General features: G+C 34.1%; 17 protein-coding genes across 19 annotated transcripts; 12 read left to right on the plus strand and 5 right to left on the minus strand.

The window, feature by feature from the left end:
• Positions 1–8818: 8818 nt before the first annotated feature.
• On the plus strand, positions 8819–9937 carry LOC110700865 (transcription factor bHLH167-like). Its single transcript, XM_021878448.1, has 3 exons — positions 8819–8890; positions 9425–9727; positions 9872–9937. Exons 1-3 carry the CDS (start codon positions 8819–8821, stop codon positions 9935–9937), a joined length of 441 nt encoding a protein of 146 aa, XP_021734140.1.
• A 6462-nt stretch (positions 9938–16399) lies between these two features.
• LOC110700866 (zinc finger MYM-type protein 1-like) lies at positions 16400–18169 on the plus strand. The gene has a single exon (XM_021878449.1). It carries the CDS (start codon positions 16400–16402, stop codon positions 18167–18169), a length of 1770 nt encoding a protein of 589 aa, XP_021734141.1.
• Positions 18170–18178: 9 nt separating this feature from the next.
• On the plus strand, positions 18179–18934 carry LOC110700867. Its single transcript, XM_021878450.1, has 2 exons — positions 18179–18761; positions 18897–18934. Exons 1-2 carry the CDS (start codon positions 18179–18181, stop codon positions 18932–18934), a joined length of 621 nt encoding a protein of 206 aa, XP_021734142.1.
• Positions 18935–33692: 14758 nt separating this feature from the next.
• On the plus strand, positions 33693–35514 carry LOC110700778 (transcription factor bHLH162-like). 2 transcript variants are annotated; one of them, XM_021878375.1, is made up of 3 exons: positions 33693–33917; positions 34130–34513; positions 35090–35514. In XM_021878375.1, exons 1-3 carry the CDS (start codon positions 33789–33791, stop codon positions 35156–35158), a joined length of 582 nt encoding a protein of 193 aa, XP_021734067.1. In that variant the 5' UTR covers positions 33693–33788; the 3' UTR covers positions 35159–35514. The 2 variants fall into 2 exon arrangements, with proteins under 2 accessions (XP_021734067.1, XP_021734066.1); XM_021878374.1 differs by lacking the exon at positions 35090–35514 and having other exon boundaries at positions 34130–35066.
• Positions 35515–36948: 1434 nt separating this feature from the next.
• LOC110700409 (putative F-box protein PP2-B12) lies at positions 36949–39853 on the plus strand. Of its 2 annotated transcripts, XR_002507208.1 has the most exons (4): positions 36949–37371; positions 38409–38527; positions 39030–39588; positions 39679–39853. XR_002507208.1 is itself a non-coding variant. In XM_021877949.1 (3 exons), the coding sequence occupies exons 1-3, from the start codon at positions 37093–37095 to the stop codon at positions 39484–39486; spliced, it is 855 nt and encodes a 284-aa protein (XP_021733641.1). In that variant the 5' UTR covers positions 36949–37092; the 3' UTR covers positions 39487–39853. The 2 variants fall into 2 exon arrangements, 1 of the variants encoding a protein (XP_021733641.1); XM_021877949.1 differs by having other exon boundaries at positions 39030–39853.
• A 5233-nt stretch (positions 39854–45086) lies between these two features.
• Positions 45087–51899, plus strand: LOC110700410 (serine/threonine-protein kinase STY8-like). Its single transcript, XM_021877950.1, has 6 exons — positions 45087–45804; positions 46713–46834; positions 50153–50349; positions 50436–50610; positions 51210–51344; positions 51444–51899. The coding sequence occupies exons 1-6, from the start codon at positions 45534–45536 to the stop codon at positions 51648–51650; spliced, it is 1107 nt and encodes a 368-aa protein (XP_021733642.1). The 5' UTR covers positions 45087–45533; the 3' UTR covers positions 51651–51899.
• Positions 51900–52196: 297 nt separating this feature from the next.
• LOC110700868 (bidirectional sugar transporter SWEET6b-like) lies at positions 52197–57129 on the minus strand. The gene is made up of 6 exons (XM_021878451.1): positions 57042–57129; positions 53899–53935; positions 53550–53766; positions 53259–53420; positions 53053–53172; positions 52197–52875 (listed from the first exon to the last, which is right to left on the minus strand). Exons 1-6 carry the CDS (start codon positions 57127–57129, stop codon positions 52726–52728), a joined length of 774 nt encoding a protein of 257 aa, XP_021734143.1. The 3' UTR covers positions 52197–52725.
• A 3009-nt stretch (positions 57130–60138) lies between these two features.
• LOC110700869 (RING-H2 finger protein ATL65-like) lies at positions 60139–60660 on the plus strand. The gene has a single exon (XM_021878452.1). It carries the CDS (start codon positions 60139–60141, stop codon positions 60658–60660), a length of 522 nt encoding a protein of 173 aa, XP_021734144.1.
• A 2427-nt stretch (positions 60661–63087) lies between these two features.
• LOC110700411 (protein DELETION OF SUV3 SUPPRESSOR 1(I)-like) lies at positions 63088–66731 on the minus strand. The gene is made up of 3 exons (XM_021877951.1): positions 66583–66731; positions 66341–66437; positions 63088–63542 (listed from the first exon to the last, which is right to left on the minus strand). Exons 2-3 carry the CDS (start codon positions 66432–66434, stop codon positions 63409–63411), a joined length of 228 nt encoding a protein of 75 aa, XP_021733643.1. The 5' UTR covers positions 66435–66437; positions 66583–66731; the 3' UTR covers positions 63088–63408.
• Positions 66732–68380: 1649 nt separating this feature from the next.
• On the minus strand, positions 68381–71069 carry LOC110700412 (U-box domain-containing protein 19-like). The gene has a single exon (XM_021877952.1). The coding sequence runs from the start codon at positions 70812–70814 to the stop codon at positions 68757–68759; it is 2058 nt and encodes a 685-aa protein (XP_021733644.1). The 5' UTR covers positions 70815–71069; the 3' UTR covers positions 68381–68756.
• An 11030-nt stretch (positions 71070–82099) lies between these two features.
• On the plus strand, positions 82100–82675 carry LOC110700870 (pectinesterase inhibitor 3-like). Its single transcript, XM_021878453.1, has one exon. The coding sequence runs from the start codon at positions 82100–82102 to the stop codon at positions 82673–82675; it is 576 nt and encodes a 191-aa protein (XP_021734145.1).
• A 6669-nt stretch (positions 82676–89344) lies between these two features.
• LOC110700871 (pectinesterase inhibitor 3-like) lies at positions 89345–89920 on the plus strand. The gene has a single exon (XM_021878454.1). It carries the CDS (start codon positions 89345–89347, stop codon positions 89918–89920), a length of 576 nt encoding a protein of 191 aa, XP_021734146.1.
• A 9970-nt stretch (positions 89921–99890) lies between these two features.
• LOC110700872 (protein FAR-RED IMPAIRED RESPONSE 1-like) lies at positions 99891–103177 on the minus strand. Its single transcript, XM_021878455.1, has 6 exons — positions 102952–103177; positions 102776–102874; positions 101716–102414; positions 101417–101538; positions 100755–101228; positions 99891–100634 (listed from the first exon to the last, which is right to left on the minus strand). Exons 1-6 carry the CDS (start codon positions 103175–103177, stop codon positions 99891–99893), a joined length of 2364 nt encoding a protein of 787 aa, XP_021734147.1.
• Positions 103178–106494: 3317 nt separating this feature from the next.
• Positions 106495–107070, plus strand: LOC110700874 (pectinesterase inhibitor 3-like). Its single transcript, XM_021878456.1, has one exon. It carries the CDS (start codon positions 106495–106497, stop codon positions 107068–107070), a length of 576 nt encoding a protein of 191 aa, XP_021734148.1.
• Positions 107071–107417: 347 nt separating this feature from the next.
• On the minus strand, positions 107418–111502 carry LOC110700413 (aldehyde dehydrogenase family 2 member B4, mitochondrial-like). The gene is made up of 11 exons (XM_021877953.1): positions 111300–111502; positions 110400–110534; positions 110150–110292; positions 109881–110034; positions 109559–109788; positions 109193–109282; positions 108919–109092; positions 108697–108834; positions 108446–108583; positions 108300–108361; positions 107418–108083 (listed from the first exon to the last, which is right to left on the minus strand). Exons 1-11 carry the CDS (start codon positions 111370–111372, stop codon positions 107810–107812), a joined length of 1611 nt encoding a protein of 536 aa, XP_021733645.1. The 5' UTR covers positions 111373–111502; the 3' UTR covers positions 107418–107809.
• Positions 111503–113575: 2073 nt separating this feature from the next.
• On the plus strand, positions 113576–114175 carry LOC110700875. The gene has a single exon (XM_021878457.1). The coding sequence runs from the start codon at positions 113576–113578 to the stop codon at positions 114173–114175; it is 600 nt and encodes a 199-aa protein (XP_021734149.1).
• A 2783-nt stretch (positions 114176–116958) lies between these two features.
• Positions 116959–117696, plus strand: LOC110700876 (uncharacterized mitochondrial protein AtMg00810-like). Its single transcript, XM_021878459.1, has one exon. It carries the CDS (start codon positions 116959–116961, stop codon positions 117694–117696), a length of 738 nt encoding a protein of 245 aa, XP_021734151.1.
• The last annotated feature ends 26042 nt before the right edge of the window (positions 117697–143738 follow it).

Here is a 143738-nt window from a genome sequence, read left to right on the forward strand (position 1 = left end):
GAAAATGAAAAGGTTGAAAAGAGTAAAGAGTAAAAGGAAGGAGGAACCTGGTATCAGTAACTTTTGTACCTTACCTCCCCAAATTTCACTGGCAATGGTGGGGAAAGATTTCCCAAAACTCCCCTAATCAAATTTTTGACTAAAAATTTACGAAATCCCTATTCAATTGTTGAAGACACCCCACAAGGAAGGCACGAATTAAAAATTCAAGTTGCCAAAAGTTATATTAACCATTTCTTTATTTTCCAATCACCTATTATTATCGCTTATTGGTTGAACTAGGCAAAAGAAACATCTTCTTGTAATAATTTAGTTTATTATGCAATATTTTAATAAACGGGCAGTAATTGTAGCTCAAACACCAATTACATCCTATATGGTACTCCCTCCGTTTTTAAATACTTGTTCTATTTCTCTTGGATACGCATACCGATGCTAATATTTGATCACTAATATCTTTAATTATCATTAAGTATAAATTATAACAATTGAAAATTAATAATCTATTCACTGAGATGATTCCAACAAGTACCCACAAGACTATTTTTTCTTATGTATAAATCACAAACATTAGTCAAAGTAGGACAAATGAATAGTGCAAAAAAATAGAAATGGAGCAAGTATTTAAAAACGGATGGAGTATCTAACTTGATGGGAGAACATTGGCTAAATACCAACGACGACCTGGATGGTATATAACTCAATACAGTAACTCATCTGAATACCAGGCCACCAACAACCTTGATGGTAAGTCCTGTTGGTATTTGTAAATGAATTGTAACCAAGGTGCTTTTAACTGAATTGTATCATACCAATACCAACAACTTCTTAGATCGCATCATGTAGACACCCATTTGTGTCTCCCCAAAACCAAACCCAATGATGAGTACTTTTCACGTCGAATCATAACCGAATGAAACGAAAGTGTGGAAAGGTCTAGTGTTGCGGAAAGTTTTATTTCTTTTCTTTTCTCTTCTCTCTGTTTTTGAAAACTTTATTTTAAGAAAACAACCAATCCAGTTTGTTTGGTCCATGATATGGGTCCAATAGTGATGTAGTTGGATGGGGCTTGCAAAGACCTTTCCAACGATATATTATAAGCCCAATTCCGATGAATATTGAGGAAGTTATGGCCAATTTACTAAACTGGGCCCGGTTTGAGTTTTAAGTACGGCCCAATGATCTAGGGGAGGGCCTAATATGATTTATCATTCCTAATATAATTAGGAATGATTTTGGTCTTCTAGAATATTCTAGAAGGTTCTTATCATTCTTAATTCAATTAGGAATCTTTAGAGTTTTAATTAGATCAAATAGCATTTTCGACTGAAATTATATTATTTTATCTTCCAGTACGGTAAAATTATCAGATTTTCGAAAACGTGTTAGAAGCCGGTTTGGCGTCCAACCCCAGGCCTTGGCGCCTGGAACCAGGATTGGCGCCAGACGCCAGACATTGGCGCCTGGCGCTAGCCACTAGTCCTAGCGCCAATGAGCCAGGGCTGGCGCCAAGTTGTTTTTGCGATCTTCAGACTCTGTTCTGATAAATTATCTTTTTTGGCTGATTTTCTCTATAAATATCGTATCAAAAACTTCGTTTTGAGGGAAGGATTTTCATCTATCATTCACCACTTCTTTTATTCTTAAGTTTTAATAAAATTCGTTTTTGTTCATCTACAATTGTCAACAAATTAGTTTATGAATCATTAATCTTTCGTTCTTTCTTTCAAAACTTTATTCTCAAACACAAAATTCCGAATTCACAAGATCTTGATATACCTAGCCATATTCGAAGTTGCCTTCGCCCTAGACGTGAAAGGTTTTAATTTCTGAGGGTTTGGTCCCAAATCTCTATTTAAATTATTTAATTTAATTGTTTTGTTTATTATTTTGCTTGAAGTTATTAACGTGTGTATTTTGTTATTAGAAAGAAGTACGAGGCATCCAAGTAAGTACTTTAATGGTTTAATTGATATTATGATGTAGAAATCATGCTTAGATTGTTATTATGATATTCCTAATATCATGTCGAGGGTAATTTTAATATCAAGTATGATTAAAAGTATGATGCTTCCTATATTCTTCCTAATATTTATGATTGTTAGTATCATGTTAGGGCTAAAGATTTGATTTTTATTGTTTAGTGACATGCTAGGGTTTGTTATTAATCTTGTTAGTATCATGCCTAGAATCTTGCTATGTTTATTATGCCTTAATATTAACATGAACATGATTATGATTATAATTGTTATAATAATTTATGAATATTATTATTATTATTTTGATAATGATTATTTTATTCATGATTACTATTATTATTATGATGATTATTATTATTATTCATAATTATTATTGATTATGTTGCTTGATATGCATATTATTATATATTGTTATTGCTTGATCACCTTTTATTGCAGGTTAAAGGGAATTGGTATTTGCAACCACGCTTAATAAGATAATTAATAATCTTGTTAGGTTAATTGTGATTATAATTCAAGTGATCGCCAATAATAGATTTGTTTGTGCATTATATTCAACCAACATAGATTAAACAGGTTTAGGGTTAATCCTATTGATTGCATGTTAATCAGAAAGCGCACATGAATACGAGCAGAATAAAGTAGAGGCCTATTATTAGGGCAGGTTCAATCTCTTTTAGGTTGGATTTGTACCATCATCCCCGAACCCTATTTTGGTTCATGACCTTATGGAGTTGACGATCTCTTGGATCGTTAAGGGGTGTAACCTTCACCTCGTGAACGGTTTACAAGTTCCTTAAAAACTTGTTGGCGACTCTTTTGCTCTATCTTCTTCCCTTTTGGACGCCACCGTACTTTAGTGTATGATCACAGTGGGGTTCAAGCTAGTGGGATTTTAAAGGCTTGAAACTATTCCCTACACATCACAAACCAGTTACCAGTACCAATGTAAACATACCCCATAAACGAAAATCAAGTGGTATTCGCAAATGCATTCTCTCTCCTCTCTAGCCTAGAACACTTATAGGAATATTACCGGAATTGTACTTCGATTTTGCCGTTCTCGACTCGCCCTTCTCAAAGGGTTTTGCTTTCTATCTCTTCTCTTAAATTTCGAAATCCTCCTTGTTTTCTCTCTTTTCCCTTTTTTTAATTCTTTAAAATTTGCCATAAGAAAACTTCAGAACAAAAGGCCCCATCTTTTATTTAATTTTTAGATAAAACAACAGAGGTAATTGCAATTACTTTTCCTGCCCTTAGTTGAGTCCAACGAATTCCTCGTACATACTTCCTCTGTTCTTTTTTACTTGACCTGTTTCTTTTACCATGCTTGCCGATGCAAATTAGCAATCAATAACTTTAGTTCTCCATAAGTAAAAATTATAAAAGTTGTATATTATGATAATACTTATTGAGAAAAATTCAAAAAGATACTACATAAATATATTTTTCCTTATATATCATTCATAAAAGACGGTCAAAGGAAGGGTGATGAATAGTGTAAAAGTCAAAGCGGATCAAGTAAAAAAGAACGGAGGAAGTAAGTTTTAAAAGAGGGTCAAGTCAATCATACCAAAGAGACAAAGAGCAATTAGTAGTATGTGCACCATGGTGCACATAGAAATAGGTGCACCACATCTATACTTTTGAACATTTAGTAAAAAAAATTGAACATTTTACAAAAAACATTTAGTAAAAAAATATGAACACGTCACAAAAACTGAACATAAACATACAATTTTTATGTTCATATTTTATAAAGAAAAGTTCATTTTGCATACAATAAATGTTCAGTTTATATTATAAAACTATTGAATTATTACGAGTCAGACAAATTCTTAATCGTAATAATTCAAATTTTGCGTTTGTACGGATTTTTTTACTAAATGTTCAAAATTTGTTATTGTTCATATTTTTTTTACTAAATATGCAAAAGTATTTGCGGTGCACCATGGTACATTTTCAAATTCGCGGTCAAAGAGACCATTCTAGCTCAAAGTTGCTGGCCATAATGAATTATTCGTTGGCTCGTTGTGTACTAAGAACACGTGAAAAACCATACGAGTGAGTATGAAATTTGGAGGGCCCATTTTTTCTTCTTATTTTTTTTCTCTCTCTTTCATTTTATGTTCAATCTAATAAAACAAATCTAACCTGATAAGGACAATGGTTAGCTGAAACTTGTTCAAAAATTTTTGAGTACATATGGCTTTGGTGGGTGGTGGCTATTAGGTTGAGATTTTATTCATTTTTTCTTTATTTTTTTTTATAATTATTTTTGGGTTGTGATTGTTTTTTCGACGGTGATGGTTTTTAAATGGGTGGTGCGGTCGAATTTGGTGAGTTAGGGTTGTAGATTTAGGTTTGTCTAGGTGGTAGATTTGGATTGGGGTGTGTTAGGGTTAGGTGGGGAATCTGGTCGTTTAGGGTTAAGGTTGGGTCTGATTCAGCTAAGAGGGTAGGGGTTCTAATGGTGGTTTTGGTGGATGGGTATGGGTTAGGGAGGCTAGAGGTGTGGGGTTGGTGGCTGGTGGTAGGAGGTGGTGGGCGTTTTTTTTATTATTTTTTTTAATGAATTTTCTGACGGAATTTTTTTTCGGAAATTTCCAGCGGAATTGTGTTCGTCTTAAAATTTCCGACAGACTTTTTTAGCCCGTAAAATCTCTTCTGATGCCTTAATTCCGTCGAAAAAGGTCAGTTTTTCTCAAAAAAATATTTTCGAAGACAGTTTCCGACGGAAACATATTTTCTGATGGATTTCGAGTGTTTTCAATGGAAAACTGTTTTCTAGTAGTGGTATAGCCACATGCACTCATCAACCGAGTCAATTAACTATAGATACATAGTTGATGATGTGAAGTTGTTGTGGATTAAAGTCTCCATACGTTGGATGTAAAATCCAAGAATAATCTTTAAATCTGTATATTTTGTTTTTAGGCTAGCTACAAGACATGAATAATCTTTATTAAAACAACATAGTAAAATAAGAAAAAATTGCCCTAAATAATCCGAACTTTGCCTCATTCGCCTAAAATAATTCCACCTGTCGATTATTTTTTAATAATCCGACCTTTATACCTCTCCACTTTAAATGGTTACAACCGGTCATCTAATTTGTTATTACCAGTTACTAGACTTTTGTTAGTCTAGGATTGGTAAAAAAAAAAAAAATTTAAAAAATAAAAAAATAAAAAACACAAAAAAATAAAAAATAAAAAAAACCAAACCCAGAATCCGACAGCCCCAGCCACCGACCCCTTACCCATTCCCGGTACCAGCTCCCTTCCTCTTCCCGAATACAACCACCAACTTCCTTCCCCTTCCCGATTCTGGCCACTCCCTCCTTCCCCTTCTTCGTTTTCGGCCGACCCGACCCATGCAGTAGCTTGCAAACCACCAAATAGCAGCGCTACTGCTACTCCTTCGCAAAACGCGCCACCGTACCCACAACATCATAACCACTCTCCCCGCAACAAACACCAAACGAACCCGTCATCACAATCAGTCGCCATCTACCATAACTGCGCCAAAAAACCGTCGACGGACATCACTAGAGCAGCCGCTTCGACGCCACAAATTAGCCACAAAATCGCAAATTAAACCCTTCACAACCGCCATTCCTAGGGGAGAGGGACAATTTTGGTGGGTGGGCTGGGTAAAGGAGGTGGTTTCGGTGGTGGTCTGCCGAAGAGAAGATGGTCGTTGGTTTATTTTTTTTTATTTTTCAATAATTTTTTTTTATTTTAGACTAATTGAGTGGTGACACGTGTGTAAATAGTTTAAAGTCACAAATGGTGACTTGTTCAGCCGGTTTCAAGTCACTAGGGACTATTGGGAGCGGATAAGGTATAAAAGTCGGATTATTAAAAAATAATTCAAATGTGGAATTATTTTGGACGAATGAGGCAAAGGTGAGATTATTTTGACCAATTTTTCCTTAAAATAATGAACGCACAATTGTAATAAGTAAATAAAAGTTAAGAGGTTGCATAGAGTAAATGGAAAACTTGTTACAATAGCGCCTTGATTTTAGTTAAGACCATTGCAACATGTGTTTGGGTTAGCTCACTCTCAATGAACCTCTCTTATTAGATATAATTAGTCGAACCAATAATTTATCAATCGTAAGACAATATATTAAAATAATTAAGTATATTTTTTTGTCAATTATGAATTAATTTTGGCTGTAGAAGAACCCATATCGTAAACCATCTCCTGTTTTTATAAGGATCTCTTGAGCGGATTTATCAAATTTGAACTATCAAGAACATGAATCATTTAATTTTTCGTTTCGCTATTATATTGAACTCATTACAAAATTATAGTACTTACTTAGCTTTACTCTCTTCGTATACATGGTACAAAAGGATGAATATAATCTAGCAATTTTGCTTAGCTTTGCTCAATGAAATTGTACTCATTAATGTCCAAAAGGCTCTTAGCCTAGCAATTGTAGCTTAATTACTCATAGCAACTAATACAATCACTAGTAGAAACATACAAATGGTCACCAATTTTTGAAAATTCATGCCTAAAATGTAAGCACAAACTTCAAAAATTTAAAGTCGGCTTAAAAGGGCACTAGTTTTAGCATCTCCTTTAGTTTATTCAAGTCTTTTACCGGGAAAAGCACAACCCCCTTGGCTTATACTTTCTCTGTTCCAATAATTTGTAACAAGGATGAAATTATATTTTATATGTTAAATATTTGTAATTGAATAAGAGTAAATATAAAAAGTTGATATTGCAAATGTATATTTTATGAGATAAATCTAACAAAATTTCACATGACTATATTTTACTTAACGTATAAATTATTTGATATGGTCACACACAAGAGTGATGAGTGATGAGTGATGAATACTGTAAAAGTTATATTGTTGCAATATTATTCAAAAAAAAAGTATGATAAAGATCAATCAGTCCTATAATTTGGGTCCAAGTGTGAAGTGTCCATGAAGTAATTTTTGAGCTGGTGGACTTTGAGCTGGATGTTGGGCTGCTAGATAATAATTGGGGTCTCAGCTTGTTAGGCTATTATTATTCAAATGGGCCCGTACGAGGAGGAAGAAAGCATACGTGTAACTGTAGCGGTGTAGGAATAGGAGAAAAGAAAAACATAATGACACACGCATGTGTGATTTTGTAATTTTGTTGTAATACGATTTATAGTCTGTATAATTGCCTTAAGAAAATTTAGAGTATTACATTTGAGTGTCGTACATTCATAAGTATTTTATTTTTATTTTAATAATTATTTTTTATTTAATAATCAAATAAAGAGAAAAGACTAACATTAAATTAGTTACGTGTAAGGTATAACAATCTCTCCCGTAATATAAAGTATTACTTCGTATTCAATCAACTTTGCTCCGCCCTCACTTCTATTATTTCTCCTCAACACTTTCATAATTCACTGGTATGTACGTATATGATTGATTTCAATTCGGGTCGTATATATTACTCTATATTTAATTTCTTACAAGTAGTATGCTATTTCATGCTTGATTTTGTGCTACAAATAGATGCAACTGTATATTATACATGCAGTAGATTAAATCCAATAGTATCCCATCATTTTAACTTTGCTTGGTCGTCTATACTGGTACAAACTGCATGCCTTGAAACACCACGAAATTGATCGAGTTATAAGCAAGGATAGATATAATTTAATATTTCTTCAGATTTAGGTCTTCCTCAAGTAATTGAAGATATTTTTTTTTTTTTGAATAGTAGTAATTGAAGATGGTTTAAATGATTTGTCTAGCTTTCACATATTTTTAGGTTTATTTTCAAGTCAAGTCAAAGTTGTAGCTAGGGTTATTAACTATATTAATTAGGGAAATTTAGGTTTTCTTTATTTCTCTCTTGAGATATAAATTAATAGCCGGAGCAATAAGCTTTTTTGTATCCTCAGTAAGATTCAAGAGAGTTATGGTTAATATATATTGCGTGATTATAAAAATCTCTATACATCGATCTTTGTTTACACAGGATAACCTAACTGTTGTTTGCATTGATCTTTTAAATTTTTTTCTACTCCGTACTTTTCATTCAATCTTGGATTATTCCTAGTTATTAAATTGTGAGTTATAAAGATCATATTAATTGATCGATGAGTTAAGTACATACACCACTTCATCAAGTGTTGCTGTGTAAAAACTAGTAAGGTGAATGCACCGTAGACGCCTAGATTATCTCGTTTCTAAGTACATACACTATAATCTAATTTTCTTTTTAGAGGTTGAAGCAAATGAACCAACTAGCCCCAACTGTTAGAACTTCAATTCTTAGACTAGCCAGATACAAGATCTGAATTGTAGGTGATATTAAGAAGTAAAAATTGGAAACATATATTTGTGCTAGAGATCTGGTTAATTAGGCTTTATTTATTTCACCTTATTTTTACTTATTATTTCAAAAAAAAATAAGTTCAGATCAGATCATCGTTTTATGTGCAGTTTTTTTATCGCTAAATATCTTTAATTTCGTAGTTATTTTTTTTTTTTTGAAAATTACATATTAGTAAAATACTTATTATTACGAATCTAACAAGATCCACTTGATATATTCTTTCCTTATAGATTATCGTATATTTATAGTCAAAGTTTAGTCAAATTAAACAATCAGATCAGGTTTTCCTCAAAAAAAAAAGAGAAAAAAAAAAAACAAAAAAAAAAAAAGACAATCAGATCTGACCAGACTATATCAAAAAAGATAAGCAAAAATAAGGTGAACCAAACAAGCCCTTAGTTGATCTTATCTTTCAAGAAATTATACCCTATAAGTATATTATATTGTTCTTGAAATCATGAGACTTTTATGCTGCAATTCTTAAGATGGTGCTTAACATGTATGCTTCCGGTGTACACTGTACACACCAACTTGAGATGAAAGCTGTTTATATACTTGTGAATGTTGTCCACTATTAAAAGATTTTGCGGATTTGATTTCAGGACTAAGGAAAACCTAGTACAAGATTATATTTTCCACCTTGTATTATTGTTTCATTTCAATATTTAAGAGCACATTTTACTAAAAAAAATTGTAGTAGTAATTTGACTATAACTAACATAATATTTTGTGAATAATAACTATGTAATCCATAATTGACTTATTTCTCTCAAATTATAAAGTGTATTTCTATATCATCAATATTATATTTTTTTTATTTATTTATCCAATTGTAGTTTCTTTTTTTTTTTTAAATATTTATAATTTGCATGGTAAATATTAAAAAACTATCTATGTCCATATTATAATGTCAAATAAATGATCCGATCTTATTATTTTATCATTAACATACTATGATATATATATATATATATATATATATATATATATATATATATATATATATATATATATATATATATATATATATATATATATATATTTATTATATTCCAAACAACCACTATGGTAAACTAATTTTTGTGGTGTAGGATACACTATCTCAAGCTGATAAGATAGAACAAGCAACAAATTACATAGTGGAGTTGAGAGAAAGAGTAGAGAACTTAAACAAGAGAAGAGATCAATTAATGACAAATAATTCTGGCTTAATAACCACCAGTATTGAACTGAAAGATTTGGGTAGTGTTATAGAGGTGCAAATTGTGGTGCAACGAGACTGCGAAATCAAGTTACATGAAGTGATTAGGGTTCTTGAGGAAGAAGGAGCTGAAGTTGTCAATGCTACTTTCTCAACTCATGGGAACTATGTCCTCCACACTCTCCATGCTAGGGTAACTTTATCTCTTTTTTTTTTTAATATTTTTTTATGCTAAATTGTTATTACGGGTGAGACAACAAAGTAAATAAATTGAGATCCACATGAATAATATTTGTAGGCACTGTAACTCTAAGAGTTTTTCTTATTGTATGTACAGGCTCAGAGTTCAAGGATTGGAGTAGAGACTTCTAGAGTGCAGGAAAGATTGCAACTACTGATTTGATCTTGTAAAACTTGAGTTTCATCTTGTACAATTTCCTTAAAAATAAGCGGATATTGCAAAGACCTTAGGTGATAGAGTATAAAACTTATGATTGAGGCCCAGGATGTTTTATACTCTATCACTCTATGTCACATGAAAGGCCGATCTTAAAAAATAATCCTTAGAACATCTATAATGGTTGTAAATAGGTTCTAGCTTGCAATTTTCAAATAGTTGGAGCTAGTATCTCATCACATAGCTCTACAAAGTTATGTAGTTTCACTATACGCGGAACTTGACCTGAAATAAAATATCTAGCTAACGTTTCTCTAAAAAAACAAAAAGCTAAGTAGGTTCACTTCACGCAAAGCATATGTGTTGTCCACTTTGAATGAATAAATTGTAGTATTGTATTTCAATTCATATATGTTGTTTCAATATTGACCTTTAAATTTTTTTATTTATTTTTTTTATTTTAAAAAAAAGCTTTTATTCTACATTAAAATAAAACTGGTGAGTTAAAAATGATAGCCATGACAATTTGTGAAGTGACTTACCTTTAGTTCGAAAATATTACTCCGTACAGGTACAGTACACTGTATTTTTATTTTTTTTAATCATTAAGAGAAATTACACATAGATCTTGGTAAGGACATAAGGGTTAATGGCCTAATGGGAAGAAGAGAATTCATACAACTTGTAAACTCAGATGGTGATGATGATAAGAGTTACTCGGTTACTCTTTTGCCTTATTATAAATTGATGTTTTTCTCCACTTTATTTAAAACTTCAATTCAGACAACTTTAGTCATAAGTATGTCAGTATGTATACAATATACTACCATTGGTAGTATGTTATATGGAGTAATGTCCTGTTCTCTTCACCTTAAAAAAATAATATTAAGTAAAAATAATTTCAGTTTAGTAAAAATAAGTTCAGTTCAGTAAAATTAATTTCAGTTCAGTAAAAATAATTTCAGTTCAGTAAAAATAAGTTCAGTTCAGTAAAATTCAGTTTTCGATCTTAAAGAAGAATTATAATAGAAAATCAGTAAAAAAAATTTAAGTTCAGTAAAAATAATTTCAGTTCACTAAAATTAAGTTCAGTTCAATAAAAATAAGTTCAGTTCAGTAAAAATAATTTCAGTTCAGCAAAATTAAGGTGAATCAAACAGAGCCTAAATTATGTGATAAATGTATACTCAATACTCTCTTCGTTTAATTCTGGATATTGCAATGTATTTATCTCCATATTTGCTAATGCACAATTTCAACTATTAATATGTTTTTAATAAATTAAAATTATAAAAGTTATTTTTTTTTTCAGATTAATAAAAGTTAATAGTTTAAAAATATGCATTTAAGACAAATTTGAAAAGAATTCACATGCTTATTTATTTTTACTTAAATACAAATCATTAAAAAAAATCAAGCATAATGTGTGAATAGAGCAATAGTTAAAGTGTTGCAACTATATTAAATAACAAAAGTGAGTGATTTCCATAAAAATATTCAAACATGCAAAAATTCTCAAATTACGTACAAAAAATTCCCCCCATACCACCCAACTCAGCATTTAAATTATTTTTTTCCTACAATTTTGCTAGTAAACCGCTAATTGAATTAGTGGTTTATACACATATAAACCGCTAATTCAATTAGTAATTTAGTTGCTAGGTGAAATAATCTCCACAATTGTATGCACAAATTCTTATAAAACTGCTAATTGAGGGCTTGTTTGGTGTCGTTTTTTGTTTTTAGTTTTCAGATTTTTTTAAAACCAAAAACAGAAAATAATAAAAATGTGTTTCTACTTTTTTGTTGTCAGTTTTTCACAATTATCATGATTTAAATAAAGTTGATTACTCAGTATTTTTTTATTCAATATATGTCATCCATCATATGATTTTGCCAATAGGAAACCACAATAATGTCAAACGAACCCTGAGTTAGCGGTTTTTTGTTGATTTTTTTTTTCTTTTTTTTTCAAAAAACACAACAAACTTGCTTAAGTGGACAATATGGATAAGGAACTTGATTTCCCTTTCCCAAGCAGTAGACATGCCTTCCTAGATGTTTTTAATCTAGTTGTAATATAAGCTCTTCTGTTCTTGTTAAAAAAAAGTGGACAGTATGGAAAGAATTTTTTTAAAAAGGTGTAGTTTGGAAATTTTAGCTTTTTTAAGCATTATCTATGAAAAACACCCAACACCGTTACAAAAGTAAGTAGTCTAGTCTTTCCTCAAAAAAAAAAAAAAAAAAAAAAAAATATGTAGTCTAATTTTTTTTTTTTAAAAAAAAACTTCCTCGTTTGCTATGCATGTTGGGCCGTTAACTCTTGGGGTTTCGGCCTAGCAGTTAATTGGGCTATGATCCAAATGGGTCGCAAGCAAATTTGTTACGAGTTTTGGGCTTAATTTAAAGGATTAGTAATATTACTGTATCCCATTCGACTGTACGAGTCCATACTCGGTAGAGTTTTGCACAATAGCATACACATAAGGATGGGTCGCACTTGCAAGTTGCAACATTACTAAACGAACTAACACACACAAAGGAGTGAGGACGAAAAGTGACAATAAAACAGAAACAATGACAAAGGAGAAAAAAAATGACGATAGCTGGTTTCCTATAGGCGCGGTACGGTGTAACGTACAATCGTTTTGTTAGAAAGAACATGATATATAAAAGTAATGAACTTATAATTATAGTGAAAATAACATACTATTAAAATGTAATGTACATATACCTAGAGTGAAAATAATATACGGAAATTTCACCAAATGTCACTGACAAATTTAAAATTCACCAAATGTCATCGTACTTTACAAAATTTACCAAATGCCACTCAGTTTTTAAATAATTCACCGAGTGCCATTAATGACTAACGAAGGCTTAATCATGACACATGGCAATCGATTATTGGTTTAAAAATATAAATAAAATAAAATTAAAAAAACTCTAAATCCTAACCCAACCCCACCACCGCAACCACCTGCCCAAGCCAACCGACGGCCCAAAGCCAACCGCCGGAACTCCTTGACCTCCTGTCGGAACCCTCTAACCTTCCGTCGGAACCCGCCGGAACCCATGACGTCCCGCTGGAACCCCTTAACCCCATCAAAACCGTCGACTCTTCTTAATCCCCGAAAAACCACCCCAACCACCGCAACCATCTCACGCAATGCCCAAAAACTCCAGCACCCACACACTGACCCACAAAACTCCGTTTACCCGACGACCTTGCACTAATGCCCACCCCAACTCCCGCAACCACCTCACGCACCAACACGACGCATCACATAGCCACCACAACCGACCATGGAAACCCAGAAATCCAAAATAAAACCCGATTGTGGAAACCCTTCACCCTGAAACGACCGAAATCAACCATGGAAATCTACAATGGTCGATTTCTATGGCCGATTTCATCGTTTCAAGGGTGGAGGATAGGAAGAGTGGTTTTGCGCGGTGGTTGGAAAACGATGGGTGTTTAAATCAATGTTCATGTTGGTGGCATTTAGGGTCGGGGCAGGTTGTGTGGGTGGTTTTGGGGGTCTGCGGTGGGTCAGGTGGAGTGCTTAAGGGCCGATCGACCGTTTTTTGGTGGTTAAGGGGGTGACCGGCTATTTTCCGGCAAGGGGAGGGGGCTAGGGTTTGACGTTGGTGGGAAGGTGGCTGGGAAAATTTGGGTTTTTTTTTGTTTTTTTATTTAATTTTTTTTATTTTCTTTTAATTTTTAAGAATTAAAATAAATAGACTAATCATATCATGACATGTGTCATTATTAGACCCTAAATCATATAACTAATATATAAAGCTAAACTTTTAGCCAGGTCACGAGACAGTGACACTTGGCATTCCAACTTTTTGCCAAGTGTCTTGCCACGTTGGATAGATTTAAATATATTTCATAAGATAAAAAATTCAGTTTAGATTTCTATTTGGATAGAATTTTAGAATAAAATTGTTAATTTAGAGTTTTATTTTCGATAAAATACTTCAATTCCTAACTAATTTGTATCAATATTATATTTTAAAATTTGACATATATCTTAAAATTCAATTTACAAAACTAATATATAAAGCTAAACTTTTAGCCAGGTCACGAGGCAGCGACACTTGGCATTCTAACTTTTCGCCAAGTGTCGCGCCACGTTGAATAAATTTAAATAGACTCCATAAGATAAAAAAAAAAGTTAGTTTGAAATTCTATTTTGAATCAAATTTGGATAAAATTTTAGGATAAAATTGTTAGTTTAGAGTTTTATTTTCGATAAAATAAAATTTGAGTGTCGCGCCACGTTGGATAGATTTAAATAGACTTCATAAACAACCCGGGCATCGCACGGGGCACAAAACTAGTGACTAACGGAGTTAACGACCGTTAGTCATAAATGGCACTCGGTGAATTATTTAAAAACTGAGTGGCATTTGGTGAATTCTGAAAAGTCCGATGGTATTTGGTTAAATTTGTCAGTGGCATTTGGTGAAATAGCCGAATAATATACTATCAAAATGTATGAACATATACTTTAGAGTGAAAAGAACATATTTGCACAAAAAAAAAAAAAAAAAAACCCTATGTTTATGTTCATTACTTATTGTGATATGTTTATTGATTTTTGTCTTTAAATTTTGGTGGTTATATATAGATAATGTTTATTGCATAATATTATCATATTCTTTATTAATATTACATATGTTTTGAAAAAAAAATGCAACTACAACTCATCACTCATCACGTCCGTACGTTGTCTATGATATTGGAAATTTGGAAGTACTTTTCCCAGCTCAATTTGTTGGAAACATTTATGCGTTAGTCAGGGTCTAGATGACACTAGGACTATTAGGTACTCATAGTGTTCCCACTATGGAATAAGTATTTAATTAAGTGGTATACATCCCTCATTCATTCCTTTTTAGTTGACCATGTAACATTTTTCATTTACCATTTTAGCTAACGCACAGCTTAAACGATTGATATATCTAAATATCAATAAGTAAAAATTATACTATCTCCATTACATATTATTTGCAACGATTTGATATAAAGCAGAGAGGAAAAATGTCTAATCGTTGCAAATAATATGTAACGGAGGTAGTACTTTCTAAATTCTAATAGAGAATAACTTGTTTAATGAACAATCTAATCTTCGATAAAATTGATAATATGAAATAGAGAAAAACTTGTTAGATGAATAATCTAATCTTCAATGATAAAATTGATAATTTATTGATAGAAATTATAGAGCCCAATTTTACAGAGTTATATCGGGCTATATTCATTATTACTTTTATTAGCATTTGTTGTCTCGCCTTTAAACTCGTCCATGTATTCCACAAATCCCCAACTTGCATTTGACTCTTTACAATGCAAGTCAATTCGCTAATGACACCATAACCCGGACTACTTGCTTGTACATCTTATAATGATTAAAAAGACATTATTACAACAATATTCTAATCTAGACTTTTAGTTTTAATTTGATCATAGCTAAAAAGTTGGCCTGTGTGCAAGAAGCGTGTGTTTTGAATCTAGAAGCTAAGTATTATTAACCTATTGAATAACAAGTATTACGAGTAACTTTAAGAATAAAGTTATGTATGTTACTGTTATAAATAAGAAATCTAGTTGGCAGTGGCGGACTTGGGCTTAGACCTGGTGGGTCAAGTGACTCACCAGGCCCAAAAAAAAAAATTTAAGTTATTTTTTGAAAAAAAAAAAAAACTGACATTTGCTTTCGAAATCCCGAGTTTCTGTCTTCTTCAAACAATCAAACCCTAGCCATCTTCTCTTCGCGACTTCGCCTCATCTCCATTCTTCAGTTCGCCTCTTCGCTTCGTCCCAGCCAGGCAGCCACCGTTCTCTTCGCCTGGTGGTCGGTCCGTCGGTGGTCGTGGACTCCGTCCTCTTCGTGGCTTCTCGCATAGTCGCATAATCGCATTTCGAAATCGCTACTCGCTAGTAAGTTGATTTCTCATTTTTATTTTTAATTTCTAATCTTCAAATTAATTCAGTCTAATTAGTTAATTTTATTAAACTTTGGTTGATTTGTTAATTTGTAGTTGGTTGTGCTGCTGAATTGGCGAATTGCTGTCTTGCTGAGTGCGTGCCTGAGACTTGAGTGCTGCCGACTGCCGTGTTGCGGTGCTGGCCGACTGGTCGTGGCCCTACTGCAGTGCTGCTCCGCCTGCTCAGCTGCTCGCCTCCGCCTGCTCCGCTGCTCGCCTCCGCCTAGCAAGGTAGGTAATCAACTAATCATCAATTGATTCTTTTTTTTTTTTTGTGAATTTTTGATCAAATTTGCATTACTTGTCTCTTGAACTTATGTGAAATCTGTTTTGTGTAATTGTGTTTTGTGTAATATGTTTATGTGATTATGTCATTATGTGAAATTTCTTGATTTAGTTGAATATTTATTCAAATAATTTTTTTGGGGAATATTGCTTGATTTAGTTCAATATTTATTCAATTTCAGAATGAAGAGAAAACGTACTCCAAATGAAATGCAAAACATTACTAGCTTCTTTGCTAAAAAGAATCCTACTCCAACTTCTCTTCCACATCCAACACAAAATGAACAAACTATAACTCCACCTCAAGAAAGTGAACAACTTTCATCTCCATCTCATTATTCAACTCAAAATTCCCCTCAAAATGAACAAGGCCAATGTTCTCCTAATGCCCCAATCTTTGGACAAAGATTAAGTGAACATGAATTTGCTAATCTTCCACAAGATCCAGGAAAGAGGAGAAAAATGAGTCAATTTCATAAAGATGATAGAGATTTAGTGAGAAGAATTTACATTCAAAGAAAGCCTTGTCAGCCCAAAGACTTTACATTTCCTCAAACTTCTATTTTTGGCAAAAATCGTCGCTTTTGTGCTAAGTGGTTTGATACTTGGACTTGGCTTGAGTATAGTGTGGAAAAGGATGCTGCCTATTGCTTCCCTTGTTATCTATTCAAGGATGAAAATGCCTTTGGAGGTGATGCTTTTGTTAGTGATGGTTTCAAATCATGGAATCGATCGGATTTAATAAGAAAACATGTCGGTAAACACTTGAGTGCACATAATAATGTTGTTTTAGCTATGGATTTGTTCAAGAAACAAAATTCAAGCATCACACAAGCCTTGACAAAACAAACCGCTGAGAGTACAAATGCATATAGGACGCGACTTGAAGCTTCAATTGAATCTATCCAATGGCTTTTACTCCAAGGGTTGCCTTTCCGTGGTCATGATGAAAAAGAAAGTTCCTTAAGAAGAGGTAACTTTCTTTCACTTTTATCCCTTATTTCCAAAGGTAATCCTGAATATTCTAAAGTTGTTTTAAAAAATGCTCCTAGTAATTGTCAACTTACTTCTCCTAAAGTCCAAAAAGATATCATAAATGCATGTGCAAAAGAGACCACTAAAGCAATGCTTGAAGATATTGATGGTGGTTTGTTTTCTATCCTTGCTGATGAGTCCGCTGATGTTTCTGACAAGGAACAATTGGCTCTTTGTTTGAGATATGTTAATAGAAAGGGAGAAGTGTGTGAGCGTTTACTTGGTATTGTGCATGTTGAATCCTTATTAATGGAGCATTCTTTGTCTTTCTCTCAAGTACGGGGTCAGGGTTATGATGGGGCAAGTAATATGCAAGGTTCTATTAATGGCCTTAGGACTCTTATAGAGAATGAGTGTAAAGAAGCTTATTTTGTCCACTGCTTTGCTCACCAACTTCAATTAACTCAAGTTGCACTTGCTAAAAAGAATTCAGATTGTGCTTGGTTATTTGTTGATGTACTTGCACCTCTCTTGAGTTTTGTGGGGGGTTCACCAAAAAGGAAAGAGTTTCTTCGTGAAAATCAAGCTCAAAGAGTGGTGGATGCATTGTCTCTAGGTGAACTTGAAACGGGTTCAGGTTTAAATCAAGAACGTGGATTAGGTAGACCTTGTGATACTCGTTGGGGATCTCACTTCAAGACAATATTGAATGTACTTGATTTATTCCCTGTAATCCTTGGTTCTCTTGAGGATATTGCAAAAGTATCTGATACAATAGATTCTAATAGAGCTCAAACACTTACAAATCTTCTGATGTCCTTTGATTTTGTGTTCGTGGCACACTTGATGGTTAGTATATTTGCGATAACAAATGCTTTGAATGTGGCCTTACAAAAGCACGAACAAGACATAGTGAATGCAATGGCCATGGTTAATGTAACCAAGACTAATTTGCAAAAACTGAGAGATGAAGGATAGGATTCTCATATGGAAAAGGTAATTTCTTTTATTGGTGACTATGACATTGCAGTTCCAGATATGGAGGCTAAATATGTTGTTCCCGGGAGGAGGTTGTTTAGAGGTAAATGCCCACAAGTGTCTAGTCTACATCATTTTCGAGTTGAAGTTTTTTTTGGTGTCATTGATCTTCAATTGCAAGAGCTTGAAAATCGATTTCCCGAAATAACTAAAGAACTACTTGTGTGTATGTCTTGTTTGAGTCCTGTGGATCGTTTTTCTAAGTTTGATAAGGAAAAATTGATTAAGCTTGCAAAATTCTATCCTAATGAATTTCCAAGTTCAGAATTGATAGTCTTTGGTCATACACTTGAGAGTTACATTTGTTCTGTTAGAGGAGATGAAAGGTTTTGGAATTTGAAGGGTCTTAGTGATCTTTCAATCAAATTGGTTGAAACGGGATTGTCTGAAACTCATGATAGGGTCTATTTACTTTTGAAGTTGGTGTTGCTTCTTCCTGTCGCAACGGCAAGTGTGGAAAGGGTATTTTCTGGCATGAAGCAAGTGAAAGACAAACTACGAAATAGCATGGGAGATCAAATGTTGAATGATTGTTTAATTACTTATTTGGAGAATGATTTGTTTTTGAATGTTAGCATGGAAGATATCATGAATCAATATCAAAACATGAAAACTCGTCGAGAACTATTGTAATAAGTTTGCATTACTATTTAGTTGTCTTTTGTAGTATTATATGAACATTTGGTTGTATTTTGTACTGTTTGAATATTTGGATGTATTTTTTAGTACTATTATTTGGTTGTTCGGTAATTTTTTTTTTTTACATACTTGATTATCGATTGTGACCCACCAGTCGGAAATTCCTGGATCCGCCACTGCTAGTTGGCTAGGCGTGTGTACATACGTCGTGACAAAAGTGCAATAATCATGCTAGTAGTACTAGTAAATACTTTCAATAGTATACTCAATTAGCATATATTGTACTAATTAAAAGGTAGCCCTTATAAACGTTTATAACTTGGAGTAATATCAGTGAGTGAGTCGATTTCCGGATATATGTCTATCATGAAAGGAGTAGTGAAAGCCCCGTCTTCAACAAAGCAGCTGGAAAAGAATGTTGTTGAAACAAATTGGCGAAATCAGTTCAACGGACTTTGCTCCGACCATGCCTTTAGCTAGCATTACTCCTCGACATTTCTAACACTCCGCGGTATGGTTGTGTTACGTTCATGCTTCCTTTTATGCTAGTTGCGCATGGAGTGTTGATGTGTAATATGAAGTCCGATAGAGATATGTAGATCGGTAGATGATAAGTGTAAGGGACTGTTCTGAATTACTGAAAATAACGTAATGGAACTGATTGGGGCTAACATGAACTGAACTGAACTGAATAGAGCTAAAATGAATTGTTTTTGAGAGAAGGAAATTTGAAACTGAACTGAACTGAATAGAGTTGAAATGCATTGTTTATGAGAGAAGGAAATTAAGAAATGAACTGAATTAATTGGAGTTGAGCTGAACTGAACTGGACTAAACTAAAATGAAATTAAGCTGAACAGAAAACCCTAAGTTTAGTTTTTTGGTTGACCTATTTAATAGACGGTAATCAATATAGATTATTGGGTTGTTATATGCTTAATTTTGTGATAAATTACCTAGAGCTGTCAATTCAGGTAAACGGGTCGGGTAAAAGTGGGTCGGGTCAATTCAGATTAATTCCATAACCTATGCGGGTCGGCTTTGGGTTGGGTCATGCTTGAGTCGGGTCATGTCGGTCATAATTCTTATCGGGTTTGAGTCGGGTTTAGGTCAGGTTAATAACATGTCGGGTTACATTCAGGTCGGGTGAACAATAGGTTGGGTTTAATTCGGGTTTTCATGGGTTAGGGTAATTCTCGGATTCGAGTCGGGTTCGGTTTAAGTCAATAATTTGCGGGTTAGAATCAGGTCGGGTCATTCTCGGTTTGAGTCGGTTCGGTTCAAGTCAATAATTTGCGGATGATAATCAGGTCGGGTCTTTTTAAGTCGGGTCATTCTCGAGTTCAAGACGGGTTCGGTTAAAGTCAATAGTTTGCGAGTTATAATCAAGTTGGGTCATTTTCAAGTCGGGTCATAATCGGATTCAAGTCGGGTTATGTTCAAGTCAAAAATTTGCAGGTTACAATCAGGTCGGGTCATTTCTAAGTCAAGTAATATTCGAGTTCAACTAATTATAAATAGATAATTATAATATATATGACAATATACTAGCTTAGGTAACTATAGTATATAATTTAAGAAGATAATTAACTCCTTTGACCATACAACAAATATATACTATATTTAACACTTAAATTTGACGATGATGCTCCTTTCTTTTGCTGGCCTGGACCGACTTGGTCTCCCTAGACAAAATGTTTTGACAGACAATAACAAGGTGGTCTAAATTGCATTTAAGGTGATTTGAAATCGGGTCAGGAACAATTTGGGTTGAATTTAGGTCGGGTCAATAACAAGTCATGTTAATTTTGAGCCAGGTTACTAACAGATCAATTTGAATTTTTGGTTTGGGTAAGTAATAGGTCTGGTAAAATTCGGGTCGGGTCAATAACAAGTTGGGTTGATTTCGGGTCGGGTTGAATTCAGGTCAGGTTAGTAACAAGTCGAGTTAAATTCGGGTTTTGACGGGTTAAAACGGGTTTGGGTCAATTTCGGTTCAAGTCGGGTTCAGTGCAAATTAATTAAATTGGCCATTGTAAACCGGTAAATCGGTGCAAGTTGTAAACTGGTAAATTGGACGTTTAAAAGCAAATTGGATGGTTCCACACACCCAATTGAACTCCCAAAGGATATTAGGCACCACGGTAAACATTTCGGCAATTTTTATTTTTGGGCGAAAAAAAGTCAAAAAAATTCCAAAATTGAAGGCTAATATCCACATTTTTTGAAAAATTTTGGAGGTTTAGTGGCCCAGTGTAGAAAAGTTTTGATATTTTAGGGGATACATCTCAGGGTTATATAATGTCATTTGGAACCATATATGATCATTACATGTTGTCATAAATGTTTGTAGTATGCTTGAGTTATGAAATCCGTGCAAGTTATAAACCGGTAAATTGGTCGTTTAAAGACAAATTGGATGGTTCCACCAACCCAATTGGACTCATAGAGGGCATTAGGGACCATGGTAAACATTTCGAAAATTTTTATTTCCGGACGAAAAAAAGTTAAAAAATTCCAAAGTTGAAGGCTAATATCCACGCTTTTTGAGAAATTTCGAAGGTTTTGGGGCCTGGTGTAGAAAAGTCTTGATATTTTAAGGGATACATTTCAGGGTCATATAATTTCGTTTGGAACCAGATATGATCATTATATGTTGTCATAAATGTTCGTAGTAGGCTTGATTTAATAAAATTCGTGCAAGTTGTAAATCGGTAAATTGGTCGTTTAAAGGCAGGGATGATTCCACCAACTCAATGGAAGACTAGAAGGGTATTAGGGTCCACGGTAAACACTTCGGAAAATTTTATTTTTGGGCGAAAAAAGTCAAAAAAAATTCCAAAATTAAAGGCCCAAAATTCTAAAATCCACGCTTTTGAGAAATTTTGGAGGTTTCGGGGTCCGGTGTCGAAAAGTTTTGAAATTCTAGGGGATACATCTCGGTGTCATATAATACCGTTTGGAACCATACACGATCATTATTTGTTGTCATAAATGTTCGTGGTGAGCTTGAGTTAATGAAATCGGTGCAAGTTGTAAACCGATAAATTGATCGTTTAAAGACAAATTGGATAGTTCCACCCACCCACTGGGACTCCCGGACGTTAGTAGGGACCACGTTTTTTGAGAAATTTTGGAGGTTTCGGGGCCCGGGTGTCGAAAAGTTTTGAAATTTTAGAGGATACATCTCGGGGTCATATAATGTCGTTTGGAACTATATATGATCATTATATGTTGTTATAAATGTTCGTGGTAGGCTAGAGTTAATGAAATCAGTGCAAGTTGTAAACTGGTGAATTGGTCGTTTAAAGGCGAATTGGATGGTTCCATCCACCCAATTGGACTCCCGGAGGATATTAGAGACCATGGTAAATATTTTGGCAGTTTTTATTTCCGGGCGAAAAAAAAGTTAAAAATTTCCAAAATTGAAGGCTAATATCTAAGCTTTTTTAGAAATTTCGAAGGTTTCAGGACTTAGTGTCGAAAAGAAATGAGTTTTTAGGGGATACATCTTGGAGTCATATAATGCCGTTTAGAATCATATATGATTATCATATGTTGTCATAAATGTTCGTGGTAGGGTTGAATACTTGAATTAATGAAATCGGTTGTAAACCGGTAAATTGGCCGTTTAAAGACAAATTTGATGGTTCCACCCAACCTTGGACTCCTGAAGGGTATTAGGGACCATGGTAAAAATTTCGGTAATTATTATTTACAGGAGAAGAAAAGTAAAAAAATTTCAAAATTGAAAGCTAAAATTCCACGCTTTTTGAAATTTTTTGGAGATTTCGAGGACCAGTGTTGAAAAGTATTGAAAATTTAAGGGATACTCTTGAGGTCATATAATGCCATTTGGAATCATATATAATCATTATACGTTTCCATAAATGTTAGTGGGTTGATTAAGTTAATGAAATTAGTGGAAGTTGTAAACCGGTAAATTGGTCGGCTAAAGGCCAAATGGATGGTATCACCCATCCAACTGGACTCCCGGAGGGTATTAGAGACCATGATAAACATTTCGGCAATTTTAATTTCTGGGCGAAAAAAGTCAAAAAATTCAAAAATTGAACGCTAATATCCACCTTTTTGAGAAATTTTGGAGTATTCGGGGCCTGGTTTCTAAAAGTCTCGAAATTCTAGGGAATACATCTTGGGGTCATGTAATATCGTTAGGCACCATACGTGATCATTATTGTTGTCATAAATGTTCGTGGTAGGCTTGAGTTTGTTAATGAAATTGGTGCAAGTTGTAAACCGGTAAATTGGTCGTTTAAAGACGAATTGGATGGTTACACCCACCCAATTGGACTCCCGGAGGGTATTAGGGACCATGGTAAAAATTCGGCAATTTTTATTTCCAGGTGAAAAAAGTCAAAAAATTCCAAAATTGAAGTCTAATATCCATGCTTTTTGAAAAATTTCGAAGGTTTCAGGGCCCGGTGTCGAAAAGAGATGAGATTTTAGGGGATATATCTCAGGTTCATATAATGTCGTTTGAAACCATAAATGACCATTATAGGCTGTCATAAATGTTCGTGGTAAACTGAAACAGTGCAGGTTGTAAACCGGTAAATTGGTCGTTTAAAGGCTAATTGGATGATTTCACCCAACCAATTGGACACCCTGAGGGTATTAAGGAACATGGTAAAAATTTCGGCAATTTTTATTTCCGGGTGAAAAAAAGTCAAAAAATTCCAAAATTGAAGGCTAATCCACGTCGTTTGAGAAATTTTTGAGGTTTCGGGACCCGGTGTCGAAAAGGTTTGAGATTTTAGGGGATACATCTCGGGGTCATATAATATTGTTTTAAACCATAAATGATCATTATATGTTGTCATAAATATTCGTGGTAGGCTTGATTTAATAAAATTGGTGTAAGTTGTAAACCGGTAAATTGGTCGTTTAAAGGCAAATTGGATGGTTCCACCCAGCCAATTAGACACCCGGAGGGTTTTAGGGACCATGATAAACATTTCGGCCATTTTTATTTCCGGGAGAAAAGAAGTCAAAAAATTCCAAAATTAAAGGTTAATATCCACGTTTTTTGAGAAATTTTTGGAGGTTTCGGGGTCCGATGTCGAAAAGGCTTGAGATTTTAGGCGATAAATTTTGGGGTCATGTAATTCCATTTAGAACCATATATGATTATTATATGTTGTCATAAATGTTCGTGGTAAGCTTGAGTTAATAAAATCAGTGCAAGATGTAAACCGGAAAATTGGTCGTTTAGAGGCAAATCGGATGGATCCACCCACCCAATCGGACTCTTGGAGGGTATTAGGGACCATGGTAAACATTTCGGAAATTTTTATTTTCGGGCCAAAAAAAGTCAAAAAATTTTCAAAATTGAAGACTAATATCCACGTTTTTTGAGAAATTTTGGAGGTTTCTGGGCCCGGTGTCGAAAATCCTTTAGATTTTTGGTGATACATCTCAGGGTCATATAATTCCGTTTGGAACCATATATGATCATTATATGTTGTCATAAATGTTCGTGATAGACAAGTTAATGAAATTGGTGCAAGTTGTAAACCGGTAAATTCGTCGTTTAATGGCTAGTTGGATGGTTGCACCCATCCAATTGGACTCTCGGAGGGTATTATGGATCATGGCCATGGTAAACATTTCGCCAATTTTAATAACAGGTAAAAAAAAGTCAAACAATTCCAAAATTGAAGGCTAATATCCATGCTTTTTGTGAAATTTATAAGGTTTCGGGGTCTGGTGTTGAAAAGCCTTGATATTTTAGGGGATACATTTCGGGGTTATATAATGCCATTTGGAACTATATATGATCATTATATGTTGTCATAAATGTTCGTGGGCTTGAGTAAATAAAATTTCGGGGTCATGTTTGAGTCGGGTCACGTCAGGTTATACTTCTTATCGGGTTTAGGTCGGGTTAATAACAGGTCGGGTTATATCCGGGTCGGGTGAACAATAGGTCGGGTTTAATTCGGGTTTTTACGGGTTAGGTACTTTTCAGGTTCGAGTTGGGTTCAACTAGCTAGGTCATATTCGGGTTCAACTAACTATAAATAAATAATTATTATTTATATCAAGCTAATTATATCCTTTGACTATAATATATATGGAAATATACTAGGGAACTATAGTCTATAATTTAGGAAGATAACTATCTCCTTTGACCATACAACAAATATATTTAACTCTTAAATTTGAAGATGATGTTCCTTTCTTTTGCTGGCCTGAACCGACTTGGGGCCTGTTCACATTTATTGAACTAAACTAAACTGAATTGATTTGAGCTGAATTGAACATAACTGATTGGAGCTGAATTGAATTGAAGTGAGATGAAATGAATATTTTATGAGAGAGGGAAATTAAGAGTTGAACTGAACTGATTGGAGCTAAACTGAACTGAACTGAAATTAAGTAAATGTGAACAGACCCTTTGTCTCCCTAGACAAAATGCTTTGATCAACAATAATAAGGTGGTCTAAATTGCATTTAAGGTGATTTTAAATCGGGTCAGAAACAATTTGGGTTGAATTTAGGCCGGGTCAATAACAAGTCGTGTTAATTTCGAGTCGGGTTAGTAACAGATCAGGTTGAATTTTTGGGTCGGGTTAGTAATAGGTCTGGTAAAATTCGGGTCGGGTTAATAACAAGTCAGGTTGAATTTGAGTCAGGTCAATAACAAGTCGGGTTGATTTCGGGTCGGATTTGTAACAGGTTGGGTTAAATTCCGGTCGGGTTAGGAATATGGGTCGGGTTAAATTCAGGTCAGGTTAGTAACAAGTCGGGTTAAATTCGGGTTTGGACAGGTTAAAACGGGTTAGGGTCAATTTCGGTTGAGTCGGGTTCGGTTCAGGGAAATAATTTACGGGTTACATTCAGGTCGAGTTATCTCCAGGTCAGTTCATGTTCGGGTTTGGGTCTCACATACTCGGGTCAACTCGGGTCTAGGGTTGGTTTCAGGTTTGGTCAGGTCGGGTTTGGGTCACCATATTTTCGGGTTTAGATGGATCGGTTAATAATCGGGTTTGAGTCGGTATTTCGGATTGGGTCAACTTTTGACAGCTCTAAAATTACCTAATAAAATTATATTGTAATTAGTTTTCAAAAAAAAATGTTGTAATTAATGAAAGGTAAATGTTATAAGAATCTGCCTCTGACAAAATCTGTCGGTCAAATAATGTCAACAAATGACTTTTGAATAAAACTACATATGACACTAAATAGTAGATAAAACACAAATTCATTTATGGATCAAAAAGTTATCCCATATTTACAAAATTACAGGCTAAAAGAGCTTGAACTACATTAGATTCAATGGATTCGCAAGCTTTTGATATTATATACTCCTTATTTTGTTGTGAGTAGGATGTACACATGGTATCTCAAGCTGATCAAATAGAAGAAGCAACAAATAACATAGTAGAGTTAAGGGAGAGAGTTGACAACTTAAACAAGAGGAATTGAAACATCAACTAGAGACTACCCAAAACTCGACCTTGGATGATGCAACGGCGAATGTGAGATTACCCACCAAAGAAGTAAAAGAATTCGGTAGTAATCAAGATCGTTTTACATGACATTATTTTCTTAGACTAAATCTAAAATAAAAGTATGTAACAACATTATATACTTAATAATAAACCTGGGCACGGGCCGGGTTGGCCCGCGTGCCCGCCCGGCACGGCCCGTCGTTCGGCGCAGCCCGGCACGGCCCGAATTCAAGCACGGCATGGCACGAAGTTCAACTTTCGTGCCACGGGCCGTGCCACGGACAGGGTTGAGAATTCCCAGGCACGGCCCGGCACGAGCACGGCCATGGCCCGCCGTGCTGGCCCGTCGTGTCGACCCGCAGGCACGGCCCGGAACGGCCCGCGGGCCAACGGTAATGTTACCGTTTATTCTAGCTCCTTAACAAGCCAAAAAAACGGCTAAAAAACGGCTAGTTTGTTGCCAATTTGCTCCCCAAAAATTCTATAAATACTCACCTCCATTTCATTCCCAAATCACAAAATCACAATCTCTTCTTCTTATCTCTTATATTCTCTAAATCTCTAATAATCCTTATTTTCTTAAATTCTCTAATTATTCTCTTAAATTCTCTAATTATTTTCCTAATATCGGAAAAAATTAAAAAGTTCGTAATCGTAATTAGTGGAGCGTTGAAGCACGGTTGTAAGATCTAAACTAATCTTAAATTTATTATTGTTTTATTTTTATTATTAGAATAATCTTGTTTAATTATTATTGTTGTTAATTGTTATTGTTGTTGTTATAATTGTTGTTATTAATTATTATTATTGTTACAATTGTTGTTATTATTTATTTTTGTTGTTATTGTTATTGTTATAGTTGTTGTTATTAATTATTATTATTGATATTTTTATTGTTAAAATTGTTGTTATTAATTATTATTATTATAGTTAACCACTTTTTATTAAAAAATTAATTGTTAATTATGGCATCGAACAACCCATCATTTAGGTCTAGGGGGAAAGGCCGACTTATCCGTAGTAGTAGTTCTAGGGAACCACCAAATACAACGAGCCCCCAAATTACGAGTCAAACCAATGACCCCATTTACTTCCTCCCGGGCTATGAGCCATATAATATGTCGGGATTTCCAGCACCACCACTAAACCAATTTCCACTACCACCATACCAATTTCCACCTAATTATATCGGTGATCAACAAAACTATTGTTCTAGCCAAGGTAGCCAAGAAAGTACCCGAATTCCCTCCGGTTCTACCCCTTCTACTGCCACTCCCACTAGTCCCACTACTAACCATCACACACATCATGAATGGTTAACCGAAACTGAGATGCTACTTTTGAAAAACCGAAGGAGTGAGGTATGGCGTTATTTTGTCCTAAGTAAAGATGGTGAACAATGGGCAAAATGTAAAACATGTAATAGTGTATTCACGACAGTTACCAAAAACGGGACGGGACACTTATCTAGACACATGAAAGCTTGTGCAAAACCAGCTAGTGATCCAACCCAGCCCAAAATTTCCCAATTCCATCCATACGGCTTTACATACAACTATGAGAGGGATAGGGATGAACTAGGAAAAATGATAGTACACGCTGAACAACCTTTTCTTTTCTCGGAAAGTGACGCATTCAACACCTACATTAACAAAGCACTACAACCCCAACATAAAAGAATCTCTAGGAAAACCGTTCGTTCCGCCGCAATGAAAAATTTCCTAGAGTACAAAGTCCGGTTACAAGCCGAATTGAGTAACCTTAACTGTAGAGTATCTTTAACAGCCGATTCTTGGGATAGTGGTTATAAATATCACTATTTATGTGTGACTTGCCATTGGGTAGATGATCAATGGATGTTACAAAAAAGAATAATACATTTCAAAATGCTGGAATACCCACACACCGGCATTAACATTGCTCACCATTTAATGCAAGCAATAGACGAATACAACCTTCGAGATAAAATGATGTCTATGACTTTTGATAATGCAACCTCTATGACATACACAACTAATCTTATCAAACAAAACTTAATCGATGTACTATTAGACGGTGAAGCTCTTCATACTAGATGTGTTTGCCATGTACTTAACTTATGTGTACAGGATGGAGTTCGGGCAATTGGCCCATACTACAGCAAAATCAGAGATGTTATTATGTCTATTAATAGCTCTAACATGAGATACCAAGAATGGAAGAGTTTTCTAAAATAACAAAAGATAAGGGTAATAAAAATTAGAACCGATTGCCCAACTAGGTGGAATTCCACCTATGACATGTTAACAAAGGCAATTGAGTACAAGGGCCCGTTAACATTATTTTACAACCAAAAATTTCCACAAAATGCTTTGTATGATGATGATTGGAATAACTGTGAAAGATATATGCAGTTTTTACAGTTATTATATAACATCACGTATTGTTTTTCTACTGTTTACAATCCTTGTGCTCAAAACTTTCTTTCTAATGCATGCTTACTCGCCCAACTTTTCGCTGATCATCGCCATCAAAGTGATTATGATCAGTATCTTCCAGCAATGGAAAAAAAGTGGCGTAAATATTATAGTGAGATTCCTTTGATTTATATTTTTGCTTCCATATTAGATCCTAGGCAAAAGTATGAAAACACATTTATGTTAGTTGACATTTACTTTCAATGCATGTTTCTTGACGATGATGTAGAAAACTATAAGACTAATGTGAAGGATCAGTTTTTTGCTTTATATAGAGTCTATGAAGCCAAATATGGCACCGTTCCTCGCTCAAGGCCTTCCCAACCATCCAAAAACGTAAGTAAGAAGGCCAAACATTTATTTTCACAAGCTACTAACTTGATTTCAAGGTTTTCAGCTGATTCATCAATCAGGAGAACGCAAAGCGACGTCTCGGAGTTACAGATGTACCTGAGTTACGACTTCACCAAAGGCATGGACGACGATGAGATAAACAGCCTCGACCTCCTTGCATGGTGGAAACAACAAAGCTCGAAGCATCCAACTTTGGCGGCAATGGCACGAGACATTCTTGCTATCCAAGTTTCCTCCGTCGCCTCCGAACGAGCTTTCAGCGCATCCGGAAGGGTTTTAGACGATAGAAGAACAAGTCTAAAACCCGAAACACTAGAAATGTGCGTGTGTTTCAAAGATTGGTTGGATGCGGAAAATCGCTCACAAGACCGTTCTTACGACCACAACGACAACGAAGAAGGAACCTCCGCTTCCGGTTCGGGTTCGGCTAGTTCCCAATCTATGCAACTAGCCGATGACCTTGAAGGCGAAGGTGAAGACGAAGACGAAGACGAAGACGAGCAAGAAGAAGGAGAAGAAGAATAGACAATTATTGTATATTGTACGATTTTAAAAATATCAATTTTATCATTTTCCAATTTTTGTTTACTACCATCATTGTATGATTTTTATCATTGTTATCATTGTACAATTTTCTCAACTCAAGTAATAATAATATAAAGTACGCATTATTCACATCCGAAGTCCAATTTGCCTTTTTTCCCCGTTTTGTTACAATTTGTAAATTCATATTAAAAAAAAAAAAAATTATACCAATTACTAATAAATCATAAACATTAAATTTTTAAGTAATAGTATAAAGTAAATATATAAATATAAATATTGAATATACAAATTATAAAACATAAATATTCAACTTATAATTATAAAATTCATAACTTAATAACTTATAACTTATAAGTTATAAACTTATAAGTTATAACCTTATAAAACTTATAATTATAATTTTATAACTTATATACATTATAAACTTATTAATTTATAATGTTGTCATAAAAAAAAAAAAATAAAAAAAATTTGAAAACTGCAACAGCCCGCAGGCCGGCACGTGGCCGGCACGGCACGAGCCCGCCAGGCACGAGCCCGCCAGGCACGAGGGTCGTGCCGTGCCGTGGGCTGGCCTGTGAAAATGGCCGGCACGGCACGACACGAAATCCTGGGCCCGCCGGCACGACCGGCACGGTACGAACCAGCCCGTGGCCCGCCAGGCACGGCCCGGCACGGCACGGTGCCCAGGTTTACTTAATAATAATTAAAAGTAAATTTCATCTACATATATAGTATCTTAAGAGTTAGACGTTGCTAATACGAGATATTTTGGCTTAGCTTTGTCGTCATTGCATATACGATAAAAATGTTAACGTTGCAATTGATTATAACATAGACTCTACGAGCGAGGAATATATCTAGTAAACGTTGACATATAATCTAAAATTAATTCTCCTAAGAGTACAACTTTGACTTGTTTGGAAAAAGTTATCAGATAATATAAACTCCTTGCTTAGAGTGATTTCCATTGATCAATATTTATAGGGTGACAATGAGAAACCTAATCATATTAGGTAACTATAAGATATGTAAAGATATCAAAGATAATCTTATACAAAATATGTCCTAAACCTAGGATGAGAATATTCTATGAGTATTTTCTATCACACCCCCGCGGTCAGAGCGGGAGAAAATCGGATGCTCAGACTGGATCTGAATCAGGCATCGAACGGTAAGGATAGTATAGTAACCCATGATCAAAAGAGAAAGTAGTAGAAATGTGCCGGTGATGACGAGAGAAGCAACAGTCACGACCTACATAGAGTAGAGATAAGCACTGCTAGGCCGGAGGAGAAGGAGAAGAGCCGCACACAGACTTGGGCTAAGTTGTTGATCCAGAGAAGAAGAAGCTAAGGGATCAAACCATCATCGGGAAGAAGACACTACACTACTACGTGAAATCACAGTTGAAGAAAAATAAATAAAATTGCGCAAGAAAAGATTAAATCCCACCGCTTGAAATTAATCAATTCTCAGAAGAGAAACCAGGTAGCAAGAAGTAATACTCCACAAAGATTCCAAGTGCTGCAACAATAAAAGGAGCTAACTTGATAGCAAAAGAGATGTGCAAAAGTTGACCTTATTGTGATATACCACCACCAAAACAAAATCTATGTGATTATGTGTTAAAAAAAACCAATGAGGCAATGTAAGAATCATTGTTGGTCATGGGGAGGTGGAAATAGAGTACGGCACATGTAGTAGGTTGGCAGATGTGGTTACTGCCAGTAGTGGGAGGCGGTAGTGTATGCGATTGCCAACAATGATGGAGGAGGCTTTCGCGATTGCTACTGTTGGTGGGAGGCGCAAGGTTACATAAAGATTCTAAAAAAAAAAAAAACTTTGAGAAAAGAAAAAAAAAATTTATATGTGTGTTTGTGGAAGCATAAAAAACTTTGTATATCCCGCCGGTGGGTATAATTTTCTAACCCACCGACGGGGTGAGAATTTTTGTATATAATCCCAAGATCTAACCTAAACTCTGATACCATGTCAGATAATATAAACTCCTTGCTTAGAGTGATTTCCATTGATCAATATTTATAGGGTTACAATGAGAAACCTAATCATATTAGGTAACTATAAAATATGTACAGATATCAAAGATAATCTTATACAAAATATATCTCAAACCTAGGATGAGAATATACCATGTCAGATAATATAAACTCCTTGCTTAGAGTGATTTCCATTGATCAATATTTATAGGGTTACAATGAGAAACCTAATCATATTAGGTAACTATAAGATATGTACAGATATCAAAGATAATCTTATACAAAATATATTCTAAACCTAGGATGAGAATATTCTATGGGTATTCTCTATCAAAAGTGATAAATTAATTTCTAGAATGTGCAAATTGATCAATCTTAATCACTTTTTACTAGTTTGAGGTTATCAAAGGGCTGAATAAGGTATTCGATCTTGGCATAAAGTATCATTTTTTTCCCCAAAATAGTTCATACTATTGTCTCAACTTATTATAACTTTATGATGGGACATAATTTGAACGCATTATGCCATTACAGCTAATGTGAACTACATTTAGTTAAAAAGTTATGATTGAAATTCTGAATTCTCCTTACTAGTTATACACTTATACTCCGTAATTATTCCTTTTTTGATAAGGTGTAAAGAACAAATTAAAAAATATTGACTTTGAAGGAAACATTATCACAATACTAATATAATGTATCATTAATATAGGAGAAAATTAGAACAACTTATAGGAGAAAATTAGAAAATTATTAAAAATCAAATAATTTCAGGTCAGTAAAAATAAGTTTAGTTCAGCAAAAATAAGTTTAGTTCAGTAAAAATAAGTTTAGTTCAGTAAAACTAATTTCAGTTTAGTTAAAATCAGTAACTTCAATGAGGAAATATAACGTAAATTCAGTAAAAATATTTTCAATTCAGCAAAAATAATTTCATTTCAGTAAAATAATTTAAGTTTAGCAAAAATAATTACATTTCAGTAAAAATAATTTTAATTCAGCAAAAATAAGGTGAAGTGAACGGAGCCTTAGTTACGAAAAACTAGTTTGTAAGTCAAGTTATTTGTAATCTATAATGCATCAATTTAAATTACAAAATATTTTCTTTAATCTTTAGATACTCCAACAATAATTACATTTTACGGAAGTTTAATAAATATTCATCTTTCTAAAATGAAATCCAACATCTCATTTCACACTTTAAGAGCTCAATATACACTTAAAATTCTTTGTTCACGTGATCGAGTAATTCGTGTCCCCCTTCCCCCACATGTTGCAATATTCCAGGGACATAGGAACATACGTACATTATTGATCAGATTCGACCTAAATTTGATTAGGAACTAATGTCTTGAATATTGTGGCCTTGTTGTTTGATGAGTAGTTTTTTTTTGAAGAACTTTTAACTTATTGTGTCCTATTAGAGGTTTGATCATTTTAAAAAGCAAATTTAGGTGTTTGGTAAATAGTTTATTAATAGAGCTTTTTGGTTCAAAAAACTTTTTTAAAAAAAGCTCATTATAAAAACCTTGTGAAATTAGCTTTTTGGCTATCAAATACACTATACCTAACAATTAATAGCTATTTACCTAACATGCTAACACTTTTACATAATCAATTATTTACAACCATCTTGTCAAACCAAGTAATATAATCCGTTAGTCAAATCAGTTTATACAATAAGTTATATCGATCAGTAACCAGTCAATTACCAAATAGGACAATTTGTCCATCAAAATCATCAATAGCTGGTTACCATGCAAAGAACAACTTTTATACTCCTACTTAGCACTAGTAAAAATAAATGTTGGCCAGTAAGCGTGTATTTTATTTGGAAAATTATAACTTGACCCATATGTTCATGTGTTAACGTACGCAATGACAAATAAACTTGAAAACATACACGCACGTACATATATATATATATATATATATATATATATATATATATATATATATTTTTTTTTTTTTTTTTTTTTTTTGACGCACGTATTTAATCTACCGCGTGTCCGCCCGCCAAGCCAGCTTCTACGCACATTATATATAAGCCAGCAAGCAGCAACCACTCTAACCTTGTCACTTAGTCATGAAAAGGAGCAGTGAAAGTCTTCTTGAAAAGAATATTGCTCACAAAAATGAGAGAGATTGCATTAATGGACTTTGCTCTGACCTCATTTCCATTATTCCTCCTCAACATATTATCCGTCCCTCCAAGGTACCTATATCGCCAAATGTATAATAAATATTTCATATTCCCTCCGTCCTCAAATTATCTATCCCTTGAAGGTATGTGCACGTGTAGGTGCATACCTGATGGTGGAGGCCGGGTGTAGTACTGTACATATATATACAACTTATCTATTTAATTATGAAGCGTAATAATTGAGATCAATTGATTCAACTTATTTTTTTGTTGTTGTTGCGTAGGGTATATTATCTCAAGCTAATAAGATTGAACAAGCAACAGATTACATAGTGAAGTTGAGGGAGAGAGTTGACAACTTATCAAAGAGAAAGGAGGAACTACTACAAATGACGGTTAACGACGAAGAAGGGACATCATCTAATGAACCAAACACTACTGCTTCAGATAATTCTGACGCAACGATGTCGAATTCGGGATTATCATTACCTATTATCAAAGTTGAAGACTTGGGTAGTTGTTTAGAGGTGCAACTTATGTTGGAATTGGAACATAATATCAAATTACATGAAGTGATTAGGGTTCTTGAGGAAGAAGGAGCTGAAGTTGTCAATGCTACTTTTTCTAATAATACTGGGAATATGGCTTTGCACACTCTCCATTGTAAGGTACTTGTAATTTTTAACTCTTTTGACTTTTTTTTTTTTAATTATTTATTTATTTATTTATTTAGTAAAGAGATCCTGCCTAGACTTTAACCCTCACGATTTTTTTAATTCAGTATTTACGGGTCATACATTTTTTTAAATGATACAAATTAAAGTCAATATTAAAAAAAAAAAAAAAATCCCTACAGTCCATAGTGTTGACCGTGAAGTTGGGTCATGAAAGTCGGGCCTATACCAATCAACCTCCAGTGCCCCATTCTTAAATTTCTAGTCATAAATAAAAGAGATTATTGTTAACTTGATGGAGATCGTATGAAAATCATGTCATTTTCATCTTCTGTAACCAGTAGTGGACATATTTGAATGTGCAATAGACCAATAGTGACTACTTTTGACTAATGAGAATAGATAGGAATCATAGGATATGTTGTCTCAAGCTAATATACCCATTTATATGATATGTTTTACCAAAATACTCACATTTTTTGTATGAGAAAACCTACCATTTTTAGAATTACATTATCACAAATTTTAATTTTCTCTTACAATTATTACGAAAAATATATATATTAACAGGCTCGAAGTTCAAGAATTGGAGTGGAGGCTACAAGAGTATGTGCCAGACTACATGAGTTGATATCATGAATATATGATCATTACCAAAATGTTCAAGTCATACTCATACATACATATTTTTTGCCGTGTTTTCTCCTCTTATTTATATGTAGAAAGAACAAAGGTGGTATAAATATGAAATCCGTCACAAAAAATTACTTTGTGTATGTGTGTTATAAGGGGGCGTTTGCGTTTGTACGTTTTATAATGAATCGATATGAATTATTTTTTTTCTAGATTGTTGATCATATTATTAATGTTGTACATGATCAACTCTAGTTAGTATATTTAATTATTTATCTTACATTTTAAAAAAGTACGTAATAAGGAGTACGTACTGGAGTAGTAATAATTGTATGTTTTGAATATCCAAAAATAAAACAAGGGCTGACATATATATTTTGGAATCGTTGACAACGTTTTTAGTGAAATCTTTAGTGATCTATCTTCATGCCGACCATTACTTTGTAGGTATTACGGAGTATGTACTGTTTATTACCTCTGTAATTTGTAAGTTTTTAACATTAATTGGTCGCACTTAAATTAAGATAATTGAAAAGAAAATATTAGTATAGCGAGTGGGTATAAGAAAAAGGTAGGAAAAGCGATAGAGTACTTAAATAGATAGATTAAAAAAAAGTGGATAAACTAAGAGAGAGTATAAAAGGATTAACATAGTAAAAAACACATACTTGTATGGTATTGCCGAAATACGAAATAAAAGTGTTAAAACTTTTTAGGAAAAATTGACATTTATTACCGGCGAAAGTAACTTGTGTTATATATTGCTACCCGTTTAATTTTTTTTTATTTTTTATTTTGCTACCAATTAATGTTAACTGGTGAAATTATGAAGTGTTACGTTCAAAGTACTATAATAACCTTTATAAACAGAGATAATAGTCATGATACTACTATCATATTATCTGGACCAAGATGCTGACCTAAACTCTTCTTATAAGGTCATTGAAATCACAATTATTCCAGGCCCAGGTCCAAGCCCAAGCCCAAGCCCAAAGTAAAATATGCGAATAACATCTTGACATTAATCATAAAACCACAATGTCAACGTTGATCACATAAATACCTCCCTTCCAACTCCCACTCTTCTTCGAAAAATTGCAAGTTATCTCCTCCATAAACATGTGTAGCATTCCCTCAAAAAAAAAAACATGTGTAGCAAGTGACAATGTTATAATAAAATTCAAAAGTGATCGAGTCAAAGAGATTCAATGGCTTACAAAAGTGTATAATTTTACCGAAATTTTAATAAATTGAATTTGAAAAATTATATAACTATAGTCGATAATTCTAGTGAGGTATATTTTGATTGTTTATCAAGAATATTAACTTGAAATCTTGAGAATACGTACACACTACCAGGGTAATAAGCACACATTTTCTCACATCTAACACGACTTACCGAATGTACTTCTCTTACTTCTCTTTCACACTTGAAGTATTGGAGCTTACCTGAAAGGTTTTAATTCATTTATGTTTGGTTTGTGTGTCGAGGATCGATACACATTAGTGCATATGATGCCTCAAAGGCTTTCTATCTCAAGGCAATTGATTATGGATCAAATTTGTCAAGTCTAGTTGTATCACATATAAACACACGGGGTACTAATATTAAATTTCGTATATGTAGTGCATGATACAACGATTACATTAGAGATCATTGCTTTGAATTTTGAGATGGGCCCACTTGGACATGAAAATTATGAAGAAAAATAAGTCAAAGCAGAAACGGAAAGTCCAAAAGGGAATTAGGGATATGTGTTTGTTGATTCTTCTATAGTGAACCAAAGCACCAAACACCCCCTAAAAAAACAAGCGTGAAGTTGACTAAAACAAATTAAACATGAAGCAATGTTCTTGGTCATCATAAAAATAAAAAAATAAAAAAAAAAAACCTTCTTTTTCACCAATAAAAACATCTACTTGATCAAAAATTCTCTAAAATGGAGGAGAGAGAAAGTAATAAGAGAGGTATGAATTTGTTAGATTTACCAGAAGGATGTCTCTCTCACATCCTTTCACTCACTTCACCTTTCTATGTTCTTCGTTCTTCTCTCGTCTGCAAATTTTTCAACTCCATTGCTAAATCCGATTTAGTTTGGGAGAAATTCTTGCCGTCCGATTACCACCCTTTCATCCAACGGTCATCTTCTTCCCTTTCTACTAAGCTCATCGTCCTCCATCTTTGCCGTTCTTTCATTCTCTTAGAAGATGAGCAAAAGGTAATCTTTTTTAGCTAATTCTCAATTTCTATTTTCTGGGTTTTTTTTGAAAATGATTTTTTTTTTTCCTAAATTGCTTAATTTTGTTCAATTTGATTATAAGGAGAAAAAGGGGTAGTTGATTCCTTGATAATATGTCAATTAAGGGTTATAATTGAGGCTTTTGTTGATTTGATCCTTTTGCCATACCATTTAATTGTAATGTGGAAGGTTTAGGATAATTAGGGTTTGTTCTTGTGAAATTTGGGATATATATATTTTTTTTTTAATTTTGATGAAAATTTCAAGACAGTGAGGTTGCATAAGATATTTATAAGTGTAAATGTGTAATCACACATGAGTTAAGTTGCTCAGGATTGTGAATTTCTAGTGGACATTTTTCTTGATTGTTTTGATGTAATGTCAGAACTCGAAATTTTGAACAAAAGATGTTGGTTTTGATCATCAGAAAAGTAGAGTTTTAATTGGTTTAGGTGTACAATTTGTGTAAGTAAGAGATGGTTTACTGTGAAGAAATTGCAATTTTTGGTTTTTGTAGTAAGATGAAATTAGAGAGTTAATATAATTACTCTTTGATAGCTGGCAAATGAGAGATGGTGATCAATAGGTTAATCTCGGAGATTGGTAGATACCGTCTATATCTACCAGAGTTTAGTGAATTGTTATCAATGAAATTGTGATATTTGTAGAGGCTTAGGAATCATGAAACATGCTAAGCCCTTATGGGGAATGAAGTTTGTGATTTTCTGCCAAACCCCGAGATTAACTCAATCCCTCAACGGTTTATTTGTTATTCTAATAGACAAATACTCACAATAAATCTCCATATCAGAGGTTAATTGGTTACACTCGATTAAGCAAGATTGAGTGATTTGCTGGGGTGTAGCTATCACGTTTTATGTGTTATTTTGATAGGAATATTTGCATTATGCCATGGTTTAATGAAGACTTTCTTCCTGCTTACATGATACGTAAGTGAACCCTGAATTACTTGCTTCTTGGTATAACATATTGTTGGATGCAATTTTCTTTTGTAGAGCTTTTCATTGGACAAATGGACTGGGAAGAAATGTTATATGCTTGGTGCCAGAGAACTTGCAATTACATCGGGTGAGAATTCCCGTTGCTGGAGGTGGAAACCCTTACCTGAGTCCAGGTATTTCTTTGTTTCTCCTCTTTTCTCAATTGAGATATTATGCATGCACATAACACATCTTAGGTCATGTAACAATTTACTGCAAATTGATTGGTTTTGCAAAAGGCAAACTAATTGATGCATTTGAGAGCATATACTCCAAATGTGGCAACAATTTAAAGGGGACATAAAGTGGACCACTTATTTTGTTGATGAACTATTGTATTTTGTTTTATTACATTAGATACACCATACACCTAATAAGAAATCTAGTGAAAGGATGATAGAGATTTTTGTGAGACATTTTTTGTTGGAGATATTCTTAAACTGTACTAGTAAATCTGTAAATGCGTTAAGATATTCTCTTCGCAGACATTATAAAATTAATGGAAAAGAAAAGGAATTGTGTGCTCAGTTGATGTTTCAATGAAATTTATACCTCCCAACCAAAACAGAGCTTTAATGACTTTCTATGAAAAGAACAGCTTACAAATTTTTTCTCACACTTATAATGTGCTAATAGGTTCCCAGAGGTGGCAGAACTATTGGGAGTGGCTGAGCTCTACATAACAGCGAGAATTAGCACACAACTACTCTCTCCAGACACTACTTACCACATGTACTTTTCTTTCATGCTTGGGGCTTGGTCTCGTGGTTTTGATGTCTGTCCTGTCAAGGTTTTCGTTTCAAAGATTGATACTAACGGTGCATATATTGGAGGTAGTGGCTATGATACCTCGAAAACCTTTTATCTCAAGGCACCCGAAAGTGATGATATGTTTGATGATGTTGAGGGAGAAGAAGCTTTTGAGCATCGAAGAGATAGTGGTCATAGATGGATAAAGATAGACATGGGGAAATACTTTAACCGGGTAGGTGATAATGTTGCCGTATTAGAAATGACACTGATGGGAACAGAGGTAGGTTTACACAAGTCTGGACTCATTGTCCATGGAATTGAGATCCTGCCTCTTGATTGAGTTTTAGATTTCGGGATTCAAGATTGTGTGATTTTAGTCATGAAGATGAAAACTGGTTGAAAGGTCAAGTCTCTTGTACAGCTCTCTGTACCCTTTGGCTGGGTAAGTTGGTTGACACTCATTCATGAAGATGTTACGGTATCTGTATTTTTCTGTATCTGAACTCTGAACTTAAATTATTGTGTTTACCAGGTGGTGGCCTCTCCACCCCCTCCCTGGTGGCTGGTGTATTATTGCCCCCTTTATGTGTTTGGTGGAGTCCTAGTTTGGTTACTTACAGTTTGATCATAAGGGGGATTTCATAAATTTTCGACAGGATGTACATCTACTTATATCATTCAAGAAACACTCGTGTGTGCGTGTGTTAGAAACAGTAGTGCATTGCTAACTCAAAAACAGCCCCCTATTATTCGAGTGTTCCTCATCCTCGAAAATGATCAAGGTTTCCTCCGATCATTATTCCATCACAAAAATTACCTTTACTGAGGCAAATTGATAAATTACTAGGTAATTATAAAGACATTCCTTTAGTCGTTGGCGACTCTTCTAATTGTCTTTATCCAACTGGGAACTAGCCATCTTCCTCATCCAAACAAGGCCACTCATTATATTTTTGTTTGCTGTTGACCTGTTGTAGCTTCCTCAAAGAGACAAAATCTTATCATGTAGATTAGCCAGGATTCACGATCACAAACTACATACATGACTTTGATACATCATGAAAAATCTAAAATTTGTGGCTAAAGAAAAACCCGGGCCGGTTTCTCTCTGCTTGATTGAGTGATAGCGTGACACAAACTGTTGGAATGGTGCTTAATAGTCTTAGTACCGTAATTATCACTCCATGCTTTTAAGTATTAATACTAATGTAACAATATCTCAATTTCTACCCGTCAAATATAAACTGTACTCCATACCATTTTCTAGCAATGCATTGTGGTGATCCATGGATAAAATCAATTCTTGAACTCCGACAGATGAAGGTTAATACTTTCATCCCTTTCGAGCATTAATACTCGATTTTATTTTTTAACGAGGCTTTTAAAGGCGTTTAGGTGTATAATAGGGCATGTTTGATTGTTTGGTGCATCCTGAAAGGAAATGAGAGTATGAGATGGGGAATTACTTTCACTTTTGTTCTGGGTAGGTGTATTTTTCATGCCAACCCAATATTGCAGTAAGCATGCATTAAATTTTGGTCCCAAGCATTGTCCTACCATCAAAAAATTAACCTTGATTGAGGCAAACAGAAAAACATATCCTAGTAAGTAATATAGTCTGTAAATAGCAACAGCCAAACTTTTATGGGAAAACTTGCCAAACTCTTCTAGTAAAGAGCCCATCTCTGGCTGGTTATCCCTCTCCTTGAGGGTACACTAAAAGGTACTACGTACAACACCAATAATAAATGTTTTTGACAAAAGAATGGGTATCCATGTGTCTGTTGGCTACTGCAAGTTGAAACCTCTTCAAAAAGACCGAGTTATCCTTTAGATTAGGCTTCGTTTTGTTCAACTTACTTTTTCTGAAAGTAAATTATCTGAACGTACCCACACTTATATTATTTGAGGTTACTTACGATGTAGCAAAACTCTTACTTAGTTACTTATATCAAAACGTATGTGAATTTATCTTAATATATGCGAACTTAATTAAAATAAGATAAAATTTAATGAAACAAAAAACTACCATACACTCTCTTTGTTTTTTATATACTCCGTATTTATTTACTATAGAGTCATATTTTTATTAGGAAAACTGATTGTAGGATAAGATAGTAAAATGTGTTTAATAGGTGTTATTACGACTTACGAGTTACGAGTACATGGTAATGGGACATATGCCGTAGAATATCAAGTGAAATTCATGGCTACACCCTCCCTCGGAGGATTGGTAGATTGAACTCAGCTAAAAGGTTATAACTCGTACAGGTGCGGCCTTTCTTCTAGTGATCGTGAAGAATCTAGCCTATCTAGGTTAATAATACTATATATAGAATAGAAACATGGTTTGGCCACTACCAAAGCAATAATGTGCAAGTAGCTAATGAGGGGCTACGTTCAATTTAACTTGCCTACGTACAAAAAAGTTTGAACAAGTGCTCCCTAATCATCTATGTAAATTGGAATCATACAATAACAAAACCTAGCTATATAAATCATAAAGACAGCGGAATAAAATTACTTTCCATGCTATTATTGTTAAGGTGCATGAATCACTCCCATAATATCATTTTCCCTCCAATTATATTTCTCCGAGTATAATGCATTTTTTACATTGTAGTGTAGCTAGCCGGCTATTTGAAAAGACCGATAATGACCTATTTAATATCAAAGATATTCACATAATAATTTTATATGATACCACAATATTCAATTTACATCCTTATAAACTGAACTAGATACGGAGTAGCATAATTCAAATAAAACAAGTTAATAAGAAAGAGGAACAATAAAGATGTAACAAGAACTAGGTACAATCTTTCAATCAAATGTGGTCTATTTATATCGACAGTAAGATCATACATTCACCTTCTAGACGGGTTCACGGTCTTATCGTCAAAAGGACCACGGCTTAGGACCATTGTCTTTAAGAAAATGTGTAGTAGTGACTGGACTAGTACAGGACGATGTTACTTACACTTCTTGAGTTGAAGGCTTCAAGCCATAACAAACCTTGGATTGGGGGACCATGAATCCACTAAAACATGCATAATTATTTGTTTGAGAGTAAGCTCTCCAAACTTTTGGAAGGAAATGTATGAATTCATGCAATTGTTTAATCATAGAGGTAGATTTGGGAAACTTCATAGTCCAAGTCATTTTTTTTTGTGTATGTGTAAGTATTTCACCCGATCCACCCTTTGGGTTAATTTGGAGTCGAGATCAGTTCTGAATAGTTGGGTTCCAATCCCCTCTCAATTGTTGTTGCAGGAAATCGAACACGTGGTCCTTTCTACCAAGCGTAGTCCCAATCACCATTACACCAACAATCAATTGGTACGGTATAGTCCAGGTCATTGATCTATACAGGAAGTTGACTCATGATAATAATTATTTAGTATTTTGCATTATTTTCTTCTTCTAGCTAAGGTATTATAATATTGTGTGAAGTAGAAATAATGAAGCATAAATTAATTGACGAATTAATTATTAATCAAATTAAAGATTCCTATCTAAGTTGATAATTAATCTTGTTATGTTGACAATTATTAATTTTATATAAGAAGTGGGCATGTGAGATAGATGCCATGATGATGATAAATAATTTGGACTCGACGTAGGATGGATGCGATGAATTGATTATAAACTTATGTTTCTTAGAATTTGGCCGGTGCGTTACTATAGTACTAACCGTACATTCGTGGCTAATACTGCATTAAATTCCTATAATATAGGGGTATCTTAGAGTTGGGCATATGCAAGGTTGTCGTATAATCCTATGTGTGAACTAGTTGATTCAAGTTTCAATGGTTAAAAACAAACGAGTTTGCACATAGAAACTCATTGTACTACGTACTTGAAATTGAAAACAAATTTGTTCATTGTTCGAGTTTTTCTATCTAATGCATCTCTTGTAGAGGATATTGCTTAAAAGGTGGATATTTAATTTTACTAGCTATTCTTTTTATCTCATTAAGGCGAATTACATATAGTTAAAAAAAAACCATTATGTTATTACTTCGTGAATTATCTTCTTTCACTAAATCGCGCAACCATTGGTCCATGACGACCCCTCTCTTTTATCGACACCTCTCTACTTGCTTAAACCGATGGAAGTTAGTTAGTTACACATTAGTGAAATTACCCATGTTTAACTTTGACTTTGATGGAAACAAAATATGAATAAGAGAAAAAACAATTTTAAAAAATGAAAATATAAAAACACCGTCACACCCTGTACCCTAACAATTATGAAAGGCTAATATTGTATTAAAATAATACTAGTACCATAATGAGGAATATTAATTAGGTAATGATTAATGAATAATTCTAAACCAATACAATGGTGCCTTTTATGTTTTTCGATCATGTTCATTTCTTTGCTTGAGAAACAAAATATATCCACACTTTAAATTGTTAACTTTAATAATACACATCAAGGTTTATCAAGTATAAGTACTATGTGTTTCAAAAAAAAAAAGTATAAGTACTACGTATATGTTTTACATTTTTAGTTTTTGAAATTTGTAATAAAAAACAAGTAAGTTGTATAATGATTTTTTTTAATGAAATACATACATTGTCATGTATATATTGAAAACTAATAACACTAGGAAATTAAAAAGTACTTGAGTTTCTGTTTATGGTTCTTTTTATTGAAATCATTTTATAAAAACAAAAAATAGTAGGGGTCTGTTCTCTTCAGCTTAATTTTAGTTCAGTTCAGTTCAGTTCAGCTCCAACTACTCTAGTTCCTAATTTTCTTCTCTCATAAACAATTCATTTCAGCTCAGTTCAGTTCTGCTCCAATCAGTTCAGTTGTTTTCAATAAATCAGAACAGGGGTATTTATAAGATTGTTCAACTCTGTTTATCGTAAAAAAAAAAAAAAAAAAAAAAGTTTAGCTTCAATTAGTCATTAATCATTAGTCGTATGTTGTTTGAAATTAATTATGTTATGTGAACTTCTATAATTTGTTCTTATATTATCATAACTTAATTTCATTGTAGAAGCATATACATGTGAATAAATACAAAGTAATACATACGAGTAGTACATAAAAGGCTCTCCTCTCGATTCTATGTAATTATGGGATCAATTCTTATCACTCAACATTGTGGGATTTGTTGCTCTTTAAACACCAAAAAAAAATGGTTAACAGTAGCAACTTTTAGTAATTCTTGAATAGGATGAACTTTCGTTGATTTTGTTTGAAAAATCGACCAATATGAAGGTAAATATAACAGTGTTAACTTTTAATTTGTAATGAGTTTGATTGTATTTTCTAATAAACTCCTGTTATAAAGATTAATACGTAGTATAATACATTATGAGTGTTTTTAAAAGTTAAAATAATATATTAAAAATAGTACTTCCTCCGTCCCTAAATTAAAAGCCTCTTTCTCTATATTATGTGAGTAATAAATGTTAGAAAGAGGCTTTGTACTCCGTCCCTAAATTAAAACCTCTTTATCTTTATTATGTGAGTGATAAATGCTAGAAATAGACTTTATATTAAGGGACCAATAGAGTAGTATACAAGGGTAACTTTAAATATTTTAAGGGGTAATCTTGTCTTACAATAAGTTAATGAAAATTTACCTTATTCAAGAATTTGTGACTAGCTCATTATTCCATACACTTTTAAGTTGAGATTGTATAATTTCAAACAAACTAGACACTAATAAAGATTAGTGATTTAAATAACCATATACAGAGAGAGTATTAAGTTTAGACAATCGACATGATTAGATAAGTTTTTCTTTTTTTTATGTCTAGTTAGATAAGTTAAAGTTAAATAAAAATCAGACTTTGATTTTTATTTTATTTTTTTGCTTCAAAAAAATAAAAATTAAAGTCTCATTAAACAGATGTACTCATGTACACCAACAAAGTACACCTAAATGAAAATCAGATGAACATAACATAACAGTAAAAAGATAAATGAATAAAAAAAACATGGCAATAAATGAGGGGTGGAAAGGAGGCAGAGAGTAAAGCGGGTGTAAGTCTAAAAGACATGAAGTCAAATATGAGGCAGTTCCATGTGCTCACATGGTTGACGATACTCTGAAATTGGAGAGAGAGAGAAACCCGAGCTTATTCATTCAACCCCAATCCAACCAAATCAATTCATTTCAATTCTCCCAATTTTTCCACAATTATTATACACCCTTTTCTTTTTTTCCCATCATTTTCCATTCAATTACCCTTTTTAATCTACTACTATCTTTTTAATTTTCAAACTCTAATTCCAAAAACCAGAGCTTTCCCAGAAATACCCAAATCACCAGAAAAAAAGGTTCAAACTTTGTCTAATTTCTATCTTTTTTTTAATACCCTTTTCCATTTTTCCATCTTTTTGAGCTTGAATTGTAAGAAAAGATGAAGGAAAGTGGAGATGGTGGGTTTGTGAGAGCAGATCAGATTGATCTGAAGAGCTTAGATGAACAACTTGAAAGGCATCTTAGCAGAGCATTAACTATGGAAAAAACCAAGAAAAAAGATGATTTGGGTGATAGTAATAATCAGACTAGTAGTGATGCTAAACCTGAGTGGGAGATCGACGCTTCTAAACTCATCATCAAGGCTGTCATTGCACGTGGCACTTTTGGGACCGTCCATCGTGGGATTTACGACAGTTTAGATGTCGCCGGTGAGCGTTTTCCGACGCTTTTGTCTCTGTTTTTGGTCTTGCTCACCAACTGTTGTAATGCCTGACTGAAAATTTTTACTGCTCTTTTTTACCCCTTTATTTCTTGCTACTGTCAATTTCATACTTAAATCAAGATGGGTTTTTTGCAATTTATTAGCCATTAGGGTTGCGTATATCATAACCATATTACTCCGTACTATTATAATTAAATACAAAGTATATAATTAGAGAAATTAATTGTTTGATTTGTGTTTGATTAGCTTTGATAGTTTGATGTTTATATTCAAGTTAGAAGATACTGAATTTGGTTTGCTTTTCCGGAATCCTGATGAGGTCCACTGAGATTTGGTCGGTCTGTTATTACATTAGGCATTGTGAATAATGCATTAGGTGGTCCTCTAAATGACTTGGCTTTTTTCTTGTATACTCTTATGTATAATGCTAATGTCATTTTCCATTGCTTCCTTTCTATTTTTAAATTTATTTGGTTGGAGTTTTTTATCTACTTGTGGCAAGTTTTTCTGCCTTCGATTGGTTGTAAATCGTATTGTGAAGATGGCGATGGACCGTTGTGAGGGTATTTTCTGAGAAATCTGTGAGTTAAAAGCACGGGTTTAGCTTGAACTTTTGATGACAAATTTCAATCTTTCACGTGATATCAGCTGTAACATGAAATTAATAGAGGACTTGGAAGTTAATGCAAACTGTTGGGTCTGTTGGGTGATGCATTATAAGCCAACTTGGCCATGTTGAATCTTTTATTGATGTCAGATTGGTTAATTGTTTTAGTAAAATTTCGTTATGTTTATTGAATTTAAGCCCTTTATGCTCGTGCCCGTGGATAAATCGTCTGTGTTTGTGTAGTTTTTATCATGAGATTATGGACTTAATACTTCTCTTATCTACAGTTAAGTTGCTTGACTGGGGTGAAGAAGGCCAGAGAACAGCAGCTGAGATAGCTTCACTCAGGGCAGCCTTTACACAGGAAGTTGCAGTGTGGCATAAGCTTAACCATCCGAATGTGACTAAGGTCTTTATTCATGAATTTTCTTCGCCTTCTTAATGTGGATGAAAATAACTTAATTTCCTTTATCTTGCTTTTCACATATTTGTGGTATCACCTGAACTAGAACAAGAATTTAATAAAAGGGGAAAAAAAAATTCTTTGGAGAGAGTGTACTGAATCTTTCTGTATGGACAAAATCTCACTGTTCTTGCATATTGGAAAGCTTTATTCGTAGATACTTTCAAGTTAAATGATTTCGTTTTCAATTATTAGATGTGGATGAAGTTGCTCAAGGCTGTGTCCATGATTGGCAATTCATGTATGTTTGGATTCTTTAATTGTTCGTAATCTCTTCTGTTTTCATTATTGAATTATGTTCTTTCAATTGCATGAGTAATAAGGCTTCTTTTTATTTAGATAGGCTGCTAGGCATATGTATTGAACAAGCAGATAATAGTGCTGGTACTACTGGATGAGGGTAAATCACTCTAGCAACATGTTTTAATTTAAGGAAACTCTAAGCTCAAAGCATTATAACTATTAAATGCCCGTTATCAATCTGGGGAGCCTTTGCCTGGATTATATCTAATTATGTCAAATCTACTGTCATTTTGTGTGTGGACAAGTACGGGGGATGTACTGCATCAATTTGGTTCATGTAGCCAACCCCCACTTATGGGATTAAGGCTTTGATTGATTAATTAAGGTTGTGGAAGGTATATCATTTTGAAAGTGTAGATGATGATTAAGATATCTAGGCTCTTAAAGTAGTGTTTGGTCAAGTTTCTAGGAGTGGGGCCCTAAAGACCAGAAGGCAAAAGCTGAAAAACATTGGTTGGCCAGCAGGAAGGGGATGGAATTTGGTAGACAGAGAGACTGCAATGTTTAATACTACCTCCGTTAACTATTATTTGCAACAAAGGGGTATTATTTGTGAGATATAAAATATTCCTTTGTTGCAAATAATAGTTAACGGAGGTAGTATTATATACTTAGCTTGAATTGATTAAGATTACGGTTCTTTATTAAAGTCAAAACAATTATAAAAAAAAGTGTGCAAAATTGAGGATCGGGCCAAACTCACCAATCAGTTTCTATTTCTCAAATGCACTTCTAGGAGTTCTAGCCTTCTAGGATACAGTGCCAAACAACCTCAAGTTTTAATATAGGAACCCAAGCAGTTTCTGGAGAAGTGTTTTTAAGTTGTTCCACCCCCCTCCCCCCTATAAGCTTAGCCAAATGAATTGTAATTATGAGTTCTCCTCCCCCCTATAAGCTTAGCCAAATGAATTGTAATTATGATTTCTACCAGCTTCGTATTTTTGTGATAGTCTGAAAACATACTGAATTGATGAGTCAATCAAAGGAATCACCCAACTATCAATTATCAAGATATTCTTATTCTTTATTGCCAGTGTGTGTGCCTAACTTGTTATATATGTGAACCTATGCAAGAAGCCTTATCTATTTGCTTGAATCAATACCCAAAATGATATTCATGATGAAAGCATTGCAGATCACCTATCTAATCCGTAGCCATAATAAAGGCCACATTGTTTGAGGTCAAAGCTATCAAACCTCGTCTTTTTTTTTTAAATAAAGGTCAAAGCTATCAAACTTTTAAAAGTAGGCTATTTTAGATTTTTTGTCTTTTTTTTTTTTTTTTTTTGACAACTCAAAAAAAAAAAAAAAAAAAAAAAACAGATCAGAGGTTTTAAAAAAAAAAAGTTTTTGGTAGTCATTACTCCGTACATTTCATATTGACTTTCCCTGTGTGTTTTAAAGACATGTTCTTGTTGCAAATCTTTTGCCACTTTTGATAAATATTTCCTCAATGTATCCCTACATATGACCACTACCATCATTTATTAGAAGAGTGGCACATGGTGGTTACTCCAAATAGAATTCTAAAGGAGAGTATTACTAGAATTCTAGGAATGAGTTTAGCTTCTAGGGGTTGCATCGGTTTTTCCTCAGATTCCAAACATGAACACCTATATCACTATATGTAACAGAGGGAATAGTCAAAGTTGGATAACTGGTAATTTTAGAAAAGCTCCTTGAACACTAATATTTTATTAGTACTTCTTTATAGCTCAATAGTCAATACATATATTGATGCATTATATATTTCATAATTCAGGATACTAGGATTATATAACATGGGTACTTGGCTCCTTGACATTTGATTCAGCTCAAGATGGCTCATCTTGCTGGAAGTGTAGATGTGTAGTTCTTGTTAAACCATTTCATGTTTTATCTTCACCATAAGTATATACTATTAATAAAATCAATCAATTATACTTCGTATATAATTTTTCACACATTATGTTTCCATGGTTTGGTAGTTAATTCTGTTGGATAACTTTACTTCATTTCTAAACATTTGCATCTCATTTTAAAAATCTGTAGATTAAAAAAATAATAATAAAATTTGAGAAAGTTGGGCCTGCCTTAAAAGGCAAAGTTGATGGCTTTTTTTTGTTGAGATGGACAGTTTTTACCTGACATTCCATTACTTTTAGTAACTGTGACCATTTGTTTCATGCTCCGCGTTATTGCTTGATTTTTTATTTCTTCCAAATTTTATATTTTGGGAGTAGGGTGTAAGTCAGAGCCATCAAATTCTTTAACAGAATGAGTTTAGTGAACTAGGCATTTGTCTGTTCTGTTATCTTGACATCATTTCCTGATCTCGGCAATTGGCTACTCTACAACTGCAATATACCATATCGTACCAAAATCGCCAATGCCAGAAGAGATGTCTCATGTGTGTGTGTGTGTGCGCTTGTGTGTTGAGTGGGGTGGGGAGAGGGGTTATTCAGCAGATATAGATGTTTGCAACATTTTCCCTATAGTTGCAAAAATAAACTCAATGAGTGCAATAATAAATTATTGTACAACTTGGAACCTTTTTTTTTTTTAATAATTTTTTTTTAATCTAGATTTTGGAAAAAGGTCATTGCTACTAGACTAGCAAGTAGCTATTAAGCTCTTTTGAATTCGAAGTTTACCTTTGACTCCAGCTCAAGGGCTTAAGTGTACTTGTGAAGTTCCTGGTTTCAATCTAGACAAAACTGATGGAGTCCAAAGTCCAACCTTATGCCCAAAGTTATGAGAAAAACTATACAGTGTATATTATACTAAGTATACAATATTTTATTAATTTGTATTGTGTGTAGTGAAAATGATCTGTATCATCTAAGTGACTTGGTTACAACTCTTACAAGAACAGACTGCCAGTTTTTTTTGCAACATTTTACTTTTAATCCAATACATGATGAATTATTATGTCGTTATTATCAGAGCTCTTAGTAATATAGATCCTTCTGCATACTGCAGTTTATTGGGGCAAAGATGGGTGCATCAGGATTGCAAATACAAACAGAAAGTGGTCTAATCAGCATGCCAACTAATATCTGCTGTGTTGTTGTGGAATATCTTCCTGGAGGTGCCCTGAAGAATTACCTCATAAAGAACCGAAGAAAGAAGCTAGCTTTTAAGGTTGTCCACCAGTTGGCACTTGATCTTGCTAGAGGGTAATTATTTTTAACTCCCACATAAATTCTATAATGACAAATGTTTTGGCAAACTCATCCAACCTAATCCATTGTATTTCCAACAGGTTGAGCTATCTCCACTCTGAAAAGATTGTTCATAGAGATGTAAAGACAGAGAACATGCTACTAGATAAATCAAGGACTCTGAAAATAGCAGATTTCGGTGTTGCTCGGGTTGAGGCTTCAAATCCGAGTGATATGACTGGCGAAACAGGAACGCTTGGTTATATGGCCCCTGAGGTGAGTCTCTCACCTTACCAATTTCAATTTTGAGCAGCTTTGGGTTATGGGAGTTTGGGATGCAACTTAACTGTTTGCTCCGGTGCCTTTCCCTGGTTTTTGTATTCTACTATTTCTGTTTGCCCAAACAGTGGCTAAGCTTGATGATCACCTAAAATAACTCAATTCAATGACTATCTTTAGAAGGGAAAAGCTGGAATATTTATGTGTGCAGATTGTTTGTTTGGTGTTATTGTTGTACAAGCCCCAAATCAGAACAAATAAATACAGCTCTGACCAAGCTACCATTCCCAGAGATTGGGTTTTACTTTTTGTATTCTTTTTGTTATGTAATTTTGGAGTATTGTTGATTGATGGTTTACAAGATGAGCGATATTAGGGAAGAGTTCCTTTTTTATTCACCCAAATTCGTTTCTTTATTCTGTAACCTCTGATGGATAGAACAAAAACTGAGTAGAGCAGTGAACATTTAGATTGGGCGCTGTTAATGAAAGCAGCACTGAAGAGCCAAAAAGTCCCTAAAAAAAGATCTTCAACGACTAAAAGGCTTGAAAATTTGTGATGTATAACTAACAGCTTGTGACATTTATTTATTTCAGGTTCTAAATGGGGATCCATATAACAGAAAATGTGATGTGTATAGCTTTGGCATCTGTTTGTGGGAAATATATTGCTGCGACATGCCTTATCCCGACCTCAGTTTTTCAGAGGTGACTTCTGCAGTGGTTCGCCAGGTATGCATTATGATATTTTGCTTGTCATGAAAATTTAATCATGTTTCTCCCTTCTGCCCTTTTATTGGGTACTGATTTAGTTCGTCTTGGGATCCACAGAATCTAAGGCCAGAAATTCCAAGATGTTGCCCTAGTGCATTGGCTAATGTAATGAAGAAATGTTGGGATGCTAATCCCGATAGGCGCCCCGAAATGGATGAAGTAGTTTCCTTGTTGGAGGCGATTGACACATCGAAAGGTGGGGGAATGATCCCTGTTGATCAGCAGCAAAGTTGTTTCTGCTTCCAAAGACGTCGAGGACCTTAGACGATGGTGGCTTTTAAAACTTTTCGAAGCAACCAGACTATAATGTCTGGATTATTGATTATTGCTTTGGCTTTTGCGGGAGATACCATCCAACTTGTAATTATGGTGAAAAAGTAAAGGTAATGTGAGCATTTACAAATGGGAAAAACATTCTAATTATTGGTTGTTCCAATTTAAAAGTCTGCATTAGTTGTAGCCAGACTTGTAAATCAATTTCTCCAATTTCCAATTGTCACTCATTTTCCTCTTTTTTTACAGTTGCATATAATTACAATCTGTGAGGAGTTTGTAACTGGAATTCTAATCAAACACTCACAGGTCTCAACATTTCAAATTTAGAAAAATATTAAAACACAATCTATCTTAAATAACAAGAAGATTTTAAGGTGTTTTCCCCCCTCTGCCTTAGGAACAATTATACAAAGTTTTAAAATCGAAGTTCTCTACTTTGTACTAGAAAATTTTCTTTAAAAATACACGTATTATCTTTAAGTTTCACACTTTAAAATACAATTATACAAGGTTTTAAAAGTACTTTATACAAGGTTTTACTAACTTCTATTTTTACAAGCTTTTAAAATTTTAGTATCTTAATAATTTTAACATACTACCTACTTATGAGTTATGACCCTTAAGTTTGACGGACAAACCTCTTTACGGAGATTAAAATTTCCCAATTTATTATTGATTGAAAAAAAAAGAAAAATATATCATGATCAATTTCAAAAATTAAAAGGATAATACTTTTAAAAAAAATAGTGGTAAATTGGCTTGAGTAGTCTTTATATTTCCTTTACTTATCCAGCTTTGTAACCTTTTTTTTTTTTTCAAAGGCTTTGAATGAGGACAAAGGCCAGCCCAACTTTAAAAATATAATGCATCCTTTAACTTCTTTCTCGTTGTATCCTTAAAACATCTCATGCATAAATAACAAACGCTTGAATAATAAAAACAAAATTGATTACTAAAATAAATTGTATTGAAAACTTGCATAAATATAAATTTAAGAATTCACTAAAAGAACCTCTGCAAAACTCTTTCCTAATAAACTACTTGAAAAAAAAAATTGATAACACTAAACTTCTTCAATTGGCTTGCTGGGTGGGAGTTCAACTTGTGAAGGTTTCACTGCATCCAATTTGCTGGATTTTGGTGTGGTCTTGTAGTAAGTTCCATACAAGATTAGCTGAATTATGCCAGAAATTGCTCCCAAGCCATTAGGAACCTGCCATGATAATCGCAAAAGTAATTAATTATGGAATATAGTAATCATCGTGTATACTAATAAAATTTATGACTTTGAATGTTATCACCTATGGGGTATTACAAAATTTTAATAAAAACGAAAAATATAGGGTATTACAAAATTTTAATAAAAAACGAAGAAAAGCTAGTTACGTACCACCATCCAAAAATCGATGTGGATGAATGCATAAGCAGTCCAGCAAACACCATTTAAGAATCCCGCAAGAGTTAAAAAGAATGGCATGTATTCCACACTTTTAGTTCTCATCACTTTTCTCTGTAATTAAAAAGATCATGTATTAATCTCGTTTCATAAATCTTACATAAATTTTGAAATCTTATAAGATGGTTTAGAAAACGTACCATGACTGTCAATGGTGAAAAATACATAGAAACATTAAAGACGACACAGAAAGCTCCAACAAAGATGGTCCTCTTATCGGTGTTGTGGAATATAAATAATGTTAAAAGCACTACTGCCACAAATAAGACAACCTCCCCAAGCAAAACCCAAGCGATAAATTTCTGCAACAAACAAAAATGTTATAATACATTAATATTCACATTATATTCTATGTACAAATTATATAATCACATTACTAGTTCAAATTCATGATGTTAATCGAATGGAAAAAGAAATATACAAAGTATTACCCTTTTAGAATTAGAGGCATAAGTGAGAAAGATGGCAAGGTAAATGAGCTCAATGCCCAACCCAATGCCATTGATAGTAGTAACAAGGATGTTATTTGGATGGACAAAGGGAAGACCATAAAGACACCAAAATAAACAGTTTATGACCGTGCATAGGTATGGATCCGGTTTGAACTCTTCCACGGACTTGTTCTTGATAATTCTCAAAAATGTAGGTCTGTAATTAGTAATTCAAACACATATAAATATTATACAAGTATAATAAAATTTTGACGAAAAAAAAGTTTTAAAATTAATTAAGATCTAATTTACACTGTGAGTTTTTGAAGTGTGAAACATAAATACTTACACAGGAGAAAGGAACAATCCAAAAGAGATGACATTTCCTGTAACACAAAGTAGATAAATGTTGTTGCATTTAATTAAGTGAAACACAATAATTTGGTAAAAAAAAAAATAAAAAAATCAAGTAATATTTGTATAATTGTTGAATGAAATATAAGGCAAAAAGGTAAGTAATTATATGTACCTATAATTCCAAGGGTGTTTCTGATTGCGTTAGGGCTCACCATGTTGTTGTAATTTCAGCACTTACTCTGAATCAAAATCACAATTAGAGAGGATTTTATGATACAAAAAAAAAAAGGGTTCAATTGTATTTATTTCACTTTTGTGAATTAGAAAATATCAATTAATTTGAGCCTTTTCACGTATCAAGCAATAAATCATAGAATTGATTATGGTAAAACTGATAAGATCAGTGAATTAAAAGTGAATTATGACTCTGCAATGTATCTAATAAAGAACTTATTTGGGTTATGTTTGTGAGTGATTAATGGGGTAGGCAGTTAAGTGAAGATTATACTCCGTAGCAGGAATTAGTAGGAAAATTATTAATTAAAATAGGTTAATGTAAATATTTAATCTTGGGATCCGTTAAGTACACGAGGTAGCATAGCCACTTGTTATTCTCTTTAAATTCAAGTATAGTGGCTTTTTCATCGGATTGTACCAGGTATTACTAGACAAGTATCACTCAAACATAATTATAAATTACAATTGTTTTTAAGAAAGAAAATAGGAAAAAAATAAATCTTTCTGATTATGAACAAGTCAAATTCGTCCAATTTCAAGTTTCAATTAGGTCAAGTTAATAAGAATTAAGAATAATAAATTAATACAAACCAATTCTTTTTAATGGATATATGTTTCTTTAAAGGCGAAACAAGATAAACCAATTCTTTTTAATTGTACTAATTACTCGTGATTCCTCTTTGTATCATTAATTCATAAAATCATAACTACATTGCATTAAAAAAAACACATAATTCATAATATTATTTTTGTAACAGATAAACAAATGTTATGATGATTATCCTATGTGAAAGAATCAAATTAAAAACAAAATTACCAAGATTAATTACATGAATATGCTTTTACTTGCACACAAACCGCAAACTACATCATAATTTTCTTACGTTGATAGCATGAAAAATCCATTAGTGTAGTCTTTTTAAGGTCAAACTCAAATATAGTTTTTTTTATGAAGGATTGAGAGAAAAAACTACAATTTGTAATTACAATATTGAAACAAGAAAACATAATTCTTACTAAGGATTAAGAGGAAATACTACACTACATAATAACTAATACGGAGTAACTAATAACATTATCGAAAGTTCTAAGTGATGAAGAACAAAAAGAGAAGTTGCAATTACATAATTTGAACGAGAGAAAAGAGAGCTTACTAGATTCTACGAATTGTTTTTTGAGAATTTCTGAATTTCGAAGTATGAAATTTTTTGTGTTTAGATTATGGACTTATGGTTGATGGATATTAAGTATTTATAGGGCTTTGGATGACACAATTTTGGTGAAGTTAATTTGTTTTACAAGTCATACCTAAGTTAAATTGGCTTAGGAAAACACGTTTTATATTGCAAATCAAATTACCTTAATTATCTGGTATTGAAACAGATTCTTTTTATAAATTGTAATAATTGGTTAAATTCGTATGATGATATTTATTTTCATTCTAAAATAGGATAATTATTATTCTTTCCAGTTTAGGATTATGCTATCCAATCAAATACAACTTCTTGGCGGATTAGTTTGTTGGCGTGGAGATATTGTTTGGCTTTAATAATTTTAATTTTAATTTTATAAATATGGAAATTTTGGTTTTCTTAAAAAAATATCATATAAACTAAGACAAATTATCCTAATCAACTTTGTTTGAACTTTTTTTAATTTTTATTTATTTTCTAACATGAAATCTTAATGGTGTATGAGAAGTTTATGATAATATATTTTTATCATTGTATTTGTAAAATTTAATTTTTATTTGAAGTCACTTTTTTTTTTTTATCCGAATGAACTTGTATACCTAAATTCTTATGATGCTATATTCGTAATTCTAGTAATTTGTGTCAATAGTTCCTTTCAAACGAATAATAAGAACCAAATTATTAGGGTACTCCTAATAAAATAAGATAAATTCATACAAAATATAAGTTAAATTTAAAGTAATTATTTTAATAATGCAAAACTCAAATAACTTGAACATAATACATGGTTTAACGTCAAGTCAATAACATATCAAGGTTTGGTCAATAATTAAGTCTTCGAGTCATCCATTTCTATGATTGTACATTACACTTTTTTTTTTTTACTTTTTTTTTCTGGAAAACATACACTATCTATTTATACCTTTTCCCTTTAATTATGAACTGCCAAAATTATTTGAGTTTTAATTTTAGTTTTTTTTCGTTGTCAAGGCAAGTAACGCCTTAATCAATTTAAATTTTGCACAGTAACATTTTTATATAGGGGGCCATAAATATTTATTGTAATTATAATTCATAACAGTTGATTACTCGGTATTAATTTTTTCTTTATACTCCGTGTTATTATTATTCCCTATACCGTCTTCAAACAGAAAATTAATTAATTAATTAAGATCTTTACCAATTAAGTAGGGCAAGTAAATAGTCAATCCGTGGCCCTTCAATAGAACTCTACAAATGGAAGGTCAAGATTTTCGTAATTCAAGAAGACATATCTTATCCTTAACTTGTTGATCAAGGGAGGTCAATGATTTATTGCTTCTTTATCCTAATTACGATGTAATTAGCTAACAATTTCATGAGCTGTCGTTATTAATTTTGTAAATAGTCTATGTTAATTGATTTTGTATTATGCTAGCAATTGATAGCTTTCCATATTAAATTCTCCATACAAAGTATATCTATTACTTATCCTATATTCCTATCCTATCTTTTTTATTTTTTTTGGGAAATTATCAATGGTACACCAACTTAGTTTTTGTTTATCAGCGGTACACCCAAGGTTTAATACACTTATCTATAGTAACTCTAACGTTAATCAAACGTTAATTAAAGGTTAATAATAGGTTAATCCACTTAAAATGAAATGACTAATTTGCCCCCCTACTCCAAATACATTAAATCGCTCCTTTCAAACCTCAACTACCTATATTAAAAACTCCTAAGTCAGAAGATCGTTCATCTTCTTCTTCCTTCTCACTCTCTCCCCTGTATCTGCTGTTGTGAGGTTCCATAATCGACGGGCGAATTGAACAAAATTCTAGCAAATTCTACACTTCATTGTTGACCGCTTAAGGCAAGTTTTCATCCGAGTCTTTGATTTTCTGACTTTCGCTTGTTTTGGTAGTATATGAATTTTTTGTTTAAATGTTGAATTTTGGTTTCCATGTACAATTGTTAGCGAATTATGGTTTAAATTATGCGCAATGTGCCTGTGATTATTATTTGTTGCTTTACTGTTGTATTTTTTGCACAAATAATTCGAATTGGGTGTGTTTGAGTAGATATATGTATATTTATGTGTGAAAAGGGAAAATCAGAAATGAGGGAAACTACATATAGAGGAAGAGGGGGTGGGTAGGGTAGAGTACATAAAGGAAGGAAAATGAAGAGGGGGAAAAAAGGGAGGGAATTTTTTAAGTTAAAAAAATCGAATTAAACCCCAACTTAACTTTTACTTAACGTTTGTTTAACGTTAAGTGTATAGTTGATAATCGTGTGAAACCTTGGGTGTACCGTTGATTAATAAAAACTAAGTTAGTGTACCATTGATAAAAGCCCGAACCTTGGGTGTACCATTGATAATTTCCCTTTTTTTATTATTATATTTAATTAATTATTAATTTTAGATTTTTGTTTGAGGAAACTAGGGAGAAGGAGTTATATGACAAAAATATTTGAGGGTACATTGGTAATTTTGTGATTTTAAAGATCTTGGGAAAAACAAATGGGTTATTTTTTTTAGGACTAAAATTAGGCCAAATGCGTTGTTATTTCAGGGATGGAGTGAGTACATACCTTACTAATAGTAATTGACCACTAATAATTTGTTTCCAATTTTGTTATAAATGTAAGATTTTTTATTTTATTTTTAATTAATATTCCGTGTATGGAATAAGAAGATAGGAACACACATATCATAGGATGATAGGAGTATCTATTATAAGTATTACAAAGTTAGTATCTTTCATATTCATATAGTCATCATCCATCTTGGGATTATATCTTGCTCTTTTTAGGTTTTGGGATTATTAGATTATTACTCTGTAACTTTTTTTTTTTTTTTTTTTTTTGAAGGAAATTGGATCAACTAATGACTTTAAAAGCCTTATTTAATTTCTTCAAAAAAATAAAGTTTTATTCTTCTTGATTTTTTCCCAAGGATTCCTTCTAGCTGGATATTATGAGTCGTGACTCGTGAGCTTTTAAATGTTGATTTGATGGCCCTCTTGAGATGGTGTTTATGAATATGCTAATACACTAATACACATCAATTTGGATATTGCATTTTATTTAATTTTTGAGAAAAGAATATGCAAATTAATCATCCTTAAATTTGTTCTCCGTTACTAGTGCTCCATTTATATAATCATTCCTTTTGTTGTTGATGATACATAATGCAAAAAATAAAAAACCCTTATCTTCGCGTATGACTCTAATTCCTCACCCTCAAGTACATATGTAAGTAATTTCCGAAGTTTTTCATTTAGGATGGTTCGTGTAGTCTATGGTACCAAACCGTGCATAAAAATTTCTTGTTTTAGAAAAGATGTTCATATAATTATATAAATGACTTATTTGATGGTTTGTGTTTGAATGAAATTATTGATCCAACGTAGCAAAAGATAAATCAAGCTTTCATATTATTATCTTGCAAGTTGGTAAGTTGACATTTTTGCCTAGGACAAATTGTGTAAAAGTTATTTTGAGGAATGATAATGATTATTTAATAGCCCCCTTTCATCTCATTCATCAGAGAAAATGATAATGATGTTGATCAAGCAACTCAATATATGCTTTATACGCGTCGTTACATTATTATTTTAAGCAAAAAGATGGTGACAATATCCTTTACCAATAGCTGGCCATCAATTGCCTTTTTCCTTTTGAGTGTAGTGCTTCTTGTTAGATTAATCAAGTTTGGTTATCTTAGTTAGAGCCCTTTTTCCTTCTTTGGAAATTAAATTCAAATGAAATTGAAATCTAAATTTTCTATTAAAAGTTATATGATTTTACATACTTTACGACATTTTAATTAATTATATAAGAAGAATTTTTATACTTTATGACAATTTATTGAAGTATATATGTTTTTCAAATTAATGTATTATCTATGACATTTTAATTAATCAATAGATATTCCTAAAACAAACAATAGATAAATTTAGTAAATAGGACAATTTCATGATTATTTTAATACCATTTTAATTCCGGAGTTATATTTCAAGTCAACTATTTTTGGATGATAGAAAATGTGTCGTCAGTTTAAATTTTTAAAAAATTAATACAAATTAAAATACAAGTAATGTGTTTCTAATTCAAATGTAAACATTTTTCTTAATCTCAATATCAAAAGCAGACATTATATTGTGGGACGAGTGGACATTACCTGTTTGGTAGTTTACATAAGATTTTCACAAGAAGTAAATTCGTACTTGGACACTACTTGGACCGTAGTACTTATAAAATCAATAATTTATTCACACTATCATTAAAAACAAGTCTAATTGGTGATTCTAAATAAGTGCATTAAAGAATATATATAAGCACCAAATAAAGAATTTAGTTCCACGTCAAGTGGACCACCTTTTAGATTTCTACTCTTCCTACAAATATATTATGTCATTAGCCTACAAAAATCACATCTAAAACATTCTCATTTTTCATCCCTCTTTCATCGATTCTCTCGATTTATATTAGCCACCTCTCAAAAAGAAAAAACAAGAAAAAAAAAACAACAAAAAACCCTTCCTTTATGCTTCCATTTTTATTCATTCTTCCTTCCTAAAAACAAAACAAAACCCAATTAGAAGAACAATTATGATGCATAAATATGATTATTTCATCAAATCTTGGAGAATTAGGAGGGAAATCAATCAAATTAAACAAATTTTGGGTGAAATTTGACCGAGGAGAGATTATCATAAATCATCAAAGACCATCATGAATGATCATATTTGAAGCCCTCCTCAAATTTTTATTTGGTAAATCCTGTTTTGACAAAGACAGAATATAGGACATATATGGTAATGGAGATTATCATATCTGTATTCTTGTTATTTTGTGGAATTGCAATTTTGGTAATAATCCATATTTGTATTGTTGGGAGGGCATTTAGTAGAGGTTTTGGAGCAGATGGTGTCCCTTACATTAAGGGTGCAGGCATGACTCTGCAAGACCTTAAGAAACTGCCGTGTTTCGAGTACAGCAAACAACAGACAGTTTCAGAGAAAGAAACTTCTGCTGCTGCTGCTGCTGCTTGTGAGGCTGCGGCTGCTGCTACTGAGGCTGCTAATACTGATGCTGCAATCCTTGATTGCGCGGTTTGTTTAGACAGTTTCGAGGTTGGTGATTACTGCAGAAGTCTGCCTAATTGTCACCATTACTTTCATGTTCAGTGTGTTGATGTTTGGCTTACTAAATCACCATTCTGTCCGGTTTGTCGAACCTGCACTGTCATCAAGCTGTCGCCTAAAGTTGTCTCCAGTGTAGGCGATGCAGGACGCAATGCTACATCACCCAATGTCGCGGTTGATCTGTGTTAGGTACAAGTGTGAGTATGTTTGTCGCACATTCAAAGTTGCAGACGAAAGCCTCTTAGTTAGGCTTTGTCTGCTGGGTTATCTCTCTATTCATAAACAATTGGTGTAATAATAAAGTTGTAGTATTAGATTTCATGTTTTGTTATTGTATGTCTAGTTTAAAATTCACAGGCTTGTAAATTTATTTGGTTGGGATGAGGATATTGTTAGCCTGATGATACTTGTACATATAGGTTGTCTTTGTATGGCATTATATGCTGCTATGAGTTATGCATCCAATTCGGGTTTTTTAGCGAGTATTTCAGCCAAAAATTCCTTGTATAAATCCTACTAGGGCCGGGGCAGAGTTTAGTTAGTGAGGTTCAGATGTACACAATTAGAGACTAGAGCGGCGTTTTTCTTTCAATATATGATGGACTACCTAGTTCTCCCTAGTCTTTAAAAATCGAAAGTCTAGTATATAACTAATTAGTATGCAAATAGCAACATTACATGTAACATGATACATCAATTTCTTATTTAGTGACCTTATACTAAAATTGGGTGATAAGATATTTCTTCACATTGATTGGTTATGTTCTTGAAAATGGCTCTAGCTAAATGGAATTTTGTAAGCGTTCCAAACAACATAGAAAAATAGCTGTACAAGCCAATTAACAGGACAAATCTTGCAGCTGGTCCTCTTGATGATATAGAATTGAGTGCTTTAATTTGCAGATATTTTTCTTTATGATTAAGATATCGATAAGATGGATCTTTTCATCTTTTGATGAGTCATGTGTTAGTCATATGGGTCCCAACAATGCTATTAAAAACTGTTTTACAAACGTGTAGTAACAATCTCAATTAGGACAAGTGTATCATTTCTTGCACATTCTTACCATTGTTGAATTGATAATGTAATAAAAATAGTCTTGTAAGGTGACTACTATATTCAAATCCAGGTAGCACCTTATTTGCAGGAAGACTTGCGTGGACCTGATCCACAATATATTATTGTGGACCCGAGTTTTATACACACGCAACTGACATGGTATTGAACATAGTTACCCTTATTTTTAACATAGTAACCTTATTTTTAATATAGTAACCTTTATTAAAACTTGTATAACATTTAACATTATTATGAACTTGAAGTACGACGTTATAACCCTAATTTTAACATAGTGGCCTTTATTATTTATATTGACTATATAAAATATTACATTAAAAAAATTAACCTCTTATAACTTATATATTACTAAAATGACTTTTATTTCATCATAATGACCTTTTTTTTTATTATAGTGAAAATAAAAAAACCTTAGTTTCTCCAATATTAGTGGTCCACAATAAATTAGTGTGAACCAGGTCCAATTGAGAATTTGTACCTTATTTGACACTTGTAGTTTTATGCTTCTGTAATAGTTTGAAGTTTGCTACCAAAATTTAGCTTCACTCAAAATAGAAATCACCGTCGATTATATATACCCATTTTTGACTATGAATATACCTAAACACCCAAAGATATTCACGGGTATCAAAGATTTGATTTTAATGATTCTTCTAATCTCAATTACCATGCATGGAAAGATCGACAACTCGTTCAATTATTATATTCACAAGTTACCTGTAAAATTGAATATTATTCACATATATCATTGCTCTTTTTGAAGAAAAAAAAAACGATATAATAAGCCCTAATATCTACATATACAGAGCTAAAATTGGAAATAATAAATGAAACAAAACATTAATACAATGATCAACCTAAATGTTTATTAGCTAGGTACATACATTATTACCCGAAAAACAAATATTATGACCTTATCAATAATTGAAAGGGTCGTAATTAGCAAATTTTTTAAATAGTAATGGGCACATATAATGGTGGAGTTGGAACAATCATTTATCTGTCCTTTTGTTTTTCTTCTTAAGGCTCGTGGTGTCATTTCATATTATTAGCTTTCAAAATCAAAACGAGGACTTTTGAAGTTGGGGGTCGTAACAAGTACTTCCTGAAAAGAAAAGCTACTCAGCAAAATCAGGCGAAAATACTGAAAAACAAGTTGATATTAAGTCCGAATGAAGAAGCCACAAACAAAGGTATTGAAACTTGAAAGCATTGTCTAAACTAGCTTGTAAAGTGGCCAAAAGCCAGAAATTGATAAAGTAACAGCTAAAAAAATATATACATAAATATATCGCGTACTAAATTGAAAAATACAGAGTACTGTATTATCTTGAATCTGTTTAACTTTCAAAATCTATATTCTATAACAGCAAGTTAAAATTTTGTACAGGTAAGGAGAAGCTACATTACCATGTTTCCTGCATAATCTTTTCAAAATTCAATCTACTGAACCATATTAATTGTAATGAAAAAAAAAATAGTCAAACCCATAATAAAAAACTTCATGAATATTTTTAGGAAAATATATGGTCAACGCATAGTATCAATGTAGAATATTGAAAAGCAAAAGCTGAAAGCCTAACCAAACACTGTCGAATAATATACAGTACAAAGGAAACAGGTTCAACTAATCATAATGGTCCATAGAATCCATAGATGCTCCTAAGATACCAACTAAAAGTTTATCATGACCAACTACCTTCTTCAATTTCCATTTCCATTAATAGAATTTCACATCGCCCGTAATAGAAAATTTGAAACATTTGGAAAACTACGACAGGGATAAAAGGCATCTCAACTGGAATTTCGAGAAAGATGATAATTGGATTGAAAGTAACCAATAGCCATCAGCAACTGATTCATTTCTTTTCAGCAACATTACTCTCAAGCTCCCTCCTTAGCTGCAGAGAGAAGTCATCGTTGACGTCATCATCATCCCAATCGTCTTCCCACTGCTGTGTCACCTCCTTGCCTTCTTCCTTGCTGTCCCACTCTGTAGGAGTAATAAATAATTAATTGTGAAACAAAGCAAGTATAAATCCACATTGAAAGCATAAATTATCCATTTGCAAGGTTACAATTGATTTTATCCTCATCTATCTAAATTCAAAGAAAGTTATCCAGACATGTTGAATCACAGTACAGACTGGATGAATTCGACAGTTAAGCCTTAAGAGGTGGAGACAATTGTGCAAATACAGATTACAAGTCCTCAGTCTATGGAATCCCTGTGTCCATCACATTCTCCCAAGTTCAGATGCAAAGCTCACTCTACTGCTTACTGAGAACTGCAAAAGTACTGATTCTCTCTTAGATATAATACCAACTCTGTGTAACCTCAGCACCAGCATAAAAGCATGTGCTCCAAAGATGATGGTAAAGAGAATGCAAATGTTACATACAAATGACAAAAATTAGAGACTCCATCTATTATATTGCAAGATCGAGTTCGATAAGGTCTTAATAGCTACAAAATAGTCGAGATGCAACTAGCCAATAAAATCAATAAAATGAGTGTGTAACCAGATACGGACATTTGGCAATGGATGACACCTAGCTTCTTGCTACTTCCATACTCAACTATCGTTAAACGTATCAAAAATGCTTATTCTCACTCACCCAATAATCAAACCATTTTGGTAAAATGTATGTTTTCTTTAGTTTCTCTACCAGGCCCCACAAATTACAATGAAATTCTCTTGGAGTGGATGGACTCTTGTTAGCATAAGCTACATAATCTTGTCAAAGTAAACAATAATAAACCAGAGTCGGGCATTTTGGTGATGGATGCACACCTAAACTTGACATAATCTAGTTAAATTTATCCAACATGCTTATTCTCACTCAACCCAAAATCGAACTATTTTGGTAAAATGTATGTTTTCTTTAGTTTCTCTACAGGGCCTAGCAAACTACAATGAAATTCACTCAGTGTGGGTTATCCAATAGATCTCATTATAGCAAGCTATCCTAATGAACATTAAATATCCTTCTTTGAAAAAAAAAAAAAAAACTCCTTTTTCTCTATGGAAGGCTGCTGAAGATAATATTTACGGAAAAATCAATATAGACACACTTCTCAACTCCCAGAAGCTTCAAGAAAGAAAGGAAAAAAAAAACCAAATATAATATGTATTCCTCCAACGCACAACAGCAGTAAATTTGGATACAAAAAGGGGGAGGAAAAGAAGAGCAGGGAGAGGAAGGGATGGGGTGGGGTGGGAAGGGAAGACTGACAAGTTACCAAATGAAAGATAATCCATCCCCTTCATTTCCCCTCTCTTCCTTTCCCTCTATTTCCTTCAATCCAAACAAAGTGTAAAGGTCAAGATAGAAGTTTGAAGGGTGATTTAAGTAATCAGGAAAAAATGGGAGACAAATTTTTGTGTTTCCTCTTTTCCTTTGCTATTCTTAGGAGACATGGGGTTACAAAGGAAGCTTTGCCACACAATGACACAAAAACAGCTGCGGTGGCTTGAGGAGTGAACCTCCTAGAATTAAGCTCCTCAAAGTTAGGCATGCCACAGGCAAGCCTTCAAAATCAAGGGAGAGGAGGGGTCTAAGATTCATATATATATATATACCCTCTATCCCACAAGGTATAAACAGCATCAGCATTTGTTATCATAGAAAGAACTCATAACCATTTATTCAGTGCAACTATCTATACAAGTAGAAAATGGTGAAAAAGGAGGAAAGGATAGATGGGGACTATCGTCAATTAGGGGTTGATTGGTTGGATCATTTGGAATGGAGTTAGAATCAATTCCATCTATTTTTTTGGTTTGGTGGAGCTTTTTAACTGTGAAATCTCATACCCAAGGGGTTTTAACTTTTCTTAACGAAGTATATAACCTATTCCAACAATAAAACCAAACAACTTCAACAGGTCACCAGCCGATTAAGTAATTTCTTAGACCACTAGAGGTTGATAGTCAAAACTCAAAAACAGCTAAAATACTAGTAGGCTCAATAGACAACCAACCGAAAATTCTTATATCCCAACTCATAAAAAACTCAATTTAGCCTGCAATTGACTCGCTTCACATGGATATTGGTCTGTCAGACAGGTATATAAGTCATCAATGGTTCGATTGTCTTAATTTCAAAATCCTCAACATCAGAGTTGCATCCTGTTTAAAGGTTCAACACATACTTCGCTATTACCTCTCAAAGACAAGAGCATGACAGGGGGTCGCCAACCTATCCAAGGCCATTTGTGGTGGAAACAGCTAACAGACTACGTGGTGTACTCTCCTTATACACACCTTTTCAATTACCAGCCAAACCATCTTCAAAACTTCTTTTAAGCGATAAAGTAGCTTAAGATTCTAGAGACTAAGAACATAATGCATCCGACCTCCAACAGAAATGGAGGTTATTATCAATCTAAACATGGTGTTCACTGCTTAAAGCTGTATGCAACGTTCCTAAACTCATACAAGTAATAATCAGAGTAATAGAGGATTTTATAACCACATTACAATTACAGAAAATTGAGCATCTCGAATAAAGTAATAAGATTAACTTGCATTTCAATTCAAAAATGGACAGAAATCACAACTTTTTCCTCAAATCGAGATTAAAATACATGCATATACTAAATTATGATCAAAGAGACAACCATAAACCCTAGAATTCAACAACTTAAAAAAAATAAATAAAAATAACAGCTTAAATCAAAACCTAGCAAATTGTACCACATTTCACAATTCAATGAAATCAAATTGCAGCGAAGAAAAAATAAGCTAAAAATCAAAATAACGAAGACAATAGTTTCAAAATTATTACCAAGATCGATTTCGAACTCCTCAAATTCATCATCGTCTTCAAACAGATCCATCTTAGCTTCTTCAGAAACTGGTTTAGCCTCGTTCGTCGCCATCACCTAAAATGTTCAATCTCAACACACTGTAAAAACCCTAATTTTCGGAAAACATGGCTCAAAATTCAATCAACAAAAACGCAATTGATATTCTTATAATAAGAAGAAATTGAAGATAAAGAAGGAAAAAAGCGGCCAAATTACTCACCAGAAACAAATTAGGGAAGAACTGAAGATTTGGAGCGAAGAGAGAAATATTTGTAGAAGCAAAACACTTGTGATTTTAAAGCGGGAACTAGAAAGAACTCAAGAAGTAGTATAGACTAGAAAGCAAGAAAAGGATCTTGGTTAGTCAATCACAATTATTGGGCCTACTTCGGCCTAGTGGCTTGTAGAATTTGTGATTTGGGTTGTGGCCTCTCTTTGATATATTTATGGAAGCATAGTATTTTTTTTGAGTTTGCCCCACCCGGTTCACTGGAGTTTAGCTCTGACTACTTTTAGATTTAATTCGGGTTGCACACCTGATTTACGATGGGTGAGTCATTCAACAAGAGTTTTCAGCATTCGGTGAGGCTCGAATTCGAGACCTCTTTTAATCGACATCAAGATGTTTACCACTTGAATCAACTCCTATTGGTTATGAAAGCTTAGTAGCCAAAAAGTTTCGAGTTTAACAAAAAAAAAAAAAAAAAAAAGGCTTCAAAGAACGCCATTGTACAATGGATTGTACCCTTTAAAGACAAAAAAGTTTTTTTTAAGGCAATATGTGTGTAAGATACAAGCACAAAAGTTGATAAATGACAAAGTAATGCCGGTTGTACATAAGAAATTGTTAAATGATACGAATATATACAGTGATAGAAAATCTTGGGATACGGAGAGAATTCGACTCCTACAGAAAAAAAGAGGGGTTGGGAAATTTTGAAGAAAGTTACCAACACTAAAATATTTTAAGGTTTGGGTTGTGCCACTTATGATTTATTAAGATTGTAATGGATTTTTCCCCCTCATAATAGAAAGTATTCTCTTAATAAGAAAAACGAAGAAGATGCATACAAATGAGGGTATTTTTCTGTAAAGAGTAAAGACTAATCTCTAACTAATTGAAACATAAAGTTACTACCTAAAATGCACAAAACACCTTAAAAAGCAACATAGTCGGATTGTGATTAGCTTATCACATATTGTTTGTATGTTGTTAGAACTTCCTCTATCAATAAGAAAATCATACAAAAAATGGCAATATGGTGACTCATAAAACATTGAAACATGATCAATGAGACCTTACTTTTTATTTATGAACATAGTTTTGTATTTAACATGTCAACATATTTGGATTTCTTATCTTCCTATAAAAAAAGGGTGGGACAAAAGAACATTGTTAGATTTTTAGGCTACACAAAATCAACTAACAACAAGAAATTAAAGGATTGTAGTAGGTAAAATACAAGTTAAATTTTATTTATTTGCTCTTACCTACTTTTGTGGTGGATCTCAAATGGACACTTACACTAATGCCTACCAATGGAAAAGCACAACCACAAATAAATGCAATGAAATTACCTATGATTTCTACCTTTCTAAATTTAATGATCAATTTTCAATTGAGCTTTGGAGTATCAAATTTAATCATTCTTCCTAGTTTGTGCACCTAATCATAGAGAAAATGACCAATTTTACAAAATAGCTACAACAACTTATGATACTTAAATTTATTTGTACGGATGATTTTTTCATGGTTGCATATTAAGGTGAGTAAAGGGTTTTTATACTCTCGAAGTAAGTGAATCACATGTTGACTTTTCAATTGAATATTTATCATTTTGACCAACTGCGTATGATGTATAATGTACATTATCAAATTGAATATTTATAATTTTGACCAACTACGTATACATTATCAAACTATGAGGTTTCTTTTACAAGAGTGCACCGCCAAAAAAAAATAATAAACAACTTTATATTGTAAAATTACTTGAAAGTTCAATGAAATAACCACAACAATTGTGATTAAGGGAGTAATTTTATTCATTATAATTTTGTATTCCAAGAACTCAGGTCACTAAATCTAGATAACAATAATAATAAGACCACAATCTTTAGTCTTTATTCACTTAATTATCAAAATACAGAACTTAAATCTGTGATAATGTTTCACTATAATGGCAATTGAGCCATATTATATTCTCTACTGAAAAGAATGCTTAGTGTAATTTATACAGTATACAATAACCAATTGCAAAGAACCTAAGCCTAACATATTGTTTCAGCTCTTTGAAAAATCTAGCTGATTGCTCAAAAATAACTCTATGGATTCCAATTTGGTAAATCCTACATATTTACATAATATGATTATATCTTAATTACTATGTATTACCCCTAAATTGCATGAACAAACCTTTCCTTGTGAAGTTTAGAAGCTGCTGTTAAGCTCGAAGAGCTCGATTCCTGAAACTTCTGCAGCATATTGATTAGCATTCGCGCTTTCCTGCTACCATGTGAGCTCCCATCAGTAGTGAGTGCATACAGTGAAGGCATGATAGCCGGTTCCTTAGCCAAAATCGCGACAACCTCATCCCCACCATTCGTGCACAATGATGCTAAGATTGACACACAATATTCTTTTCCTGCCCTTGAAATGGAGGATTTCAACAATCCCATGATCAAAGCCATAGCCGAGGTTTGTAGAATCGCGATACACCCATCAATCCTCTCAGCCAAACAAGCTAAAATAGCCAAAGAATCAGCTAAAAGGTCTGATCTCTCAATGGAAGAGATCAGATCAAGTAGTTCTGGTACAATTCCTGCTTCAAGTACTCTTTCATGATTTCTATGATACAAAAGAAGCCCGAAAATTGCAGCAATCGCGTTCTTCTTCCCACAAATTGTCCCATCTTTGAGAAGCTCAATAAGACCAGGAATAGCCTGTCTTGTTGAGCCAATCATTTTCCTGTACTTCTCCACAGAAGATAAGTAAAAAATGGTGGCTGCTGCAATCTGTCTCGATTCGAGCTTCATCCCTCTTCGAAGGACTGATATTATCAACGATAAACCACCTTCTTCGATGATCGATTTCTGCCCTTTTGAATGTTTTGCTAGCTTCAAGAGAGCAGCAATTGCATTCTCTTGTGTGCTAGGATCATCTGAAGTAAGAAGATCCAATAGAGGAGGAACATTCCCAACTTCAATCAAAATCGAACGATTAAATATACTCGATTTTGTTAGCAACCTTATCTCATAAGCAGCCTTATTCTTCTGCTCATCAGTTCCATAAGTCAGCCTCCCAGCAAGAAACCCAGCTAAAAATCTCACAGCCTCCCTCGAAGCCGGAGTCGGAGATACAACCGTTCTTGATGATTCCTTGCTTCTTCTACCTGATTTCGATATCGAAATCCCATTCTCCGAACAAAACTGTTGTATCAGCCTCTTGAGAGCAGAATTTGGTACTAATTCTGTACTTTCCAGCCTCTCCCCTGTCTTGGGACAGAGTAAATGCCCTGAATTCAACCATTTTTGAATTGATGCTCGATCATATGTTTGCCCGGTGGATATTGTAACAGGATCCATCATCAATTCCAATGAAATCGGGCATCGAAAATCTTCGGGATTCAAGCAATTAAGCATCTCTCCCGGTGATTTCACTTCAATTTCGACAATTATTTGCTCATCATTTTCATCCAATGAATCAAAAATTACTGCCCTGCAGTAGCACATCAATCCCAACAAATTACTAATCAAAGGAATTTCTCTTGCATCTTCTTCAATATTACCCATTTCGTCTTCCAAAAACTTGACCTCTTTGTTGCAATCTTCCCAATTATAAATCCCTAAATAATCGAGAATCCGCTTGATCAACCCTCTTTCGGGTTCGAATGCGTTCTCGAATTGGTTTAATATCAATATCACCCTCTCCATGGCACATTGATCATTCAGGCTTACATCGAGCTTTGATTTTTGTGCTTGTTTTCCAAGTAATTCGACTAATTCCTTCACTTCAGAACTGATTTGGAGTGAATTTAGATAGAGTATATCAAGAGCAGTAGCAATTGAGCTAATCAAAACCCGAAATTGATTAGCAATAAACTGTGATTTCATCAGAATAAAGAGTCTAGACCCTTCTCGAGTACAATCTTGTAGTAAAAATTGAATCTTTTGGAGTATAAAGTGAAGCTCTGAAAGGCATAAAATAAGGGATTTGGTGAAATTTGGTTGATATTCACGGATATCCTCGAAAAATATATGGAGGATTTCGACTTGTCGAATTACTTCCCGGGCAATTTTTTTCTGAGAGGGAAAAAATTTGGCTTTGAAATTTGTAACATCATTAGAGATAGTGATCAAAGAAGTGAGAAGAATCGATGGGGATATCGATTCACACGGCCTAACTGCGGGGAATTTAAGAACCCGACGATTATCGGGATCGATTTTACGGATCATTGGTGGAAATCGTGGATGGAAAATGAAGGGTGAAAGGGTAGGAGAAAGAAGAACAGAGTTGCTCTGTTTCTGTTTGTGCTACTAATATAGATAGGAATATGATAAGGCAAAAAAACTTTGGTAAAAAAAACATAACAGAAAAGAATCTAGTATTGGCGGTATTTTAGCTGTCAATTTTAGTGTTGGGTAAAAAAAATACAAAAAATTACGTAGGATATTTCGTTGGATACGTGGCAGCCGACAATGCGGCTTACTCGCTGAGAATATACTGACACGTGTGGGTGGACACGTGGGGAGGTGGGGTTGGCGGGGAGATTTAATTCTCGGATCACGTAAACGATGCCGTTTTACAAGGTAAATAATATTATGCTGATGTGGGTGGAATAGGGAGTAGGGACCACAAAAACCGACTATGACACGTGGAGGATTAAGAAGATGACAAGTAGCATGGGTGTTTCGTTGGAAGAAACCTCAATGAAAAATAAAAAATTGAAAAAAGGGACTAGGTGCATAAAATTGCATAATTGATGATGTTATGCAATAATGAACAAGAAAAGAGTCATGGGAAGAAGCTTAGAGGAAGCTTAGGTTATAAACTTGTGATTAAATAATTAATTGCGTAATCAGAATGTGTGGTAGTCTACTACTGGATGTCAAACAATTAGACTTATATGTTAAGTGTTCTAATGTTTGAATTTGGCCATACATGTTGCTATCATATCGTTTGAAGTTTTATTATATTTTTTCTATTTTCGAATACAAAGTACTTTGAATATGCAATGTTGTATATGGCTCGGCATACTTAGTTTGAATGTTAGTTCCTATCCATTCACTTGTTGTATTATTCGCTATATATCTTTATAGAAAACAGCCTGTATTATTGTTAATTGAATTGCAAATGTTGGTTACTTAATTTCTTCACATAGTACGTCTCACGTTTTTAGTTATGCTTGATTATGGAGCAATTATTTTAGTTGTATGTTTTTTCACCAATCAAATGATTTATACTTCATCCGTTTCCTACTTGCGACACAACTGATAGAGAATATCCATAGAATATTCTTATCCTAGGTTTAGGATATATTTTGTATAAGATTATTTTTGATATTTGTACATATCTTATAGTTACCTAATATAGATCAAGTTCTAAACAATCCCAAGATCTAACCTAAGTTGTGATACCATGTCAAATAATATCAACTCCCTTGATTAAAGTGATTTCCAGATAAAATTTATAAGGTTACAATTAGAAACCTAATCATATTAGGTAACTATAAGATATGTATAGATATCAAAGATAATCTTATACAAATATATCCTAAACCTAGGATGAGAATATTCTATGAATATTCTCTATCAACAACCTTTAAACACACAATTTTAGGAGGTGATTAGTGAAGGTAAACAAAGTTATTTTTTTTCAATATAATTTTAACGAAAGGATTAGAGAAGTGTTAGGTAGGTATCTGATAGAGTATATAACATATTCCTGAGCCTCAACCATAAGCTTAAGCTTTTGGTTATAACATATTCCTGGGCCTCAACCATAAGCTTAAGCTTTTGGTTAAGATAGTCCACTAACATGGTATCAGAGCCAGCGTGACATAAAGGTCACGAGTTCGAATCTCATCCACCCCTCCTTCAAAGTGGAATTGATTCGCACCAGGTATGGGTGGGCCTGTGTTGCATCCACATTTCAAGCCCAAAGGGCCTGTCATGTGAGGGGGAGTGATAGAGTATGGTTGAGGCCCAGGAATATGTTATATACTCTATCAGTATCGTGTGTAAAAAATATTTTTGATTAATTTAATCGTTTACATCATATAATCTCGATCTAAAAATAAATACCACAATATTGTGTTGCAAGTATTAGATACAGAGAAAGTACGAGTTTGAGATTGGCCATATATGATCAATGGCTCGATCCTTTCCTTATAATTTCCAATCAGTTTATTACCTATTGACCGGAATCTCTATCTACCCCTAATAGAGAGTAGTGATCGATAATGAAATTGACATCAGCCACATCTACTATAAAACGGCTAATGGGCTGTTTACCCAGTGATTAGACGACCGATGTAGTAGTGTTCCTAAATAAGACTAATTAATGCAGCAAACAACACCTAAAAAGTTAAGAAAATCCTGAATTAACTTAATTAAGTGTATAAATTAGATGAGATCAGATCTAGCTAAATCAGACCTATAAAAAGAGGAGATTCCAAATCAGCCAAAAATAAAGCCTTAATTACTATTTTAATTAATCACTACACATGTGCATGTTGAGCAGTTAGTAGACTTAGTACCATATACAAATGCTTTAATATTCATGGGATTTATCAAATTGTACAGATTTAACTAAAAAACTAAGGAATATGGTTCGATTTAAGTACATTTCACAGAAAACACAATCTAAGAGGCTTTCATTGGATACCTTTTCAAGTATAAAATTAATTTACTAATTACGTACAATAAGGTTCTAATTATCTGCAGAAATTATCAGGACATACCATGTTGGTGGACACAGGACAATGTTTTAACAAGACAAGCTAGATTAAGCTTTAACATAATTTGTCTATTAGTATGCCAACATCAATATAAAGGTGCACATTACTTATATAATTGTACTGTCTTTGATGAGACAAGTTTCTTTGAAGGCACGCTTTATTGGTACCAATGAATCCAATGTTATCCATTTATGTGCCCTTTCGGTTGGTTTTCACTCTTTGCTAGAAAATTGCTATTTTCAGAGACTTGTGTTGAATTGTTAATAAATCGATCGTACGTTATTATATGGTCACTAGTGATCGAGTTGTGAGTCTTGTGAGTTGTGACCGGCCTGTTCGTGATGGGAAACTATACATGAAGGGTGATAGTATGTCGTATGCATCTTATGTACTTTGTTAATTTAATTTAATATGTAGAAAATCATTGGAGATGATTCATTTTTTTCTTACAAGTGATAAGTAATACGAAGATTTTAGAGCTCGTTAGATATCATTGTGCAATATATTCCATATTAATGCTAACATGTTGATTTTAAATGACAGAATCAAAGAAACTACTCTCGATTAGTATAGTAATTTTACCATATAAGAAAAATTAAAATTGAAAACAAAAAAGAGCTAATGAACACTCTGATCCATTAGTAATTTTAATTTTTACAGAAAATGCTTCTTGCAAATTCAAATTCTACTTCTACTACTATTTTTATTTAATTTTATCCACCAAACAATATTACACATTATTTTACTCTTTTGGGAGTTGTACTTATCCCTACTTTATAAAAAGTAGAATCTTGCTCTTATGAATAGTGTTGTGACAATTATAACCCCAAAAATGTGTATTTATGCATTTGTCCCTATTTAATATTACAAGGTTTTTTTAATATTGTATATCTTCTCTATGTTATTACGTACTTTTTCATCTTCACATTCAATCGGTTGAATTATTGGTTTCAAGTTTCAACCACAAAGTCACTGACAATCTTTAAAGGTAGTTTTCAATTGTTTTATAAGGTTTTGATTGATTTTAGATTTTAAGGTATTATCCTTTTTAAATTTTAGGGTCCGGGTATTCATCTATTTTTCCTAAATTTGATTGGATTTTGAAAGAAAAAAATATAGTAGATAATTGAAGTGAATGGAGAACCACAAACACTATAAGCGAGGGAAATATACCAACTTTCGAGCACTACATCATGGAAGCCCCTCATGTCTCTTTCTATTCTTTCAATTTGATCATTTCATGAATATTTGTCAGTGACTTTGTGGTTTGTCCAGTTAAGCGCTACCACAAATCCGATCAAAAGGTACTTTAATTTTTTCCCTATAAGATTTTTTAGGATTTTTATTTATGATCTTTAGATTGTACTTTGGTTTTGATTTTGGGGATTGTAGAATTTTACAAGGTGGCTTTCAACAATTCTAGTAGATTCGTTGTTATGAGATGCAAATGGCATCTGAATTTCGATTATAATTTTGGGTTTAAGAGCGTAAAATGAGAGTCCACAACTTTAAAAGATGCAATTTTTCAAGGTACATGTTTTTTAAAGGGAGTAGAATGCCTTTGAGCTTAGGCTCTGGATGTATATTCTATATTTGAAGGAAAGGAGGTGTGAGTAGTTCTCTTATCAATCCTAACCTACCTTAAAGGTTTATCGTTACTTGTCAGAAGAGAAGATACCACTTTTCTGGTGAGATTCTGATATGATGCATCCTAATAATGCTACATGCTCTGCATCTAATGAGTATCAGTTTAATGATTTACTGTATTTCTTTGTATTGTTGAGTTGAATTAAGCTGAGCTCAAGCTTGCCTGCATTGGACAACTCAGCTCTTCTTACATTGGGTTTAATTACAGAGTATTAAAAAATAAAAAATAAAGCCCCTGGACCAATATACAAAGAGAGGGGAAAAAAATCTACTCCGTATTTTATTATTATTGGATTTTTACATTGGGTTCAAGCTACCAAACTTTATATTAGACGATCGTATTAGACTTAACAGCAATACTAAGTATAAATGTACGTTGCATTGGACTTGATCAAAATCCAAACTCAAAACTAAAATTTAACACCTGAGAGTCCTAACTACTCATAGGGTACCCAAGAACAAATTGATGCAAAATTTCATAATTCCTCTGTTTGTTTCTCTTTGTTTTTCAGCTTGTAATATGTATCAAAATTTTATTCTAGAGAATCATCTAGACTCTATAAGATAAGCATGTAAATGCTATTTTTTACTCTTTAAAATACATATGAAAAGGTTAAGGATATATGATTTTGAACTTAATAGTCGATTATTACTCTTTCTAAAGGTTCATTGTATTAATTCTTACCAGTTTCAAGGTATTTAAATATTGCATAAGACATTTTACATGCAAAATGCTTACTAATCATAACTATGTACAAGCTAAAATCTTTAGTACAAAGACAAGTCTTGATAACTTCTCCGCATTGGCTATTCATGTCGCTCGCATCGCGCGCGTTGGCCACCCTAGTAAAGTTATAAAAGTTGTAAATCTTATAATGGAGTAATTCTATGTTATTAATTGCCAGCCGACATATAAAATATGACATGCTTTAAAGTTACAGTAGATCTAGTGCACCATGCATAAATCATAAGGAAAAAAATGAAAGAAAAAAAATATGCAATTGCCTAAAGACAAGGGTGATATCTAAATATTAAAATTAAATGGAAAAATGAAAAAGACAAGAGAGCTGAGATATCTTAACTACTGTGAAAATGTTGAATAAATGAATACACTACTGCAATTTTTCTGTGTGAACTGTTTGAAGCATCACCATCTTTAAATTTCATCCTTTTAAATTGATTTTTGCATAATTGATGATATTGTCCGACTCGCAGTTGCTTGAAACGCATTTAAAATTTAAATTTTGCACTTTTGCATGTGTGATAGCCTGATATAGGAAATAAAATATAGAGGGATGGTAGATGCAAGAGAGCATATTATAACAAAAGAAGTGAAAGAAATATTTTAGAGACAAAATAAAATTAGTAGTTCGTTGGCAATTGACAATTTGACAAAATTCATGTATAAATCTACCTATAGTCAATTAAGGAGTTTTTGGATTGGATAGATTAGTTATAATCTATCAATGCCTTTTATCCAATTGGCACGGCCGCCTAATCGTTTTTAAGTCTCATCACCCCTTGTTTTCGTTCGATATTATTCCCAGCCCTATGAGGTGGTAAGAGCAATTTCGTTGATGGATATAATTATTATTGTTCTCTAAGATCGATTTTTAAGATTTTTGCGTTATATACAATATGATCCATAAATTGAAAAATCATTCATCGCAAAATAATTAAATACAAAATAATACAGAAAAATGATTATATATATATAAAAAAGGAAATCTATATTACATAATTCCTCATAATTGAAGTACAGAATAATAAAACCAGAAACATATTCTCAAATATATATACTAGTATAATACGGAGTATTGGATTAAAGTAAGCCAATTGCCCTAGCTTAAATGGTTGTAGCATGCATTAATTATTTTGAAATGTACAAAAAATAAATGGCTGTTTTTCTTAAATAAAAAAAAAAATTGTCGTTTGTCACTACATATGACATGCAATGCTTTTAATACATGGTTATTGCATACATTTGTATGCGTTATCCTCATATAATTATTATGGTCAACTGAAACCAATATTAGCTGTAAACCTAAATTACATATCCTAAATAACTTTAAAACCCTAAAGATATAACTTATACGGAGTATGAAAAGATTTGACTATCTATACTATAAAATGGTTGAGAAGATGAGGTTTGGTCGTCACAGCTTTGGCCGCCAAATAACTAGTTGCATATTAGTTTCAAGGATATAGTTATTGCTTATTTATGAGCCACCTACCTTATACTATTGCATGCCCCTAGATTAAAGTAAGGAGTTGCTAGAATTATACGAGTAATTTAGCATAATTTAACATTATTATTATATACACGTGAGAGAAGGAGAAGCTAAGATTCGGCAAATTGCTTAACTTGCAACCTAGATCTCTTCTGAGGAGTGACTTATCTGATCTAATCTGATACTCCGTATTAATATTTTATTTGTTCTTTATTTTTAGTTATTTTTATTAAGCCAAGGGTGTAACTTATTCACCTTAATAAAAAATAAGTTTTAAGATTGATTAGGTATAGCCAAGGTTATTGATCGAATTCAATTATATATAATTAGGTGTATATATCTACCACATGTGAAAATTAAGGCTATGATATAAGATGGTATAGTGCTAGTATATGTTACTATATGTCTTAAGCATAATTATTCATAGTTTCAAACTAATCACTTTGAGTTGTTCACATAATCACACAAAATTTAGTTAGATATGTCTAGTTATACATTATAAATCTATTAATCTCATACAATTATTATTACATTCCCTACTAAACTTCTCCCAATGCTTTTCCTAACCAAGTACACTATGGATTTTATTAGCTGATCCACAATATGAATTTGTTTTCTTATATAATAAAATCTAAAAAATTTAATTGATTCACACCAATAGACTTACGGAGTATATTACAAGAAATTTCCGTAATACAAATGTGGGATGCAAAACCATTAGACTTAATGAGTCGATATCAATATCATAACCATCAACCATACGTCCATACATTATTCTTGACTACTACGACATCTACGTAGTACTAGTTCTTAATCAATCGCTATTCATATATTGTAAATTAATACAAGAAAATTCCAATCTAAACATCTCGTGGCTTTCTATGATTCGCACAAAATGAATTATCTCTTAATTAAATTCATACAACACATTCAAAAAACACATGATAGTTACACTATATGGATTCGTACTATTTAAATACCGGAAATAACTAACTTTTCCTTAGCATAAGACCCATCAAAGACGTGGAAGCTGTCCATTGGTTGGTTAGCTTGTGTGTATGAACGTCAGAAAAATGTTTAGGAAGTAGCTAATCAACATGGACCAATGAAACTGAGACGTGTATAACGCGCTTGGCCAAATCTCCATTTATTTTAGTTTAATAATAATGTTAATGTGAAATAAATATCCTAGCTTAATATTAAACCCTAATCATAAGATACTAGTAAACTATAATGGGTAAGATATATAAAGTAGAAGTATTAATTTTAATTAAATCGATCAACGCGTGATTTTAACATGGATTTCATTTTATAGATAGTTTAAACACAAAGTCTTATATGCCGTGTGGTCAGCCACTATACGGGTTACTTTGCTAGTGTAATGGGGGTTACTTGATCAGTGTTAGGGGTTACTTCATCATTGTTATAGAGTTACTCAGTAAGTGTTATAGGGGTTACTTGATCGATATTACATGGGTTACTTAATCAATGTTATAGGGGTTACTTTAAGTGGTCACACGGTGTGACTGGCCGCACACAAGACTAGCTGTAATTTAAAGGATTATCCAATAATGTTTGAAAGTGTTTGTTAGCAAGATCCAATTTGTATGCATAAATGTTTTTTGACGAGCTAATTTTATATCTTGTCTTAATTGAAAAAATAATAAATATAATTACGTGGACCGTAATATGTCAAAATCACTGCCAAATATAATGAAAGTGGATACATAAAAAGGTCAATTTCATGGGGTACACACGGATAGTCCAAGTCCAGAAGGAAACCCAATGAAGCCCAGCTGTGGCCCACCAAATCAACCCAACAATCAAATACTAGTTGTTTAACCGACCGACCTGTTATCATTTCTCAGTAGTTTCAAGCTATAAAGGCTTCTTTCAAGTATAAATGAAAAAGACCTTTCAATTGAAATTAATAATACTAATAAAAGTATTTATGAAAAAGACAGAACAAATATCCACCAAAATAAAACAAGTAGTCACGTATTAGGTCTATCATGGATGTTTTATGATGTATTAGGTCTATCATGGATGTTTTATGATTTATTAAGTGGTCCGACTTATTAAGAATAATCGACATTATTTTCAATTCAATAATTGACAATATTTGATAATTATGTAATTCTTGAGGATTTTCGAACTTCCATTTATAACCTTAAATTTTTGTTTTCTACTAATTAAGAATAATCCTTTTTTTTTTTTTTTTTTTTTTTTTTTTTTTTTTTTTTTTGTGTGTGTGTGTAAATAACACGAAGATTATTATTTTCTTTACGGTATATCCTTACTTGATTAGTTTCATACACCAAAATTTATATGAATCATCAAGTACCAAGAATAAAATGAAGCTCCCGGTGTTCGGTCTAGTGCATGCATGTCTTCATGCAAGTTTATGACAATTGAAATTGCAAGGTGAGGTAATGGTGTGATTTTTCTCCCTTTTATGTGCAACATATATAAATTATAACGGCAAAAACATTAAGATACCGTAAGCAATTAAGCATGCGTCCACTTGACATAAGGATGATGTTAGGTGTAAGGTAAATGCCCTATTCTTGAACCTAAGATATTGTAGAAATGTGGTTCAAATTGATCAAACAAGTTAGCATACATACATGTACATCATAAATGTTAGTGTCTAACCGCGTTTGGGAGTTGGGACCAAAAGAACGACATTTTCATCAAGTTGGTTTCAAGCTTAAAAAGGCGATAAGTCGTGATATTGAACTCTAATACGGTGGACAGCTTATTCTTATATCAAGAGTCAAGACAAGCTAATACACAGTATCTCATCAACTAATAATGGGGGTATCTAGTTGATCCTAATAATGCCCCACTAGTTACATCTTAATTGTAATCTTAACTTTGATATCTTTTAGAACAACAGATGATTTTGGAGACTACTTATATAGTTATATGTTTCAAATTTATAAGTACAATTACATTTCTCCGTACTATACAAATGTCAATTAGTCGTACCTATACAAATGTCAATTAGTCGTACCTAAATTACATAGACAAGTTGTGAACGATGAAGACCTTGGATTGAATTGAATCTTATTATATTAACACTATCGACCTATCGTCCCATAAATGTGATTCCATATGCACAAATAAAAGCTTCCATAAATCTACAACTCCATAGAATTTATTTAAAGGTATCTCTTTAAATAGAAAATTGTTAGAAATTATCTCATTAGACCTAAAATTCGGTTAGTTGACTAAGGATCCGTTCTCTTCAGATTATCTTCAGTTCAGTTCCAATAAGTTCAGTTCAGTTCAATTCTTTTCTTAATATATTTCCTTCTCTCATAAAATATTCAGTTCAGTTCATTATAATAGGCACTAAACCTTTGGACACTGACTTCATTTTTTGTAGCCATTTCTCTCCATTTCCCCTTTTTCATAAGTCTCTTCATCAACCTCCCACTCATCGCTTATTTTGAATTGGATTCTACACTACTCTTTTTCAACAACTTTTCCTTCAAATTGCTTGCTAATGTTGGCTGTTGCTATCTTAAAGAAATAGGGCATTAGTGAATGAATGGGAGAGCATCATCATTTAATTTATTTTGATGGTTTCTAATATTATTACGTACTTCGGTACTAGTATCCCTCTTTTATTAATCATATCAATCATTTTTTAATTTTAATTTTTTTTTTTTAATTCAAACTATATTGTATGAGTGTGGGCTAAGAAGCAAAAATGTCAATATGTTATTTATGTGTGCAATATTTTGCCTTGTCGATTTATAAATTAAAGTTATGGTCCCTGTCTATGCAGTAATCTATGATACTACATTGGATAAGTGTTGGTAACATTTTTTTTTTCCGTAAATTTGGCTATTCCTGACCGTTCTTCTTTAATTTCATCCTATTTTTTGCTATTAGTTTCTATAATGCTATGTTGCACAAGAACGGGTATTGACACAAATACGGGAAAACGTCTATCTTAATATAAAGGATATGAATATGGGGTGTTAAAATTCACATAATATATTTTTAAAAAAGAAATTGACCATATATTTTTTATTTCGTCTTCTCTTTATATCATATTATATCATATTAACAAATAACAATGAGCTATATATGAAGGCATTGATATTATTGACAATTACCCATATTATTATAGGATATGGTCCCAGACGTATCTTTGTGTATCCCACAAGTGTCGATGTTTGACACGATATCCGACACGAACACATAATTGGTCAGTTGGATGAAGTATCCTAGTTATAATGAAGGTGAAGTATCCGTATATCTTAGTTATAATGAGGCTTATAATCCTCCATATGTTTATATCTTAGGTAGGCTGATCTGTTGTTGTGTTTTTTGTTTTCTTTAATCAAAGTCTGAACTGCAGCCCACAAACATAATTGACATATTTGAATGGACTTTGGGCCCAAAGCATCCTATGAATATATTAGGGTTGGATAAACAAGGCCTTAGCCCAATAAAACAATCTATACGGTTTTGATGTATAATTTCACGCGAATATTTAACAAAACAAAATTCTAACATTATTACTTTAAATTTCATCTCTAATACACACGAGTAGAAGATTCTAAAATTATCATAGGCTCATAGCTAACAATTTTTTTGGCGTAGAAACTTCTAAATTTATGTCTAATAAATCTTATCTAATTACTTTTGCTTCAAGTTAATTTGTTCATCATTAACTCTCCAATATAACCTTAACTTAAAAATAAAAAATAAATAAAAAATAAAAAACTCGACTTCATGCATGAATTACATAGAGTTATACTTGACATAAAATTCAATTGTAGTTAAAACTCTTTAGCCAACTAAAAAATATTTCATGCAACCTTCAATTCTTCACATCAAACCAAAACATTATATCCTTTCATTCAACAACCAAAAAACCAAAACAATGGCACGACAACAATTTTTTCTCGTAGCGACCCTTCTTTTTCTTTGTGTAACAGGCTCCTTAGCAAGCTACTCCCCAGCCACATCATACCTCATATCCACTTGCGACGACGCCACGTACTCATCACTATGCCTCCAAACCCTCCTCCCCGATGTTGACCGCATCAACAGCACCCCGAAGAAGTCCACTCGCCTAGCAATAGCAGCCATTATAGCTGCAGCCCAATCAGGGTCTAAGAGCATCACACAAATCTCGAAACAACCTCAAGTTTGGACCCGTGAAGCCAACTCTCTCAATGATTGTAGTAACTCAATCGCTAACACGGTCAAGAGATTGAACGCAGCAATGGACACCACAGACCACTTGGGTGGTGGTAGTAAGAGTGACAAGGAGTCGAAGAGGACAAGCATGGTTAATAACATCAGACCCGTGTTTACGGCTATTGACACTTGCCTTAAGAATTTACAAGGATTGAGGGCTAGAGATGTTGTCTTAAGCAGAGTTCAAGAGTCAACCACACCACTTAATCATCTTGCTACCAATGCTATTGATCTAATCCGTCGTATGCAGTTTTAAATTTGATCATATTATTATTTGTAGTAGATCTAGCAGTACATTAGTATTAAGAGTATTTTGTTTTTATCAGGCAAGATTTAGGATCCTAAAGTAATGATTGAGTTGATTTTATATCATATGGTACTTCTTTGTTTTAATTGTCATTAGATATATAAATATATTAATTAAAGAATCAATAATTGTAATTATACCTTTTTAGCCATCTAATGTGATTTTTTTTTTTCAAAAATAACTGCTATTCTGTAATAAATTTGGAGCTTTGTCTATTTTGTGCAACAATGACACAGTACAATGCTACGTGTTGTTTTCAATCGTAAAGTAAAAATCTGATTCTGTTTTATTTAGAATATATGAAGAAGTAGTTAGTCTTAGCCTTAGCCTGATCAATACTTCCTTCCCTTTTTAGATGAATACCATCAATACACTTGGTATAATAGGGTGCATCCATCATTGTATAAAAGGAAGGTTTATGGTGAAAAATTATATTATTACCTTTATTAAAGCTCATGGCTCACACTTGATTATAGCCATAACAAGCACTAATTTTGAATATTTAGTAAAAAAATATGAACATCACAAATTTTGAACATTTAATAATAAAAAAAATCTGAACAATTGCAATGCACCACGCCTATACTTTTGAACATTTAATAAAAAAAATATAAACAATAACAAATTTTGAACATTTTGTAAAAACAATCTGAACAATGGCAAATTTTGAATTATTACGATTCAGACGGACTCGTAATAATTCAATAGTTTTGTAAAATAAACTTAACATTTACTGTATACAAAATGAACGTTTCTTTATAAAATATGAACATAAAAATTGCATGTTTATGTTCAGTTTTTATGACGTGTTCATATTTTTTTTACTAAATGTTAATTTTTTTTTGTAAAATGTTCAATTTTTTTTACTAAATATTTAAAAGTATAGACGTGGTGCACCTATTTCTAGATGCACCATGCATGGTGCACATAATACTAATTGGTGATATCCACTAATTTTAAATAACTGCCACCATAACCGCATCCCAATCCTTGTCTATCTAAGAGCATCACACAACTCTAGAAGCAACATGTTTTATTAAAAATTTACATAATTAAATAATAATACAACAAAATATAAATGTAATTATTGCATATCTAGGGTTTACATAATTACAAAATAATAACATAATGTGTATTGTATATACAAAGGTATTTATGCACATTCTCTATCATCTCATTTGTGCAAATCAACAATTGGCTTAATTCTACTAAACTATTTATTTGAGTATATAACTATTCTCTACTATTAAAGGTATAAATTAAAGTTAAAGGTATAAATTAAAGAGTATAATTTGCCATATTCTCCAAATTTTTATTTCTACATCAACTCACATGCACGGTAAATTGGCCTATGTTCATTATATTAGCAAGTGAAAAGTGGGAAAAAAAAAAGTTTTAATTTCAGTGAAGTTGTTATGCTTTTTAAGCTAATTCCAAAAGTGTGAAGTTATAGGAGGGTTTATGCTTTCAATTTTCAAGATTTGAGTTTATGCTTTCAAGTTGCATGAGTGTCTCGTGATGGATAATCCATTTATCTTATTTGAATGAATAAGCCTTGATGTTTGTTTTGTGTTAGATCGAATATTAGCAACAGAAGCAATTACTTAGCTAACTGCTTAACTCCGTAACTTAAAAGCTGCTTATCTAACTTTATTCATTTGTTTAGGAAAAAAATTGACAAGAACTTAAAACTATACGTTTAACTTTGAGGTTAGTACTTAGTAGCGTATGATTGGACTTGTGAATTATTCTAACAGTTTGGTTATAATATTCAATACAATATATTAATCGAATTTGATGGATAGACCTTAAATTGTTTAAGCAAATATAACTGAACTTTGAAAAAAAAATTAAACAAAAAAAGTTATAAATTTCAGTAAAAATAACTTAAGTAACCCAGTTCATTGAAGCTTGGCTCTGAGTATGACATTTGGATCGAATCTGGGTTGCACCGATACACATACAACCATTGTATGTTGTCCCTAATACAACACCATTAGAAATTTGACACATCAACAGAAAATGGGAGAAAATTATGAGTCAAATATAAATTGAATTTAATGCAACTTGTGCCTATTATTTTAGCCAATAGAAACCTGACAAATTAGAGTTGTATGTAGGGACCACATACAACAATTGTATGTGTAGCTTTTACCAGGTTGCATTACTTGGCTTATGGTGGGAGTCTCCCAACAAGAATGTAGAAAACCCTTGATAGAAGACTCACCCATTTTAAGACACGTGTGCAACTCGAATCAGATCCAAATATAGTTAGAGCTAAGTCCCGGTAAATCAGATGTGGCATGCCGTAGAAAAATGCAATGATATGAGATTATATTCGATCTAACTTTTTTTGTGTATCAACGATCATTCTCAACGAACAAGATTACTAAACTAGTTAATTGATACTACTACTTTGTATTTAGTTCTGATTCACGTGGCTCATTTACACATGCCACGTGATCTTATTACTAGTAAATTAGCACGCGTAATGGATATACTGTACTTATATTAACATAATTTAGTAACATGTTATTGCAAATGATGCTTTGTAATATTGCATAGATTTTGCTATAAATATAGAGCAGTGCCATCAAACAATTCAGATAACCAATTATATTCAGCTCATCACTCACACAATTTTAAAAATATAAGTAAGAAGTGAAACATGAAGGGTTACTTCAATCTCGCCGTCATAGTATGCCTTATGCTCACTGCTTCAGGTTAGCACGCACGATCGATACTTCTTTCGGTTTTTTTTTTTTTTTTTTTTTTTTTTTTTTTTTTTTTTTTTTTTTTTTAAATTATTAATATTATTCGTATGTCTCATACAGTCGTACTTGTATATTTTTTGTAATTTATATACTCCGTACAAGGAAAAATGTGATCACAGTCAGTGGCGGACCCAGAAATTTCCGACTGGTGAGTCACAATCGATAACCAAATATGTAAAAAAATTTTTTTACCAAAATTCCTAAGAAAAATTATTTACAAAGATCATCCAAATAGAAAATTGACAAGATTACAATACTAACTTATAATTAACAAGCTTAAAATTGACCTAAAATAATAATCACAATAATTAACAAACTAATTTATTTATTTAATTTTTTTTTTTTAAGAAACTTAATAATTTTTTTGGGCCCTGGTGAGTCATTTGACTCACCAGGCACAAAGGCAGGTCCGCCGCTGATCACAGTGAAACCTTTTAAGTTCATTTTGCATTGACAAAGTATAAAATAAAAATGCTTTATCTAAATCTTCGAAAGAAGTTAATTTTTATTCTTTCTTATCAGTAATGAAGCTCATAAGAAATTTTTTAAAATTATTTTAATTTTTTTTTTTTTCAGCAATGACTGACACCAACAAAGAAATAATATTTGGTAAGGGACTGTTGGAGGCAGAGATACAAACATTGAAAGTACTTAGAGAAGTTGAAAAATTGATGGGAGCAGATCAGTACTGCATTCCATCAGGCAAAATATGTGCAAGTTCTGGACCTCCAGAACAATGTTGCTCCGGCGCTTGTGTTCCTCATCGTAGGCTTCGTATTTTCGCGTGCGAATAAACCCTAAGGTTTATTGTGGTAGTCACCGTCTTTAATTAATCTTTGCTTGTTATGTGCTCCAACTAAAACTAGTATGGTATTGTATCTTAAACGTGACAATTAAAGATGGACGGAAATAGAAGAATAAAATGCTCAAGTCAATAGTAGTTCTTGTGTGAAATCGACTGGAGTAATGTTGGAGGACTAGTTTAGAGAGGTCTGGTGTTCTAGGAAGGATATCATCTCTTGGGTGTCTATCAATTCTTAGATTAAGATGTATTTTCGCTTCGAAATTCCATGTAGCCAAGAATTTATGTATTTTTAATTTATATTTTCGCATTAATAATATAATTAGAGATGTCCTTTGTCCTTGCTTTAACAAGTCTTTTAAATAAGAAATGTTACTTGTATTATTGTATACTCCGTATATGTTATCTATATCTTAAATTTGATGATTTTATTTTCAATTAAAAAACTTCTTACTAGTAAAACGAATGTAATACATACGGATCTAGCTAATGAAAAGATTATGCCATGGACTATGGCTATGCATGTCATTGCATTTTTGGCGGGAGTGGTTAGATTTTAACCGGCGAGCGAACCCCAAGATCGATCCGACGGACCCTCCAAATTAAATCCATAAATAGAAGTCCTAGATCAGACTCATTCCATTGCCGGGGAGAAATTCAAAGAAGATTATGAGGCTTGTACAGCCAAATTTTACCAAAATTTTATTATCTCCAAACAAAGAATATAGCTACGTGAGATTGACTTCTAAACATTTCTTTATCATACTTAAAAATAAAAAATAAAAAATTATTGCCATTTTTTTTCTTTTGAGAAAACCAATTGTTATTTTTAAATATTCATTTATAAATAAAAATAATAGGAAAGGAGTTAGTAATTTATTTGAGTAAAATAAAAATATATAGAGTATCAAATGTATGTTGAGTTCGATCATACTCAAATTTTATCTTTTACTTAGTATATATTAGATTATAGGAAAAATAAAACTCTATTATTATTCATAAGTTTTGTTGTAGAACCTTCTAAATTTGTAATAGCTACTAATATTATCCCATTATTTCTTTTGCTTCAAGTTCAATTGCATTGTTCCATTTTATTTTATTTTTTAAGTTTAATTGGTTCAATACTGACGTTTATTTCCAAAAAAAAAAAAAAAAAAAAAAAAAAAACAATGGCTTCATGCATATGCAAGTACTACACCGACAAGGAATTCCATTGATGTCATAGTTGTATTTCTAGCCAACTAGATTAAATCCCTCTAAATATTTTCTTTCCATATTATTACTTTGTTGTAATCGATTTGCTACAATTTTATACCTGAGTTAGTTAGAGTTGACCTAAACCTACTTCATACCTCTTTAGCCTACTAAAAAAAAACCCCAAATTATTTCATTCTAATTAATTCTTTAATTCTCCGCATCAAACCAAAACGATCTCCTAACAACAATAACAAAAACAATGATATGGTGAAACAATTCTTTCTCGTTCTTGTAGCATTCCTCTTCCTTTCCGCTACACCCTCCTTCGCAATGGCAAGCTAAAGATTATAAGATTATAAATTGGAAATAGTTTTGGTAATTGGATCGAATATGATTCAACTTGAAATCAACCTAAATGTCCAAACATGACTTGACTTAAACCTTAAGCCAAAAATCAAGAAAACAAAAACCTCATGGTTCTAATTTAAAAAAAAAAAAAAAAAAAAAAAAAAAAAAAAAAAAAAAAAAAGTATGCACCAAGTCATAACTATACTCTTCCCCTTAAAAAAAAAGGTCATCAATGTACTCAAAAGTTAGATTTAATTAATACGGAGTAACAAATTTCTGCTTACAAAATATTTTCCTAATTAAGTACACCAACATAATGCTTAAGAGATCGATTTAGAGCATTATTCAAACTACTTAATTACACTTAATGACTTAAAGAAAGTCATGTACGCTAAGCTAATACATATTACTCAATATCCTAGAACTAAACTTGTGACAATAAGACGGCATAGGCATAGCTACTGGAGCATCAGGGAGATTCGGAAGACACGAGTTGTCGCTGCCTTGTTGATTCGCCCGAGTAATTGTTACAACGCCTTGATTAGCCGTGACACCTTTATTTGTAGAAGAAACCGGTGTTGAAGACGTCGTGGTTTTGATAATGTGCTTCTTCTTGATGTTGCTTGCTGATTTCTTAGGATGAGAAACACAACTTAATGATGTCATTTTGCTCATGATACTATGAACATCACTGTCTTTCGCCATTAGTACTTCTTTACGTAAGAACACCAAGAGAAAAAAAATTTGACAAAGTATTGTGTATGAAACTCAAGCGCAAATAGCCTGCCTATTTATGCACAAATTAAAGGACTTCAATTATATTAGCATTAGGAATACGTGTAATTATGTCATTATATGGAAAGTTGGCTAGAGAAAATTTATTACTAAACTAATAAAGGATATTTCTTCTAAGAGGATAAAGGTCTTAACATTAATTTCTTGTTATATTAATAATAATAATAATTTACATTAATGAGAGCAAATAGGTAAATAAATATTTTAGAGAGTATACTCGTCCAATCATTATTCTTTAGAGTTAAATTATTACATTACATAAGGAAAAGCTTAGAGGTAATTAACCTGACAAAATTTTCATAATAGAACAAGTATGTATTATTGTGACATTGTTTTTTTTTTTTTTTTAATATTATCTTCTATAAGTAACAAGTTTTAGGAAACTGTCTTAGCTAACAATTTTTTTGTTGTAGAATTGAACTACTAATTATATTTCATTATTACTGTTATTGTAAGTTTGTTCTATATATTTTATCTCTAGTTACGTTGTATGAACTCTATCTTTCCATATATAACGAAATCGAATTGCAACAATACCAATACACCAACATTGTAGAGTTATATTTGACATAAACTTGGACTGTAATTAGAACTCTCTTTTAGCCGACTTAAAAAATCTATAAATATTTCATGCAACCTTCAATTCTTCACATCAAACCAAAACATCATATCCTTTAATTCAACAACCAAAAAACCAAAACAATGGCACGACAACAATTTTTTCTGGTAGCGACCCTTCTTTTCCTTTGTGTAACAGGCTCCTTAGCAAGCTACTCCCCAGCCACATCATACCTCATATCCACCTGCGATGACGCCACGTACTCAGCCTTATGCCTTCAAACCCTCCTCCCCGACGTTGACCGCATCAACAGCACCCCAAAGAAGTCAACTCGCCTTGCAATAGAAGCCACCATAGCTGCAGCCCAATCAGGGTCTAAGAGCATCACACAAATCTCGAAACAACCTCAAGTTTGGACCCGTGAAGCCAACTCCCTCAATGATTGCAGTACCTCAATCGCTAACACGGTCAAGGGATTGAACGCAGCAATGGACACCACGGACCACTTGGGTGGTGGTAGTAAGAGTGACAAGGAGTCGAAGAGGACAAGCATGATTAATAACATCAGACCCGTGTTTACGGCTATAAACACTTGCCTTAACAATTTACAAGGATTGAGGGCTAGAGATGTTGTCTTACAAAGAGTTCAAGAATCTACAACACCACTCAATCATCTTGCTACTAATGCTATCGATCTCATCCGTCGTATGCAGTTTTAAATTTGATTATTTTATACTACTACATTAGTAGTTATTCATTAATAAGACTTGTTTAATACAACATTAATTTCAATTCAGTTAAGGTTCAATAAGTTCAGTTCCTAATTTCTTTCTCTGATAAACAATTCATTTCAACTCTATTGAGTTCAGTTCAGCTCCAATCATTTCAATTCAGTAAATCAATATAGGCCCTTAATCATGTGTTTCTTATGAGTTAATTTTCTTGATACAGAGTTGTATATTCAATGCCTGCCCCTTATTCTATCTCCTTTCTAAAACATTTATTTTTCCAATAAATAACACATTATAAACAACCATAAACATATTGTATAGAAGCCTAGCTAGGAGCCAAAACACCAGTTTGTGTAAATGAGCAATACTTTGCTCATTCGTGATTAGGCATATTCTCCAACTATATACTACCTCCGGTCCAAATTACTCGCAACTTTGAGGTATTATTTGTGAGATATAAAATAATACCTTAAAGTTGCGAGTAATTTAGACCGTATGTAGTACTTCTAAATCAACTCAACATGCATGGTAAGTTAGCATTGGTAAAGAACTAACGGGTGGATCACATGCAAGCTAAGGTCCCCTATATTTTATGAGGTGAAGAGCGGAAAAAAAAAAAAGAGAAAAACATGTCAATGATTTCAGTGAAGTTATAGGAGGGTTTATGCTTTCAAGTTCCAAGAGTGTCTCATGCATGGATTATCGATCTACTTATCTTACTTGAATTGAATAAGCCTTGATATTTGCATGTTTTGTGCTAGAAGATTATCAAGACAAGATATTACTTAGCTAACTCTGTAATTGTTCAATTAATTATGTTACTTCTCTTACTTTATTTGTTTATACTCTGTATCATTATATAGAATAAAAATTTATACGTTTCAACTTTGAGGACCATTGAGGTTAGTTGTAGTATTGGTATTTATTTTAGTATGTATATGGTGCACTTAAAATATAATCGTTTTTAAAGGTGTTCTTGCTAGCAATGCATCATTTAATCATTTATATGTACGTACTAGCAAATGTATGATTGAACTTGTGAATTATTCTAACAATCTGGTTACATAAAATACAACAAATTTTCTCGCAACAAATCGAGCTGGACCTAGATTTGCTTCAGCACATATAACTAAACTTCGAAAAAAATTAAATATACTCGTAGTAAAATTTCAACAAAGAAAATTTATAAATTTGAGAAATAATAATTAAAGTAACACATACAATAATGCAATGATATGAGATGATATATTCAATCTAAATTTCATTCTTAAACGTTCATCACCTAAATCAATTAATTTTGATATATAGTTTTAATAAGTTCATAAAGTTCAGTTAAGGTGAATAGATCACACCTTTCAATTTCGATTCATGTGGCTCAATTATATTACACATATATGCCAAGTGTTCTTATTACCTAGATGACTATTCAGTGAATTAGTACAACGTGTAATGGTATACATTTTTTCAATGAACATTATGTTATTCAACAATGACCATTATTTAGAAACATGTTGGAAATGATGCTTTGTAATATTGCATAAGATTTTGCTATAAATATAGAGCAGTAACATCAAACAGTTCAGATGAGCAATCTATATTCACAAACTACTATTGATAGTTAATTTAAACTCATCAATTAAACAACTTTGTTTAAAAAAAAAAAAAAAAGTGAAAACATGAAGGGTTACTTCAATCTTGCCATTATACTATGCCTTATGCTCACTGCTTCAGGTTTGCACGATCAATACTTCCTTCGTTTTTATATAAATTATTCTGAATTTATCATTATTATTTATATATCTTGTACATGTGTATTTTTGGTGATTCATACTATTCAAGGAAACATATAAACACATGAGACTGTGTTAGATTTAAGGATGATAACTTGCAATAATGACAAGTGAATCTAACACAGTCTTACGTGATCATATTTTTCAAAAATACTTTAATCTATAAATTATATTCAAAAGAAGTTAATGTTTATTCTTACCTGACTTACTCATCATATATATATATATATATATATATATATATATATATATATATATATATATGAAGATCAAAAGCACTAAAAAAATATAGGGAATATTGATGTTTTTGCTACTTTGATTTTTCAGCAATGACTTACAAAAACAAAAAAATATTTGGTAATGGACTGTTGGAGGCAGAGATACAAGCATTGGAAGCACTTAAAGAAGTTGAAAAATTGATGGGAGCAGAAGATGAGTATTGCATTCCATCAGGCAAAATATGTGCAAGTTCTGGCCCTCCAGAACAATGTTGCTCTGGCGCTTGTGTTCCTCATCCTAGGCTTCGTATTTTCGTGTGCGAATAAACCTTAAAATAGGTTTATTGTGGTAGTCACCATCTTTAATTAATCTTGTCTTGTTATGTGCTCGAAGTAAAACTAGTATATATGGTATCGGATCTTAAACGTGACAATTAAAGATGGGTTGAAAAGAATAAAATGCTCAAGTCAATTAGTAGTTCTTGTGTGAAATCGACTGGAGTAATGTTGTATGACTAGTTTAAAGGTCTATTAGTTTTCTAGAAAGGATATCATCTCTTGGGTATGAATTTTCGCTTCGAAATTCCATGTAGCCAAGAATTTCTGTATTTTTAATTTCTATTTTCGCATCAATAATTAGAGATGTTCTTTGTCCTTGCTTTAACAAATCTTTTTAAATAAAAAATGTTACTTGTATTATCGTACACTTTGTATGTTACTTGTATCTCAAATTTGATGATGGTCTTATTTTAAAACGAATGTAATACAAATCTAACTGTTTAAAAGGTTATGTATGTCATGGGCTTCATGGCTATGCTTTTCATTGCATTTTTGGTGGGAGTGGTTAGACTTTAGCCGGCGAGCAAGCCCCAAGATCGATCCGACGTACCCTCCAAATTAAATCTATAGATAGGAGTCCTAGATCAGTCTCAAATCCATTGCAAGGGAGAAATTCAAAGAAGATTATCAGGCTTGTACAGCCAAAATTTACCAGAATTTTATTATTTCTAAACAAACAATTTAGCCACGTGAGAATGACTTCTGAATATTTCTTTATCATAATTAAAAATAAAATAAAATAAATTATTGCTAATTTTTTAAACAAAAACTTTTGCATGCCCCCGTTTTACAATAATTTTATTGTACATCGAACATTTTGCGAAAAGTGACCTTTTTTTGTACAAAAGTGACCCTTTTTCTTCACAAAAGTGCTCCATATTTTCATAAAAGTGACCCCTTTTTTTACATAAAAATAACCCTTTTTTCACAAAAGTGATTTTGTTTTTTCACAAAAGTGACCCTTTTTTTCACAAAAGTTACCCTTTTTTTTTTTCATAAAAGTGACTTTTTTCACAAAAGTAATTAAACTACATATGCAAAACAGAGTATCAAAATTAACGAAACAAACACAAAAATTAACAATAGTCATGAAAAAACTATACAATCACTCAAACAAATCAAAAGTCACCGCCAGAACCACCGTTAGCGACGCCGATCGCGTTGAAACCATTGTTGATTCCACCATTTCCGACCATCTCACAAGCAAAGCGACGAAAAATTTACAAAAAAAGTACAAATACTAACCTAGAGCAGAAACATCAACATCATCGATTATCACCAGAAACTAGAGGAGAGAGAAAAAACAAAAGAAGATGAGAACTAGAGGAGAGAGAAAAAACAGAGAAAAAGAAGATTGAAGAAGAAAGAGAATCTGTAGAATAAAGAGGAGAGAGAAAATAAGATTTTATTTTTTCCTTGCCAAAATTGGGCCACCAAACTCACGCTTCCTTTCGATTTTCACTAAAATAGTGAACACCCGATTTAATAAAAAGTTTGTGTTTTTTAAAAAAGTATTTAATTAATGCAAATAATAGCTAGAAAACAGATTGGAGATACAGATTAGTAATTTATATTTAGCTAAATAAAAATCTATGGAGTATTAATGTTAAGTTAGTTCATAGTTTAATTTTGTCTTTATTTCCGTCTTATATTAGATCATAGGAATATTATAAATTTATAATATCTACTAATTTTATCCCATTATTTCTTTTGCTTCAAGTTAGTTAATGACAAACTTTTAATAAAACCGGGTTTTCACTAATTTACTGAAAATCACAGCAAACAAGTGCAAATTGGGCTGCCCAATTTGGGCTCACACGTGTAAATGTAAAAAGAACCAAAAAATTTCTTATTTTCTCTTTCTTCTTTATTTTGTTTCTCTTTCCTGTTTCTCTTTCTCTGATTTTTTTTCTCTCTCCTCTCCTTCTTTTCTTCTCTTGCTTTTGGCGTTGTTGCTACTTGAATTTCTCTCTTTTCGATCTTTAATTTCTTCACTTTGAAGTTGATTGTTGCTAATTTCAGGTTTGTTTACTCAATTTTATTTCATTTTATTCAATTTTGAAGTGTTTCGATTTTTAGGGTTTCGTTGTTTTGGATTTTTGTAGTTTTTGCAATGGTGAAGAAGAAGGTTTCTGGTGATGATAATGTTGCTCTAGGTTAGTGTTTGTTCTCATTTTCGCAATTTTTTTTTTTTTGTACAATTTGTGCTATGTTTGTTTAGTTGTGCGTTTTAATCACTTGCTTTTGCTTAGATCAGGTTTATTTTGAGAATTGCCTGCTAGGTGTTTGTAAAAATGTCCAAATGAAAAATTGCATGTTCATAGTAGTACAATTGATGAAAGCATTTTGTGTATGAATTTTAGGTTTTTTGCTACTATTTTCGTTTACAGTTTGATATAAATTAAATGCTGCATTTGATTTTAGTGTGGCAAACATGGTGGATATGTTTATCTTTTTGTGTTGCCTGTATATATTTGGTACAATCTTACATCTTAACCAAATGAAGCTGCCATTCTCTGCCATTCTTGTCAAATTTTGTCAAAATTTCTGTTGTGATGTTTTTTTAAATTAATTTGTAGGATCTATCAAAGGTTTTCGTTATAGTAGAGCTCAGAAAGCAGTAAATAAAATGGATGCAGGAGGAAAAAAGATGTTGAAAGGTGAAGGAAGTACATCCAAGGGAAATAAAAGGAAGAGGCATGAAAAAGAGGATGACGAGTAAGATTTTATGTTTTAGAATATTGTATATTTGCTATACTTTTGTGAATGGAATTGTGACTTTTGTAAGAGTATAGGTAACTTTGATTAATAGGACTGTTTTTATGTGATTTTTGTGTCAATATATTAAGTGTTACTTTTGTGAGTATATCTTTCACTTTAGTATGTATCAATGTCACTTTTGTGAGTGCAAGTATCATTTTGTGAAAATTTTGACAGTAATCACTTTTTTGAGTATTATATTCATTTAATGAGCGTCATGACTCTCATGAGTATCATTTTTTGTGATTATGATTGTCACTTTTGTGAGAATAAGTATAAAAATTTGTATAAATGTTCATAATTCATGTTTAATTTTATATGATAATTAAAATTTCAGTATATAAGTATATTATTATCATTTTTGAATGGTAAGCATCTTTTTTTTTTTGTTTTTTCAGGCCTGATAGGAAAATTACATGTCGTTGTAGACCTTCTTCATTAGTTAAGGTTATAAGTGGGTTTTCTCCGACTTAAAAAAAAACATGTAGAAGAGGTTGGATTTGGTGGTTTGTTGTCTTTACGTGTGGAGAGTATGGTTGGAGGTATACTTCCTTGGCTTGTTGAGAGTTTTAATGGATATACTTTTATGTTTTGTGTAGCTGATGGTAAGGAGTTTGTTGTGACTAAGGATGATGTGTGTGATGTTTTTGGTTTGCCTAAGGTAGAAGGTCGTGAGGTTCCTGAAATGAAGGGTAGTTACAAAGGTCAATCTCAAGATGATAGTGCATTGAAAAATAAATGGAGATCTTCTTTTGATGTTGGTGTTAAGGAGTTGATACCTTTGGCTAGATTAGAAACTAGGATCAAGGAGTTGGTGGATGGAGGTGATGAATTTAAGAGGTTATTTGTTATGCATGCTCTTAGTAGTATGCTTGTTCCTACCGCTAATAGGACTGTTAATTTTAGGTTAGTTAATGCTGTGGATGATGTTGATCAGATTAAAAATCTTGATTGGTGTTCATTTGTTTTGAGAAAGTTGATGAATTCTGTTGTTAGTTACAAAAATTCTGAGGCTAAAGATAGTATTAGTGGATGTTTGTTGTTGCTTAAGATTATGTATTTTCATTGTTTGAATTTCCAAGGTGTAGTAGAGAACTCAACTATTCCTCTTATCCATCACTGGACAGATAAAAAAGTGAGAAACAGGGTGTCCTTGGAGTTGAAGGCTGGTGGATTTGGTCAGGGGGTTTTGAATGAATTGACTTATCCAGTTTCTGCTAAGCGTGTTGATTCGAATGTTAACAACTTAAGTAAGGGTGAAGTTGGTGCGGTTCCTATTGATGATGATAGAAGATGTGTGACTTTCGATTTACCTGAAGGAGTATTAACTGATTCTAAGATCAAAAGTGCTGCAACTGATGTATGTTTCTTTTTTTTTCTTTAATAAAACATTTGTTCTGTTCTGATATAATTGTTTGTTAATGTGTAGGATTTGCATGAGGCGTTTCTTTTTATGAAAAGGAACATGAAGCTGTTTTCATCTGTGAATTCCAATTGTTTTAGTACTTTACAACGGTTGGTGCATAGTCGTTTTGTTGAACATTTTGTTTCTTTGGATGCTGATTCTATTGAGCTGTCTCAAACACAACAACTTTTGTCTAACCCCCATTATCATAAGCTTATTGATGGCTTAATTAATGAGTTTATAAAAATGAAGTCAGTGGATGAGTTACTTAAAGTTGATGCAAGTACTTCATCAAAGTCTACCCTACGAGATGGTGGAGGTGGTGGAGATGGTGGTGGTGGAGATGGTGGTGGCAGAGGTGGTTCATGTAGGGAATTATAGGTACTACGCAGCGGAAAAACATGAATCATATTCATACAGTACCTAATCCCAAGATCTAATGCATAACACATAAAGAACATATAATCATACCTTTGAAGCGTGATTCCACGTGCGATCGAGCAAGAACATTGGGAGATAAAGAACCTCAAGCGTGATTCCTCTACTTGGTCCACGGGCACAGATTAAGACCTCCACTAATGCTAGTTAGTTGCAATTGAACCCTTCAATTGACCTTCTATGGATAAGTGCGAGCAACGAACCACCATGAACCACCACGAACCACCACACGCGCCACCAAGGTGGCCGGCCGTACGAACGAGGGGAGGAGAGAGAAAGTCGTGAGTTAGAGAGAGGAATTAGGGTCTTTGGGATTGGTAGCCTTGATGTCAAAATACACTGTATGTGAATTATGACTGCTTACTTGCAACCCTAGGCATGGATCTTATTTATAGATCTCATCTCTAAATAAGAGCCCATGTCAAAAGCCCAAAACTTAATTCCAATCTAACTATGCTAGCCCAATCCATTTCATGATTAGTTAATTGCTCATGAGGCCCATTAATGGGCCTCTAACTTGCTTAACCCAATACCCTTGTGTGTGACCTCATAGGATCCATTCTAGCTAGCGGGCTTTGGACCATTTGACTAGCCCAAAGAACATCTCTCATAGTCTAGCAACAGATGATGACCCCCCAAGAGAATGAACTTATTATCTCCATAATAGTGATCCTTGATATATCTAGTAATTGCACTTATCGAAGACACAATTCCATCAGTTCAGTCATGAGAACGAATAAAAGTTTGTATTCTTTGGACTGTGGTGAAATTGGTGGTCAGAGTGTAGTGTTTGTTACGCCATTTATGAAAATTAATTCTCGTGATTTTAGTGAAAAATTACCTCGATTATATTTAGAAGCTCTTGATTATTGTCTGGTGGAACACTTATTTAATAATAAGTAAGTTCTTTTTTAATTGTCATATTTTTTGAAACTTTTTTTTCTTTTTCTTTTTGTTTTGATATTAATAATATTGTTTGACTATGTAATTAATGATATCATTCCAAGAGAGGATATGGTGTCTTTGGTGCATCCTAATTTGGTTCGTTGGTCAGTAGTTGATTGTTACTGCATTTATCTAAATGAATCGTGTTTTTATGATACTTGTGGTCCTCAAAGATTCTTTTTTGGTGCGAGGCAAAGTGTAAGCAACTTTCTGTTTTGAGTTATTTGTTTTCTTACTTTTTTCAATTATTTATTTTTTCCTTTTAGTTTTCTTTTTTGCATGTATCAGAGGGGAACGAAGATAGTTCTGCTGTCTCGGATTTGCACGAAATTTGGGATGAATGGGTTACATATGAAAATTCTGGTTGTGATGTTATTGGTGCAGACTTGGTATATATCTTAATTTTTTATATATATTAACTGTTTGATGGTTGTGCTTTATGCTTACTTTTGTTCTATTTTTTCAGGATTATTTTCCTATTCTTGTTGATGAACATTGTGTGCTGTTTGTGATTGATCATGGCAATGAATTGGTTCATTATGTTGATAATATCATTTGGAGTGATGAGATGATTACATATTTTCAAAATTTGACTTTTTATCTGGTATGTTATTGTCTGTTTTAAAGTATGTTTCTATTTTAATCTTATTTTTTTGTTGTTTTTAATATTCTGTTTTTTTTTCAGTGTTCTGAATTTGGTGATTTTCTTGCACGAAGAAATCATCCAAAGAGTGAAAAAGTCCCTTTTTACAAGTTCAAAATTGCTGATTTAGTGTGGCGGAAGAGTAAGGTTGATAATAATGACTGTGGTGTGTATATGATGTGTCATATGGAGCATTTTGTTGGTGATACATTGTTTTCTGTAGATGAACTTAGAACAGTGAGTGATCTTGAAACTGATCTGAATTAATTCATTTGTTATTGTTTATGCTAATGTTTTATACATATTAATGCGCCTTTTATTTTCTTGTTGTGAGGCTGCTGGGAGGAAATTTTTACGTGCTAAGATTTGTGCAAAACTCGTGTTGTCTGACATGAACGAATCAAGATCTGAAGTCTTAGCAGAAGTTGAAAAATTTAATGAGAAGAAGAGCGATCTTGCATATGTTGCTGAAATTGAAGGAAGGAGGAAGGCTGCAGCAGCGGATAAGAAAAAGAAGAAATCTGAAACTGCTCCTCCTGCTGTTGACACTGCTCCGAAAGCAAAACGGACTACAAAGGCTACACAGAAGTACACTCCTTCTAAATCTTAGCTAATTTTGGAAGTTGTTTTTAGTTAACTACCTTTGGAAGTTGTAATTAGTTAAGTACTTTTGGAGGTTGAAACTAGTGATAAATATCGACACTTAAACTAGTGTTAATATTTTCAAAATGTTTGTACAAATTTTATTATATATATATATATATATATATATATATATATATATATATATATATGATTAAATATTGGTAATCTATTGTTCTTATTTTTATTTATTTATATTTCTGATTATAATTTTATAAGTGTATCATATATCATCATACAGAAATATAGTTGATTTAAATGAAAATTTGAAGTTTATCATATATATTACCATGTTATTCATTTTAAAAACGGACACTTTTGTGATTATTATTGTCACTTTTGTGAATATAAATATCACTTTTGTGAGTGACATATTTCTTTTGTGAGTATGCAATACTTTTGTGAGTAAAAAGTATCACTTTTGTGAGAAGATGCATTGTTTGTATTATTGTTACTTTTGCGAGTATTAGTGTTACTTTTCTATAAATGCATCACTTTTGTAAGTGTTAGTGTCACTTTTGTTAGTAAATTCATCACTTTTGCCAGTATATGCATCACTTTTGCCAGTATATGCATTACTTTTTTAAGTATCAGTGTAATATTATATAAATGTTCATAATTCATGAGCAATTCCATATCACAATTCAAAATTATGTATGAAAGTCAATAGTAGCATTAAACAAAAATAAACTCACTACAAAAAAGTTTGCAATTGTGTTTCATCCAAACTCACTACAAAAAAGTTTGCAGTTGTGTTTCATCCAAACTCACTACAAGTTCAAAAAAGTCGCACAGTAGGTGTCTTCGATCCAAACTCTGAATTTGGATCTGGTAATGCTTTTTGCTTTGATTTCTTCCCTTTTTCAAGTGCTCCTTTTGCTCTCTTACTTCTTCCCTTTGTTACAGCTCTCTTAGGGTCTAATATAGTGGGTATGGTTGTACTTGTTGATGAAGAAGCAATATTATTGTTACTCTGAGCACTCTCTGCCACATTAGAATTGTCATCACTTGCAGCAACCTCCTCTGTAAAAGCTTCAGCCGCAAGTAAGTCTTCCACCATTTTCATACAGCTTTTGAAGTTTTCCTCCATGAATGCTCTTGCCTTTTCATTTTCTTGACTCTTTAAGATTAAGTTATAATATTTTCTCATCATTGTATGTCTCCATGGTGTATATGGGAGTTTTGGATCCTTTTTTTCCATTCTATTCCATACTTCAGACTTTGCAAGCTTTGTCCATCTTTTGCTAATGTACTTCTCTGGAATTCTTGTAATAGAATGTAGATGTAAAATTCTGAGGCAGTGATAGCAGAGCCAACCAGAAGCTTCGAAATTCTTGCAAGTGCACCATATAGTTTGGCTCTCATGTATGTAACTTACCTGTTGGGAAGACCATGGCTTTTCTTCTAGAGATACTTCATAAAAAATAATGTTTTCTTCAGTTCTCCCTAGAATTTGTACTGTGGTCGCCATTGAGTAGCCAAATTCCTCTTCAAAGTCTCTAAACAGAGACAATGTGTAAACCTGTACATTAGAGCAATAACTTACTACCAGTCATGTTCCTTTGCATGTATCATTTTTATATTTGCTTATATTGTTTGTTTTCAGTTCTTAGATATATGTAATAAAGGAATATAGAAGTACCTGAGCAACATGCTTTAGCATTCCGGATAGTGGCAATGAAGTAAAGGCTATTGATTTGCTGCATGTAAACTCATTATACTTCTCATCACTTCTCCATCTTTTTATGGTTCTTACAAAGATGCCATAGAATTCTGTCAGTGTTGTTGATTTATTAGCTCTGAATCCTACTGCATGGTTCGTACTTTCACTTCTTTGTGATGAAAGAATTCCTGCCGAGAAGAAATCTTTACTAAGTGCTGGACACCACTTTTCCTTTAGATTGTACACCCTTTGGTACCATGCATGATTAACCAAATCAAATTTTTGTATCATTTCTTTCCATCTTTCTTCAAATTCTGTTTCTGTCACACATCCCTTCAAGCATTTGATGAATATTTTTTTGAACTCATTATCCCTTTTAAGGGCTCCAAATCGTGTTATTGCATTTTGTTCTAAGTGCCATATGCATAGCCTATGCCTTGTGTCTGGCAATACCTGCATTCAGAATGTGATATGTCACTAAACTTGAACACTTATTCTCACAACAGTGATATTTTTACTCACAAAAGTAACATTTATACTCACATAAGTAATACTTATATTCATAAAAGTTATGAACACAAAAATGACTTAAAATGAGACTGGAATCAGTGAATATGATATTGAAATAGAAAAAGTAGTACCTGCTCAATTGCAGTAGCCATACCCTGGTCTTGGTAAGTGAATATGGAGGTTGGAATTCTATTCTCCATAGATTTTTTAAAGGTTTCAAGCAACCACACAAACGACTCTGTTTTTTCATTGCCTATGAATGCACATGCAAACATACAATTTTTCCAATGGTTATCTATTCCAACAAAAGGAGCACATATAAGGTTTTACCGATTTGTTCTGTATGTTGTATCAAATACAAGAACATCTCCGTATATTTTGTAATCCTCTAACATCATTGCATCTCTCCAAAAAATGTTGGAAATTCTACCTTCTTTGTCGAATTTCACTCTAAAATAGAAGTTAGGATCTTCTTTTTGTTCTTCGATCAGAATGTTCACTAATTTCTGAGCATCTCCAGCCTCTATTTGTTCCATTCTTAGTCTTGAGCAGAAATTGAGGTGATCTACAACACTATGCCCCAAGTTTTCTTCTCCATTACCTTCTGTACACATGTAATTATATGTGTCCATTGTTGAAAGTCCAGCAGATTTCATTGTTTTAATTGCTTCTGCCTTTTCTATTGTTACTTCTCTCTCAGATCGATGCAAATAATGCCACTGCTTTCTAGTTAGTTCATGATTATGTTGTAACACATGTGACACCACCTTAAATTTTCCATCATCATTCATTTTTTCTCTTAGGCTTGCCTTGCAGTTAGTTCTTGTAATGGAGACTTGTCGTGGTTTTCTTTGTTTTAAATCCTTGTTATCTTCATCAACCATTAGAACCATATTTGTCTTCTTTGCAGCAGTATGTCTTTTTCCTTCCGAAGAACACACATAGTATTTCTCTGTGACTATACGTGTGTGTAAGCGATACCTTGTTGTATGCTTTCTTATTGAAAATCCCACTGTAGAAGCATGTAAACTGTACAAGTCATAAATTTCTTGATAAGTGTCTCTTTCCACTCCAACTAATGATCCTTCCATATCTAAACCAGTGGTATCTGTTGGTTTTGGATTTGTATCTGTGCATTAGTAGAATAAGAGATATTTAGCATTTTCTTGTAACAATTGTAACCAAAATCACAATTACAACATGAACAAAATCACAAGCAAGTACCTAGAGGCATGAGAACATGGGAGCATAGGGTTATATATATAGGTTATTCACTTAAGCATATGCATAAAGAATAAGTTATTTAGTACAGGGGTATATAATACAAGTAACTTCTGTATTAATAAAGGTAACATTTGTAATGATATTAGTAACTTTTGTACCAAGAGACATGCATAAATGCTTTTATAAATAAACATATAGTCAATATAACTTTTGCCATAATATATGTAACTTTTGCCATAATATATGTCACATTTATAGAATTTTACCTTCGTCTTCATCTACTGGTTGTCCTTCTTCATCTAGTGTGTTCGGAATAACTTGATCTTCATCTTCTAATGTATTTAAAACACCTTGATTTTCAATATCTGCATTAATTATTGAAAATTAAATAAAAAATTTAAGCAAAAACAAACAATAGGTTAGTATTTGTTTAGATTATTACCTTGTATTTGAATTTCTGGAACTTTTGAGTTTTGAATGTTATCATCATTAAACTGATCGAGATCATCAACGAAATTCTCTGCTTCATCTTCTCTGAATGTTTGATTGAGGTCGAAACTCCATGTTTTCTCTGGATATTGCGTTAATGGTGGTCGATTTTCTCTTTGTAATTGCAGAAATTCGCGCATTAGGTTTTCGTAATTGGACGATTTGGAGGTTTCCGGCATTGTTGATCGAAAATTGTAGATTTCTCTCTCCTCCATGGTTGCTTGGTGAAGCAGCTTTGAATCTGGAAAATTGGAGTTTTCTCTCTCCTCCATTGTTGCTTGCTGAAGGAGATGTTCGTTATTTTGGAAAAAGGAAAAAAAAAATACTGTTCACACGTGCGAAAAGCCGTTGTTCAGTATTTTACTGCACACCGGTTGTATGTAAAAACTTTTAATAAAACCGGGTTTTCACTAATTTACTGAAAATCACAGCAAACAAGTGCAAATTGGGCTGCCCAATTTGGGCTCACACGTGTAAAAATAAAATAATGGTGAAACAATTATTTCTCGTTCTAGTAGCATTCCTCCTCTTCCTATCCGTTACACCCTCCTTCGCAATGGCAAGCTACAACGCAACCATGTCTCATCCATTGCTTGCTAGGGACACTTGCGCTATGAGCTTATCCTCCTTAGCCATGGCAAATCACAACACAGCCATGACATATAATCCATTGCATGATGATACGGACACTTGCGTTGCGAATTTACAAGAGTCGAAGCCTACACCATCACTTAATCAACTTGCTAGTAGTTTTATGGATCTCTTACGTCGCACACGCAAATATTTAAACTGGATTCTATTTTATTACATGATTCTCAATTTATTATTAAGGTATGTTTCAAATGGAGTTCAAGATTCTACCACGACGCCACTTTATCATCACGCATATCAATTTGCTAATAATGCTATCATTCTCATCCGTCGCATTAGCGGAGTTTTAAATTTAATTCTACTTTTTACCACGTTATTAGGTATTTATTAAGTTCGAAATTTATTGTTATTTTTATTAAGCAAGATTCGGGATTAGGAGCCCTAATTGTTTGTAGTTTATACTTTATTCCATTAGGTTTAATGTAGATTGTAGAAAGTATAATATATGTCAATCAATAAATTGATTACGATTATTTTTTTAGCCATTGATTTATATATGCTTGTGTTTTAATTGTATTGTTAATTACGGAGTAGAATATATTTTGTTGGCACAAATTAAATATAAGGGGGATTTCCTGTTAGTTGATTTGAGCAATTATATTAAATGTTTCTTGGATTATCAAATTACTGAAGATGAATAACGAATGATTAAATACATTAGAACTAATTATTTAATTAAGTATCCTTACTAGTTCAAAAATCAATGCAAGTCAAATTAAATAACTACCAAATCAATTAATTATTCTCCGTATGTACACAAGGAAAGGTAGACTTTATAAAAATATTATCCATATTTATAGTATTAGGGCTACTCTAAAATATACTCCGACATACATTCAAGTCTACTCTCATAGTAATTGTTGATTCATCTTAATAAACCTATTGATAATTGAATTCAATATGACTCACTAGCAAAACTTGATTCATAATCAATTACATTAAATTAAAATTCATGACCTAATACCAAAATTCTACTTGAAACCACGTAACTTGAATTTGATAATTATTATTCTCTCATTATAAGATTATAAATTGGGAATAATAGTTTAGGTAATTGGATGGAATATGACTCAACTTGAACCTAAATGTCAAATATGACTTGACTTAAACCTTAAGCCAAAAATCAAGAAAACAAAAACCTCATGCTCCTAAATTAACAGTAGGATAAAAAAAAAAAAAAAAAAAAAACCCAACGTATGCACCAAGTAAGTCATACCTCAAAAGTTAGATTTAATTAATAACAAATTTCTCCTTACAAAAGTAAACCAACATAATTCTTAAGAGATCGATTTAGAGCATTATTCAAACTTGAATTTGATAATTATTATTCTCTCATTATAAGATTATAAATTGGGAATAGTTTTGGTGATTGGATCGAATAGGACTCAACTTGAAATCAAGCTAGATGTCGGAACATTACTTGACTTAAACCTTAAGCCAAAAATCAAGAAAACAAAAGCCTCATGATCCTAAAATTAATAGTAACAAACCAAGTGAGTCATAATTCAAAAGTTAGATTTGATTAATAACAAATTTCTGCTTACAAACAATTTTCCTAAGTACACCAACATAATGCTTAAGAAATTGATTTAGAGCATTATTCAAACTACTTAATTACACTTAATGACTTAAAGAAAGTCTTGTACGCTAAGCTAATACATATTACTCAATATCCTAGAACTAAACTTGTGACAATAAGACGGCATAGCTACTCGAGCATCAGGGAGATTGGGAAGACACGAGTTGTCGCTGCCTTGTTGATTCGCCCGAGTAATTGTTACAACGCCTAGATTAGCCGTGACACCTTTATTTGTAGAAGAAACCGGTGTTGAAGACGTGGTGGTTTTGATAATCTGCTTCTTCTTGATGTTGCTTGCTGATTTCTTAGGATGAGAAACACACCTTAATGATGTCATTTTGCTCATGATACTATGAACAACATTACTGACTTCAGCCATTAGTACTTCTTTACGTAAGAACGCCAAGAGAAAAAAAAATTGACAAAGTATTGTGTATGAAACTCAAGCGCAAATAACCTGCCTATTTATTATGCACAAATTAATGAATTCCAATTAGCATTAGGACTACGCGTAGAGAGATTTACTAAACCAATAAAGGATTTTTTTTCTAAGAGGATAAACACTAGTAATAACTTTTCATAAATAAACCTTTTTTTTATTTATGTAAAAAAAAATTAAAAAAAAATAAAAACCATACAAGATAATAATGTACTATGGAGGTACTCCCTCCGTTCCACAATGATGTTGTTGTTTGTAATCTTAGACCTTTTTTTAAAAAAGAGAATCTTCTAAATTTCACTTAATCTATAAGAACAAATATAGTCATGTGGGATCTAGTTTGATTCGACTTGGTGAGTAGTTTATTAATATCTAATTTTTATAATTTTTGCTAGTGTGAGATTAAAGATATTTACGGTCAAAGATTGGTAAAAATTTGCATCGATTTACGAAATAGAAACATCATTTTGAAACGGAGGAAGTAGTACTTTTTAAAAGTTGGGATAAGTAATTAACATGACAAAATTTTCATAATACTACGACTACGAGTATGTATTATTGTGACATGCTTTTGTTTATTTTATCTCTACTTCTCTGGTTAAGTTGTATGAACTCTATATCTTTCCATATTTAAATAAATCGAATTGCAACAATACCAATAATGCACCGACATTGTAGAATTATACTTGACATAAAATTCCACTGCAGTTAAATCTCTTTAGCCGACTCAAAACAAATAAGCCTATAAATATTTCATGCAACCTTCAATTCTTCACATCAAACCAAAACATCATATCCTTTAATTCAACAACCAAAAAACCAAAACAATGGCACGACAACAATTTTTTCTGGTAGCGACCCTTCTTTTCCTTTGTGTAACAGGCTCCTTAGCAAGCTACTCCCCAGCCACATCATACCTCATATCCACCTGCGATGACGCCACGTACTCAGCCTTATGCCTTCAAACCCTCCTCCCCGACGTTGACCGCATCAACAGCACCCCAAAGAAGTCAACTCGCCTTGCAATAGAAGCCACCATAGCTGCAGCCCAATCAGGGTCTAAGAGCATCACACAAATCTCGAAACAACCTCAAGTTTGGACCCGTGAAGCCAACTCCCTCAATGATTGCAGTACCTCAATCGCTAACACGGTCAAGGGATTGAACGCAGCAATGGACACCACGGACCACTTGGGTGGTGGTAGTAAGAGTGACAAGGAGTCGAAGAGGACAAGCATGATTAATAACATCAGACCCGTGTTTACGGCTATAAACACTTGCCTTAACAATTTACAAGGATTGAGGGCTAGAGATGTTGTCTTACAAAGAGTTCAAGAATCTACAACACCACTCAATCATCTTGCTACTAATGCTATCGATCTCATCCGTCGTATGCAGTTTTAAATTTGATTATTTTATACTACTACATTAGTAGTTATTCATTAATAAGACTTGTTTAAGTATTTTGTTATTTTCAAGCAAGATTTAGGAGCCTAAGTATTATGAGTTTTCTTTTAGTTTATGCTTTTTTTCCCATTAATTAGATTGTTGAAATTACTCTACGTCAAATTTTCAATGAACAAATGTTGCTTTTATGCAGAAATTATTTTTATTTTTTGTTAATTAGAGTATTATAGTTCAGTATTTCTAATCATGGCAAAATATTTACAAGTAATAAGCAATTAAAAAAAATATAGAAAATACGAGTAACCTTTTTCTCAACCAGGTTGAATTGTGCCCTGAAGACTAGCTTAGGTAAATATTTTTATTAATAATATAACTACTACGTATAATACATTGTTTTACTGTGGTCAAGGCAACTGTTGATCTTGGCTGGTATTTCATGTAATAAGAGGTGTACAATCCAAATCCCGATTTTAAAAGCAATACACAGGACTAAACCAACTAACTGACTATATCTGACTACATGTTTGTATAAATAGCAACTACACAATCGGCATAAAAACCAATGATATACAGATAAAAAGCCGCTGTAAGGTTGTCTACAGAAAACAAGCCTGATAATTGTGGGAGGATATTGGAAATTTGGAGTTATACTCTGTATTTTCTTCAGAAAATATGAGACAAGGACTAGCAGGATTGCATGGAACGGCCTTATATAATTACAATTTAAACTTACAATTTACAACCAAGCTGGATCTTTCAGAGCAGTGACAACCGCTTTCACCTGCAGGTAGTTGTTGAGGCTGTATACACTCTTCTCCCTGCCCATACCGCTCATCTTGTACCCACCAAAAGGAATTGCAGCATCGAAAACATCAAAGCAGTTCACCCACACTGTCCCGGTTTTCAGTGCTCGTGATAATTTGTTGGCAGTGTCGAGGTTCTGAGTGAATACTCCCGCTGCTAGGCCATACCTAGTGGTGTTTGCCCTCCGAATCACATCATCAAGATCCCTACGACATAGTGAAGATAATCAGTGCTGGAGCTTTACCATGTTGATTCTTTTTTTTCTGGAGAAAACTAAATTGTCATTTACAGTTATAATTATGTTCAAATCAGAGCTATTATCTGAAGTCTGAACAACTCTGCATCGACGAGTGTGAAGTACAGGAACTTATTAACAACATTTTGGTAAATATTAAATGTAATAAAGGAAATCTCAGGTTTACCTGAATTTCAAGATAGACTGTACTGGGCCAAATATCTCATCCTGTGCAATTAACATATCCTCCTGATACAAGAACACCAAAACTCAGAATTGTTGTGGCTAATTTTTTACCTAAAAAGGTTGATGCAAAGGGAGATGACTCGTTACCTGAACATTTGAGAAGACAGTGGGTTGGACAAAGAAACCTTTAGATCCAAATCTCTCACCTCCACACTCGAGTTTGGCACTGCTCTCCGTACCAGATTTTATGTACCTCATAACTTTTTCAAATTGCTCCGTATCTATCTGCAGTTCCACGTTACATTGGCAAAAAGGTAAATTTCAGCTTTAATTACTTAGTTTCCTTTTCTATGCACCTCATATTGCTTGGCCTTAAAGGGAGCAGGACATGAATATACCTGAGGACCTTGCTCAATGCCACTCTTAAAGGGATCTCCAACAGAACGTCTCTTGGCACGTTGAGTTGCTTTTTCCACAAACTCATCATACACACTCTCATGCACATAAGTTCTGGAGCCAGCACAGCAACATTGGCCCTATGATGAACACCAAAAAGCTTAAGAAGATACTATATATTTCCAGCTCTTATATACAACTAATACAAAGAGGAGTGGAAATACCTGATTAAAGAAGAGAGCAAAATGTGCAAGTTCCACTGCTTTATCGACATCAGCATCCCCACATACAATAAAAGGAGATTTTCCTCCGAGCTCCAAAGTTGCTGGCTTAAGGTTGCTCTTAGCTGCTAGTTCAAGAACTGTCTGTCCAGTTTCAGTAGATCCAGTGAAAGCAATCTGTAAAATCAATTCAATACAATAGAAATCATGTTAAGAAACATTATTTATATTGTAGCTCATCATAGGATCAAGAAAAGTCAGTATGGTCAAAGAATGCCTTATCGACATCCATATGACTTGCAAGTGCAGCACCAGCTGTTGGACCAAAGCCAGAAACTATATTCAACACACCAGGAGGAAGACCAGCCTGCAAGCCAGGAGTGTAAGGGGTGTAACAGTTAGATGTTATGAAAACATATTTTGTTAAGTTATTGATAATGTTATACAAGTAATATATCAGAGTATTTTGAAATCTGCAGATATGTTATACAGTAGAGTTTCTGATACCCACAACTAGACGTAGAAATTGCATATATGAGAGATGAACACGGAAGAATGGTTAAGACATGGAAACTGAGTGACATAAGAAAAAAGTATGTCAAAGAAGCATGGTAATATCTGCAGCAACTATAGTCCTAATTACCTCATGGAAGAGTTTCCCAACTAAGAGAGCAGTCAATGGAGTTTGCTCGGCAGTCTTTAAGACAATAGTATTGCCACATGCCAAGGCAGGGCCAACTTTCCAAGCAAACATGATGAGAGGAAAGTTCCATGGTATGATTTGCCCGGCTACACCAATCGGTTCATGCAATGTTTGTACATGGTATGGACCATCAGCAGGTACCGTCAGACCATGAATTTTATCTGCCCAACCTTACATTGTTCCCAGGACAAAATCTTCAAAATTTAAGCCGATATACAATTATTTATATATGGATAGGATAATAAGTATGTTTCTTATTTACCAGCATAATAGCGAAATAATCGTACAAACAATGGAAGTTCTGATTTGAAAGCCTGTTGAAAAGGCTTCCCGTTATCCCACGTCTCTAAGGCAGCAAGCTCCTCACTGTGTTTCTCAACCAAATCAGCAAATTTCAGAATGATCCGCACTCTTTCCTGAAGAAATTTAACAGGAAAAGTATATGATTGCCAAACATTACAGCATAAAGTCAAAAGAAAGACAAAAAACTTAAGCAAAGAAATAGAGAGTTAGATGCAGGGGAAATGTTACATAAGCTGTCATTTTAGGCCATGGACCTTCATCAAAAGCTTTACGAGCAGCAGCAACTGCACGATTGATATCTTCTGCGTCACCTTCAGCAACATGGGCTATCACATCCCCAGTCCGAGGATCATATGTAGGAAATTTCTTTCCTGAAAATAATTAATGCAAAGTTGAATACAAACAAGTATATAACACTACGCAAACACTACAAATAAATTCAAAAGTTTAACAAATGGACCGAGCTAAAAAAAATTACCAGATGCTGAGTCAACAAATTTTCCATTGATCAGAAGTTGTGTGTGTTTGATATCCACATTAGGAATTATAGGTTCTTCGATTACAGCAGCTGTGCTATATCGACTAAAGTATCTACCCCAATTCGAGCCTTTACCTGAGCATAATTATTGGTTCTTAATAAAAACATTTAAACAATTACAGCTAGTTGACGTTTACAATTGACAGCAGTTGATTTGGTAATAAGCAAAACCATAATTAACTACTGCATCAAATAATGACATTAAAAGTGAAAACCTACAAACTCATGGACTGTCATGCATGATTAACAATGCAGAGGAAGGATCGCCATACATATGGTAAGTACTCCGTATTTTACAAATATATTGACAGACTTCATAGTATCACTGGCTCTAAGCAATTATAGGAAAATTCTCCTTGATTGACTTATGTTGACTCACTTTTAGACATGTTCAAGAAATACAAGTTCAGATAAGGTTAGATAAACAAACTATGGCAAAATAAGTTTGGATTATTTCAGATAATCAAAATAAACTTAAGACAACACGCACTAAATATATAGAGAATAATTGCCAAAACGAATATAAAGTTAATACCACAAGCTATAGTAGTCAAGTTATATCGTATAGAGTATAACTTCCAGAAACTAGATTTTACCATTAAATTACTTACAGAATTTCAGGCTACTCAAATTCAATTAGCTCAATAAACTCAGTAATTGGTTAAAAAATTAGCTTTTAATTTTGTTAATTACATACTGTTTCATTCCCAGAAATTAATATACAAACACTCCAAAGATATTGGATTATTCAATACCTTCAGATTTTTCAGGTAAAGATAATCCGAACTTTTAGAAGAGTATGAAAGATGCAAAGTTGGACAGAAAAGAGAAGAAACTTACGAAAAGAAAGGGGAGGAGAAGAAGACAAAGACAGAGAACGAGAGAGCAGAGAAGAAATCTTGCGAGTTGCCATGTCTGATTCACACACCACTTCACTGCCAATCAAAGTTCTACCCAAAAGCTTAGTACTTAGTAGTGTGTATTGTTCAACTCTGATGATGTGATTGTAGAGGATAAAAATAAATAAAAGGATACGGAGTACAAACAAAAGATAAAGTTCAGCTGTCCTTTAATTTAACATTTGTAATGCAAAGGTGTCAAAATTTGTTTGGTTTTTAACTTCTTTTTTTTTGGTATATTGATTTCAACTTTTAAGTGGTATATATACGTCTATTTGTTTTAATTACAGGGAGTCGTTATCTCTATTATACAATAAATAAGGATACAAAACACTAATATAAATCTCCAATTTGTGAGATAAGGAAATTTCAATAAAATTGTCAATCAAACAACATGCATTGAGATAGCTCAACTTTTTAATTATCCATGTGTCAACCAAACAAGTATTTGAGGCGTAATAACTAGGGGTGAGCATAACAGGGTACCCTGTAAAAATTTCAGGAACCGAAACCAGAACCTATTGCAACAGGTTCCGGTTCACAGGTTCCTCAAAATGAGAACCGGAACCGGAACCTGTTGAACAGGTTCCTGGAAATTGGGAACCGGAACCGAAACCTACAGGTTCCGGTTCCGATTCAGGGTACCCTGTATTATAATATACTCACTAATTTTTTCGCGGAATTTTTAATAAAAAAAACTGATTGGTCACTAATTTATAATGTTTGCAACTTGCAAATAAGACAAACTAATAGTAGTTGTCTAACAAATTTAATGTATATATTTTTATAATTGTAATTTTGATATTTATTATTTAAAAATTGAGTAAGATTAGTGTATAATTTGAAATTAAGTGATACTTTTATTAGGTATAGGGTAACCTACAGGTTCTGGTTCCAACAAATTGAGAACCTGAACCGGAACCTATTACAACAGGTTCTCTAGTTTGCTACCCGAAACCGGAACCTCTTGTACAGGTTCTGGTTCCGAAACCTGCGGTTCCTAACAGGTTCTGGTTCCGGAACCTGCGGTTCCTAACAGGTTCCGGTTCCGGTTCCGATTCAGGGTACCCTGATTTTTTGCTCACCCCTAGTAATAACTAAAAATTCAACTTAACCACAAAAGTTTTTAAATTTCTGAAGCAATGTTAATTGAAGTACTCCTCCAATAACGGTTAGTCGGATACCACAAAAGGCCTAAATCAATGCAAAATCAAATATCAATTGATGGGTGACCCAAACAATTTTATTTATTCATGGTTAAGGTTGCTCTTAGAAATTATACTTCTAATAGGCACATAGTTCTGCTTTAAAGAAACAAAACACAATAATCACTTGCTACTGCATAATTAAGATAGGGACGACCATGCAAGTAATTCCTGCCCACATAGTCCACCTGGTCCAATAGTAAGGCAACTAGAGGGATGACCATCAATGGAAAAGATCTCTAATTGACCAGAAAAGATGTAAAGCAGCTGCTGAACAGGGTCACCTTCCAATGCTATGAACACGCCTTCAATACCACTGAGACGTCCACAGATAGCATACAGAAATTGATCTTCCATTTTATGAAAGACCGGTAGCTGAAAAGTAAAACACATCTTGTAAGCAATCATAACTTAAAACTCAAGAGTATAACTCTTGGAGATTTGAATTAGAATCAGTGAAGCACAGACTTGAGTTCAAATCAGATCCCGAAATAGTCTCCAACCCACAATAAATATAGTATGTGAAAAGATAGAAATTACTTTGTAAATGTAACACAGTAGCATAAATCTTAGAGTCAAATACTGAAGAAAACCTATACAACCTATACTGGTTAGTATATATGTATTTCTACTGTATTTTTTCCTTTAGCCTTAGTTGTCTTGTTTTTTGTACAGCTTTGTACAGCTTTCTCTAGCTGTTCTTTTCTGTTCTTTTGTACAGCCTAGGTGTCTGCTTCTTAGTGGCTGTTTTTTGTGTATATTATGTAACCTTTTAGGTTTGCTGATCCCGAAGAGGATTGTGCGCCGTTTTACACTCAATACAGAGAAAAACATTCTTCCAATTATTGCTTGAGAGAAAGGCACACTGTTCAAAATACTCTGAAATTCTTGAGAAATCTGATCATACTGTCAGATTTCTACATGGTATCAGAGCTTCCAGGTTAAATCATCCTGAAAGTTTCAATTTTTTTATTGTTCTCATCTTGTTTTTCCCTTCTTTCGATCTTTCAAAATGCCAGAAAACGAAAGTTCAGATGCTCAGATGAACTATCAGGATCCTTTGTTCTTATCTCACTCCGATAATCATGCTGCATCTTTGACTCCAATGCTCTTTGATGGCAACAACTTCTTGATTTGGAGCAGGAATGTAAAGCTAGCTCTTGGAGCTAAGAACAAAAAAGGATTCATTGAAGGAAAAATCTCCAAACCAGCAGCTGGGCACAAGGATTTTAACAAATGGGAGAGGAATGATTATATGGTGAGGTGCTGGATATTCAGATCTATGACAGATCAAGTAGCTGGTGGTCTGAGCCTTGTGGAAACTTCCAAGCAGTTGTGGGATGAGTTGGTTGAGAGGTACTCTGAGAGTAATATACCTCTCCTGTATCAACTCAAGAAGGATCTTGGTAAACTTGAGCAAGGTGACATGTCTGTAGGAGAATATTACTGTAAGCTCAAGAAGATCTGGGATGAAATTTACAACATAGAAGCAATACCTGAATGCACTTGTGGAATTGTTGCTAAGTGTACATGTAGTATGTACAAGAAGATGTTAGCAATAGTTGAGACAAACAGGGTGATTCAATTCTTGATGGGATTGAATAGAGGATAGCAGAATGTCAGGGAAAATATTCTCAGCATGGATCCTTTTCCTAGTGTCAACAAAGCTTTCCATTTGGTGCAACAAACTGAGAAACAGAAGAAAGTTTCCAATGAAATGCAAGAAATTGCAGAAGCATCTGCATTTCAAGCTCAAAAGGAGAGTCGAAACAATGCTCCTGCAAAGCAGAATGAAGGAAGATATCAGAGAAGAGAGCAGAAGAAACCTAGACCCGATGTCACTTGTGATTATTGCAAAAAAAAAGGGACATGAAAGGTCTGGATGCTTTGAGATCTATGGTTACCCAGACTGGTACAAAGGAAAGAAAACAACAGCAGATGTTGGGAAGATAGATGAGGAAATGGAGTCACCCTTGGATGAGGAGGAGTATGAGACAGGTTCTGGATCATGCAGCAAACCAGATGCAGGAATGATCTCAGCTGTAGTCAGGGAAGTAATGAAGGCTTTTCAAGAGAAGCAGGGAACAGGTACCAGTCAAGCAAAAGGAAATGTTGTGAGAAATTTTGCTAGTATAATATCCTTCTCAAATGTGGCTAGTTTTCATGAGAATTTTGACTCCAAGTCCTGGATCATTGACTCCGGGGCTTCAGACCACATGGCTGGGAATAGAAGCTTATTCAATAGTATGAGAAGCTTATCTAAGCCTGTTAAAGTGGTCCTTCCAGATGGAAATGCGAAAAGAGTAAATAAAATAGGAACAGTCAAATTGGGAGCAAGGATTGTGCTTCATGATGTTCTGTATTTGCCAGAATTCAAAAATAATCTTTTATCTTTGTGTAAGATAATAAGATGCAGCAACATCAAAGTGATTTTTGATGAAAATGGATGTGTATTTCAGGACCCTACTAGTGGAGAGAGCTTGGCTTTTGGGAAGGTGACAAATGACCTGTACAAGTTCACTCTAAGCAATGAAGAAACAACAAGACTGTCTTAACAACAAGTTTGGTAAATAATTCTGAAATTTTGCCCTGTAATAATGCTATTACCCTAGATGTTATGCATGCTAGGCTTGGACATGGATCTCTGTCTAAGATGAAACATTTGGATTTTTGTAATTGCAAATCAATTAAAAATTTCTGTTGTTATACTTGTTCAGTCTCTAAGCATTATAAACTTCCTTTACCTGCAAGCACTAGCATAGCTTCTGCCATTTTTTATTTGCTGCATGTTGATTTATGGGGGGCCTATAGGACACCCAACATAGATGGGTCAACTTACTTTTTGACTATAGTAGATGACTATAGTAGAGCAACTTGGGTGCACTTGTTGATGAACAAGGAAGTTGTAAGAGATATATTGGAAAGATTTCTTTCTTATATAGAGAATCATTTTGGTTTAACAGCTAAAACCATTAGATCAGATAATGGAACTGAAATAGTTCAGTCAGAATGTAGAAAGATGTTTGGAGAAAGAGGAATCTTTCACCAGACAAGTATAGCTAGAGTTCCTCAGCAAAATGGAAGAGTAGAGAGAAAGCACATGCACCTTGTTGAGACTGCAAGAGCTTTGAGAATACATGCAGGATTGCCTAAGAGATTTTGGGGGGAATGCATTCTAGCTGCAACACACATAATTAATATCTTGCCTAGTGGTGTGATAGGATGGAAAACCCCCTATGAGAGGCTATGGAAGAAGAAACCAGATTACAAACACCTGAGAACAATAGGGTGTCTTTGTTATTCTAGTGAGGCAAAGAAGAATGATGACAAATTTGCTGAGAGAGGAATTAGAGTTGTCCTTATTGGATATCTTGTAGCTCAGAATGGATATAAGCTCTATGATTTGCAAAGGAAGAAGGTGTTCACCAGCATACATGTAAACTTCAAGGAGAAATTTTTTCCTTTTTTGCACTTTAAGAAAGAAGCAGAAGAAAACAAAGGGTTATACAATAGTATTCCCTTAGTTAATCAGGAGATTCAAGTGAATCTGAGAGAAGATAAAGATGGAGCTGATGAGAATTTAGAGGAAGAAATTCATGAGCAGGAAGCTACTCAGGAACAAGAGCAGCCTGAGAATGAAGCTCAGGAAATCTTGCAGGATCTGATGCAGGATACAGGACAAGTAACACCTGTAATCAGAAAATCCACCAGGGACAGAAAAATTCCAAGCAAATTTCAGAATTTTGAAGTCTTTTTGCCACCAAGTAACACAGTTGATCATGATGATCAGTCACCATGTTTCACTGCTCACAAGCTGACAGAAAAAGAGTTTTATGATGGAGACTACATTGTTTCTCTTAACAATGTTCTCAAAGGCACAGAACCAACAAGTTATTTACAAGCTTCAAAGAGCAAAGAGTGGAAAGAAGCAATGGAAGAAGAGCTAGGGGCTTTAGAAAAGAATGAAACTTGGGAGTTTGCATACCTTCCTAATGATAAGAAGGCTTTGGACTCAAAATGGGTTTACAAGGTGAAATTTGACAGGGATGGAAAAATAGTGAGATTGAAGGCAAGATTGGTAGCTCGAGGGGATAAACAACTCAAGGGAAAGGAATACAAGCACACATTTTCTCCAGTTGCAAAGTTTGCAACTGTAAGACTTCTCATGGCTCTGGCAACAATACAAAATTGGAAGATACACCAATTAGACATCAATAATGCCTTCTTACATGGCTATATTGATGAAGAGATATATTTAAAACCACCTCAGGGATATACAAAGGCTCCTGAAGGAAAATTCTATATGGGCTCAAACAGGCTTCCAGGCAATGGAACAAAGAGCTTACAAAATTCTTGAAGGCAAGAGACTTCATTCAGTCCACTAGAGATTACAACATGTTTTCAAGAGTGAAACCTGGAAAACAGACTATCATATTAGTATATGTTGATGACTTGCTAATTACAGGTGATGATGATTATTATATCACTGTATTGAAGCAACAATTGGATATTGAGTTCACTACTAAGGATTTAGGTGAAATGAGATACTTTCTTGGTCTGGAAGTATCCAAAACCAGTAAAGGAACTCTGCTTAATCAGAGGAAATATGTGTTTGATGTACTTGATTACACTGGTTTAAGCAACTGCACTCCTGCAACTGCTCCTTTCCCTAAGCATGTCAAGTTGTCCACTCATGAAGGCATAATCATGAATGATCCTGAGAAGTACAGGAGTTTAATTGGAAAATTGCTCTACCTTAATTTGAGTAGACCAAACATCTCTTTCTCTGTTCAACAGCTGAGTCAGTTCATGAGTTGTCCTAGAGAACCACATTGGCAAGCAGCTTTACATGTTGTTAAGTATTTGAAAGGGACTTCAGATTGGGGGTTATTTTATCCTAATAATTCCCCTTTTAGAATGGTGGATTATTGTGATGCTGATAATGGCTCATGTACCTTCTCTGGCAGATCCTTAACAGGATACTGCATCTTTCTTGGAGCATGTCTTGTCTCTTGGAAGACAAAGAAGCAAGCAACAGTCTCCAAATCTTCATGTGAGTCTGAATATCGAAGTATGTCACAGACTACAAGTGAGATGGTTTGGGTTATGGCATCTATGAAGACCTCGATTTAACCTAACTATTCCTTCTAACTGTGTAGTAGGGCAAGTAAGGATCGAATCCCAAGAGACTATGGTTCATTCAATTAATCAGACTCAATTAATCACTAAGCACGTGACCAATCAATAATGGATGATAATAATCAACTAATTTATTAAATAACACAATTAACTAGAGGAAATATTAATCAATAAACTAAAGCATCCAAGATCAAGCATCACCACGATTATGATTGATAAACTAATAAATCTACCCCCAATATATAAATCAATTGACAAGAAGAAAAGCAATCCCTAATAATAATACCAAAGGTCTCTTCCGAGTTATCAATGGCTTCCCAAATTAACTATCAAGCCTACTTCCGTGGAATCAAGCGAATAAGGGACATTAAACACCATGCCTAGATTCCTAATTATTCAATCATCTACTTCCGTGATGATCTTCAAACCCTTAATTGAAATAACCTAATCCCGTTAATACCCAACTTCCGTTGCAATAAGAACAAAGGGATGATAACAATACTAATTATCCCTAATCTAGTATTGGCATAAACACAATCAATTAAGCATGTCAATTGGGATTATTATTGGGGAATTTAAAGATCTACTTTATACATCAATCATAATCGGGCTTAGCAAGATCCCGGATTAAGGAAACTACTCACAAATCATAATTAAATCAAAAACAAGATCTAATAGAGAACACATAATTAAAGAACTATAAAATAAATAAAAGAGATGGAAAGTAAGAAATACCAAATACTTCAATTGATGATCTTGAATTCTTGAGGAACAATTAATAAAACTAGGATTAAAGATTGAAAATTGCTTAAGAAAATAAAACTAGGGTTCTTGAGAGTTTTCTAGGGCTTAAGGAGAAAACTAATGAAAAACTAACTTTAAAAGTTAATTACAAAAGGGTATTTATACCCTCAAAAGATAGAAATTCGGAAAATAGCTGAAATCGCGCAATCTTGAACATCGCCCGGTCAGACCGGGCAAACCTCGCCCGATCGGGCGGAGGAAGGCTGCGTAAAATACGACAGTTTTCCTTCTTTGCCCGGTCAGACCGGGCGAACCTCGCCCGGTCGGGCGCGCGTAACACGTTTCCAGAATTGCATCTTCATAACTTGACTTCTTCATCGCCCGGTCTGACCGGGCGAAGCCTGCCCGATCGGGCGCGCGTTGCACCGTTCAGAATTGGGCTTCTTCCTGTGAACTCTTCATTGCCCGGTCTGCCCGGGCAAGCCATGCCCGGTCGGGCACTCCACATAAATTGCAGTTCTTGGCTATCAACTCTTCCGAATCTACTAAAAACACGTCCAATTGCCTAGAAACGCTTCATATTCCTGAAAAAGCTTACTAAAACAATCGAATACACTAAAGAAGAGATTGTTAGCAAGAAATGGCTCCGTAGAGCTCAAAACCATATAAAATTACTAAGTAAAACCGGGGAAAACCATTGTATAAAACACGTATATCAAATTCCCCCAAGCTAAACCTTTGCTTGTCCCTAAGCAAAGCAATGAATAAATAAATCAATACTTCACCCCAAAAGCAATTCAAATCAATAAATACGATTAAAGGTAAACTCGACAGTTATGCATCAAAGTCAACCAATCAAATCCATCTGACTACTCATCCTGTCTGACAATAGTCACATAGAGCAAACCACAAGAGCATATAGAATTCAAGACTAGTGTTCACACACTCAACTCTCATTTATGTGGCGAGTAAAAGATATACTCGATCGCTCTCCATCCAACTCCTTTAAATGTGAACAATGCCCTCCCAAACTCACGCACTCGTGTGTTTAAAGAAAACAAGCACTCAACCTAGCAGTCGACTCGAAATATATCAAATCATTCTTTGCATTGGAAAACAACTAATTTCACATTCACACAACTCTATGCACAAAGGTCAGAAGGTCTTCAAAGCTTGTAATGTAAGGCTAGGATAAAAGGTAGGAAATATTTGGGAAAATGTAAGAGTAAAGCTATGCTTAAGGGAGCCAAAATCCTAATAAATAAAAACCAAGGTCAAAATGAATTAATGACCAAATCATCTCCAACACAACTCAACTCTACCAAAAATTCACCAAACATCCAATTATATTAAAAATTTCCAACACTTAAAATTTCACTCATATATACAAAATATAAAATTATAGAACTTGAGTGAACAAACAAACTTTGAACTCTCCTTTTTTTTCTTGAGCAGCCTTCAATTAGAACACTTGAACATTGAAACAATTTTTTCTTTTGCTCTTTCTTTTCCCTTTTTTTTTCATCTCACATTGGAATTTTTTTTCTTTGCACAATAAATTTTCAATTTTTTCAATCCACAACAATAAGAACAAATAAAAACTTCTCAAATCCACCCAAAATTGTGCAGATTACATGCACACTACAACTCCCTCACCTCACTCACTATTAGCTCCCCCAAGCCAAGCTTGGGACTAGTAACCAATGGGGCTTAAATAGGCTTGTAATGTGGCAAAATAAACAATAAAAGGGCACAAGCAACAACATGGGTAGCAAGAAGGGAACAAATGTATCTAATATCGTCTGAAAGCCACCTAGAGGAACAAATGCCTTCGTCCTCCTCAATGTGCATATTAATGAGTCATGCAAACATTACTCAAAGTTATAAACCAATACTCAACTTCATTGACATACCAGGAACTAACACACATTCCTAACCAAATCAACTAGTCAAGCACTATATTTACAAGTAGTTGGGCAAAATTGACTCATGTTAAGACATCCAAGTAATCAAACATCAAATCATGGCTAACCTATCCACAATACTCGTCATCATATACCAAGAATTAAAACAATTTTCATGAATGGGGCACAGGGAAGCATGATTTATTATTCATTGGATCGTATTTTTTGTATGTTTTTTTTTTTTTTTTTTTTTTTTTTAAAAAAACAACTAAAATAACTACACTAAAATAAAACAAGAAAGATAAGAGAGATAAGGAGAGAGAGAGTACCACATGTACGAAGCAACTCCCCCAAGCTAAATGCGGCAATGGCCTCATTGCAGCTTAAGGAGAGCATAGGAATCTCGACGGCTCCTCAAAAAGAATCGGGTTGCCTCCCGCAAGCGCTTGTTTAGAAGGTCATTAGCTTGACCGTATTCATCCTCATTGAGTTTGTGGTGAGGAAGAGAATGTGATATCTGACTTTTCTTCAATAGGATCTCCCGCTCGATAGTGCTTCACCCTTTGTCCATTGACTTTGAAGGTGCCCCCGGTGTTGTTCCATAATTCAATGGTGCCATAAGGATATGCTTTGTAGACCGTGAAAGGGCCCGACCATCTTGACCTGAGTTTCCCTGGAAATAGTTTCAACCTTGAATTGAATAGAAGGACTTGCTCTCCTTCTTTCACAGAATTTGGAGGGGAAGTTTCTCTATTACCTCTACTTTGGCTTTGTCCACCTCAATCCCTTTGTTTGAAACTACATGGCCTAAAACGATTCCCTGTTGTACCATAAAATGGCACTTCTCCCAGTTCAATATCAGATTGACATCCTGGCATCTATGGAGCACCTTTGTTAGATTATCAAGGCAAATATCGAAAGATGAACCATAAACAGAAAAATCATCCATAAAAACTTCCATAGAATTTTCTATGAGACCTGAGAAAATAGCCATCATACACCGTTGGAACGTGGCTGGGGCATTACACAGTCCGAATGGCATTCTGCGATATGCGAAGGTGCCATATGGACATGTGAATGTAGTCTTTTCCTGATCACAAGGGCGGATGGGGATTTGAAAAAAAACCGGAATATCCATCCAAGTAACAGAAAAAGGAATGGTTAGCCAATCGTTCGAGCATTTGATCAATGAAAGGCAAGGGGAAATGATCTTTACGGGTGGCTTTATTTAATTTTCTGTAATCAATGCACATCCGCCACCCTGTAACAGTTCTTGTGGCAACAGGCTCGCCTTTGTCATTCTTGACAACTGTCATACCTCCTTTCTTTGGTACTACTTGTACAGGACTAACCCACTTACTATCTGAGATAGGGTAGATTATTCCTGCAGCAAGCAATTTGAGAACCTCTTTCTTGACTACCTCCATCATAGTTGGATTTAGCCTTCTTTGAGGTTCTCTAGAGGAGGCATGATCGTCCTCAAGAATGATCTTATGCATACAAAAAGAGGGATTAATACCCTTGATATCATCAATGGTATACCCAATAACATTTCTATATTTTCTTAAAACAGCGAGAAGTTTCTCTAATTCAATGTTATTAAGCTCAGCATTAACAATAACAGGGTATGTATTTTTAGGACCAAGATATGCATATTTAAGATTAGATGGAAGGGGTTTCAACTCTACCTCGGGAGGCGTCGAACTCTCCCCAACACTCGATGTACTAAGGACTTCCTTGACTGGAGCGATGATTGGATTAGCTTTTGCGTCTTCTAGTAGCCTCGTGTACTCCCTTACTTCCCAATCTTCATCATGGATACTTCCTATCAACACCGTTTCAAGAGCATCTTCCTTTTTGATCAGGGGAAGTTGTTCTTGTTGTAGATCATCGAGGACATCCACTTGACAAATAGTCTCACCCATAGACGGATTTCCCATAGCATTCAGTAATGAATACTCCATTTTCTCATCCCCTACTTCAAATGTTATTTTCCCATTCTTCATGTCAATAATTGCACCTGCAGTAGCTAAGAATGGTCTACCAAGAATAATAGGGACATGGGCATCTTCTTCCATTTCCATAACAACAAAAATCACATGGAATAAAGAATTTACCAACTCGCAATGGAACATCTTCAAGTATACCGAGGGGAAATTTAACTGACCTGTCTGCAAGTTGCAGAGATATCCTTGTAGGCTTTAGCTCACCCATTTGAAGCTTTTCGCAGATGGAGAGCGGCATAAGGCTTACACTTGCACCAAGATCGCATAGCGCTCTATTGATCTCTATATCTCCCAGCTTCACTGGGATTGAATAGCTGCCTGGATCACCTAGTTTCTTAGGAAGAGTGTTTTGCAGAATGGCACTACATTCTGCAGTTAGAGAAACAGTAGCATTCTCTGCAAGCTTTTTCTTGTTAGATAGCATGTCTTTCAAAAACTTTGCATAAGAAGGCATTTCAGAAATTGCATCCAAGAACGGTATATTAATGTGAAGTTTCTTAAGGATGTCTAGAAATTTACCGTACTTTTTCTCTAACTTAGCCTGGGCTAACCTCTGTGGAAAAGGGACGCTTGGAATGTATTCCCGTGGCTTTTCTTGAACATCATTCCTTGGAATTGGGCTGTCTGGATCTCGCGCCCGGTCGGGCAGTGATTGCCCGGTCTGACCGGGCGAAGAAGAGCTGCTTATGTTCTTTTGTTTGTCTGGAATTTCTTCGTGCGCCCGATCGGGCGGACTTTGCCCGGTCTGACCGGGCGAAGAAGAAATTCGCACATTCCCCTGTTTTTCGTCGACTGCTTCTCGCGCCCGATCGGGCGGACCTTGCCCGGTCTGACCGGGCGAAGAAGAATTTTGCAAAATCCCCTGTTTTTCGTCGACTGCTTCTCGCGCCCGATCGGGCGGACCTTGCCCGGTCTGACCGGGCGAAGAAGAACTTTGCCGATTTCCCTGTTTTTCACTCATTCCCTCAATATCTATCGTTGATGGTTTCCCTTACGGGAAGGCCTTCCAACTGTTTTCCACTCCTTAAAATTACAGCATTCATGTGCCCCTTTTGTGGTTGCTCTGTTTGGCCAGGAAACGTACCCGGTGTTTTTGAAGATTGGCCGACTTGATGAGCAAGTTGGCTTATTTGATTTTCCATGAGCTTATTCTGGGCTTGTAACTGTTGGATGGAATTATTTGTGGTGTTGATGAAGTTCTCCATCATTAGTTCGAGATTGGATTTTTGAGGGGGTGGTTGCATGGGTTGTTGTACTAGGGGTGGTCTTGGTTGGAAACCAGGTGGATTATAATTGTTGTTTCGAGGTGGGGGCGGAGGTGGATTTTGCTGAGCTTGGGTGTTTTTGTATGAGAAGTTTGGGTGATTCTTCCAACCTTCATTATAAGTATTAGAATGGGGATCGTATGGTCTTTTAGGGTTGGAATTGTAGAAGGCATTGGCTTCCTCAATTGATACCTCATTCGAATTTCGTGGGCAATTAGGTGCGATGTGACCTTGAGTATTACACATTTGACAAGTTTCTAGCACATTATTGGAAGATCCAGTTTGTAGTCTATCGAACTTGCTTGAAAGTGCCTGCACAGAACTAGTTAAAAGAGTTAGAGCATCAACATCTAATTTACCTCCTTTCTTGACATTATTTCGGCCGCCTGGGTGATAGTTGTCATTGGCTGACATCTTCTCAACCAGCTCCTTTGCTTCGGTTGGATTTTTAGTTAGAAGGGAGCCTCCAGATGCGGCGTCGATATAGATCCGGAACTCATGGGTTAGACCATTATAGAATGTTTGGATTAACATCCATTCAGGTATGCCATGATGGGGGCACTGTCTCTGTAACCTCTTGAATCTCCTCCATGCGTCATATAAGGATTCTTCATCTGATTGCCTGAAAGTGGATAGCTCGTTCCTTAATCTTGCAGTCTTTTCTTGTCCCAAGAACTTGACCAGAAAAGCTTTTACTAGTTTATCCCATGTATCAAAGGAACCAGAACCCTCATCTCTTAACCATTCCTTCGCCCTATCCCGTAATGAGAATGGAAAAAGGCGAAGTCTAAGAGCATCATCTGTAACACCATTCAGCTTCATAGTGTCACACTTTTCCAAGAAACCATCTATATGATTCACTGGGCAATCAAGAGGTGTGCCAGTAAATGAATCATTGGATATGAATTGAATAAACTGCGGTTTCAATTCAAAATTCTGAGCGGTGATAGGTGGTCTAACAATGCTAGAAAGGAGTCCGGTTGTTGTGTCAGGGATACCGTACTCCAAAAGAGACTTTGTTGCTTGGTCTTCCATATTTCTGTTACCTGCTCTTCTTCTACTTCTTCGTCTTCTTGCAGTCGCTTCAATTTCTGAATCGAGAGGCACTAAGTCGTCTGACCCTGAGCGACGTGTTTGCATACAACAAAGAACTAGGCAAAGAACATCAAAAACACAGGAGGCAATAGCCGAAGCAACAAACAACGCTTAGTAAAAACGAATCACGGAAAATCAATATGAAACCGTTAGTCCCCGGCAACGGCGCCAAAATTTGATAGGCTTATCGCGTACCTAACAAAAATAACCTAACTATTCCTTCTAACTGTGTAGTAGGGCAAGTAAGGATCGAATCCCAAGAGACTATGGTTCATTCAATTAATCAGACTCAATTAATCACTAAGCACGTGACCAATCAATAATGGATGATAATAATCAACTAATTTATTAAATAACACAATTAACTAGAGGAAATATTAATCAATAAACTAAAGCATCCAAGATCAAGCATCACCACGATTATGATTGATAAACTAATAAATCTACCCCCAATATATAAATCAATTGACAAGAAGAAAAGCAATCCCTAATAATAATACCAAAGGTCTCTTCCGAGTTATCAATGGCTTCCCAAATTAACTATCAAGCCTACTTCCGTGGAATCAAGCGAATAAGGGACATTAAACACCATGCCTAGATTCCTAATTATTCAATCATCTACTTCCGTGATGATCTTCAAACCCTTAATTGAAATAACCTAATCCCGTTAATACCCAACTTCCGTTGCAATAAGAACAAAGGGATGATAACAATACTAATTATCCCTAATCTAGTATTGGCATAAACACAATCAATTAAGCATGTCAATTGGGATTATTATTGGGGAATTTAAAGATCTACTTTATACATCAATCATAATCGGGCTTAGCAAGATCCCGGATTAAGGAAACTACTCACAAATCATAATTAAATCAAAAACAAGATCTAATAGAGAACACATAATTAAAGAACTATAAAATAAATAAAAGAGATGGAAAGTAAGAAATACCAAATACTTCAATTGATGATCTTGAATTCTTGAGGAACAATTAATAAAACTAGGATTAAAGATTGAAATTGCTTAAGAAAATAAAACTAGGGTTCTTGAGAGTTTTCTAGGGCTTAAGGAGAAAACTAATGAAAAACTAACTTTAAAAGTTAATTACAAAAGGGTATTTATACCCTCAAAAGATAGAAATTCGGAAATAGCTGAAATCGCGCAATCTTGAACATCGCCCGGTCAGACCGGGCAAACCTCGCCCGATCGGGCGGAGGAAGGCTGCGTAAAATACGACAGTTTTCCTTCTTTGCCCGGTCAGACCGGGCGAACCTCGCCCGGTCGGGCGCGCGTAACACGTTTCCAGAATTGCATCTTCATAACTTGACTTCTTCATCGCCCGGTCTGACCGGGCGAAGCCTGCCCGATCGGGCGCGCGTTGCACCGTTCAGAATTGGGCTTCTTCCTGTGAACTCTTCATTGCCCGGTCTGCCCGGGCAAGCCATGCCCGGTCGGGCACTCCACATAAATTGCAGTTCTTGGCTATCAACTCTTCCGAATCTACTAAAAACACGTCCAATTGCCTAGAAACGCTTCATATTCCTGAAAAGCTTACTAAAACAATCGAATACACTAAAGAAGAGATTGTTAGCAAGAAATGGCTCCGTAGAGCTCAAAACCATATAAAATTACTAAGTAAAACCGGGGAAAACCATTGTATAAAACACGTATATCAGTATCACATTCACACACTTCACTCACACATCCATATCCATATCATCCTTCCCTTTAGGAACCCTTTATCCTGAAATCTTATTTCCTTACCGCGCATGCTTCATCATCTTTCAAGATAACATTCATTAGAAGAAACGTTGTATACTTGCTTAGCTTCCTGACCTAAGCAATATTCATTTTTTCGTGCATCGCATAATGTGCTGAGAAACATTTATATATCAATGATTTTTAATCATACAAAGCATATTGTGCTTAGCTCCTTGACCTAGGCAACGTTCATTATGCAATAATCACTTCATCTGTATACGTGCTTAGCTTCCAGACCTAAGTGACGTTTACACCATAAATGATGCTTAGCTCCATGATCTAAGTTCATTCATCGTGTCACATGATGTAATTATCCTTAGCCTCCTGGCCTAAGGACATGCATCATGCATACATTACTTTCAAGAAAAGCAATCCAATCCATGCGATTCATTTTGTCTTACTTAACGAGGAAGTTCAAAACTTCTTTTTCCCGTCTTTTCTTTTGGGGAAGTTTAAAAAAAAAAATTTCAAAATTTTCTCATCGAGGGAAGTTCGAAAATAAAAGTTCAGTTTTCACATCTTTGTTTTTCGGGAGAAAGTCGGTAGCCTCCACTCATGACAAAAATTGACGGAAAATTTTTGCTTTTGCATCTTCGTTTGCTTGTGTCTGCACACACACATATAAACACACACACTCACAAGTCATACACATGTCATGTCACATCAAGTCAAACTTGGTCAAGTCAGTGGTTAAGTCAATCACAATATATACGAGTCCATAGGCAAATTTTATTTTGCAGGCCTCAATTACAGCCCACGTCTGGGGACAAGCGGACCATTTACAGCCCACGTCCGGGGTCAAACGGACCATTTACAACCAGCCCACGTCCGGGGACAAGCGGACCATTTACAGCCCACGTCCGGGGACAAACGGACCATTTACAACCAGCCCACGTCCGGGGACAAGCGGACCATCTACAGCCCACGTTCGGGGACAAGCGAACCAACTACAGCCCACCTTCAGGGACAATCGAACAACCATCATTTCACGGCGCAAGGTTCTCGATACACAGAGACTTGCAATCTCATCATCTGTCGACTTTCCTCAAGCTTGGAAAGCGTTATCGGTGGATTTTTCTTCAAGTATAGAAAACCGCCAAGTCGGCTTTCCTCAAGCTTGGAAAGCGTTATCGGTGGATTTTTCTTCAAGTATAGAAAACCGCCAAGTCGGCTTTCCTCAAGCTTGAAAAGCGTTATCGGTGGATTTTTCTTCAAGTATAGAAAACCGCCAAGTCGGCTTTCCTCAAGCTTGGAAAGCGTTATCAGTGGATTTTTCTTCAAGTATAGAAAACCGCCAAGTCGGCTTTCCTCAAGCATGGAAAGCGTTATTGGTGGATTTTTCTTCAAGTATAGAAAATCTCCAAATTCCTTTATCGGCTTTCCTCAAGCATGGAAAGCATCATCGGTGGATTTCTTCAAGCATAGAATGACACCAAATTCATACGTCGACTTTCCTCAGGCATGGAAAGTATCATCCGGTAGGTTTCTTCAGGCTTAGAAAACTACTAAACTCCTCATTCGGCTTTCCTCAGGCATGGAAAGCGTTTTAACAAATGTCATCCGGTGGATTCCTCCAAGCATAGGAAGCTGCCAAATTCATTTGTCACCGATACACTGGTGCCAGATACGTATTATATCCTTTTACTCTTTTATCTGTGGAATTAACATTTTTCTGCAGGTATCGGCGTATACAGAGTGATTTAGGATTTCAGAACGTCTTAAATCATTCTCCGTCCCTATCGGCTACTTTGACTATCGTTTTCGAAACTGACGTTTCTACAAACTCAGTCAAAATGGGGGCTTCTGTAGACACCCGTGTTTCCCCAAAACCAAACCTGTTGATGAACACCTTTCACCACCATTATTGGTCGAGAAGAGTATTTAATCTTTGGAGTGCTTAAATTTATGTTCTATCCAATATATTTCTAGCTCATTTCCCTAAACCATAACCTATTTTCCACTTTTCGTGTCCACATCGCAAAATTGAGAGAAACTTATTTTATGGCTATATAATTTTGATCCAATTATTATTTTTTTGGATAGGCCTTCAAATAATATTTCCAACCATATATCATAAGCCCAATTCCGAGCTATAACGAAAAAGATATGAGCAAAACCCCCAAACTCGGCCTAAAACCGACACCCTTCCACCAAAACGGCCATATTTTAAAATCTACATATTATTTTGATTTGATTCTAATTGGGTTGGAAAGTAGACTTGATAAGCTTTCCAATAATATATTATATGCCTTATTCCTAGTTACGGATCAAAAGTTATGATTATTTTAAAAATGGGTAAAAAAACTGAAATTACCGCGCAGCAGCAAAAATGCCGCGACGCGGCAAAAGCTGACCCCCGTGACACGGTGCCCATCTTTGTAATTCTGCACAATTTTCCCCCGTGTCACGGGATTTTGCACCGTGTCACGGTGCAATTTCCCGTGTCACGGTGCCCATTTCGTGACACGGGAATATTCCGTGTAATTTCCGCGTACTTTTTACACCGTGACACGGCATACTGCACTGTGCCACGGTGGACAATGCCGTGTCACGGTGCACATCCCGTGCCACGGGATTGCTCCGTGTTTTCTCCGCGTAATCCCTAAATGCGTTTTCACTTCCCGCAACCTAAATATTTCCCGTGTCACGCAAATTTGTACCGTGTCACGGGAAAGTTTCCCGTCTGATGGTGGGATTTCCCGTGACACGGTACACTTTACCGTGTCGCGGGATACTTTTTTAGGGTTTTTATCATTTTAGGGTTCCGTGTGCTCCCTCAGCACATTTTCCCTATAAATAGGACCCCCCTTTCTGCAGTTCGGGGCACGAATAATCATTCTCTCTCACCTTACACCAAAAATCATTCTCTTCTCCCTTTTTAACCTAATTTCTAGCCTCCTTATTCTTTCATAACAGTTCCCCTAAGCACTCCAAGGAGTCTATACTTAACCCGAGGTTCCGTCCTTAAAACAAGGCATGAAAGGTACAAATAACTGAGGGTTTGGACCAAATCAAATCTAATATTTATTTAATTTAATTTCCATTTAATTTATATTTTTATTGAAGTTACTAACAATTTATTCATGATGTAGCAATTTAAAGAAACGCGCGGAATGTGAGTAATTAATTAATTTAATTACTCTTATTTTATTTTAAAATTGCTAGTATCATGATTAGGTTTATTATTATTATTATTATTTGATTTGACTTACGCTATTATTGTTAAATTGCTTCCAATATTAATGTTGATTTTATCATATTATATTTATGATCACCATATTACATTTTAAAGGGAATATGTAATTGAAAATCACGCCTAATAAGATAATTTGGACGACCGGTTTAGGTTCATTTTTAATCTTGTTATTAATTCAAGTGATCACTAATATTTTAGAATTTATGCTGCATTAATATTCAACCAATTTAGCTTAATAATAGTTTGGAACGAATTGAATATTTTGTTTATATGCCTTTGAGATCGCAGGAATCACTTTTCACTATAAGAATCGAATAGAGGCCAATACGGGCGAATGTGACTCCATGACTCACTTCGTACCATCATCCCCGATCCTCCTTTCGTGGTTTCGAACCATATGGAGTTAGTAATATCATGGATTATGAATGGGGTGTAATCTTCACGGGTCAATCGTTGTTCCCTATCGTTGTCCCTTTATCGTGGTTGCCTTTTATGATTAGTGAACGGTTTACAAGTTCCTTAAAAACTTGTTGGCGGCTCCCTACTTTCCTTGTCCCTAATCGTATATGTCAATTCCCACTTCCTATGAGTGCCAAGCATATTCACACATGCTTTTAACGTAGGCGCACTTCGAGCGACGCCTACAAAAGGAAGCAGTTCAGTGGAGCTAAGGGTGAAGACCCTAATCTTCACATTGCAGACTTCTGTCAGTACTGCAATACTATTTGGCAGAATGGGGTTACGCAAGACCAGATCAGGGAGATTCTTTTTCCCTTTTCATTAGTGGAAAAGCTAAATTATGGTTTAATGGTTTGAATAGAACTGCACTTAGTATTACTAACTGGGAAACTCTTGCTTTGAATTTCCATAACAAATATTACCCTGTAGAGAAAAACAACTTTATTGAGAAGTGCCATTCAGAATTTTGCCCAATAGCCAGATGAAGCGCTATATGAGGCTTGGGAGAGATTCAAGGATCTGCAGAGGGAGTGGCCCCACCATAATTTAGCAAAGTGGCAGTTAATTCAGGCTTTCTACAACGGATTAGGAAATGCATCTAGAACGATTCTAGACTTCGCGGCTAGTGGTAGATTTATGAATCTTAATGTTGATGATGCAGGTCAAGTTATCGAAGATATGGCGATACATAATTCCCAATATGGGAATTCTACAGGCTATGCGAATAAAGGCAAACACCACGTCGATTCAGTATCCTTTTTGCAAGCCCAACTTACTTCTATTTGCCAAAAACTAGATAATTTTAGTACTAATGTTCCTAATTCTGTTGGTAATTGTAGGGAATATTTCAAGCATTACCCTAGCTTGAACCCCACTGTGATCATACACTAAAGTACGGTGGCGTCCAAAGGGAAAGAAGATAGAGCAAAAGAGTCGCCAACAAGTTTTAGGAACTTGTAAACCGTTCACAGGGTGAAGGTTACACCCCTTAACGATCCAGGAGATCCTCAACTCCAATAGGTCTGGAACCATGACTGGTAATTCGGGGATGAAGGTACAAATCCAACCTAAAAGAGATTGAACCTGCCCTAATAATAGGCTCTACTTTATTCTGATCGTATTCATGTGCGCTTTCTGACTAACATGCAATCAATAGGTTTAACCCTAAACTTGTTTAGTCTATGTTGGTTGAATATTAATGCACAAATAAATCTATTATTGGGGATCACTTAAATTATAATCAAATTAACCCTAAACAAGATTATTAATTATCTTATTAAGCGTGATTACAAGTACAAATTCCCTTTAAACATGCATAAAAAGGTGTGATCAAGCAATAACAATAAATAATATCAAGCAACATAATAATAATCATAATAATAACAACTATTATAAGAATTATAATCATAGAAATAAAAAATAACAACTATTATAAGAATTATAAGCATAATATTAATAGCAAGATCCTAGGCATGATACTAACAAGATTAATAACAAACCCTAGCATGTCACTAAACAATAAAAAATCAAAGCTTTAGCCATAACATGATACTAACGATCATAAATATTAGGAAGAAAATAAAAGGCATCATACTTTTAATCATACTTGATATTAAAGTTACCCTAGACATAATACTAGGAATTTATCGTTGTCACCCTAAACATCAAATTAAGGAAAACATCCTAACATGATATTAGGAATCATAATAACAACCTAAACATGATTTCTACATAATAACATCATTAAAAAACCATTAAAATACTTACTTGGATGCCTCGTACCTCTTTCTAATAACAAAATACACACGTTAGTAACTTCAAGGAAAATAATAAACAAACAATTAAATTAAATAATAATTAAAAGAGAGATTTGGGACCAAACCCTCAGAAATTAAAACCTTTCACGTCTAGGGCGAAGGCAACTTCGAACTTGGCTAGGTGTGTCTAGTGCTAATGTATGAGGAATTTTGTTTGTAAAAGTCTAGGCTAGAAAAGAGGGAGAGAGTTCTGACGCGCAAAAACAAGGTTAGCGCCAGACGCTGACATTAGCGCCAGGCGCCAGGCTTAGCGCCAGACACTAATAACTGGCGTTTGGCGCTAATTTAACTTTCTAACGCGTTTTCTAAAATTAGATAAAAATTAACCGTACAGGAGGATAAAATCGTATTTTCCTCAAAAACATTCTTTTATTCTGATTAAAACTTTAAAAAGTCAACAAAAGTTAATTTATCAATGCTAATTGAATTAGGAATGAAAAGAACCTTCTAGAAGAATCTAGAAGACTAAAACCATTCCTAATTGCATTAGGAATGATAAATCTATATTAGGCCCTCCTCTAGATCATTGGGCTGCATATAAGGCTCAAACCGGGCCCAGTTTAGTAATTTGGCCATAACTTCCTCAATATTCATCAGAATTGGGCTTATAATTTATCGTTGGAAAGATCTTTTCAAGCCCTATCCAACTACACTACTATTGGACCCATATCACGGACCAACCAAACTAGATTTTTCTTAAAATAGATTTTCAAAAATAAAGAGAAGAGAAGAAATTAAAACTATCCGCAACACTAGACTTTCCACACTTTCATTTCATTCGATTACGATTCGACGTGAAAGGTACTCATCACTGGGTTTGGTTTTTGGGGAGACACAAATGGGTGTCTACAGTAATGTTTCTGCTATTGCTAATAATTCTGATGAAGCTTTTTGTGAAAACTGTGGAATTGTAGGACATTGGGAGCAAGATTGCAGGATTTCTATGGAGCAAGTTAATGCCTTTCAAACCTATAGGCAGAATAACCCATACTCCAACACCTACAATCCTGGACTCCGGAACCATCCATACCTATCCTATCGGAGCACCAATGTTCAAAATCCTCCATCTCCACAACAACCACAACAAGCACCCCCCTCCACAGCAAAAATAACCACCCTCACTCTAACAAAAAAAGCCCCAGCACAAACCCCTACTACATCTTCTGACCCTGCTTTGTCATAAATTAGAGCGATGCTAACTAATATGCAAAAGCATATGGAGAGTAGAGACCAACATATTGACTCAATTATAGCCCATAATAAAGTCATGGACACCCAAATTGCCCAGTTATCTTCTACTCTACAGACTTGCCAGCAAGAAGCTCTACCATCGCAGGGAATTCAACCTACGGATCATGCAAATGCAATTACTCTGAGGAGTGGCTCACACTACGATGGCCCCCTATGCCCAAAGAGGATGTATCTGAATTAATTAGAATTGCTAATCCTAATTCCGTTACACCTGATGTTCCTGTAGGGCTCCAGGGTAAAACTATCATTTTTGATAATTCATTGCAGGGTACAACTTCAGGGAAGGATACTACTCAGGAGAAGAGTAGGGAAGCATAACAACCTATAATTAAACTACCATTCCCAAATCGCCATTTGAAAACTAAATTGGATAAGTAGTTTGGTAAGTTTTTGGAGGTTGTGAAAAATTTGCAGGTAACAATTCCTTTCACAGAGCTTATTACACAAGTTCCAGCATATGCTAAATTTATGAAAGATATTTTGACTAGGAAAAGGGCCTTTAATGAGGTAGAAACTGTAGCTTTTACAGAGGAATGTAGTGCTCTATTGCAGAATAAATCCCCTCCTAAATTAAAGGATCCCGGTAGTTTTTCTATCCCTTGTCATATTGGTAATGTCTTCCTTGATAAAGCATTGTGTGATTTGGGTGCTTTTGTTAGTGTTATGCCATCGTCTGTATGCTCTAAATTAAATATGGGTGATTTAAAAGTTACTAATATAACTTTGCAAATGGCAGATCATTATGTTAAGTACCCTTTAGGTATTTTAGAGGATGTACCTGTCATAGTTGGTAAATTTTTTATCCCTTTTAATTCGATTTTGTTGTTCTAGACATGGCTGAGGATACACAAATCCCCATTATATTAAGTAGACCTTTTCTCCACACTACAGTAGCCATTATAGATGTTAAAAATGGTAAACTAACCCTTTCTGTTGGCGATGATAATATCACATTTAATTTAGGGAAAGTTTTAAAAGGTCCTATACTAGAAGAAAATTGTTATTTGATTGATGTTCTTGATATAATGGATGATATTTGTGAAGAAAGCTTGCCACAGGTTCTTGCAAGGGATTTGGAGGAAATACTTTGTGGAAATTTATCTGCAGGTGATATGAGCATTTGGAGTAAGGAGGTGGATGACATAGAGAGAGCTCTTGCCACAAAGGAATTCGATCATGAAGAATGTATGAAGGTAGTAAATTTGGTTCAGGAATCTAAACCTGCAGAGGTGAAGAAACCTGAACTAAAACCTCTCCCTTCTCATTTGAAATATGTTTTTCTTGATGACAGGAACTGTACCTGTAGACACCCATTTGTGTCTCCCCAAAACCAAACCCAGTGATGAATACCTTTCGCGTCGAATCATAATCGAATGAAGTGAAAGTGTGAAAGGTTAAGTGTTGCGGTTTAGTTTTATTAAAATTCTTTCTCTCTGTTTTTGAAAACAACTTTATTTTATAAAAATATCCAATCTAGTTTATTTTGGTCCGTGACAAGGGTCCAATAATAGTGTAGTTGGATGGGGCTTGCAAAGAGCTTTCCAACGATACATTATAAGCCCAATTCCGATGAATAATGAGGAAGTTATGGCCAAAATACTAAACTGGGCCTGGTTTGATCTTTACATGCGGCCCAATGACCTAGAGGAGGGCCTAATGTTAATTATAATTCCTAATATTACTAGGATTAATTATAGTCTTCTAGAATTCTCTAGAAGGTTCTTTTCAATCCTAATAGAGTTAGAATTAATAATTATATTATGATGAGTTTTATTTGGAATTAAATATTATTATTTTATCAAAATACGATTTTAGCTTCTGTACGAATTCCATAGATCAAATTTGGTTAAAGATTGGATTCCGCGTAGAAAGCGCGTGAAAACCAGGTTGTCGTCAAACGAAAGGCCTGTCGCTACGCGACAAGCCTTGTCGCCACTCGACAGACTCTGTCGCCAAGCGACAGAGTGGTTTTGCAGCGACAGCTTGTAGTTTTATTCCTTATCAAATTCTATACTTTTCCGGACTATTTTTATTATAAATATGATCCTGAACCTCCGTTTTTATTCATTCACAATCACCTAATTTTCTCTATTTCTCTCTCGAGCAATTCATGCTTTCTTTCTCTCTCTTTCTAAACTAGCTTTTTACAAACACAATACCGCACTCACAAGACTTAGAAACACCTAGCCAAGTTCGAAGTTGCCTTCGCCCTAGACGTGAAAGGTTTATACTTTTCTGAGGGTTTGGTCCCAAATCCAGTCTAAACTTTATAACTCTTTCTTTCAATTAATTTAATTTAATTCTTTGATTTATTATTTTCATTGAAGTTTACTAACGCGTGTATTTTGTTATTAGAAAGAGGTACGAGGCTTCAAAGTAAGTAATTAGCTTATTCCCTTTTAATTTCAATGTAGAAAGCATGTTTAGATTTGATTAATTCCTAGTATCATATTAGGATGTTTTTATTGCTTTCTAGAATCATGTTTAGGGTGCCTTTACTCTTTCCAATATCATGTTAGTACCATGTTAGGTTTAAAGCTTTGATGTTTAACGCTTAGTGACATGCTAGGATTTGTTATTAATCTTGTTAGTATCATGCCTAGGATCTTGCTATTATTATTAAGCTTTATTATTAATATTATCATGATTATTATTATTGTTATGATTATGATGGTTATTATTATTATTCTGTTGCTTGATATTTATTATTATTATTGCTTGATTACGCCTTTTATGCATGTTAAAGGGAATTTGTACTTGAAACCACGCTTAATAAGATAATTAATAATTTTGTTTAGGCTAATATGATTGTAGTTCAAGTGATCGCCAATAATAGATTTATTTGTGCATTAATACTCAACCAACATAGATTAAACAGGTCTAGGATTAATCTAATGTTTGCATGTTAGTCAAAAAGCGCACATGAATACGAGTAGAATAAAGTAGAGGCCTATTTTATAGGGCGAGTTCTCTCTTTTGTAGATTGGATTCGTACCCTCATCCCCGAACCCTATTTGGTTCAAGACCTTTTGGAGTTGACGATCTCAGGATCGTCAAGGGGTGTAACTTTCACCTTGTGAACGGTTTACAAGTTCCTAAAACTTGTTGGCGACTCTTTTGCTCTCTTTTCTTTCCCTTTGGACGCCACCATACTTAAGTGTATGATCACAATGGGGTTTAAGCTTGGGGTTAGGATGCTTTAAATATTCCCTACAGTTTTTGGCGACTCCACTGGGGAGGATTTCTATTTTAATTCCTCAAATTTATTTTGGCAATGATTTAGAATGAGCGGATGAGACTCGAAAAGTTCTAAGTATTTCATGTGCGTAATTTTGATTAACATTATTGTCATATACATAAAAAAGGTCCTCATTGGATAGACCATCCGAAATGAGTCAAAAACATAGAATTTTACACGTAGGAAATTTGAGAAATATCTTTCACAACTAGAATCGAAATAATACTGCGAAATCTGGAAAATTCTAAGAACACAGATACCTGCCAAGGTATGTAGAAACTAGCGTCTAGAAAACAGGGCTTGTCGCTTGTAAAGAGCTTCCGTCGCCTGGAGACAGTTCTGTCGCTTGGCGACATGGGTTCTTTTGCGGCGACAGTCCCTGTAGTTTGGCGCCAAGTTCTTCCAATACCGAGCTAGAACTCTGCCTTCTTGTTTTGACCATTTCTAGTACTGTTGGCTCGATTCTACTACCTGATTGAGTTTTTCTCACTTTTCTGAAACCCATATGTGTTCTACATATGGACATAACCCTCTGGGGGTTCACGCTCCATCCCAATTGAACGCTCCTGGCAACGACGGGTACATCCGAGTTTGTGAATCCACCAAACCGTGGAAGCAAGTTTTTTTTTTAACTTGCGGGGTCCCATCCATACGCGCCAACCCTTCCAAAGGTAAGGCTTCCGCGCGATGCATCCAGACTCATAACCATGGACCCTCTTTGACTAACCCATATCCTTGAACTTTAGAGAACTAGAGCCATGGTTAGGTTGCAAACTCATTGCATCATGTTGTGACTATTTGAACTACTTGTGCATTCTTTGCTTGTGTATACTCTATATGTGCTAACCGTTTGTTTGACTTGTGTTTAAGTCTAAATAAACCGATTAATGACTTAAAAGGACTTTGTCTAATTAATTAATTAATTAATTTGACCAATTAAAAGCTAATAAATTAATCGATCTGACTTAGTACGACTTTAGGCAAATCCCCTTAGAGTAAAATTACTGGAAACAGTCCAGATTAATGTTCCAGCAATGGCGCAGAAATTTGGGCTGTGGCGCTTTTGTTTATTGTTTGTCGCCTGGCGACAAATCTGTCGTTTGGCGACAAGCTTTAAATGGTGGCGACAGTCCAGATTCTTACTCGAGTCATCACGACGAGTCTAATTAAACAGTTTGTTAGTTAGTTTAATCAATTTATTAATGGCTTTAGCCATGTTTAAGTTTTTAATTGAGTCTAGGCACTTAGTCCCATGGTCATACACGAGAGTCAAAGCATGTCACTTGCACTCACTTATAAAGCACACACTTAACATGTTTGTCACACTATGACCATGTCTAGAGAGTCTTGAATGCGTGTTTTCCGTCATTTTTTTTAGGGGGGTAAGTCGGATATTAATCCTCCAATTAAACCACTTGTTTGAACCCATTCCCAAAAAATATGCACCCTATTTTCGCTTTTTTGCTTTCTTTTTGCTTTTAAACCGTAAAATCAAAGTCAACTTGAGTCAAGTCATTAAAACGAATATGGTTTAATTTACAGCGCGTGGTCAAGAAAGGAAGGGCGTCTAATCAAGGACAACACTTTCGTTCAAGTTTTATTGTTTGATAAGCCAATTGGTAGGAGAAGGAAAGCTAAGAAGATAATGGCAAGTCAAGAAGAACTCAACGAAGTTAAGGGACAAGTGGCTACTATGGCTGAAATGTTGAAGAATCTAAATCTTCAAATTAATGACCCTGCAAGACAACAGCAAATGGATCTCATCCAGGAAAGTTTGAGCAAACTATCCAATGACTATAGATTCCAGGGCATTAGCTCTCAAGGGGTCTCGGTGGACAAGGATCTTCTTCCGCAGAAGTTCAATGCCAATGACATCTCGAAATTCAAGCCAATGGATAACCCTTATTTTCATTTAAGAGCATTTGAAACTGTAATGAATATTAAGGGAATAGATAAGAAAGCTTTTCATTCTGTGTTTTCTTTATCTTTAGAAACTGTGTGTCAACAGTGGTACTTTTCTCTCGATAAAGAGAAAACCTCTAGTTGGGAATCTATTATGAGTGCTTTCATTAATAGATACAAGTGCAATGTTCAAGATGAAACTGATTATAGGGAACTTGAAATACTTAAACAAAAAGAAAATGAAGGCTTTACTTCCTTCTTTAACAAATGGAGGGAGACCTCTGCAAAGATGGTTGAGGTGCCTAGTGAAAAGGAATCTGTGAGGATGTGCATCAAGAACCTCCAAGAAAAATACTCTAAGTATCTCAAGTATCAAAACAACTTACACACCTTCAAGGCCGTCTATGACATTGGTATTAACATTGAAGATGACCTAGATAAGCAAAAAGCTGCTAACAACAGTAACTCCAATAGTGGCTGGAAAGGCAAGAAGAACGACAATCCTTCTTCTTCCAAAACCACCCACTCAAATAATGTTAGCACCTTTAACTTAAATGAAGTCCTTGCTATGAATAATCGAGGACAAAAGAAACCATTTAGGAGGAACTTTACTCCTATTGGTATGAGTTATGACACCGCGTTCGATCGCCTACACGCAAAAGGTCTTATAACTCCCATTGGACCGTTTGGGGACTCACTTGTCGAAAAGAGAACGGTTAGCTGAAACCCCAATGCACACTGCAAGTATCATCAAGGTAGGGGCCATCTCACGGAAAACTGTTGGAAGCTAAAGGAAGCTATCCAAGATCTAATTGATAACAATAAACTTCCATTGCCCCCTGAAAGCAAGAAGCCAAGTATTAATAGTGCACCACTGTCGGATTCCTTGGCTATTTCCGACGAAGAAAATCAAATTGACCCCTCAAATCTCATTGAACCCATTGAGGAGGAAGAGGAAATCTTTGAGGATGCTAATGACTATTTCCCTTATGGGCAAGAACCTTCAACTAAACAGGAGGTGTGCATCCTTATACAGGTCATGTTAGAAGCAAGCAAGTTGGTGCGCGAGGCCACGGAGGCTCTAAAAGAACGAAACGAGCTACTCAAAAGTAGGCCTCCACCTAAGGAGAAGAAACCATTCTCTTTCCAAGTAATTGACACACCTAAAAGGAGTAATAGGCCATACACTCTAATTGGGACATCTTATGCAAATATGTTCAAAATGCTCTCCGAGAATGGTAAAATTCAACCTCTCGATCCGAGACCATTTGAATCATTTAAAAGGACAGATAGGTATTACTGTCCATATCATCAATCGGGAGGACACACAATAGAAAACTGTTTCAAGTTCAAAGAATTGGTCCAATGATTGATTGATAGCAAGAAACTAATTCAAATCCCACATGAACAAGATGCTACCATCAATGGGGTTTGGGATAGTGATGACGAGGATGTCTACCTTAAGGATGTTGAAGACACTCCACTTTCGACAATATATCCAGTAGTGACATTTGGGACGAAGAGGATTCACCTATAGATGTCCTCACGAGGTCCGGGAGAATGCAACCTCCCATTACAACACAACCTATCCTTACTACTCAGCAAGTTCCCATACCAATCATAGAGGACAACAATGCTGTCAAACAGTTAAAAATGACTAAAGTTGAAATGAATGTATGGAAACTTTTAGCTACATCTCGAGAACATAGAGTTGCGGTCATGGATGCTTTAGCTAAAGTAGGGATAGATTCGGACACCACTCCTGAGGGGTTGGCTAACTTCCTCACGAGAGATCTCCCAAGTCCCATTAATTTGATCACTTTTTCCGACAAGGATCTACCGCCGGAAGGTGACAAGCATAATAAAGCCCTTAACCTCACAGTAATCTGCAAGAGAATGAACGTCCCTATGATTCTTGTAGATAATGGATCGGCAATTAATGTTTGCCTACTTAGAACTGCGAGGATGTTAGGGATAAGAGACGAGGATTTATCCCCATTAACACAAGGGATAAGAACCTACGATAACTCACGTCGTCAAGCACTAGGCACGATTACTATGAACATAACGGCGGGAGCAATTGAACATGCTACTACATTCCAAGTTGTAGACATTAAGGCTTCATTCAAATTACTATTGGGACGCCCTTGGCTTCATGACCTAAAGGTCGTCCCTTCATCTCTTCATCAATAAGTAAAAGCCATAGTTGGAGGAATATTGATTACAATCGATGCTTCACCTATGAGAATCAAAATAATAGAAAATCCATTAATCAATGTGGAGCATGATGAGAACGATGAAGATTTTTGGGGCTTTAATGAAGAGGTCTCCTTAATAGAGGAAGATGAAAGGACCCCTCTTCGCTACAACCTCCACTCAAATATGGTAACCAATGCTATCCTGAGAAAACAAGGGCACTTCCCTGGAATGACTCTAGAAAAGAAGAAAGAGATAGCAAAATAGATGGGACTACCTGGCCTCCCTAAATTAGATACTTTCGGACTTGGTTTCGAACTGGTTCTCAAGATCTAAAGTGAGCCCGGGAAAAATCAAGGGCACGTAGGAACGCTCTTACCTTAAATGGATAGTTTATAAGAGAGGGAGAAGATTATCCATGCTATGAATTTCCAGAACCCTTTGTTGTAAATGGCATAAGACAACCTGGGTTCGAGATATTTCTGGATTGTTGCTTTCTAGATGAGATCCCAACTCCTAGCTATAAGGAGAAAGCACCCCCATGCTTTGACTTTAATGTCATGGGACTTCTCTTTGGGCGAGAAAAGAATGAGCCTAGATATGTAGAAGATAACTCTTCACTCATTTAAACGGTCCTACAAAGTGAGAACTTTGACCCTTCGAAGCTCATCACTCCAGCGGAAGATTTAGTGCCAGGATGGCGCAAGACAGTGGAGGTGACTACTGCAAACGGAAAGAAGATCTCGATAACTACAAGACAAGGGCCAATGTTTGAAGAATCGTCTGAGTCAGAGTCCGAGTCAGAGTCTTCCCCTATTGAGTCCTCTAAGTCTTTGGTTGTAGCACCTCCCTCTAGCTCTTCTATTTCTGCATCTATTCCTAGGATAGTTAGCAATCAAGTCCCAACGGACATTTCTTTGTTTGATGTAATGATTTCCGAGTTTAATAATATGTCTTCTTCCCCTTACTCCTCGTGTTTTTCTTTAACTCAAGATGACGAGCAATGCTTAACTAACGATGAAAATGACAAAGAAATTATTAAAGCAATGGAAACACTTGAAAATAAGACACCAATAATTGAGGGCACTGAAACGGTTGATTTCTCAAAAGATCCAACCACTAAAAGAGGAGTTAAAATCGGACTCACGCTAAACAAAGACTAAAGAACCGATTTAATTAATCTACTTAAAGAATTTATTGATGTATTCGCTTGGTCATACGAAGATATGCCAGGCATTAATAGAGAAATCTCTCAACACACTATACCACTAATTCCAGGAATGAAACCTGTAAAACAAAAGTTACGTCGAATGAAACCCGACGTAGCTCTTAAAATAAAAGAAGAAGTACAAAAACAAATGACTGCAGGTTTTATCAGGGTATCCAAATACCCCGAATGGGTCGCAAATGTGGTCCTAGTTCCGAAAAAGGATGTTAGGGTTCGAATGTGTGTCGACTATCGAGATCTAAATAAGGCAAGTCCAAAGGACGACTTCCCTTTATCACACATCGATATTTTGGTAGATAATACAACGAATCACGCACTTCTCTCATTTATGGATGGATAAACAGGGTGTAACCAGATTCTCATGGCCGAAGAAGACATGGAGAAAACAACATTAATAACACCTTGGGGTACTTACTGTTACACGGTAATTCCATTCGGGTTGAAAAACGCGGGTTTTACTTACCAACGAGCAGCAACTGCCCTACTCCATGACATGATGCACAAGGAAGTTGAAGTATATGTGGACGACATGTGTAATACCCCGTATTTTTATGTATTTTTATAAAGTATTTAAGTATTAATAAAATGTATTGTTAAGGGCTCAAGTATTTTAATTAAATATTTTAAAGGGTTAAAAATTTTAAATACAAGGTTTTATGAAAGTAAAATATATTTTGGGCCAAACTTTTTATTAATTATTGGGCAATGTAAATTATTCCTACATACTCTTATTGGAATAACCTATTTCAAAACCCATAACTTAAGCCCTATCCCATAACTTAATCCCACATTTTTATAAGCCCAATTTAACCCTACACTCTCTACTCTATAAATACCCCACAAATCCCTAAAAATTTTCCACACAAAAAGGTTTGTCTTATTTTCTTTCTCTTTTGTTTTATTAATTTGTGTAATTATAATTATTGATTTATGGGTTTTGATTTTATTGTTTGAAATTATTTTAATTAGTATCAAATTATATTGTTGATGATTAAACTTTATAATTTCAGATTTAATAAATGTCATAATTTTTCAGTTTTGTAAATTTTATAACCTAGGGTTTTTAATTATTGAAAATCATGATTTTAGGGTTTTTATGAACAATTGATTTAGGGATTTTATAGTAATGATGTTTTGAAATTTTGGTGATTATAACTACTAATTAGTTTAACTTAATTCCAGATTATTTTGAACACGTAAATTCGTGTTTTAATTTTTAGATTTCCGTTCGTTAATATTAATCCCGTTCTAATCTCGATCAGGTTCTAAAATCATCCGATTTGATAAAAAAAGTAGTGTTTTCCATGTGGAAACAACGTTTTAAGAAAGACTCATTACCTTAGGTAGTGAGCACCACCCTCTCGTGGCCAAATTCAGCTCTAAATATGATTTTCGGGCAGTTTTTGGTTTTTAACGAAGTTTTTTTTTATTGCTTTAAATTTTATCCTTTAGTTTAAAGGGTAAGAGATAATTTCATGTTTCTATGGATAATTTAAGTATAAAGATGTATTTTGATGAAGTTTTAAAGGGGGTTTTTGGTTAGTTTAAATGTTGGAATTTTATTTAAAGTAGTAAAATTGTGATTTTAATAAAAGGGTGTGATTACCTATTAAAAAGGAGTTTAATTAGGGGTTTTTAAATAATTTTCAGATTATTTTTAATAGTTTAAAGTGAGTTTAAGTTGTTGGAAATTGTGTATACAAGGGTAATTAATTTAGTATTATTGTCCCTTTATGTAGGAGACTTGATTCGGGAATTGTTGTAGTGTTTTCGGCCACTTTAAGGGCTTTATTGAGGTACGTTCGCGTACTTAGCATATTTTGGTGATGTAGTATCATGCTAGGCTTTATTTCAATCAATTACAAGTAGTATCATGTTAAGGTTTATGTATGGAATTGTGGATTATTGGTGTTGGTGATTGAATTGTGAAGCATGAATTATTTGTGATGGTTTATGGATTGGAAAATTATATTTTT

Source organism: Chenopodium quinoa, unplaced genomic scaffold (assembly GCF_001683475.1).
Source record: "Chenopodium quinoa cultivar QQ74 unplaced genomic scaffold, ASM168347v1, whole genome shotgun sequence".
Lineage (NCBI taxonomy): Eukaryota > Viridiplantae > Streptophyta > Magnoliopsida > Caryophyllales > Amaranthaceae > Chenopodium > Chenopodium quinoa.

Bases quoted from the DNA above. Each gene is read 5' to 3' on its own strand.
- LOC110700865 (XM_021878448.1), top strand. From the start codon at position 8,819: ATGGTGCTTAACATGTATGCTTCCGGTGTACACTGTACACACCAACTT. The intron at 8,891-9,424 runs GTGAATGTTGTC...TTTGTGGTGTAG, and splicing joins TGAAAGCTGTTTATATACTT to GATACACTATCTCAAGCTGA. The intron at 9,728-9,871 runs GTAACTTTATCT...TTGTATGTACAG, and splicing joins TCCACACTCTCCATGCTAGG to GCTCAGAGTTCAAGGATTGG.
- LOC110700866 (XM_021878449.1), top strand. From the start codon at position 16,400: ATGAAGAGAAAACGTACTCCAAATGAAATGCAAAACATTACTAGCTTC.
- LOC110700867 (XM_021878450.1), top strand. From the start codon at position 18,179: ATGGAAAAGGTAATTTCTTTTATTGGTGACTATGACATTGCAGTTCCA. The intron at 18,762-18,896 runs GTTTAATTACTT...TGTCTTTTGTAG, and splicing joins AGATCAAATGTTGAATGATT to TATTATATGAACATTTGGTT.
- LOC110700778 (XM_021878374.1), top strand. From the start codon at position 33,789: ATGAAAAGGAGCAGTGAAAGTCTTCTTGAAAAGAATATTGCTCACAAA. The intron at 33,918-34,129 runs GTACCTATATCG...GTTGTTGCGTAG, and splicing joins ATATTATCCGTCCCTCCAAG to GGTATATTATCTCAAGCTAA.
- LOC110700409 (XM_021877949.1), top strand. From the start codon at position 37,093: ATGGAGGAGAGAGAAAGTAATAAGAGAGGTATGAATTTGTTAGATTTA. The intron at 37,372-38,408 runs GTAATCTTTTTT...TTTCTTTTGTAG, and splicing joins TCTTAGAAGATGAGCAAAAG to AGCTTTTCATTGGACAAATG. The intron at 38,528-39,029 runs GTATTTCTTTGT...ATGTGCTAATAG, and splicing joins AAACCCTTACCTGAGTCCAG to GTTCCCAGAGGTGGCAGAAC.
- LOC110700410 (XM_021877950.1), top strand. From the start codon at position 45,534: ATGAAGGAAAGTGGAGATGGTGGGTTTGTGAGAGCAGATCAGATTGAT. The intron at 46,835-50,152 runs GTCTTTATTCAT...TGCATACTGCAG, and splicing joins ACCATCCGAATGTGACTAAG to TTTATTGGGGCAAAGATGGG. The intron at 50,611-51,209 runs GTGAGTCTCTCA...TATTTATTTCAG, and splicing joins TTGGTTATATGGCCCCTGAG to GTTCTAAATGGGGATCCATA.
- LOC110700868 (XM_021878451.1), bottom strand. From the start codon at position 57,129: ATGGAACCTCACAACAGCAGATACAGGGGAGAGAGTGAGAAGGAAGAA. The intron at 53,421-53,549 runs GTAATACTTTGT...TGTTTGTTGCAG, and splicing joins ATGCCTCTAATTCTAAAAGG to AAATTTATCGCTTGGGTTTT. The intron at 52,876-53,052 runs GTACGTAACTAG...TTATCATGGCAG, and splicing joins ACATCGATTTTTGGATGGTG to GTTCCTAATGGCTTGGGAGC.
- LOC110700869 (XM_021878452.1), top strand. From the start codon at position 60,139: ATGGTAATGGAGATTATCATATCTGTATTCTTGTTATTTTGTGGAATT.
- LOC110700411 (XM_021877951.1), bottom strand. From the start codon at position 66,434: ATGGCGACGAACGAGGCTAAACCAGTTTCTGAAGAAGCTAAGATGGAT. The intron at 63,543-66,340 runs GTAATAATTTTG...TTACTCCTACAG, and splicing joins GGAGTTCGAAATCGATCTTG to AGTGGGACAGCAAGGAAGAA.
- LOC110700412 (XM_021877952.1), bottom strand. From the start codon at position 70,814: ATGATCCGTAAAATCGATCCCGATAATCGTCGGGTTCTTAAATTCCCC.
- LOC110700870 (XM_021878453.1), top strand. From the start codon at position 82,100: ATGGCACGACAACAATTTTTTCTCGTAGCGACCCTTCTTTTTCTTTGT.
- LOC110700871 (XM_021878454.1), top strand. From the start codon at position 89,345: ATGGCACGACAACAATTTTTTCTGGTAGCGACCCTTCTTTTCCTTTGT.
- LOC110700872 (XM_021878455.1), bottom strand. From the start codon at position 103,177: ATGCCGGAAACCTCCAAATCGTCCAATTACGAAAACCTAATGCGCGAA. The intron at 102,875-102,951 runs GTAATAATCTAA...TAATTAATGCAG, and splicing joins TCCAGAAATTCAAATACAAG to ATATTGAAAATCAAGGTGTT. The intron at 101,229-101,416 runs GTACTACTTTTT...TTCTGAATGCAG, and splicing joins TGGCTACTGCAATTGAGCAG to GTATTGCCAGACACAAGGCA.
- LOC110700874 (XM_021878456.1), top strand. From the start codon at position 106,495: ATGGCACGACAACAATTTTTTCTGGTAGCGACCCTTCTTTTCCTTTGT.
- LOC110700413 (XM_021877953.1), bottom strand. From the start codon at position 111,372: ATGGCAACTCGCAAGATTTCTTCTCTGCTCTCTCGTTCTCTGTCTTTG. The intron at 108,362-108,445 runs GTAACGAGTCAT...TTCTTGTATCAG, and splicing joins CTGTCTTCTCAAATGTTCAG to GAGGATATGTTAATTGCACA. The intron at 108,084-108,299 runs GTAAACCTGAGA...ACTATGTCGTAG, and splicing joins CAGTCTATCTTGAAATTCAG to GGATCTTGATGATGTGATTC.
- LOC110700875 (XM_021878457.1), top strand. From the start codon at position 113,576: ATGCCAGAAAACGAAAGTTCAGATGCTCAGATGAACTATCAGGATCCT.
- LOC110700876 (XM_021878459.1), top strand. From the start codon at position 116,959: ATGTTTTCAAGAGTGAAACCTGGAAAACAGACTATCATATTAGTATAT.